This window comes from Notothenia rossii, assembly GCF_949606895.1.
Source record: "Notothenia rossii genome assembly, chromosome: 12".
NCBI classification, from domain to species: domain Eukaryota; kingdom Metazoa; phylum Chordata; class Actinopteri; order Perciformes; family Nototheniidae; genus Notothenia; species Notothenia rossii.
The window spans coordinates 16,510,498-16,654,676 of NC_136911.1; the positions used below are offsets into that span (position 1 = coordinate 16,510,498).

At 40.9% G+C, this 144,179-nt stretch overlaps 5 protein-coding genes across 5 annotated transcripts; 2 read left to right on the top strand and 3 right to left on the bottom strand.

Annotated features, from left to right (window-relative positions):
* Window positions 1-6,948: 6,948 nt before the first annotated feature.
* On the bottom strand, window positions 6,949-77,034 carry pou6f2 (POU class 6 homeobox 2). Its single transcript, XM_079662344.1, has 11 exons — window positions 76,923-77,034; window positions 74,172-74,254; window positions 71,098-71,285; window positions 57,165-57,262; window positions 52,229-52,448; window positions 37,899-38,230; window positions 24,339-24,479; window positions 19,484-19,693; window positions 17,377-17,530; window positions 14,169-14,337; window positions 6,949-10,091 (listed from the first exon to the last, which is right to left on the bottom strand). The coding sequence occupies exons 3-11, from the start codon at window positions 71,267-71,269 to the stop codon at window positions 9,584-9,586; spliced, it is 2,004 nt and encodes a 667-aa protein (XP_079518470.1). The 5' UTR covers window positions 71,270-71,285; window positions 74,172-74,254; window positions 76,923-77,034; the 3' UTR covers window positions 6,949-9,583.
* Window positions 77,035-78,108: 1,074 nt separating this feature from the next.
* On the top strand, window positions 78,109-93,639 carry vps41 (VPS41 subunit of HOPS complex). Its single transcript, XM_079661424.1, has 28 exons — window positions 78,109-78,323; window positions 78,670-78,708; window positions 82,019-82,126; window positions 83,473-83,550; window positions 84,714-84,788; window positions 85,675-85,737; window positions 85,825-85,890; window positions 87,324-87,443; window positions 87,522-87,668; window positions 87,754-87,820; window positions 88,185-88,282; window positions 88,366-88,495; window positions 88,635-88,750; window positions 88,849-88,967; window positions 90,120-90,201; window positions 90,294-90,386; window positions 90,476-90,603; window positions 90,911-91,055; window positions 91,167-91,208; window positions 91,293-91,343; window positions 91,427-91,564; window positions 91,649-91,703; window positions 91,789-91,929; window positions 92,021-92,157; window positions 92,713-92,812; window positions 92,906-92,950; window positions 93,043-93,122; window positions 93,306-93,639. The coding sequence occupies exons 1-28, from the start codon at window positions 78,306-78,308 to the stop codon at window positions 93,384-93,386; spliced, it is 2,562 nt and encodes an 853-aa protein (XP_079517550.1). The 5' UTR covers window positions 78,109-78,305; the 3' UTR covers window positions 93,387-93,639.
* A 747-nt stretch (window positions 93,640-94,386) lies between these two features.
* On the top strand, window positions 94,387-108,396 carry LOC307026327 (uncharacterized protein). The gene is made up of 10 exons (XM_079661646.1): window positions 94,387-94,497; window positions 95,102-102,365; window positions 102,458-102,542; window positions 103,046-103,124; window positions 103,205-103,313; window positions 103,458-103,589; window positions 104,959-105,048; window positions 105,229-105,372; window positions 106,747-106,931; window positions 107,019-108,396. Exons 2-10 carry the CDS (start codon window positions 95,103-95,105, stop codon window positions 107,185-107,187), a joined length of 8,256 nt encoding a protein of 2,751 aa, XP_079517772.1. The 5' UTR covers window positions 94,387-94,497; window position 95,102; the 3' UTR covers window positions 107,188-108,396.
* A 674-nt stretch (window positions 108,397-109,070) lies between these two features.
* LOC307026454 (uncharacterized protein) lies at window positions 109,071-118,468 on the bottom strand. Its single transcript, XM_079661845.1, has 3 exons — window positions 117,490-118,468; window positions 116,750-116,906; window positions 109,071-116,364 (listed from the first exon to the last, which is right to left on the bottom strand). The coding sequence occupies exons 1-3, from the start codon at window positions 118,129-118,131 to the stop codon at window positions 109,688-109,690; spliced, it is 7,476 nt and encodes a 2,491-aa protein (XP_079517971.1). The 5' UTR covers window positions 118,132-118,468; the 3' UTR covers window positions 109,071-109,687.
* Window positions 118,469-131,879: 13,411 nt separating this feature from the next.
* Window positions 131,880-133,936, bottom strand: sox17 (SRY-box transcription factor 17). The gene is made up of 2 exons (XM_079662013.1): window positions 133,446-133,936; window positions 131,880-133,098 (listed from the first exon to the last, which is right to left on the bottom strand). Exons 1-2 carry the CDS (start codon window positions 133,744-133,746, stop codon window positions 132,224-132,226), a joined length of 1,176 nt encoding a protein of 391 aa, XP_079518139.1. The 5' UTR covers window positions 133,747-133,936; the 3' UTR covers window positions 131,880-132,223.
* Between the last annotated feature and the right edge of the window lie 10,243 nt (window positions 133,937-144,179).

Here is a 144,179-nt window from a genome sequence, read left to right on the forward strand (position 1 = left end):
GGGATGTTTTTATTTCTAGATCATCTCATTTTTTCATCTCGTGTGGAAGGCATTTTGCAGCCGCCGGTCAACAAAGGCCTCGAGAATTCTCCGAGGCCACGGTGGAGCTGTTCTGGAAATGAAGGCCTCATTCTCTGCAACCACACCTTTCGCTCAAAGAGTCAAAACAACAAACCAGGGCAATCACCTGACACATTTCCATCCAATTTCCTCTGCAGAATGTGTTCATTTTCCAGCTAATGGCATGTCATTTTGCTGGAGCCTTTTGGTCAAGAATTAATCCTGGAATCAAAACAGATTTTCCGGGGAGCAATCTTCCATCAAGTATTGATTTTTTTACACTCACGGAGCCTGTACTCCCTAATTTAACCTGACAGCCAGCAGCACAATGGACTGGGAGCACCTTGGCATCTCACAGAGGGAGCCCCCCCCCCCCCTCCTCCTCCTCTCTCCTCCCTCCTCTCCATGAAGTGAAAGAGAGATCGAGAAGGAGAAAAGAAGGAGACTCCCTGATGTCTAAAACAAAGCCTATTGCTTACACAGAGATAAAGCTTCCGTCTCTCTAACTATGTTTTGCGGTTACAGTGCAACCTGGGCAGGTATCAGGCTGAGAGGGAGAGAGTGTTGTGGGGCCATCAGCTATCATTATGTGCCTGTTGACATCTCCCTGTCTTTGAGTGATTCTCATCTGTGATTTCCCCTGGCCATTTTCCACAGAGGGTTTCATCATGCCCCCCCACACACACACACACAAAAAGGGCCCAAAGTGTCCGCGCAGACCTTCACTAATAAGAAAGCAAAGATGTGTCCGACCATGTCACTCCTCTCCCATCCATATCTGCTCTCTCCGCGCCTTCAGATATGCAATCATTCTCTTTTCTCCCCCCTCTTCCTCTTCTCTCTGTAAGTATACTATAGCATACGTAAAGAGGTCAGCAGGATGAGAGGATGATGGAGGGCAGGCCTGGTTATTTTCCTCCAGCTCTTAGTGCTGCGATGACCCATGAGCAGGAGAGTTGCACTTTGCCAAAGGGTTTTCCATGCACTGCTTACAAACTACCTGACAGGAGGGGAAACAATTTCAGTTTTAACTCATTCTCATCTGTTTCAGGTGTGATGCTGCTTTTCTGTCATGTTTTAAATGAAGGAGCACACTATTATACATAACCATGGAGAGATTTCTGGAGGATGGATCCCTAAGTGTAATTTGTGGTAATTTAAAAATCTGTGCGGAAACTTGAAATACTATCAATGTTTTTGCCACAGCAGATTCACTTACACGCAAAATACTGATCCCTGACCTTTGTATTTTGGGACCCTTTACAATTAAATGTCCACCTGGCTGCTAAACAAAAGCAGAGCAACTACGAAAGTTTAGAAAAGTGAGAACAGATTTCAGGCTGGCCTTCAAACAGCATAAAAGACAGAAAGGTTTTAATGTCCTTTTCTATTCTTAAAGGCGGGGTAGGTAATTTTGGAGAAACCAGCTCGAGTGCGCTAGAATTAGAAAATACACAGCCGAAAAACATCTGCCACTTCCTTACAGAGCCCCTCCTCCAATACACCCGAACGCGCACATGACCAATGAGGACACGAGATAAGTTTGCGCACAGATGGAAGGCTGACAGGCAGGTAGGCCATCCAGTTATTTTAGCCGGGCCGGCTAAAATGATTGGTCGTGCTTTTTACAGCACTACGGCTTCCACAGAGGACATTTTTTTATGGATGTTTTGTCAAAGCACTTCAGATATTCATTGCTATCGGGATGTTAAGAGCATTCCATGGAACATAACAAAAAGTGTATCTCGAGCCGGTTTCTCAAACTTACCTACCCCACCTTTAATGTATTTTTAAGCCGATTGAAAACACACATAAGACCTAAAACATGAAGATACTGTCGTTACTGTGTTAGTTTACTTCAATTTACCATGAATCTGTTTGGGATTAAGTACTAACAACTCATAATATGAACTGAAATGAAAGGACTTTAATTTGAATTGATTAAGAGGATGCATCAAAACATATTTCTTTAGAAAAAAAATTGTCAATATTTGTCCTGGCATCCAAATTGCAATGTGGCCTCAAACAGCATGACAATGAACAGATGATAAATGATATAAATCAATGATGAAAAACACTCAAATAAAGCCCTAGATATTAAGAGATTGTATCAAACCCATTCTGGGTTGATGATAAACCATTTATTGTTATGTGTTCTGCTATTTATTTGTTCCTTAATATCCATTTACTGACCTCCTGCTCCCCTCATACTTACAATCATTTAATTTCAAAGCAAATGTGTGGTCTAAAATATGATTTAAACTCCCATCCATGTATATAGATGGCTAAGATTAAACACAAAATGAAATAATGGCAAAAAAATGGATTATGGCAGAGTGCAAGTAGATAATATATATCTTTATCTTCAAATGAACTAAAGTCATAATGTAATAAATATTATAGAACATAGAATGATCTTCTCTGTCAACAAAAAAAGGGCTATACTCTTCTTTGCAAGCACAAAGCAGAGCTATTGAAACTGCTCCGGCCTTGCGATGTTAAATACACAATGAAACCATTGACAGTATTTAAAGACAAAAATGTGATGGAGTTCAAACTGCTGCTGTGATGTCCTTGTGATTTGGACTATCACTGCATTCAAAAGAAACTCATTCAGGATGTGGACGCCTCACGTGAACTTTAGACAAAAGGAAAATCCATGGTATTAGTTTCTCTTCAACTGTATAGAAATGCAGAGTGAATAAGTATTCTTGTCAAATACCACACTGTAATAACACACTATTTCAAGTTAAAGTCCTGCATGGATAGGTTTTAAAGTTTGGGAAAAAACGTTATTCTATAACTAATGACAACATTTCTCTGTGTTGGAATTCAACAGACACTGGGATGAAATGGCTACCATACATGTACAGATTGAGATTTAAGAAACATTTGGAATGGTCTCTTGATTTTTTCCAGAGCTGTACTATACGTTTGTCTTTGCTAATGCATACGAGTGGCATTTTACTTTTGTAATTGGTTCAGTTTTTGCAATTTTTGTAACACTTTATTATACAGGTCCCATAGCGTCCTGAAGTGTCCTGACCAGGTCCTGACGTTATAAAGTCTAATTAAACCCATATCACTTAGTATGATGTTGCCCATAAAGTTGGAATACATTCTTTTTTAGCGCTTCTCATGGAATGATTTTGACAATGTGACTTATTCTTGATAGATAAAGTGTATATATTTTTAAAACTTTATTGATGAATCTCTTCCAAACATATCGTGGTGTAAATTAAACCACCGATTGAAAGAGGAATGTGTCTGAAGTCTAAATGATTCCAACAGTGTAAGTCTTAGAACATTGTCCACACTTTCCCAATTATATCACTAAAGTGCAAAACATATTGAAAATGAATTAACTAAATTAAAAAATCTGAATTGGGAGGTTTAAGAAAACTGAAGTGGAGTAGAAGTATTAATTAGTAGAACATGGAAATACTCAAATAAAAAAAAAAGTATACTTGGGTATAGGTTCTTTGATGAACGTATTCAATGTAAAGTGGAATAGGTGGAAAGCAGGTGTGCATCAACATCTGTAACGTTCTCCCTGTGTTTTCTTGAGACTTTCAGGAGAAGTTGCCCCCCAGGAACACCAAGCAGAGACCTCACAGGCATTGAGAGAGTGAGCTGCAGGAGAGTGAAACGGACAATCAGCTGGACAGGTGTCTCTGTAAAAACCGGCCTATTAACTCCTCCACCTGCAAATTCCTCAGTGTGTCATTGCTAATAATGCAGAAAAAAGAAAAACAGGAACAAGAGTGAAAGCAAAAGGGGATCATATGCATGGCTGACCCCGATTGCATGTGAGGATTGGTAATTGCCCCCCCCCAGAGGCATCAGGGTGTGCAAAGTGGGAGACGCCTGAGCGGCTCGGGTGTACCAACATCTCAACCTTGAGGCAGGAAGTGAAAACAAGAAGGAGGGTGAGGGATACTCCGACAGTTCATTTACCCAGAACATCAGCGCACGGTGTCTGGGAGATAAGGGAAGGGGATGCTTCATGCCTGATGGAAAACAAAGGCAGCAATTTAAAAGCATCTGCATCCAACACCGCGCCCCCCCTCTGCCGCCACGTCCTGACTGATATTGAAACATAATCCATTTGGAGCGCAGACATGTCATAATATTTCTACCTCCCTCTCCACAGTCAGGACAATTCCAGATTGAACAGGAATGTTTCATGGCAACAAGTCGGGCTGCAGACTTCACTTTGATTCTGTGAGGAATATATAAGAAGAGAGATGGAGGAGACCTTTGCTACTGTAAGTCCAGAAAGTAACAATAAGACTCAGAGGTCAAAACTCCTCTTTACTGGATTACTCTTTAAAACATCTCAACAAAGGCTTTGCGTGAATCCTCAAACTACTGCTCTTAGATCTCTGCAGAGCAAAAACAAAAGAAGAAGGAGCTTCTCAACTCCTCTCCGAACAAAGAGTATTCTCTGTGTTTGATTTGGCCCCTAAAGTGGAACATATTGCCTGAAATCACATTTTATGTTTTGAATAGAATACTTCATTTTCTATTAACCTTATTAGTGTTGGCTTTTTGCATATGCGTTCTTCCTGCTGAGATTTCTGCACTTTAAAGGTTTTTGTTTGGGTTTCCCTGATCCAAATCAAGAGTTCAAACATAAATAGTATTTGTTTATTTAATGTTTTATCATGAGGACACTTGAATAGTGTGGAACAGTTTGACACACAGCATTTATAGCCTGATCTAGTCAGGAAAAGTAGGTCTTTTTGATCATTTTGCTGTAGTAAATTCATCTTAAGCACAATTGAGCTAAGATCCTAACATCTTGAGGCCCTACTATTTTGTCTAGTTTAAGTTTAAATGCCTTTTTTTCACTTTATATTGCGCTAATCTACTGTATTAATTAATTCTGAAGTGAAGAATTTATGAAATGACCCTAACTTTTGCCCCCCTATCAATCTGAAGTCTGGAGCATTTGCCGCCTGCTGTGATTTTTTTCAATTTTCTACGTAAAAGTTGGAAGAGGCTTTTTAAAAGAAAAAAGCTTTTTAGGAACAGGATACTATTTTCATGTTTTATTGATGGTAGTTTTTGAATCTAGGATGCTATAAAACTTTAAAACAAGGAAGAACTTTCGGAACATCTGATCAGATTGACGTCTAACGATGACTGATGCGAAGCTCAAACTCTGACACTTCCTCCAGTAATAATCCTGTTCCTGTTCCTCTTCAATCAAACAGAAAATGCCGCAGACAGAGGACAGAAAGTAAACTTTTATCAGCGGCAGAATACAAACAGTTAAACAGATATGGGTCAGGCGCTGCATCTGCACAATTACATAGTTAATGGGAAACACAAGGAAAATGACGCGCGTGGAAAAACAAAAGAACATCAAATAAGTGAGAGGAATGTGTGCACCTCAGCCATCGCCACTCAAAAATACATCTTGAAATGAATGGGGGGGGGGGGGGGGGGGCTGAAAGGAAGACGAGAAAGCATCTTGAACATCAGTTTTCAGTCTAATGTTAATAATTTATGTTGTCTGTGCTTTTTATTATTATTATTTATTTATTTACTACTTTCTTTTTCAGCAGCCTGCCCGTTTTTCAAAGGCATCGCGGACAGGGAGGCCGTATCAAACTTTTGAGTTTAGTTTCAAAAGAGCTCTCTCCCCGTTTATTTATATATTTCTCTCCTTCTGTACACTTGTCTTGTTGTTATTTGGTGAGGCAAACACATGAAGCTTTGATGAGAAGCAAACCTGACAAGTACTATTCTTCTCTCCTGACCCAGAGGAAATCTAAATAAATAGCCAGGCTAAATATTGTATGGAGGGCTCTTTTGTAGCCCCCCTCCTCTCATTAACCACACCGGATAGTCAGCTCGTACACGGGGTGAATGTCAGAGAAACAGCGAGGTGCGTACAGGAGGATTGAAGATGACCATGACCTCTCGGAGAAAGTTTGTTTTTTATTTGACATATCTTTTATTTTTCACTGTGTTTATGTGTGGAGTTGAAAAACATGAAGATGAAAAGAAAAGTCAGTGATGTTTATGGAATATTTGTATGTTACTGAAATCTTTGAACTCTTTACAGCAAGAGGTACATGTGTTACATCTATCTATCTGATCTATAGCCTTCTATCCTTTTATCTATCTATCTATCTATCTATCTATCTATCTATCTATCTATCTATCTATCTATCGATCTATCTATCTATCAGTTTGTTCAGTGTAGATAGATAGTCAGATACACTGAAACAACTGAAAGGTTGACTTTAATTAAATGTATTATGTCAACAAATGTCCCATTACTGTATAAGGTTAGATGAAAGCAATAATATTAAGTTGAACCTAGAACTAAGTTAACCTGAACTAACTTAATACAGTTAATTGAAATCTGTTGACATAATACATTTAATTAAAGTAAGAAAAGTACAGTTCTTTTAGTGTATCTGACTATATGACACTGAAACAACTGAAGTGTTGACTTTAATTGAATGTATTATGTCAACACATTTATAACTATATTAAGTTAGTTTAAAGCAATACTATTAAATTGAACCTACTATTTTTTAGTTAAACTTGATATGTTTGCTTTCAACTAACCTAATACAGTTTAGTTATGTGAAGTCTGCTGACATAACACATTTAATTAAAGTAGAAAAAGTACAGTTTTTTCAGTGTATCTGTCAATTCTTTTTGCAATTAAGCATTACAGCAAGGAAAACAATCATCAAATAAATTGAAAAAAAACAAAAAACAAAAAAATATTATCTGTGTCTGTGACGAATGCACATATCTTTTATGGAATATTTTGCTATGGAATAATTATATTTATAATCCATTCTAACGGCATATAGGGCAGACTATCTTAAAGAATAACTCCACTGAAAACAGGACACACAATTCATGTCAAACAATTGTTTATTACTAATTATGGTACAAATCAATGTGACAGACTTGAAGCTTTTTTTCTTTTTTTGGAAATACACAAAGTGCTGCTTAAGTGACCAAACAGATATTGCTCTATAGATTAAGTACAGTTTTCAGTCTATAAAAAAAATGAAAACCGACCTCTGCGGGCTCTTCAGCTTTGGTTTCGAGTTCTTCCACTATTAACAAAACGGCAAACCACTTTGTTTGTGTTAGTAAAATGTCACAAAAGCATTTAATGGTGATTTACAAATCATCCTAATCCAGAGCAACAACACTGTAATCTTTCCTCTACGAGGGGGGCTACAGGTCTGTGGGGACTGAGAGGGGACGGCACAACAAATGAAACATAAAGCAAATAAGATAGAAAATAAATAACGGAGAGTCACGCGCGGCTCAGGAAACCACTTCACAAAAATAAAACAATCATGTGTCACATAATAATAAATAAATAAAACACGTTGGAGGGGAACATCGACACACACAGTGCAGAGTAACGTCTGTCTTTTCTGACCTGCTGATGCTTCATGGCGTTTGTATGATTCTCACAAGAACAGTACTGAGGTAAACCTTGGATGAACGTCTGTACAATTCTTTTATCTCAGTTTTTCTAAAAGATTGTCAACATCATGAATCTATTTCTCTGTACAATGTGCATAACTATAGAGCTTTGGTCCAGCATTGAGAAGTCGAGCAACTCCTCTTATGTGTCTTCTTCTCCTTTTTTTTTATTTTGGTTACAGCTTTATTGACAAGCCTCGGAAAAGATCCATATTCTACCTGCAGATAGAATGTCTCAGATTTCTTTTGAGTGGGTGGGTGCAGATGTGGAGTTTCTTGGCCAAAGAGTTGCCTGAATGGAAGATGGACGCAACGTAAAAGTGGGATCACAAATAAAAAGATGGAAATGTAGTTTAAATACTTGAGTCAATAGTTGCTTTGTATCTTTCAAAACAGGTCATGTGTTTTCTGACAGTGTGTTTGCGTGCGTGTTTTCCAGGCAGAGAAGAAGAACGCAGCACTGAAGATAACCAATGTGACATGGAGGGACAGATATCGAGCAGACACATGATTCTGAATAAATTGCATCAAATTTCGCCTCGCTTCAAATTAAGTTCACTCGTTCTGACATGTGACACTTATTCTCAACATTCACCTCTTGTTTGTTTTTTTTGGCTTTTCCTGTGAGGGGCTTTCGAGAGAGTCAAATATTTGTATGGATGGGAATATTGACATTTAAAAACATGTTAAATGAACAGTTTGGAGACACAATCGACTGGAATCAAAAACAATAAACACATCAAGGGACATTGGAGCATAATCTGTCAAAATTAAACATTTAAAAAACATTTTCCCATTAAAATAGTTGATTGTAAACCTTCACTAAGCTGACAGCAATGCAGAATACAAAGGAAACATTTTTTTTGTTGAGGTTATAAAACATTTGAACTGGAATGAGCTCAGTAGTTTGGTCAGTGGCGACAAACAGGCTTCAACCACACATGTTCATTTAGTTTAAGGGCATTATAAAGTCTTTATAATGTTAATGAAGAATGTTATTTTCAGTGAGGTAAGAAAAAAGCAGGTAATGTTAATCCTGGGTTGCCAGGTGAAACTGATCTGAGACAAATGCTACATGAAGCATGCAGACGCAGATGTGTGGATGTTTTTAAAGCTGTTTGAGATGGTAGTGTTAAAGTAGAAACTAGAAAGCCGTGTGAAACAGAAAATAAAAAGGTAAAATCTTCACCAGTCCTTGAGCTAACATGTATGTGTTCTTTGGCTATCAGGCTTTGGCAACAGAATGACACAGTAGCTCAAAAACAACAGACTTGACAGACACTGAAACCCTTCATCATCATCATCATCATCATCATCTGAAAGTCCTTATTTGACTGTCTGTCCTCTGAAACACTCTGAGATTATTAATAAATACCTGTAAAAGTTGTACAAAGTTACACCGTGACTGAAAATATTTGCAGATGAAACACAAAGGCAAACAACATCATAATGCAACTGTTCAACAGCATTTTCTTTTTGTCCAAAAAGAGAACGTTTATCAGTGTGGTTTCACTTGGATGACAGCATTTTTTTTTTTTTTCAGATATTTACATACAAACAATGAAGAAAAAAGTAAGCGAGACAAAGATAAAATGTATACTCAACCTCACACATATAGCTTAGATTTGCCAGTACAAATGTAGAAATTTAGAGCACATTTACATTACAAAATTATTCTTAGTACTCAGATGCAACAGACTTTGGTAAATAGTGTTTTGATTTGGTATGATCTCTTTACTAAATCCCTCCTGGTGGGAACCAAAATGTGGGCGATAGTCTGGTCTGTACGGCCAGAATCTAAAACTCTTTGAAACAGCACACCGTATGTTTTTACATAATTCTCAGATATTAATCTCTTTTTTCTTGTTTTTGGTTTCGCCAAGGTCATTTACATAGCTGTGGTAATCACACTGACAACACATCGTTTTTGTTTGCAAACTCATCACTGTCCGTCCAGGTGACTCTGTAACATTGTTCGGTTCAAGATGAGTCCATCCCTCTGGTTATTAATGGCTGCCTCTCTTCCCCTCCACTGTTAAGCTGTGGTTCATTTGGGCAGCTCCTCTAGACAGTCGGACAGCGGGTCCATGGCTCCGGCCGGGCCCAGCTCCGGACCTTTCAAACGCTTTACTGTGTTTTTCAAAGCTTGTCTCTTGTTACAGAACCAGACCCGCACCACCTCCCGGTCATAGTTCAGCTTCTCGGCTATTTCCGTCATTTCCTGTCCGGAGGGGTGTGTGTTCTTCTCAAAGTGGCTGTTGAGGATCTCGAGCGCCTGTGGGGTGAAAGAGGTCCTCCGCTTGCGTTTTTTGGAAGGCTCGCTGCCGATAAACTCAGTCAGGTTCTGCATGCCGGACCGGTGGCGGGCTTCAGCCTCGGCCATCCAGCGCTCCAGAACGGGCTTAATCTTCTGGGCGCTTTTAGGGGTGATGTCCAACTTCTCAAACCTGGCAGGATATAAAAGGCCAGGGTTCAGTTTGCCTGTCAGACTGCTACCTAATGTGTTCTCTTGGGCTTCCTGTGGTAGGAAAAAGTGGCTTCTCAGGATGGTGTGTCTGGGGAGAATTGAGAAAAAAGAATCTTACTTGCCAGAACAAGGGATAAGCTGCCTTCCTTTTTAGACCAAGAGACTAACATCCAGGTACACATCCGAGCCAAACCCCTGTATTCTGCCCCTGGAAACCCCTCAGCTGCAGCAGCTGCAGGTGACTGATGCCAGCAGTTTGTTAATTCTCTGGCCTGTCCAAAAAATGGAACAAAGAGATATTTCCAAATACTAAAATCAGGTCCAGTTGAACCAAAAGCATTATATTTAACTACTATGCTTCAAAATGCTGTTAAATAAACAAAAATAGGAATTACTCCCAAATATCCCATTTCTTTCCCTCAGGTGTTAAAAAAACAAAAATCCACTAATGCATGCAGTTGAATATGGCACCATGATTTATTTACAAAAAGCGTTTGAATTATTAATCAAAATGTACATTTAATACATTTTTCAAACTTTCTTTTCTCCTCAACGTCTCATTTTATATTTAATAAGAATACATTTGCACACTCTAATCCTGGAAGTTCCTGCAACTTTGCGGCCCGCGTAATTCTGACTTCACACACACTCCGCATTTTAGAGTCACTGTAAGACTGCAGAATGAGGCTTTTATAGAAACACTGCCAGCCTGTGATAGGAAAACATACTAATGGTGTTTTATTTGACAGCAAAAGGATTTTTTTCAGTTTTCTTTAAGATGGCATTATTTGTTTGTGAACCAACAGCACACTCCTTTAAATGTGGTTATTAGAGATAGGAGCGCTCTGACTTTAAATTGAACTATTGTTTTGTTGTTTTAAAGATTTTGTATTCATGGTTTTAGTTCATACATGAACACCACCCTGACAGTTATTACATGTCTGTAACGTTTGGCGGGGGTCTTTTATTATTTACAGTGTGGAGCCAACAATGCTTCCAAGTTGAAGTGATGCTGACTGATCGGACTGGAGAGGTTTCCGTTGACGTTTGTTGTTTGTTTTATGGACATTATTTCTTTTGACAAAGCAACAGGAAACGTGGGGAGTAGGATATGAAGAGGACATGCTAAAATGATCAAGTAATCATTGAATCAGTGACAGATTCAACATTTTCTTAAGAGAGATGTTTGTGTTGTGTGATCATGTATATTTGCACATTTTGAACTGTATTTGCTATCAGATAATATTAAGGAGAGAGAGGAGGGCTGACATGTACCAAAGGTCCCCAGCTGGACTGAAACCAGGGACCTTGTCAACTCGTGACATGATGCACCCTCGGGTCCTTCTTTCAAAAACCATCTATGTGAGGTTTCCAAAATAAAAAATAGAATTACATTGAAGCGAAATCTAATATAAAAGAGGATGAATTAAATTCATACGAAAGCTGCTTTTTAAACTCAGATTTCCGAGCATTTTTCAATAAATAAGCGCACATGAGTTAACTGAAAGTGTTTCTGGGACAAACACGAGTGTGACGTGTGTGAATGCTTTTAGGAAAGCAGCTTCTGGACTGACAGCAGCTCTGAGATCTGCTCTCTGAGGAACAAACAATGCACACAAGATGTTTTTAATGGGAGGTGAGCTGCTCAGACAACACCAGAGAGGCAGCGATGACCATGCGTGCATGAAGTTGCTCTGCTTCTACACCTCGCCGCTGCATTCCTCCTTGTCGACAGGCGGTATTATTTATAACCTCGTCCTAAACAGTGGAGAGAGGAGGCTGCGTACTGCGGGGAATACATTAGTAAATATGAGGAGTCACCAGAGACAGGACATTTCATGGATCAACAGGAACCGCAGAGACTAAAATGAGTTGAGAGCCGCTCGGCTGGGGTATGCACTCCCTCCTCTAGTGCATCAGCACGAGGGAGAAGTGGCCCTGAATGCACCTCCAGCCTCTCTTCTTAAAAGTACCTGCACACACATGCTGTATTTTGAGTTTCAGTCTGCCTCCGGGTTTAAAGTCGTTGAGAGGGATACGAGGTTACATGAGGGCTAAAGTCTGCAGTATATGAGGAGAATTTACCTCGACAAACAGTTACAATAAATGCTATTATCTCTTATTGTGTAATACATTGCATCACCTTTTTAGTGTCTGTTTTACTTCCCCTCCTGTCAAACCTTCAGAGAGGAAAATATATGTTTCATTCTTTCAGAGAGTATTTAACCTTTTAGCATCCCTGGTTGTTATAGACCATTGTTGGAATTATAAAAGTAATTAAAGAGCAGTGTCTGGAGTCAAACATGTGATATATTCATGATATATTGATACAAATATATAAATCTATATGTTATACAGATGTATTAGAATTGTATCCATGTCACTGAACCAAACTATTAGGAGGGTTAGCCCACTATTAGCCAATTTTATGGCTAACGTAGAGTATTCCGTTTTGGCTTCTTTTGTAATATAAACAATAAAAAGTATTTATTAAAAAAGGTTTTGCTTTTTTAGGAATTGATCATGCAATATAAAACAAAATAGAAAGAGAATCTGCCCTTATGATATAAGTAGATTTCAATATTCAAGAGATTCATATCAGTGAGCTTACTGTACCGTCTACTGTGTTTATATTTCTTGGTCGATTATTTAGTTAATATTCTGCTCATGTTTATTTAAGCTGGGACTTTTTAGTTTGGAAGATTTAATCATGAGGAAACCATCAAAGAGTTTGAAATGCTGCATTGAAGGCCCTTTTGAACATGTGTGTATCCATTGTAGCCTGAACAAAGCACATTGTAACCAGAGAAGAGCACAGTGGCTATCATTGGTTTGATGATGCCCTCTTGTAATGTCTGTGCCTGTTTAGATAAAAAATAATAAAGAGCTTGGAAACACAGTGAGCAATGAAAGGAGACAAGATGGAGGCATCTGTCAGTGTCTGTTCTCTGTCTGGTTCAAAGCCCCAGAGCTACGTCCCGCTCAAACTTCATGTCTGTGTTGATGTTAACTAAACTAAAGCATGTGAAGTTCGGCCTTTACTTAAAACATCACCATGTCATGTCCAATGTCATACAAACAAAAAAATGGTCTTAACGGCATGAATAACAGCCCACTGAGTGTTTATTTTTGAAGCTAATGGCTTTTAATGTATGTTATAAATATTTGAATTATGCCTGGCTGTAAATATTTCATGTGTGATTTCAAGACTTTAAACATTAGTCGGAGATGGCTGGGCCTCATAAGAACCCCGGCCCCTGTACAGTTTCACATTTTATCGGCTGTTTGATGTTGATGTGATGACATTTTTAAAAAGGGCATGGTAGTGCCTTGTCAGATTAACAGCACAGGTCATCAGGAAAGCACATGCACCGGGACATTCAAATGAATACAGGAATAAGACCTGAAAAACTAGTGGGAGTTCTTCAAAAAACAGATGCAAGACAGGCTACACTTGTGTTATGTTATTGTGTTTTTGGCAAAGAAAAGTTGTCATATATACATATTTATACCTCGTTTGGATCTTTGAAAAGACATTTGACTTTAATCGGTGAACTTTTTAATTAATTTGACACTTTTTCGGCATTTAAAGAGTATTATTTGAGCCTGATGAGCAAGTAAAATTATTCTGACTTGAAAGGGAAATGTGGCTCATTTGGTGTCTTCATGCTAAATGTTAGTCATGTGGAAAAACAGCAGGGATGAAACACTGATTGTCTGATAGTCTCATGAATATATAATGCTGCATTTAGGACTAAACTGTCCTGGTGGCAGCGGTAAAACATGGCAATCTTATTAACAGATCATCGCCGTCAAGCTCTCTCATGTTCAGACGAGCAGCCGGCGTCGGGCCTTAGTAATTATTAAATGCTTTAAGTGCTTCGTGTAATACTTGTGTATGTATTTTGCATAAGTAACGTGCCGCTGTCATGTCAGCGAGGGGAACGGGAAGACGGCTAAGTAACGGAATGAGAGCTTCGTTTGTCAGGGTGGTGATAGTCAATTATGTATTTTAATATCTTAGTAATGTCTCTTAAAACACGAGATGAAAAATAGATGAAAACCAGGCAGTTCACTGAGACTTTGATCTGGTTTCATTTGACAGAATTAGGACGTATTGATCAGGAATGATGAAGCGTTTATGTTCCTCCCTGGCTGCACTTACCTGCAGATAGCAGACTGGCTGTACGCCGGACCCTCGGCCGCGCTCAGCGCCTGGCCCACCTGAGTCTGAGTCAGGCCCAGGGACAGGCGGCGGATCTTGAATGCTTTGGCGAATTCACGGATCTCCTCCAGGTTGACCCCGTCCACCTCGCTGGGGGCGGTCTGCGGGTCTGCAACACAACGCACATCTCATTTGTTAGCCCTCTGTCGCTCATTCCCTCAGACTGAATGAAGCAAACATTCAGAAATATATGATCGTGAGTGTCTTTAAACCAGCTAGCTCTGGGTCAGATATTTTTATTATGGGATAAATAATGATATTATAATGTGGGATAAATAAATTCATTTATGTGTGAATGCAGGCTGTTTATAGCTTTGACTTGCAATTGTAAATCTTTATACGGACATACAAAAGCACACGGACAAATGTAATTCAATAGATCTTAAGAGGTATTTTTCTAATGTCTCTGTGTCTGTATGAATACACATCCTAAAAGGTAGCCGTCTGAAGCAAACATTCATGAGTGTATAAAGACTCTCTGACCCGGTGGGAAGTCAGTTTAGGCCGGCCAGCCTCGTGCACAAATAAAAAGAAATGCTGTTTGCGAATCTCCACATTGGAGTACATCTGAAAAGACTTCACTGGAGCATTTTGAAGAATTTCCCTGCTAATAGAAAGTGATTACATTGTACATCAATGTCAGGTACCCCGGCATCCTGCTTACTAAAGCAAAGTTTGTGCCTCTGAATTATTCATCTTGGTCATTATCAATGAATTATTAAAGGAATCCTCCAAGCGTATTTAAGCAAAAATCTATGGGGCTGCCATCTCGTTGTGCCTCATAAGTGACGTGTAGCGTATGCGGCGTGCTCCAGACGTGTGAACACTTGGAAGATGAGGGACTGGAGGCTCGCAGACGACTGGAGGGGAGGGATGAGCACTCACAGCTTCGGCTCCCATCATCTCCACATTGATGAGCGTCTCTTCATCATTCCCAGCAGAGTCTATTCACTCTGTGCTCCGGGAGACTAATGGCGCTCCAGAGCAATTGGTCTAACCTCGGGATATTCGTCTTTAGACATGAAGTCACCAACACAAACAGGATTTAAGATTTCTAATCTGTTTTGCGATAATGAATAGAGAGGTAAAGCTTTCAAACAGAGAAGCAAATCAAATGTTTGCGAGGACATATTTAAAAAAACTATTGAGACGATCAATTTCTGGGCATTTAAAAGCTGCTTTTCTTCACAGCGTTAACACACTATTAGCTTTATAAGGACAATAACAACTTAAACAATCAATTTATCTGTAAAGTAAAACACAAGTATTATGAGTAAAACTTTTAAATTGCAAGCAGGACTCATGTTATTATATGCCTTTGTCTCCGTTTGTTTTCACAAAAGGTGAAAAACTTGCATTGTATTTGTTTAAATGTTTATTGACAGCCTAAATGAGACCAAATGACGATGAAGTGTGTCGTTAAGACCCCAGAAAAAGTGAATAAAAATGCTCTCCTATTTGGCAACACATGCTTTTTTAGAGTAGGTATTTATACGTGAGTTTTGTAATCGCAACTGGTATAAATAAGCAGTTTTGATATGACATACACACTGTGATCACATCAGGTAGGAAAGGAATGGTAAATTGGTGTTGCTATAAAACAGCTTCTCTGGCTCAATATATAAAGAAAAAGTTAAAATAAAAACAATGTTAAGGCAGAAAAAAATGCTGACATTCTTCTTTCTGATTGACATTTCCCCATCTTATTATATTTAACTAACAGAAGCAGACATTCTCAGCTTTTTAATCTGTTTCTGGCACTTTGTTTGTGGCCGGCGAATGAAATGACATTTCATCTTCTCTCCTCAGAAGACGTCTCTGATTCTGTCATGGGATTTTCTTTTGTGGATGTTTGCTGTAAATGATATTGAGAGGAAGTGATATGGCTCGTACTCAGCATAAAGCATTCATTCTATTTAGGGCAGAACAGAGCCACAATGATTTTTGTTGCAGTCTCGATAATGGTTTATAAGATATATATGCTACGAGTAAACACAAACTAAAGACGGTGTCTACAACGAGTTGATCAATGGAGACTTGTTTTTTATTAAATTCAGTGGTAGTGTAGCTGCCTTTGAAATGAGTTTACATGGGGTTTAGGGGAATCGACTCTGACAAATGAAATTTATCTGAATAAAACGGAGTTTTTAAAGGCAATAGCCGCCTGCTGACAGGCTGTGGCCCAGTGATTTATAAGGCTCTGCCAAAGGCCCAAGCTAAGGCAGAGTGAAACTTATGTTCATTAAACATAACACACGTCACTTTGGATTGAATAATAAACCAAAGGATTGACAGGCAGGAAAAAATAAAACAATCGTAGAAGGCGGGGATCAGTCAAAAGCTGTCCACACAGAGCGTAATGTTCAGAGCGGCCAAAGGGACAGGGGTAAGAATACAACATTGGTAAAATAGCGTATTGAAAATGATTTCTTACCTAAAATCCATTTTAGTTAAGAATAATCCAACAATCACCAGTATCATAATGGCTTTTTATTCAGTATAAAGCATTCATTAATAAAACAATTTCATGGAGGTATGTGCGTCGCAAAACTGTCCATGTTGTCATGCCAGTTCTGTCTGTATTTGATTGTCATAGGTTTTTAAATATAACCAAATAATAATTCCCATTTTTATGAAGATTTCATTTCATTAAGTTAAGTCTTATTTCCTTTAAACAAAAATAATAAGCAGCTACGGCCGTAAGAATATTTGAACCTATTTCCAATCAAATGTTTAAAGAATATTCTGGAAATGACAGCCTCGATCGTTTTAGGCACCAACAAAAATGTAACCTGATTTGAAACGTTGTCTGATCACATTATATATATTTTCAAATTGGTGAAAAAACCCAAAACCATCAATAAATTGACCCTACAGAAGTATTGCAAATGAAGCCCAGCTGTTTTAGAACTTTTTTTTTTACTGTGTCTGCTTGGCTGAACATTTCTAGAGAGATGTGAGATAATAATATTATCTCACATCTCTCTAGAAATGAAGGAATCATATTAAGATTCCTTGTAATTTGACCCAACCCTTTAACGTGTATGCACTGTCATATAATACAACACAGGAGACAGTGAGAACCGAGAAGGGCTCTTTGCTCCATGTATTTGAAGGCATGTTGTGTTTAGCTGTGTCGGACACTTACTGCTGACCAGCTGCCCCACGCTGAGAGCCGAGGAAGAGGAGGAGGTGGAGGAGGAGGAAGAGGCCTGGTGGAGAGGACTCTGTCTGTGGGGCATGTGGAGCAGGTTGGGCTGAGACGATACAGGGCCTGTCTGACCCTGCTGAGCCTGAGGCATCTGGACGGACACACACACACACACACACACACACACACACACACACACACACACACAAACACACACACACACACACACACACACACACACACACACACACACACACACACACACACACACACACACACACACACACACACACACACACACACACACACACACACACACACACACACACACACACACACACACACACACACACACACACACACACACACACCTGATTTAATATATTGACAGCATGCATTACAGAGAATGATCCATTATCCCTTGACCCACATCATCACAATAATCATCATTTACAGTAATCATGTCATTATGGTGATTAGGATATAATACTACATCTAATCAACAGCTATTAAATTAGCCACTTAGGAGCTGACTATAATGAGATTCACCTTGTTACTGAAGATGAATTCATGTTAATTACTGCCTGCGGTATTAAAACACGGCGTCAATAGAGTGCTCAACAGACTACAGCAGTAGTTCACTATTGCAGGAGACTGTGAGTCAACTCGGGTACAAACGCTTCTCTGCAGAAATCAACTTTGTTATATAAAAAAAAGAAAACTGCTCATGACAATTAGAGTATCTCTCTCGTCATCAGACCAGCGAGGATGCTAATAATGGCAGCCTGAACGTGAAAGATAAACATGTGGACACAGCAGTTCCCATATCAAACATAATTCATGATCCACACGCTTCATGCTCAGATGGCGAGAAAACGATGTATTTTCATGTATTATGCACATTTGAATAGCTTTTACAAGATCAAGATGGTACGTCTTCACTTTTAAAGCGAAAAGCTGTCTCCGCCGTAAGCTAGGCCGGCTCCCCTTCTCCTTCTTTGCTATTAATTATTTTCTCCCTGGCATGTGTTTGTTTGGATGGTGGGGGGTGTCAACAGCGATGCACACACTGTCAGGACTGTTGACAGGCTCGGAGAATTATCTAGCTTCACTGGAAATATTCTAGACTGCCGGCTCTGACAACCGTAAATTATGCCCGAGGAACAATGTGTACATGCGGGCTTTGAAGTGGAGACAAAAGCATAAACATTATTACAAATGCAATAATTCATTCAAGAGTATGATCTGGGGTTTGGCGAGCCACAATTAGGCATCCATCTACGGAGAGTTCATCCATTCTGCATTACACGGGCATTCAATGTGAACTTTTACCCTGTAATTCTGCGCTGACATCGTCATTATCAAGTCAATAACGTTTTCATTGTCGTGTGAATGCATCTGACTCCGCAATTGAACACTGTATAGATCTTTAAGTTCTCAGAAGGAGTCGTTTCAGAGTTTCTACATTTAACAGTTTAAACTTCTACAAAAAGAAACAAAAGAAGTCTGTTTTTTTCACATCTTCCTTTAAATCAAAACAAAATACTTCTTGTTCAGGTCAGAGAGGACAAATCACAAGGTTGGAGAGTGATTGAGACGGAGAGGAGGAGGGAGAGCTGGAGAACACTAGTGTTTGAGTTTTAAGTGGGGTGCTGAAAAGTGTGTCTTTGTTTTTTTGGGCTCTACAGGGGCGCAGCAGGCTCCCTGAGACTGAGTCTGAAAGGTTGTCTGACAAGTGCTTTCCAAATGTGCACACAGACACACACATGGTACACCAAGAGCTTCAATTTTCAGAGTGGAATGATGCAAATAAGTGTTATGGGAGTTGAAGCAGTAAAGAAGCGAGGTGTTTAGCATAAAGCAGACCTGACTAGCAGTGCTGGGAAATGTACTTTGATGAATACACAGAGCTCTGGTGTGACTCCACTAGGTGTTGCTCATTCAACAGTTTTAAAGCCAGCTATTGATAAATGTTGAAACATCAGTTTAAGTGTATAATAAGCTCCTCTATCTTCCTCTGTGTGTGTGTGTGTGTGTGTGTGTGTGTGTGTGTGTGTGTGTGTGTGTGTGTGTGTGTGTGTGTGTGTGTGTGTGTGTGTGTTACCTGCTGTCCAGGCTTGATTGGTGACAGCGTGATTCCCTGGGTGTTGATGACAGGCAGGATCTGATTGCCGATCACCGTGGCGATGATCTGGCCTTGAGCGTTGGTCAGAAGCTGAGGTGTAATTGGCTGTACCTGCAGTGCTGGGTTGCCACCCCCTGATTGGCTGGAGGGCCCTGCAGAGTTGGGCATCAGTGGGATTGTTCCAATTATCTGCAAAGGGGGTAGAGAGGAGACAAAATCAGCCGGGCAGTTTTAAAAAGAAGATGGAGCAAAGAGGGTAAACGCTACTGGAGACATCAGTCTTAATGATCTCTCTCGCTGTGAGTCTTTCTGGCCTCTTTGCGAGTGATCAGAGACAAAGCATGAGACGGTCATCGCACGGTGTTATGAGGTTAATCAGAATATTCTTTTACATTTTGAGAGAGAAACATGCCCAAGTGTGTGCTGATGATCTGTCACTGAGGTGCTTCTACACCAAGTGAAGCCGGCACAGACTGCTGGGAGCGCACTGCAAAGGTCAGCGCAGAATACCTTTGTGTGTGATGGTGCACACCACTGACTGTATTATCCATCACATGGCCAAGACTGTGCGTACGTGTGACTGTGTGTGTGTCTAAGTGTGTTTTTGGTTAAGTGTCTTTGTCTGTCTCTGGTGAGAAGGAGTGAGGCTGCAGAGAGACAGAAACCACCCTCTCTCTCACACACACACAGAAGTGGGAAGAAAGAAACAATAAGAGGGAGAGAAGAGGGGCATCAGAGAGTGAGACAGGACCCTGTGTTTCTAATTCAACTCTCGGGGTCCCAGGGGCACTTCACCCCCTCCTCTCCATGCTTTCCTCTCCTCTGTGGCTGTAATCAGGAAGGGCAGATCAAAGGGGGCGGCAGAGTGTCACTGCAGCGTTTTAGCTCTCAGAGCAGCCAGAGTGTGGCCGAGAGTGGCGCTTTAGGGGGGACTTAGCGCCTCTTCACCATGATGAAGGTTAATGTCATCTGGGGACTGGTTCTGAGCAGCCGTCGCCCTGTCCCCCCCGCTGACACCGCTCCTCCACCAAGCCACATTACACCAGAGAGCAGCTCAGCGTGGATGAGACGCCCATCATTCCAAATTCTGTTATTTGGCAACTGGGCTACTTTTGCAAAAACATTGGACTGTCTTTGACTCTTGAAGTGCAAGCTACTACACCTCAGCAAAGAGCTATCTCAACAAGAAGCTTCCCTGTAGCATTAGCCGGGCCTAGTGTGGCTCCCAAGTGTCACTGATGTGTTTCAGCGCCTGGTCCTCCTCTGCCTCCACCCCCCCCTCTCCTTGACATAATAGGGAGGGATCAGTGAGGGAAAGGTGGGCCGACAATCTGTAATTCATCCTTGCCACGGCTCATTTGCTTACGTTGCTTCGCATTAAGGGAGAGATAATTTATCTCTCTCTCCGCGCCGGCTTTACAAATTCGCTGTAATGCTCTCCTATCACTTAGCATATTTTATTGCCCTGCCTGACGCTCTTGTCTCCGGAGTCCCACTGATCCCGCTTTGCATGCCACTGTGGCAGGGAACTTGTTCCGCTCAATTATTCATCGTCATTGGACTAAGTGGTTGTTCTATAAGCATAATAAAAGAGCAGGCGACTGACAGCTTAGCTCTCGTCCCTGTCCCACCATGCAATGCTTCTCCATCTGAGTATCTCAGGCAGATGTTGCATGGCAGTGCCTCACAGATAGCTCCAGCTGGAAGAGTCAAGTTCTTGAAGTAGTGCTAATTTATAGACAGACTATATACAATATAGAATACTTTATTATTTTACTTTTCTTATGGTAAGTATTACATTCAATGTTGAGGTGTACAGAGCATTTAGAAAAGTATAGTTTATAATACAAGATCATCTATGCTTGGTAAAATGGATTGGTCAGATCCTCAGGTTATTCATTCTTCAACAGAAATGTCAAAGATGTGTTTTTTACTTAAGTTTATTTTTAGACAAAGTTCATAATTTAACACTGAAGGCAGTTTGTCAACATGTTCATATTCTGCACTAAGGTATCTAAATAAGTATTGCCAAAAAATATAAAACATCACCTCACCACTATACATGTAAAGATAATGTATGCCTCTATGCTTATGTTTTGAAACCTTATGTTACACTCCTATTCTGTTTAAATCTTCATTTTAATGTTGAACATATGAGGCTATCAATTCCTCATGTTGTGCTCCTCTTAAGAAGGTTGCACAGTACTCCAAATCAACCAGCAGGTATTTCACTCTCTGTTCAAAAAGACCACATTTGATGGAGCCATACAATCATTTCCATTTCACCACTATTTCATAAATAAGCAGCTTTCAGGGCCTTCTCTCAGTCCCTGCCAGGCCTCTCTCCTCAGTTATCTTTCAGTTTGTTCTCCTTTATTTGGCTACCCCGCTCCACTTCGTATGGCTTGTGAGTATTGTGCCTCTCTCCACCCAGCAGAACTCATTAAGATTATGCTGCTCTTTGTTTCCACAGAAATGTCATCTCATCTCTCCAGCCAGGGCAATCTGTGTCTTTAGCCATGGTCGCCAGGCAATATCTCTGCCCATTTTCTCTCCTCCACTGTTCAAGCGGCGAATTGAGACCCGAGAGAGAAAATGTTTGGAAAGTTTGGACTTGTGTCAACACACATGTCCAGAAAACCAACATTCAGAGCAAATCAGAGGCTAAAAAGCAGATATATAATGGTACGCTAGACAGAAGACATTTCCTGGGAAGGGTATTTTCTCAAGGGTGTACAAGTCTGCATTTTATTTTCTCAAATACCTGACAAGATGCAGATTCAGTAGATTACTGCAGCAATGATGAATTGTTTATTCATCTGACAACAACGTCTAACAGCTTGTAGCAGCTTAAAGAAAAGAATCTGCTGCTGTTCTGTGTTTTATTTAATATTTATGTAATATATATTTGTTTTTCAGAGTTTTGTTCAAACTAAATATGCACTTTCGAACCTTTTAGAGGTCTCAATGGTTCCTAGTAATAATCAATAGTTGTAGCCTAACAATAGCAGTTTCACTTGACCTAAAGATGGGAGGCTTCCATCCATACAAAGGGCACACTAGCTTGGCAGGTTGACTGTGCATTTGTTCCTTACCTGATGTTCTCTTAGTATTAGGGGCCAAAGACCCCAAAGGCTAGGGATGCTGGGAGTTAAAGGGATGGATAGCCCAAATTCAGGAGGGAGAGGGTTTCAGTACACAGAGCTATGGAGCCAGGGTTTAGCAAACTGGGATAAGACACACACAAAACCTCTTCAGTGGTTTTTACACCTTTTTGGATTTATGCTCCGCTAAATAAAACAGCCCTTAATGTCCTCATTACCCAACAGTTTTACTGCCATTATAAGGCGGCAGGCAAAGTGAGAATTTGCACTGAATAAAAGATGTCCACACAACTGCCACAGAATCACAAAGGAGAGGAAAAAATTCAGAAATGAGTGACTTAAAAATATTGTGGCTTTTATCCACAGCCTTAATCACAGTTGCAGAGGTGGTGAGGATGAAAGAGCCTCATTGATTCTCCTCGGAGAATAAAGAGGCTCGGGCCAATATAATTAAGCTTTAAAAACATATTGAACTCCAAACGTCTATCAAACGCGGCACTTTTCAAGGTCCCTGAGCCCCCGCTTATGAAAAGGTTTTTTCTTTGACAGAATTGCAGAGGAAATTAGCAGGTCAAAGATGGTATACCGTGTTATAAATTCAAGAATGGCGAATAATGTGTAAAAGCAGTTCTCTGGTTAGTAAAAACCTCAAATGAAATAAAAGCTGCTCCACTGCCTCCGGTTTTGTAGCTTTTCTTTGCTGACATAAGTTCTCAGAGTGTGTTTGCTGGACCTCCTGGCCTGTTTGAGGTACGTATTAGCCTGTATAATCTCCTCAGTGTTTGGGGGTGGGGTGTGTGGACCTTCTGATATGGGAGTACATGTTTCAGAGCCCTCCGTCTGAATAATGCTGTGGAATAATGAGGAGGGGAGCAAAGGCTGTAGCCCACGGCTTTGACCGTCTCTGTGACCTGATTATGTCAGGGACTGTCAACCGCCTAGACACTACAAAAGCACAGAGCATCCCATCAAGTCCGTATCCACAGTGATCTGTCCCCAGTGCTCCAGGCACCTTGTGAGCCAGGGAAGTCCATACTGTCTCATTAGCGACGTTTAGCATCAAGCGCTCGCACACTGAGAACACTTAACACGGGCGGTACTGAAACCTAATACAAGAAGGCTAAGTTAAATCATTAAAAATGAACCGTTTTTTTGTACAGAAATCACGTTTGTGTTACATTTACATTCAGGACAGTGCAAGCGTTCAAACATGAAACAGGGGTTAAGGTACATAACACAAGAGTGGCATGAAAGGGCACATTGTCCATACAATTTTCCTTTAATACGTGCCGTGTGCACCTGTGATAAGATGATTCATTAGATAGGGTCCCGCAATGACAAGCATCATCGTTCAAGCCTCTGGCTACTGATGGAACAATTCTGCAGCCACCCTGTAAATATGACAAGGTCAGCGTTTTACTGCGACAGGCGCACGCGGATAACAGAAAGAAGGGCTTTGTTTATTCCCAAAAAGCTTAATATATGTTGGGCTGGCTACTAGAGTGTAGACAAACAGATTCAAGACAACACACTGGAGATCAATGTGGAAAGATCAGAAATACTATACAAATGTTTTATTTGGAGCTGCACATTCGTACATGATAGATGGTCCAGTAATATCTCTTACAGATCTGTTACTAAGTGCAAACCACAAAAACCTAGTGTCTAATAAGGTGTGTGTATACAAGTTAATTTTTTTTGCATTTTAGCATCCATTAATTAGCACTCACCTGTCCTTGTGCGTTGGTGACCAGCTGTCCGGTGGCTCCTTGCAGGTTTGACAGGGCGTTGCCGAACACTTGAGACCCGGCCATGGATCCCATGGCTGCTGCTGCCGCCGCTACCGCCACCTGGCTGGCCAATGGGTTCAGCTGGTAAAGGGCAGAGAAACCATATTTCAGAACTGCACCTGTTTATGCAACTGTCCAGATGTTAAATGCAAATTCCTAAAAAGAAAAAAAAGGTTCAGGAGGGCTCGATGTCGGGGGTCTTTATTGTTGCCATGGCCAGAATAGGCTAACTGCAGTGAGGCCTGTATAGTCCAATAGAGTGGGCTATGCAGTCCATCATACAGTTTGCAGAGGGCTGTGCTCCTGAACCCAGTGGGAGGCTTGAGGGTAGGGAGGAGCAGTGAGAACGGGAGGGTGGTTGTGAATAAGTGGCCATTTTACCACTCTAAGTGCTTCCTCTGGCCCCCGGGGCTCCCACGGGCCGAGCCGAGCCTCTCCACCCGCAGCATCGGCCCAACTGCTCCCCGCTTTCACAATAGAGCCAGGCAGTGTGGCCATGCATCACTGTATCGCCAACCCCTTCAATACGCTTCGACTAATTCCTCGTGCTTCATAATGCAATGGCACACTGTTCCTTCTGAAGGAGAGGAGGGTTAGAGAGACCGTCTTTACCCCAGATGTAATGGACTCATCTGGTCTGGCCTGCGGTTGTGAAAGGAGGCTCCCTGCATAGGGGACAGGTTGTAGAGCCAAGCCACATTGGCGAGATTACCCATATAAATCAAGCTAACCACTTATTAGGGGGCTGAAAATGCACTGCTGATTTGGTTGTAGTGCAGCAGAGCAAAGTCTTATTAGGTAGAGTAAGTAGATCAAAGACCAAGAAGAGATAGGATACCTCCCAATTACTCAACAGAATAGAGGAATAATAGAAACAGTGCTTGGAAGCAGGCTGTCTGTTCCCTGCTGCTAATACTAGTTAGAAACATATTCAAACAAAAAGGTTGAAATGAAAAGAAGAGCTTGTGTAAAGGTTTTTTTTTAAATAACAGTGCATGTGATTTATTTGTCATTACATAAAATTCTCAGAAAAAGGGATTGTTTGGATGAAAGCATCAATGTTTCCACACTGTCTGTACTCTGCAGGGAATTCAGCTTTGTTCGTCTGAAATCATTCAGTTGCCATTCATCTTTTATCTTACCCCACCACCATATATTATTACACTTTCTGAAATCAAATGATGAAAAAATGCCACGGAGCGATCAATACTTTTTCATTGACAGTAAAGGTTAAGCACATTAAGAATGACACTGCATTTGTCTTATGAAATCATATTTCATGTAGGTGGCCTCAAATTGGCCGTGATTGATATTGCCTCCCATCGTCTGAAAGTCATCCAGTTTTTCCTCGATAATCGCAAGATTGTCTTTTATGTGTCCAGCGGATGTCCTTCGAAAACCTCAAATGTTAGAGAAGCACAAAACTGATTCTGACTCTACATGCAGGAGTAAAGGATCACAGAGCAAGCTGTAACCTTTAATCGTATGCTCTCAAACATATACTGTACCTATGGGATAATATATAAGCTAATGTTGGTGCCCAAACTAAAGAAATTATATTATATATGTTTTGTGCTTGAAAGATTCCTTTTTGACATCTTCAGCGTCCCCTAGCCTTAACTGCTTACTTAAAAACTACTAGCTTATTGGTTATGAACAAGACTTCACTTTAAAATAGGGAACATGTTCTTAGATAGAAATACCTAATTTTAAGTTATTTAGACACAATTAACATTTATAGTTTCATGTCTTGTTACATACGAATAGACCATATTTGTTAACTGTTATTATGGGAGAATTACTATTCTTGTGGTAGTACCTTATTAGGCCCATATTGAGCAGAGCATGTTAAGACCAAAACTCATGTACAACAACTTCCTTACTTGCAATAAATAAGCACTAATTAGAGGGTTATTGAGGAAAAACTCTCAACTAATGGCTTATTACTTGTAGAATATGGTCATGTAGAATAAGGCATTAATAAGTATTTTATAATGACTAATAAAGAGCCAATATACTGCTAATATGCATGTTAATTAACAACTAGTTGATGGTTAATTTGTGTACCTTAATATAAAGTGTTACCAGAGACAGAAAATAAACAATCCTCTCTAAGATTTTTTGAACACAACACATTTAATTTGATACTGTTTTTTAGAGTGAGTAAAAGAGCTGCAGCCAACACAATGAAGCTGAACCATCTACATGTTAATAGCGCAAAGAAGTATTTTATTAGATGTTAAAATATGGTTTGAATGAGAAAAGTTTTGCCTTACCTAAATAGTTTTACAAGTCGATACAAGGATAGATGTGGCCAGCATGTGACTAGGCAAGTACAAATCACGATCTTCAACAAAAAGTGAAGGATGGAGGAGTTTAGCTAAACGGACACTTAGCAAACAATTTCCTCTTTACTCAACTAGGAGTAGTAGAAGTTGAAGAAAAAATCAATCCCAGACCAGCTACTCTCGGAGTTTTGTGAGTTTAAATTTTTTTCTGAAGTGTTGATAGAATGGGTCTTTAAGCCATGATGGTTAAAACAAAGAATAAGAGGGCTTGTGATAGTGATTTGTGGCACAGAGAAAAGCCAACAGGGCGGGTTAGACAGAGTTAAAAAGAGGCCACAGATCAACACAAAGATAATGCGATCTGCTCGGGCGAGCACACCCAGAGTCTCCCTGAAAAGCTGCTGTGCTTGGTGTCATTGTGTGAGTGATAGGTTGTTGGAGAAGCTTTCAGATTCATTTGAAATATTATCATTGTGTTTTCATTCGATGATAGCCCTTTCAGGTGCTATGTTATTCTGGTAAACGTAGGTGAAAGGAGAGCAGGTTTTATTGCTGCATCTGCCTGGCGCTGGGTAATATGGATAGCAGTTGAAAGGAGAGCCAGGAATAAGGAGAGGCGAGGTTGTGTTCAACACCTAAACAGGTGATTTTCCGCCACGGTGACTCCTCTCAACACCTCGGCGGGAGGCAGAAAATGACAGACCTGGCCTAGCATTTGTCCTGATTGCATGTGTTGGGGGAGATAAACAGTGATCTCCCAGTTTGCAGAGCCTGCATGTTAACCATTGTGTCTCCTTCTTTTCATTCCCCATGAATAGGAGCGTCAGCAGCTTAGACCACTGGGGTTAGTGTGGGGATAACAAAAATAAACTGAAGCCATGCATTTGTTAAGGAAATGTTAAAACTCAATGTTACAGTTTCATATTATCCACATAATAACCTGCGCTCTGCTCAAGCCTCCATTATATCATGTGACATCATCTCGTCACCTTTAAGTCACCACAACTGCCATGAATTGCTGCACCATCACAGTTTCATATAGCCAAATAGAAAAGGGTTACACAGGGATCAGCAAACACAAAACAAGTGTCTCTGAAAGGACAGAAAGAAACCCAAATTGTTAAAAAATGCATCTTTTCTCCCCAAGCGTTTTGAAGTGGAGAGAATCTAGACTCTGCCGGGCTCTCCGTCGCCTGTTTGACCATGAGGGTCACCTGGTGCAGCAACCCGTGTAATCTCAGGAATAGAAGGAAAAATAGTGTCCCCACTAACCGTGGAGAGACCCCTGGAAACCAAAATTGTCTGACACAAACTAACTGGAGTTTATTCTTGCTTGTGCTCTTTTCATGTGGCCGTTTTTAAACTTAATTGCTTTTTTTGTCTGGGCCAAGACAAAGAACAGCAAAGATAAATGGACAAAGTGGTGCGGACACCAGCAGGAAGGCAGATTTGTCTACACTAAGGCTTCAGCAGAGTTTAGAGAGTGATACTCTTCTAATGTATGATTCAACAACAAACCTTTATCTAAAACATTAGATACAACTTAGAAGGGCACAGCAATTATTTAGGAAAATTCACTTAATTAATTACCATCTCTTCTGAGGTATGTTTGGGAACATTTAAGATGGATCAAAGTCTTCATGTTTTCTTGCAACCAAAAGTGGGCCAAACAGTGCTCATTAAATTAATCAAACAGTACTATTGTCTCTGAGCAGATGCCCTGTATCTTCGGAGCAACATGGACGTTTTCCTTGTTCATCCCGGCCCCACAACTCTGTCTCCTCCCTGCTCTTTTCCCACTCCGGAGTGAATGTAATCAGCTGTGACATGAGAAAACACGTTCTCTGTCTGTCAGGGCTCTGCTAGTCTTCCGCTGACAGTCCTCTGCTGACTCTCCACCTCCTCCTATTCCCTAAAACGGCCTCTCCCCCACCTCCCTGTCTCCCCTCCCTCACATCCGCTGTGCTTATGAACATCAAAATGCCATTAGGCCCTCCAAAACACCTCTGGTCCCTCGGTTAGCGGGGCCTCGCACTGTGGCCGTGCACTCTGAGTCCTCGGAGCCCCGGTTATTGCTCACCAGTGGACCTCTGCTCCACCCCTTGTGAAAAATAAAACCCAAAAAGGGAAAAATATTTGGAAGTGAAAGACGGATAGAACAACTGGGGCAGATAACACCCGGCGAAAAACAATAACGCTGCATCCGGAGACAGTCGCACATTGTAATTGCTCAAGGCAGTGGAGGGATGGTGGTGGCAGCGGGTGTGGATGTGGAGGTGGCATGGCGGCTGCTAATGGAGTGATGTCATATGAAACGGCCGAATGTCAGCTAGTTAACTGGGAAGGTCTGGCTGATCAAATAAAATGCATTAACTCCAGGAAATGGATATCGTGAGCAGCCTCAGAAATGGCTATATCTAATGAGGCAAAATGCAAATGAAGGAGGGAAAGAGTCGTGAAAACGTTTAAACTAACTATAAAGGGATGATGGAGTGCCAGACAGTGGCCGTCAATCTCCCCACTCATTACCCTCATGTGAAATTAACAGCAGCTTTAATCATTACATAAAATCTGCTCCAGCCCATTTGTTGATAATTGTGAGGCACCGAGGTTCAGAGTGGGTTCTTTGTCATCCATCACGGCAGCGGCAGATTTCCTTTGGTTAGGGGACACAGCGAGTAAAAATATAAGTTATACCGCATTCCTCGTCCACTATTTCTCTTCCTGAGCAATGATCTATAATATTTAGCCGTTTCCAGATGTATTCAATTTGGAACTACTTGGTGATTAAGTATCTACGGGAAAGTGCTGACCATTTCAGCTCATGAAGTGACATATTTGGTGCAGTTATTTCTGTACCATGCCAGTGTTGGGTTGGAAATCACAGCGGCGTTAAACCGGTGTTGCAGTAAATCTCCTGCTGCTCTGGCTATGACTTTAAATTGGATACATGGCTATGTTTTGTTGGTTGCTGTGAGAAAATGAAAAGTATAATCAGAAGGAAAGACTATCGAGGATACTATCGACCATGATATCCTATTGCAAAGACTAGAGCACTTAGTTGGCATACAGGGAACTGCTTTAGGCTGGTTTAGGTCTTATCTATCTGAACGCTCTCAGTTTGTACGTGTCAACGATGAATCTTCCATGCAAACCAAAGTTAGCCATGGAGTGCCACAGGGCTCAGTGCTTGGACCTATTTTGTTCACCCTATATATGCTTCCATTAGGCAATATTATAAGGAATCATTCTGTAAACTTTCATTGTTATGCGGATGATACTCAACTATATTTATCAATCAAGCCTGATGAAATTAATCATCTAAATAAAATTCAAGACTGCCTCAAGGACTTAAAAACGTGGATGACCTTAAATTTTTTGATGTTAAACACGACCAAAACTGAAGTTATTGTACTTGGCCCGAAGAATCTACGAAACAAATTATCTAAAGATATATTAACTATGGATGGCATTAATTTGGCCTCCAGTGAGACTGTAAGGAATCTTGGTGTTATATTTGATCAGGATTTATCCTTTAACGCCCACATAAAATCAATTTCAAGGACCGCCTACTTCCATCTACGTAACATTGCAAAAATCAGGCATATCTTGCCTCAAAACGATGCAGAGAAACTAGTCCATGCATTTGTTACTTCAAGGCTGGATTATTGTAACTCCTTATTATCAGGGTGTACCAAGAAGTCAGTCAAGTCGCTTCAGCTGATTCAAAATGCTGCAGCTCGTGTACTAACCAGAGTTAGGAAAAGGGACCACATTACTCCTGTTCTGGCTGCCTTACACTGGCTCCCTATAGAACACAGGATAGAATTTAAAATTCTTCTTCTCGCCTACAAAGCCCTTAATGGGCAGGCGCCATCTTACCTTAAAGAACTCATTATACCCTATTGTCCTACTAGGGCATTGCGTTCCAAGAATGCAGGGTTGTTGGTTGTTCCTAGAGTCTCTAAAAGTACAATGGGAGCCAGAGCCTTTTCTTATCAAGCTCCACTTTTGTGGAATCAGCTTCCAGTTTGTGTTCGGACGGCAGACACCCTATCCGTTTTTAAGAGTGCGCTTAAGACTTTCCTTTTTGATAAAGCTTATAGTTAGGGCTGATTAGATTCAGCCCCTAGTTTTGCTGATATAGGCTTAGTTTGTCGGGGGACATCTTACTTCTTCCTTCTCTCTGTCTATACCTGTGTACTCTCATGTTCCGATTAACCCAGCTTCCCCAAATGTCTTTCTTTTTGGTGTCTATATACGCCGGGATCCGGAGTCATGGATGATCCTGCGGTCCTGTGTCATGGATTGCGAGTCCTGGATCTTGAGACGTGGCTGCGGTCCTGGATCATAAGTCCTGGATGGATATCCTCGTGGATTCATCTTCTTATTATACACACATGCATTTCAAAACATTTGGACTACCTATGTTGCAAATGTATTATCTTTTCAATTTACACACGGCATCTATTGCACGTCTGTCCGTCCTGGGAGAGGGATCCCTCCTCTGTTGCTCTCCCTGAGGTTTCTCCCATTTTTCCCTTTAAACTGTGGGGTTTTCTCTGGAAGTTTTTCCTTGTACGATGTGAGGGTCTAAGGACAGAGGGTGTCGTATTGTCATACTGATATTCTGTACAAACTGTGAAGTCCACTGAGACAAATGTAACATTTGTGATATTGGGCTATATAAATAAACATTGATTGATTGATTGAAAGACTTGAAAGAAATGATGAGCGCCCTTATTTCTTTGTATTGATGAAGAATCCCTACCTCAATTATTCAATATGTAATAAAACATATTTCTTGATTTTAGGAGTTCTATAACCATTGCGCTGACTGCAACCCATTTGTTTTCGTTTAGATGGAAATGGCTTCTCCTTTCACTCTGCTGTTGTTTGACATATAAATATAGCATTTGAATGACTTTAATATCCTTCTAATCAATGTCCAGTGATCTTTTGATGTCCTCAATTCAATATAGGAAGGGTCATCCATGCCGCAGCTTTATAAACACAATAAAGGTAAATGATTACTCTCCACCGTGGTGTCCAAAAATACGGCCAGTAATGAAGAGAAATGGAGGAGTTTGAGGGGGAGGCCTGTCATGTGTCATTGGCCAACTCTAAGCCCTAAGATTAATCACGAGAGAGGGGCTCTGTGGCTATGATGTGGTCACCCTAGATCGATAAATCTGCCTCCCTCCCCTCCCTCTGTCTCTCTGCTTCACTGTGTCTCTCTCTTTTTCTCCAAAATATACACAATGGTCGGCTCAAGCTAAATCAGCATAAGTGGAGAGATGAATTGTTGACATTTACAGGCGTATTTGTATGGATTACTCCAGTTCTGACTTCTAAAGCTCCCCTATTTAGGGTGATAACTTCAGTAAATGCACTATTCTTGCATTCTAGTTGAGTCTATTTACAAAACCATCAATTGCAGTTTCCCATAATAAAAGAAGGCTTAAAATCACCCGGCAGAATAAATAAAAAAAATGCTAAATGCACCTCAGAGTTCAAAGCTGCAGAGAACCGTTTAGAGGAATTTCAATTTACACAGTGTACATAGCAAAATAAATCTACCAAATCTAGCCTCTGCTGACCACGGCTGAAAACACAGCAGAGAAGAATTTCTGATAATATTCAGCAGGGACCATAAATGGGACTTTTGACTTGGTCTATGAGGAGGGCATAATGCAATAACATTGCATTAGAAGGGTCTTTTACAGCGTGGCAGTGGCTGCGCGGCTGTATTCCTTGTGTGAACCGGTGCTCTGTTTGCGGTCACTAATGGGCATCAGACATTACAGGCAGTGGAATCGCGGCCCGCGGGGGGACTGGCCTCCTCAGCGGAGCGGAGCACTTAGACAGTGTCTGGGAGCCTGCTGGAGGAGGAAGGGGGGAACTCAATGTCACAGACCTGCCTCATAATTAAAGAAACCCTATTCCTTATCCACTGTTAGGTGAGCCCTAGCTTGCTCCTCCGTCTGAGGGCTTCCCTGTGGGCGTCTAATGCGTGTTGCCCCCAATGTGCATGTGGGCTGATCAGGGAGCTGTGCCTTTCTGCTGGGTGTCAGAGTTGGAAGCCCTCTGACCACCACGAGAATCGCAGAGCCACGTTAAGAAGAATCGCAGACCTCAAAAAGCGAAGAAAACATCAACTGAGGTGAGGTCTCAAAACCCAACATCAAACCAGAGAAGCCAAAAAGTAAGTGCAAGGCGGCCTGTAGGCGTCATTTTAAAAGAGTGAGCGCTTTCACAGTTCTCCAAATGACCATGGTGAAATATGATAAATGTAACTTTCTCCCTATTTATAAATTCAGGGCTCATCGTTGGTCCTTAAGTCTGTAGATTTTCTCCCTGCCTAATCCCTCATTTGAAGTAAATAAAAGTAGTAGAGCTGTCATGGTCAGGTTGTTTTCCTCATCTAGCGCCCATGCTTTATAATTATTCATATGAAATGTGGTTCTGTTGATGGGCAACAGTCTTATTTTCTGCTTCAGTCAACAGTGCACATTTGTATTTCTAAATTGTGGAGCGCTTGTTATGTAAGGCAATTTTCTGCCTTCTTAAGAGCCGGATCTCCTGTGCATTAATAAGAGGCTGAGCTGCTGGAGAGCTGAGGGCCTGCTCACGCTCTGAACCACACTGCCACAACCAGCAGCAGTCTGGCAACACATGCCATTTATACTTTATTATAAAAAAATGGGACTTTTAAACAGTTGTCATAGATAATGTCCAAATGAGAGACTTCATACAGCTCAAATGTATTCAGATTTTTTGCAACTTTGCCTTAATATAAATGTTTAACGTAAGATACAACATTTGAGGAAATACTTTGATTTCTGTAGCCCAACCCCCTAAGACACTTTTGAATGACGTTTTTGAACAATTTATCTACCCACAGGATTATCTGAATGTTTTTTTTTAGACTTGGAGAAATACTTAATAAATTTAGAAGCACATGACTTGAGCACCCTCATTATCAAATACATTTGACTAAAATTAAAATAACAAATTAGCTCTCAATTATATGCAATATGTAAAACATCTGTACAATTCTATGAATAACCTCTGTGAGCTTTTTTTTTTTTCATACAACAGAAATCACAGTTGAGTCATGAGATGTTTTATAGATAATGGACTATTTTCCCAACTTAAATGTTGCCAGTTTCATCGACAAGCCTCACTGTGAGCCATTGGGTCTACATTTGAGCATGTCATTTTAATTTGGATTTAATACCCCATGAAATGATGGAAGCCTGTTTCGCTAAATTGAATAGACGTGGTGCTGATCTGGAAAATCAATTAATCGATGTGCAGGGCTCATTTAATACACATGTTAATATAATGGCTGAGACAGGCCATAAAAAAAGAGACATTTTGAGCAAATTGGACAGTGGTGATTTTAACAGCGGGTGACATAAGTAAAAGTGCACTGCAGCGGAAAACAGTGACATGAGTGTCTGAAGGGGCCTCAGCTGGAGACAAAAGCGTCAGAGATGGGCCCAGGACTCGAGTTGGATGGTGGAGTGAATGGGAAGAGGAGGAGGAGGAGGAGGAGGTGGAGAGAATGGCAAGGAGGTGAGAAGAGATGGAGAGTGCAGACAGCCCAGCCTCTGAAAGGCCACTGTGGTTGGCAGTCGCTGACCTTGGTGACGATGGGTTTTCACCAGAGGCTTCTAATGAAGGCTGATTGCCAGGGAATAGTGAGGGAGCCAAGGTGTAGAGAGGGGAGAGGAGAGAGAAAGAGAGAATAGACGGAGAGAGAGAAAAGGATAGAGGGGAGGCTCAGGTAATTGCAGCACTTGTGGGTCTGAGGCCCCGCGGTCCTGTGATGTCGGGGTGCAGTGGGGAAGGAGAGAGATGTCTGTGGACGCTTTGGTGGTAAATTGTGGAGCACGGGGATGGGAGGCAGGCCCCTAGGCTGTAATTACCCCTATGAGTGTGCGGATGGAGAGTGGACAGGCCCAGTGTGGGGCTCTGACAGCGATCAAGGAGACGACTGCGGAGAGGAGTAGAGGCAGACGCGCAGACAGACGGCAGGAGTCTGACAGAGGAGGAAAGAAGGACGCCTCCATCTCTCTGCCATGACACAACCCCCCCCTCCCCCCAACAACCAGCCAGCCAGACACTGGACCAAGGTCAGAGGCTATTAGCTAACACACAACATGCCGGTGACAGAACGGCCGTGACAAGAGCAGCAGTGTTGAAGACGTTGCTCTTCAATGAAGAAAGACATAATGTAGACGGATTTGGCTAAAAGGGAAGAAGGAGCAATTGTATCAGAGCCAGGGAGAGATGTGGGGGCTCCACTGGATGGCGCAGCAGGGTCATGTGGGTCCGGGGCACAGGAACTGGAATAAGAGAGTTGATAGGCTGGCCTAAGCTTCCCGCTGCCACGGATCAGTATGTACTACCTCTCCTCTCCCTGCCTGGGCTGATGTAACTCACTGGAGTGGCAAATTACACCAGACCTACAGCTGTAGCCCGACATTATGATTAATTTGATCAGTAATTTCTCCTGTTTTTCATTTTAATCGCCGCGACCATTCTGCTGTGGCAGGTCTTTCAGATCTAATTAAGATCAATTCCGGTGTAACAGACTTGGCGAGCGCCTTTACCCCGTCAAATCCCTGAGCTCTCCGGGCGTGGAGAAAACCCGCAGCTCTAATCAATCAACTTCCAGCGAAATCCAACGGGCTCCCGCAATCAGCCCATTAACACACTTAAGCAAATTTCATAATCTCCCCCCGTCTATTTGTCATCACTGTGGTGGCTATTCCAGGCAGCCAACGGGCCGCATCTTACTGTACTCTGCATGGGGAGCAGAGAGGGCGGGGTGCAAAGGCACATTCTTACTCTGCTTAACCAAATTAGCAGATTTAATTTGAGTTCACACCACTGACTCAAGGGGTCTGTTGGGGTGTGATTTGTATTTGTATAATCAGGATATTTATGAGCCTATTAATGAATTATGTTCCACAAATTTAAAACACTAAAAACACGAGGGATGTAATGAATGCTCAGGATTTCCTCACTTTGGCTTGACGAAGAAGATCACACCTCCCATGAGAAGATAATTACAATGAGACATTAATTGGAACATAATGAGTGTTTGTTTCTCAGCAGCTCTGTGCTGTAGGATTCTGGCTGAGTGACTCTGCACGTGTGAATAATACAAATAGGAAATATGGGTGCTATCTGTTTAATGCTGATTATATTATGGGAATCAACTCTGGGTGAAGCATGGAAACACCAGAAATGTCCTTATGTCTTCACTTATAATAAAAAAAAAGGAAGATCATGGTGACAATTCACGAGTTTGTGACAAAATCTCTTTTCAGGGAGTTTCCCAGAATTAAAAACGTAAAAAGTGAATTAACCTGTTAGTCGCTCACTGATTCTGAGTCTGAAAATCCAATCACTGTCCCAGACGGTGGAGAGGGGCGGAGCCGCTGTTTAAATCCTATTGCAGCCTTGAGTGGGTGCTGTGGCTGCGACCTGTCCTTGGGCGAGCCCCTCGCTGGGTGACACACTCTTTGAAAACACCAGCACTGACCCAGAGAAACTAAACCTTTTACGGCCATTCTTCTCCTTGCTACCCCCCCCCCTCCCACACACACACATATTCCATAATCCTATTTGATGAGCCAATATCTTAATGATACCTGATGTGGCCTCTTTGCCCCCCTCAGGGAGCTCTGTCCTCAGTCATCATAATCAGCCTCCCTGCTACGTTTAGAAGAAGACAATCTGTTTAAAGCTAAGGGTCTCAGTGTTGTTATTGCAGAGAGCTAGAGCACCCCTGCTGTCTTTGTGAGTCACAGAGACATTTTCACATATTCCAGGAAATGTAACAAAGTTAAATCAGAGATGTATTAGTAGTCTATTTGTAGTGCATCTCTCATCCAAGGTCTTTGTACATTGCCTGATGCAGGCGTGATGTGTGAATCGGTATGTTGGTCAGTATCCACAGTCAGACTGGACAGTGTGTTTGGTGCGATGTAGCGGGAGCCCATTAAATCCAGAGGCTGTTTTTCCTGCTGAGTCTCACTAGGCCGTGACAGGGCCGGAGAGGGCTGCGAGGGGGAAACAAATAGCCCAACTCATCTTGGCCATAAAGAAGGTTGCACCACAACCCAATAAGGGTCTGACGCTGATGAATGTGACCAGGGACAGAAAGGCGACCCTGGCCAGTCTCCACCAGAAATGAAACCACAGGGATATAAAATAGGTTATTATCGTCACACACTGACAGCCAGACGGACAGAGCAGCAGAGATAGATGGACGTACACGGTGACTAAAAAGGAGGTTGAGTAGGAAGAGCAGCGAAGATTAAGGGACTGATTATAGCCGGAAAGCTTAGATCACCTCAGAATTCCTCCCGAGCGAGTCGTGACTCTCGCGTGGTTGGATGTGATCAAATGCGTCAAGGCTTCAGCAACAAGATGCATAATAGCTCCACATTGACAGCCTCCATTCCAAAGCTGCCTCTTGATTAGGATCAAGTGCTGACAGAAAATCAAGTGTATAGCAAACTGCTTAAGCAGCACTTTGGTTTTTTAAGTGGAGATTTGCAGGAATTACAAATCTAGTTTACTATGAATTCATTCGCTTAGTATTCTGTATGTACTCCATTCACTTTAAATGGAAAATGACATGAATTGGGTAAATTCAACTGATCACTTCTTGGAGCCTTTAATCTGTGTAGTGTACAATAGCAAGCATTAGGGCAGTTTGGTAAACCTTAAGTGTAATGCAGCCTATAAAACTCGGAAACACTTATGCCATATGGAAGCATTTAAAAATCTAAAAAGATATGTAGTCTCGTATCACTGTATCTATAGCCCTAGCAAGTATTAAGACCATTAACTAGTGAATACGAATAAAACTAAGCCTTAACATAGTGGATCAGTATTGTTGATACCAGATAACATATTAAGTAATATAATCCGGTATATGTCAGAAGTAGCAATCTACACTTATAGTTTTTTCTTTTATGACCATCTCAAATGATAGCTTAGAGGCATTATGTATCTTTAACCTCATGTTACTTTACACAAATAAATATGATCCATCAGTTGCAGTGAGAGAAACCATTTTTTTTCACCAAAAAATATAAAAACTAATAGACCAAAACACCATGAGGCCTTTTCACAAACGTAGGTATTAGTACAGTAAGAGTTGGATTGGTGCAGGTTATGAACTCACCGACAGAGGCATGGGTGGGGTGACGGGCGAAGGAAGGCTGCGGGCCGGGGAGTGGTTGGGCCGGTGGGGTGGGGAGTGCTGCTGGTGTCCAGAGGTGGAGGAGCAGGTTGAGCCCGGAGAGGGGATGGAGGTCTGCTGCTGGCTGGGCGGGGTCATGTGATGCTGGGATTGCAGCGCATTGTGGCTGTGGGAGAGGGTCTGTTGGTGATGGTGTTGGATCTGTTGGATCTGTTGCTGCTGTTGTTGTTGTTGCTGCTGCTGCTGGTGGTGGTGCTGCTGCATCTGCTGGAGCTGCTGCAGGTGTTGGAGCTGGGAGTTCAGAGTTGAGGTAGCTGTTGATGAAAAAAACGAGAGTTATTTGGTTCATTGTTGTGCTGGCGACCTGAACTCTCGACATATACTGTAACATACGCAAATGAAAATGGGATTGACAACATTTTTTTCTGCATATAAACAGAAAGTCCTCATTATTTGAAGAATATGCTAACACCCCAGATACATATACACATGGAGGTGTGGGATGCATAGGATGCATACCGGGAGACAGATGTAAATTGCATGGAGCCACAACAAGGTCCTCCAGGGTTTTTAGCTTGCATGATAGAGTCTGTGAATTTAATTTAGCTAGTTGGAGGACAAAGCTATCAAGCCTGACTGATATAATTGCTCTCTCTGGAGCCAAAAGTCTTCATTGTCAATTGGAGAATGTCAGAATCTTTGGTTTAATGGCTTAAAATCTCATAGGAAAGAGACATCCATCTTCACTGGAAGACTTCAGAAATAAACCCATTAACTAATTGGATCCAATAATGGCTCACCATTAGAACCTAATTTCTACGTTTAAATGCTTATACATTTTTATGCTGTTTAAAAAAAACGGTTAACACTCAGGGTGAGCCGGGCCGCAGCCACACCAGCATGCAAATACTCCCATGGCCCCAGAGTGTCTACCTCAGATATAATATAGAATAGAAATATGGTGTGCAGGTGCACCTCAACTTCATGGTGGTTTTCAATGGCAGTCAGTTCACTCGATAACATCTCATTACGGAATATGGTGGATCTTCTATCAGTCCACACATACAGTGTATCCATACCAACACACAGAAAACAAATAATACTAAAAGTATCAACAGTAATACTATGCGTGGAGAATTGAGCCAGAAACAACATCTAAGCTGACCTTCACAGCAGTAAAAAGGACAAACTGAGTTTCCACACAGATATAATGGATAGAAAAGTGTTTTTATACACACATTTAGAGAGCTGCTGACAGCCTTTTCTCAGCCAAACACACTGGGAAATCCTTAAAAGGAGCTATATTCCATAAAGAAAAACTGTTCTGTATATGGTAATTCACAGATCATAGTCTTTTAGAATATATTGTTCATATAATGACTTTAGTTCAGTTATTCTGACTGTAATGTTACAGCTTTAATAAATGGATGAATAAAACAGATGACAGAATCCAAAGTGTTTTAGAAGATAATGCAGCTTGGAGGGGACATAACCTGATCTTTATCTTAATATTTAATCTTGAACTCTAAAGTATCCTATCTAGAGATTATATGGAAAAAGGATTGAAAGGAAAAAAGAAAATTATTATTATCTTTAAGTCCACTATCTTAAAAGCAACAAACTGGTAGAGAATTCAACTTTAAAATAATTGTTAAAGAACTAAAACATTGGAATTTTATTTTGATATAAAAAAGGAGAAAAAAAGCCTTTCAATTCCAAAAAAGGTACAATGTTTTTTAACTATGTTGAAAGACTCAAACCTATCTACAGCATTATGAGAAAGCACATAAACAATGCACTATACTCAAAACTTGAAACACAAAGGACTGGATAACAAAAGAGTGTTTGTGAACAGCTATTGATAATGCAGCCAAGCAAGGCGTAGACATGCTTGTATACATACAGAATCAATGCACTTAAATAATTTAAGTACGGTTGCCTCATAAAATATGGATAAAAGATCAGGGCAGACAAGTCTTTGATTAGTGTGGTCACTTGGACTGCAGGACAGGCACGTATGAACATTTGATGAACATCAGATCATCCTCCACTTCCTTCACTCTGCAGAAGTCGGCAAAAGAAAGCCAGTGTCTCTTGGCCAGTAAACACTACACTTTTACATTTCTTCTACCTCCTGACACATTGACACCTCTCTCAAACCCCCATCATGAATTATATATCACCTGAGCAAACGGCAAGAGTCCAATTCTCACTTCAAATGTTCGGGCAAGTTATCTAGTGAGCGCCGAGCCCCTGACAGGACCGGGCTCTTTTCCTATTGCAACTTCACAACGACAAAATGTTAGCCCTATTTAAAGACGGTATAAGAGGGAACAAAGACGGAGAAAAACAAAGGATTGGGGGGGGGGGGGGGGGGGGTTATAAAATGAGATTTCTGTCAAAAAATTATCGGAACCAGGCGAAGATCAAAGACGATCGGAGAATTTCCTGCAGCGCTAACCATTACGCCGAGAAACAAGAGGTACAACAAAAAAATATGAGGCAAAAGAAAACAAATACAGAGGGAATATGGAAGAAGCCCCATGTGGCCTTATTATAAGGGCTACACCGCAGGTACTATATTCTTTAACAGCAGTGCTTTATAAATTCTGTCATCTTGTTAAGACTGTCAGGGCCGCTGACCCTGCCTTCCCCTCTAACAGGGCAACTGGCATTCTGAAGCTCATTCTTTTAACCACAGCTGTCTGATTGCTTTGGTTGAGCACATAATCCAAGCGGCTTGTCTCAGCTAATTGTTTGTGCTCCTTCCTCGAGCAGACACGGGGCCGAGGAGGAGAGTGGTAGCTTCACTTATGATGGAGAGAGGGCAAAAGGCTGCCGGGGCTCCTACACTGCTCATTATATCTCCCACTGTCTCTTTGTTGTTCATATTCACTACTTCTCCGACTGTGGTGCAAGCAGCGCTCCCACTTGATCATGACGCCCGAGGGGGGTGTTAGAGCAAGGGGTCCCACGTTCACTGTTGTCACAACTCTCCTATGCTAATGTTTATAATGAGGAATGAGCCAGATCATAGAGGGAAGTCGTGAAGCTAAATGATCAGATGCACGCTGAGCTGTGGTATTTTATGCTCCATTTAACCATTTAACAAAAATCTTATGGGACTAAGAGACTCCAGCACTGAGAAGTCTCCGACCTCAGTGCTCTGAGAAAGTGTCTGCCATCTCTCTTTTCTTTTTAGTGCCACGGAAGAAATCAACTGTTATCTGTGACTGTCCCGGCCCCGGCTTCTGAAGAACTGGAGGACGAAGCGAGACTGATTGTCAGAGGTCGAAAGGCTAGGTCAAAGCCGGCTCATTCGTCAGACAAAATGCTATTTTTGTTTCCTGTGCGGTTGAGGAGTGAAGGTGGGGGGAAGCAGCCTGCTCTCTCATTACCAGCGCTATCTCAGTAGTCCCTGCCAGCCCCCCTATTACAGCACTTTTCTCTCTGGGGCTGATTCGACTCCTTGTTTTCCTCCCAACGCACAACACCTATTCCCGAACAGTAATATTATCTTTGGTTTGTGTGCAGGTAGATTCAGGGCAAACTTTTAGACAATTGATAATCAATCAACTGCCCATCATATAATGGCCCTTTTAAAAAGGCCCAGTCAAGGCCAACACAAAGAGAGGCTACACTCATACAGTAATGTGTACATAAAAGGGCTTTGACCATCTTTTATTGCATTCAATGGGTATGCTTCATACAGAATAAAGAACACATGTGATTGCCTCATGTTCTCAGGAATTCAACATAAAGGGAATCAAAAAGGAGAACATAATGTGAAAACCTTGAAGACAATGTATTGAGTAGTATGAATAGTTTTATGCAAACTCAGTAAGTGTGCAAGGCAAGGCAAGTTTATTTATAAAGCACCTTTCAACACAGGTGCTTTACACAAATGAAGCACTCACTGTATGCTTTTGTTAAGTTATTGCTTCTGATATATCCGCTCATATACTCAGCACAGATATATAATTCAATCATGACAGGAATTCATGCCTAATTGCAATACTGAACGTCTTTGGCGGAATTGAGGCGTGCTGCAATTTAAGAGCAGATCAGAAGCTGCAGTCAGGAGTTAATGAAATCCAATGTGACTTGCTCTGTATTTTTAAGGCACTGCTTGAGTCTAAACACAGCTGTCGCTCTCTAACAAGAGGGGACAAACAAGCTCCCCATTACTGCTCTGCCTCACGTTCCACTATGGGAGTCCATAAAGCACTGTCTCAATTGCCTTTTCAGAGAGTCACACTGATAATTACTCAACTGGAGGTAAGGAGATTTAGACTGCATGAGATCTGGTAATTACAAAGGTGGTCAAAGGAAGGTCATTTTTACTCTGCGGATTAGATCTGAGCACTCGCACACTGATGAAGTGGGTAGCAACATTGTTTCTGCACACAATTGTCCGGTTCACTGCTGAATTGTATTTTCACTAAGAACACTCGTCCGACGTGACAAAACATTTGCATTAGGGTCAATCTGCCAATCGTGGGTTTCTGTTGTTCTAGTGTAAACCTTTACAAATAACAGTACTGTGAAATCCATATATATTAACAATATATGAGTCCTGCATTGAAAAAGTATTCGAAAAATGTGTCTAAAATATTAAAAGTAGAAGTGCGCATAATATATTATCACTTTACGCAGCATCTTATTGGATCATCATTATTGATGCCATAATGTGTTATATTCTTCTTGTTAAGATCATGGGACAGGATTAGTTGCTAAATTGCTTGAATTGTATCTTCTAATAAAACAAGTATACCATTTTATCTTCTGACAACATGGAAAACAAATTGGTGTTTTCCTTGTAACAATGATCCATACAATTGGTAGCTTAACAAAGAAAAATGAAAACAGATCCCTGCTATAGAAAGGGCTGGAATAAACATGGAGGAAATGAAACGTTGAAGAAACAACCGGGGAACAAAAACATTACGAAGAGCCTCAGTAGGCAATACCAGTGTTTCAGTCCTGCTGCAGGGGGAACTCAGTGAATACACAAAAAAAGATATATAAAAAAAGATATATAGGCAGTTAAGATTTGAGTGGAGTCGCAGAGCCACAGGATTTTAAAGAGTAAACCACATCGCTTGTAGGGATCCAGAGATAATGCTTTCACTTTGTGATGCAAGGCAATATCAAGCTGTGTTGTAGAATTCTCACTCTGGGGGAAGCATTTCAAAGAATCAAATCCTCTCCATGGAGATGTTACACACACAAGAAAATCCCTGTGTGCTCGATAATGTTGCCCTTTCGTGTGTTGCTTACGCCATGTTATTGATTTCCAAAGTGTGGCCCAGGGACTTTTAGGGGCCCTTGACAGAGATCCAGGGGGCCCAAGCAAAGTAATGCCTGGTTTAATATCATGGTTTTCTTCCTTAGAGAGAATATACAAAGCTTATGGTAGCCAGTAATGTCCAATACAACTTCTAATGAGGATAACAGTTTGAATGTTTAATCTATTTAAAGTTAATTAAAAAAATGAATTGAACTTTCTCTGCTTGAAGATTTGTTAATCAGTGAAGTTAGTCGACTGTCTGCAATGTAGTTATTTAGTAAAAAAAACGTATTCAATGAAATATTTGCCCTTTGTTTTAGGAAATATTTATGATTAGATACCTCAACATTTATGTTATGAATCTTGATTTACAAATGTCCTGGAAGTTTCAATGGTTTCAAATTTCAAGAATTTCTCTTTACTGCTATGCAATGTGTCCGACACTTCTAAATGAAAGATAACACAAACTCTTTTGAACACATACCCCCCTTCTTTTGGTCAGAGAAGGTTCTCTCTCCTTTTAAATTCTGTCTGTAATTCTTTGGTGACCAGAGAGGGGTCCCTTGCATTTGTCCTTCAGAGTCCACAAGGTGTTGGACCCCCCCCCCCCTGCTTGTCTGCCTTGCAGGACAGACTGGGTTCTTACAGCGTGTTCATGGTCCAATCATGTGTCGTCAGACCAAAGCGGAGGCTGCGAGTTTGCCTCATGCAAAATGTATGTTCATGCGGCTGTTTCTGTGGGTGGAAAAATCAATATTGCGGGCCTGATGCACGGAGATGACTGAGTGCTCTCTGACTGACAGTAAAAGCTGAGAGAGATTGAGGGGCTACATTTACTGCTGGAGAAAATGGAGTGTAGTAGAGTTGCTTTAATAGTCTAGTTCACCTTAAATTTGAATTTCATTGTGGATTATTTTGGTAACAACTTAGACATCGAGGGCTTAAAGAAATTACACTATTACCGTAGTTTTCAAATTGTCTAAAACACATCTTGCATTGTGGTTTCTGAGCAGCTACAGTGTTGTAGATTATGGCATTAGTAAGCCTTCCCTTCCTCCCCAACTTACACAAGATATAAAATGATTGTAGAATAATCAAAAGACAATGTGGGTATGGGGAGGACATCATAGGGGTTTCGTTCTGCGCCGCTTCGCTTACATATGCTTTTGATAGCGTGCCACATACCCACAGTGCATTTGGGGAGGAATGTGAGAAGAGAGCGAAAAGAAAGTGAGAAAAAGAAATTCAGTGGGATGAAATAACCCCAAACAATGGGATTTGCTTTCCATTCTTCTGCCTCCATCTTCTGTCTTTAATTATTCCCTTTGGTTGTCTGAGGGAGCGTGTAAGCACTTTCACACAGCACAACATGCCCAGCAGCACAACACTGTCTGCCTTAGTGATGTAGAGACTTCTGAGTGACACTGAGCCTCTTGTGATTATTAATGCTGTTTAATACAACACAGGGCGGCCACTATGATTGAGGGAAAAAACAGATTTCGAAATGCATGCACTCAAAATGCAATGTGAACGGAATTATGTACAACACGAGCACTGCACTTGAGATACATTTTCCCCCCACGCTACATAAACAATGTGTACACCATGAAATGAAGGCTAATGTTTCGCAGATGCAACAGTGAAAACGTGTATTTGATAACAAGTAGCAACTGGGCTGCATTTTGTACACAGCGTTTAATGGAACCTCAGCTGATCCTGGTGGGATCCTTTGTGCCGGTTTAGTAGTTTCTTCCTGAATCGCATATGAGATATTTGAGAGCCCAGAACGATGTATGATGAATGAAGTAGCATGCTACTTATACGCTTATCGTGCTCACTGACTAGCAACAGGTTCAGCAAAGGGCAGCGGCAGTAAATGAAATTCCGCACCGGGACAATATATCATCAAAAGAAATGTATGCACCTGAAACTTACAAGCCTTCTTCAGATGCGGACACGGTGCCTTACGGGGTTGGGGGAGGGGTGAGAATAGGGTAGGGGAGACAAAAAAAGGGGGAAATGGGAGAATAGGCAGGAGGGTTTTTTTTCTGGATGGGTGAGGAGCAAGCAAGGGGGAGCAGGAGATTTTGTTGAATCAGTTCTATTTTCATACTGGCTGATCTGTGTCTTTTAACCATTTCACTGCAGCTGGAAAATGAAAGTACCAGGGCTAATTTCACAGTGAGAGCTCACTGAACAAAACCCCCCACGGCCTGTGGAAAAAGGTGCCAAGTCTACTTTGTCATTGTGAATTACGGCTGTGCAATTCAGGAAACGGGCTTGTGTGTAAAACATGAAAAACGTAGAATATACGTTCAGAGAGAAAAGGCAAGAAAAGCCTTTTTTCCTCTCACGCCTAAGTGAGGTTTACTTCTGATGTGTAGGTAACAGATATCTCTCTCCCCAAACATGCCGCCCTGTTCTGCCACAGGATCCATCTGTGATGTGTCTGCTGTTAGTCCAGAAATAGCACCCACGGGACTTTACACACTCCTCAGGCCTCCTACGGGACCTTTTAAGCTGCACTGATACTCATAAAAGCCCCCACAAATCTGGCCCCCAGATACCTCGGCCATTAATTAAGGTAATTAGGCCCTGGTCAGCAATTAGTAACCACAGATAGCTTTTAGCAGCGGCTAAGACGTCCCCGCTGGCGAGGGGTTTGGTTCCATACCATCTGCTGACAAATGTCACCGCGGACTCTTTGGTTTCACACACGGGACACTGGAGAGCTGTGTTTAAAAATGACCTCTGTGTGATCCAGACTGCTGCTGCACCACCACTTTGTTTGTTCTACTCATTTCTTTGCTTCTTTTCTCTTTCAAACATGGAGGAGCGAGCTGTATGAAAATCCATACAAGCTGTACACGGCCAGAGAGGGAATAGGAAACATTCACTGCAAAAGGTATCGATCAAAATTAGAACATCTGGGCTGAGTGTTAGTATTGATTAGTGCGTAATGCTACATTGATTCGCTTGTATTATTAAGTCCATGATAGATCCATATTGAAAATATGTTACATCAAATTATAATGTTATTTTGAAAGTGAGCACATATTAAATTGATGCTGTACATAGAGTAGTTTTAATTTAGTTTTATCGAATACATTATCATTCATATTAGGCAATTATAAAAGTAACAATTTGTGAGGAAACAGCCATTAAAATCCAATAATTTGTTATTTTTGTGATGTGGGAAAGTATTTACAAAGCAAACACCTACTGAAGGGATGGATGAAAATTCAAAAACAAATGTGGGCTTTATACTAATATGTAAGATCCAGCAGTGTGTGTATTTCATCCTGTGGCAGAGGTGTGTGATTTAAGGCACTCTGAGTAGAAAGACAGATAAAAAGAGGCTGAATACTCACATTCAACCTCAGAGAACAGATCATGCAATAACTCACATTACTGGGGAATGGGAAATAAAGGATGCAGCTGTGCTACTTTACACAATTCCACATTTGAAGCAATCGGTGATAACACCATTTTCATTCCGGTTCAGTCCCATAAAATTACCATTAACATTACAACTCATGCAGAACACAGATAAATGTAAAATGTCACCCAGTTCTGCCAGGCGGGAATTCCAGTTCCACAAGATTACCATCTCTGTCTGCTCTCTCCCACTGCACCTTGTCTAATATTTCATTTACAACATTTCATAAGTTCATTTTCCCCTCACTGACCATGTAAATCACAAATCAATTTTCATTTAAAATGCTTGACTACAGATTGTTGCTGAAAGCCTCTGAATTGCGCCTCAGCAATATGACAGACCTTTAGCAAATCTTGTGGAAACAGTGTGGTCAGAAAAGGGAGGAAAAACCTTAGATGCAATTTCTCCAAAACAACTCTGGGGCCAAAGTGGTCAAAGCATTTACTGGAAGCATTTTATACAAATATAATGAAAACAACACACTATTATGTATTCTAATCTTTATTAGATGCACCACTCGCTTATTTATTGAAACCTCAGACTTGATCGACTGGTCCACTCAACAGGAACAAAAGGCTGATTGCTATTATGATTAAAAGATGAACACTATTGATTGGGCATAATTGCTTAGGACGTCTAATCCATCCATGCAACAAACTTAAATGCTGATTATTTATTAAGGATACCAGAATAAGTAAGATTAAAAAAAGAGTTAATTTGGCTGAGGTTTGAATTATGGCACCTTCTGTGATATTTTTCAATGGCAAACTGTGAATTTGGAAGAATGGAACACACTGTTTTACAATTAAAAACATATTTACATCTTAAGAGGGTTTTCTGTTGTATCTCAAAAGCTAAGTAAAATAAAGGAAGCTTGATTAAAATTGACTGATTTGCATGTTCCTAATTATTAATGGTATTGGAAGTTGTTTGAAAATGGGTCATGTGTCAATGTGGCATCAAAACCACAAATTCAAAAAACTTAATTTCTACTACAAAATGTATTTGAATAAATGCACTACACTGTGTGCATCCACAGTGCGGACAGTGAGACACTGGCTTGTACAGTGTGTGTTTATGGCAGGAGGTTTGCAAAAAGCCTCTCTCAGTGTTTACCAGTGAGGGCAGATGTCAGGGTTTGCTGTGGAGGAGTAGACACAGCCACATCTGATTAACAATATTATTGTCCTCCTCCACACGGCCATAAAGACTTCCCCCCCGCCCCCTCCATTTATTTATTTCTATTTCAGGCTGTGGCTGTGCTGTCCTGTGGCATGGCTGAACCAGAGTGACACTGCCACCATCCACAGAAACCAAACACGAGTCAGGAGCCAGAAGGTTAAGACAAAAGAAACTACTGTGATGTCAAATATAAAATATCCAGGGATACGTACATAAAACAATATCACTCTATATTCAAATACACTGTGCGTCATTTGTTCTGTTATTTTTGTGCAATTATGAAATATCTGTAACTTGAATTCAGAACAAATCATTAGCATGTCTTCAACAAGTGAAACACCAGGGGGTAACATTTGCTCACATCTTGGCTTCAAGAGAACATCACAGTATGAATCATGAGTCTCGTGGGAGAGTGTGTGTGTGTGTGTGTGTGTGTGTGTGTGTGTGTGTGTGTGTGTGTGTGTGTGTGTGTGTGTGTGTGTGTGTGTGTGTGTGTGTGTGTTCCTATGTGCAGGTACAGTAAACCTGTGATTCAGCCCCAGTGTGAATTTGTGTGTTTGATTTGAATCTTCTCATCGCTACTCTGTACATTTTGATTGGTGATATTTTTTTTCCCGCGCCAAAGTGTCACAAAGGCAGTAACCCCACACATTTGCAAGCTGCTTATTGAAGACAAACAATAAACCAGTGGCAGATATCAATGGCAGAGATGAGAACCCGGGTGCCATATCAGCTGGGACTGCCTGGCGAAGCTGCCTCGCACTGCGCTTCATCTCCGGCAGCACCTCTCACTCTCAATTATTTGGCTGCTGTCACAACAAATCAATCAAATTATCGCTCCAGGACTGTGTGCAGCTGCTCCTATTGCACCGCTAGTTGCATTAGCTTTGAAATGTATGAGGTCTACATTTTATCACTGTTATTTATTTAATGCAGCTCTCTCCCCTGCGAGTCATCTTACAACCACGGCAAAGTTAAATCATTAAAGGACGACGCGGAATACATAGTGCTTGAGAAACACTTCAAATTAAACAGCGATAAGGGAGAAGGGATGGGTTTGGCCTCTATTGTGTTAAAATGGCAGATGTTGATGTGTGGAAATTTGGACCGCTTGCACTGGGTCCTCTTAATGCCATCTCTGAAGGCTCATTGTGCACACAAACAATGGCTTATTTATGTTCCTTATCCAAAAATGATTCAACAAATACACACATGAGGGAAAAGAAGCTCACAATGAGCAACCAGTGTGGCCATAACAAGCCTAAAAAATGATGGTTGTAACTCTCAAGCTTGGATAATGTAATGGGTAAAGGGACACAGAGGCATTCCCTCAGCAGACAGAGGTTAAGTCAGTGCCCGGCCCGGTGATCTCACCTCTTAAAGGAGCAGCAGTCAGCTGAGGCAGAAGAGATGCAGTCTGACATGTCTTACTAGTGTGGAAACATGTGGCTCTTCCCCCAGGAGCCCACCCTTTGGTGGTGTGATGAGCATAGTGATTTCCCTAATTTGTACCGTACCAACACACGCACCCCTACGAACGACACCGGCACACCGCTGAGCGTTTTCATCAAAACGACAGACATGCCTTTGATTGGCACTGACACCGGGTCTCATTACTGCAGGTGAGTGGGATGCCGACCTTTAGAAGGAAGCCTGAGTGCTGTTTTGTGTTTCCTGCGGACGAGTACAGAGGAACAATGCTCTCACCTCACCATTAGAACTCGGCTCTCTGATGTGCGGCGCTGCCTGGCTTTCAGCTGAGAGCAAATAAGATGGGATATGCTTATTAATATGAAGGAGCTCTAGTAAACTAGCTTCTTGCATTACCTTTGTGTGAGTCTTAGAGAAGAGGAGTCGACAGTTGAGACTTTGTTCTGCTTCCTCCCATTGGGCATTACATGTACAGTGCTTTGATACAAGTCGCTTACAAGTATGGTAATCATGCTTTGCTTGTTATAAAATCATGTGAAATGAAAACCTATTAAAAATGCATCAAGTTAGCATCATATCTAACATCAAAACAATCTGTAGATGTTGTGTCTGCTTCAGTAGTACATACTTACTCTATAGTTGTATAAAAATAGTGAAAATCACGTATTATTTTTTATTCACATGAGCCGTCACATTTACAGACCTCAAGCATGACCCAACCTAGTTTTTGCCTCTGTGAAGTCAGCTAGAATTGTGTGCACTCTGTCACAAAAGATAACTTTCCCCCTTGTTTAGTTTCATTGGGAATTTGTTTTTACTGCATGTTTGCAGGCATAAATCATTCTGACAAATAACCAGTTACACTGCTGCCCATGTTTACTGAGCCTGCCACAAGATGCTGCTCAGTGTTGTTTAAGCAACCACTCCAAATGTATAGCACAACCCCATTACAGTGATAGTTATTTATCACAGTCTGAGAGAGCTGCCCTCCTAAAGCTCACAGCCACTTCCTTCTATCAACATTCACTCCTGCTTTGATTAGTCTGATCAAAACGGGATCAAAGAGGCTTTTTTTATTGTTTGTTCTGATTTGATCTTTTTATTTATTTTTCCTCATTAAAACTGAATATGATCAGTTATGAAATGCAAGAACCATCTGGACAGAAAAACCCAAATGAATATATGATGTAAAATATTAAACATTGCATTGTTACAAAGAGTTTATAGCTATGCCGGCTGTAATGTAAAGAATACATTTCCTCCATTCCCCAAGATAAACAGCCTTATTAGCGGGTCATTAGCCGCCTCATTACATTTAAATAGAGCCATTGGCTGGGCTGCTTGCAGTCTCATTACTTTGCCTCACAGTTGTCTTGTGTCTGATCTGACACTAATTAGCTAGTGTGCTGTAAAACACACTTGCTCCTGAGGTCGTGAAACGAGCTGACTGCTCCCCGGCGACAGTGTGCCGCTGTATTATATGTGTGATTAATCAGGCCTGGAGCCCCAGAGGGGAGGGGGGGTGCGGGGGCAGAGGCCAGAGTTGCAGTTGTCTGACAGAGGTGCTGTGCCAGCAGGCCTCATTCAGCGGAGCTGTGATGAAGTCAGACAGCGGAGAGTGGAGGAGCGCCGCGTGGCCAGAGGGGCCCGGACACAGTCAAGACATTTAGCTTCACTCGTGACTTGTGTCACTTTCTCTCCATGGAGGTCCCTTCAATGCATCCCCTTTAGATAAGAGGACGTGCGAACAGGCAGTCTGTCATGCTTAAAAAAAGATCTGCCACAGAGGCATTTCTCCACAACTATTTTTTTCACTATCTCTCATGGATGGGGAATTTTATCAGGACATTGGATTCCAGACTGTCTGTTGGTTTGTTTGTGTACAATAAGTATGACTGAGGGCTGTTTGTTTTGCCATTCTGACACCCTGACGATGAGTTTGTCGATCAGTTCATCAGATCACTGCAGCCTTTGGGTTGTTCCTCACGCACCAGGACGAAGATCTGTTGAAGTGTGAGTCAGACAGGCCTGCTGGGCCCATTATCGTCCACTACTGATGGATACATTGAAGGGCTCGCTGGATAGATGCAGGTTTATTAAAAGCTCTGCCCACAGCGATGGTTGCTGTTATTTATGCATGTTTGTGTCCATTAGGCTTCTACTTCCACATTTCCTCACTCAGGGCATCTGTCCATCCATTTCCCCACATGAGGGAAGCGCTCCCTGCACTTTGTGCTGCACTGGCATTATTGTAATCTCCATCCTAAAAACACACTGCTTTACATGTAGCCTGGCATCTTTTTACATTAGTGCAGCTATCTCATCCAAGATTTATGACTGATGGTTTCCCCATCCATCCCTCAATCTAATGGTATAAAAGAGACAATGTTTTAAACATTAAAATGAAAACCATTTACAACTATGATCAAAAGAGAACACTTGGGCATTAAAGTTTAAAAGGCACGGATAAGAACAGCCATGTGGATGGACAGATGAGGTGGAAAAGAGATAGAAAAGTGAAGTACAGTGCACTCTTATGCACAGGAAAGAGGCACAAAGTGCTTTTGCGCTGCACTGCAAAACGCTGACCTGTAATTAATATGGCTGTTCCTCTGGGCAAGTTGAGGATAGCCGCTATTTGGGATACAAACCCCTTAAGGATTCTTACCTGACCAAGGGCTTTGTAAAGCCTTTTCATAACAGAAAAAAACAGTTCTGTGCCATACATGGACATAGAACATCTCTAGCTGGGATCAATACATGGTGTATTTATGAGTAATAGTTCCTGGTGTCTCATGTTTTATGAATCATGGTGTGTAATACAGAAACACCTTCATGAGCATCAGAGAGTGGATTTTTGAGAACATCCATCAGCTTCCTAGAGTGCCTGCATTATTTTCTCCTTTCGTGCTGGGACATCAAGTTGACCCTGTTTAGTCAGACGGATGTCTACTCTGCCCTCTTCCTTACCTTGCAGGTTCTGGAGCGGGAGCGTCATGAGCCCCCCCGCAGCAGCAGCAGCCACCAGGCTCTGGAGGTTGGCAGTGGGCAGAGAGAGGACGAGGCCCTGCTGCCCCCCCAGGTGTCCGCCTGCGTTGAAGGGGATGAGGATGGGCTGGTTCATGCCCTGCGCCGCCCCCGACATCACGCCGCCCACTGCATTGGCCAGCTGCTGGGCCACCAGGAGAGACTGCACACACAGCAACATACAGCATTGTTGGTTATATCATCACAGATGGGTGGTTCTCTGTGTGTTTCATAGGACCAAAATGATCATACATTATTGTCAAATGGAAACTTTTGACAGCTTTGTGGAATATAATGTTTCTTATAATGAAAGGTCATTGCTTTTGATGAATTCAAATGGATATAATAATATCCTACTTTCATAATGTGTTTTCTGTTATGTGGCCCTTCAATAGTGTTTTACACACTGCTGCAACAATTTTAACATTTCCCAGTTTGGGATCAATAAAGTATATCTTATCCCATCTTGTATTAAATAACTTAAAACTGAAATTAAAGTGACAAATAGAAAATAAAAGTAATATATATAATCTGTACTGTGCATGGCACTCCAATCATCTGTCCCTGGTCATGGATGTCTTCGTACATTTCAATAAATATCCATAAACATTTTTATTTTGAGGGTTTCTCATGGAAATTATTTTGTTCTCTTTCTGTAAAAGATAGAATATTTCTGATGAGTCATCCTGATCTCTGAAGCAGTTAGATACATTTTAGAAAAACATCGCACCATGAAAGCAAGACACACTCTAACATCCATTTTAATCTGTCAACTTCTAGTTTGATGTAACCCACTTATTTCTAACAACTATCTTTTTAAAATATTTACCAGCAAGAATAAAAACGATAATATCCAATATTGGGAGACTTAACTTTCGTGTGCCGCAGAATACATAATGCCGTTATACAGTACATAACAAAAATGGCATCACATTTGGTTCAAAGATATCTAAACTATTCTGGGATGCTTAATTGAGACGAGTAAAGCTGTCGCCTATGCCACCTTAGGGACTGTTTCACTAATCAATGTGTTTTGATGAATGCAGTTGTTTTGCAGATGAATTATGTGCTCTGCGGTGTCATACACTGACAGGGAAAACACTCTGCTGCTGTTACTGATAGAGATCTCATCCAATCTTTGTGGAAGCGCTGCACATTTTTCTTTCTCAGAGATGCAGAGTGATTCATGTTTTATCCCGTTGAACAAATCTCCGGTACCACAGAAATGTGCCTGAAATACACATTGCTTTTCTTTAAAAAGTAGTAGCAGTACTTTACTCCTTTGATGAGGGATATAAACCACCACTCCCAACTCTTCATGTATCCTTTCATTCACATTAGTTCAAGTGGATTCGATGCAGTCATACCCAAAGAGGGAAAGATATGTTATCAGAGGTGTCGCTCTGAGATATTTTGCACAGTACAAGATCTCTCAAATGTATTTTCCGAGGAAGTGGGTTTGGAAAACACACCAACACATTTTTCATCAAGAGCTTTGAGCCAGAAGTGGTGATGTTTGTTCCACGGTGAAAACATCTCCATGAATACACAGGGAGGACATTTGATTCTTTCTGATAAAAACCTTTTTCAAATTATGTCAGTGTTTGAGCACGTCAAACTGAATTTACACAGGAGGTATAAAATAGGAGATACTGAGGATGCTATAAAAATCAAACAGAATTACAGTTTGAATTGAATTGTTTGGAATACAATAGTAAGAGCACACTGTCGGCTTGTGTTGAGTCCACAGTAACGCAGCCTTTAGACGCTGCCAGGAAAGCATGGCTGCACGGTGTTGACTCCTGCACTCTGACTTAAGTTCACAAGCCTTTAACTCCAATTGTCAGCTATCTGCTTCCGTTCTGTGTGTGTGTGTGTGTGTGTGTGTGTGTGTGTGTGTGTGTGTGTGTGTGTGTGTGTGTGTGTGTGTGTGTGTGTGTGTGTGTGTGTGTGTGTGTGTGTGTGTGTGTGTTTGTGTGTGTGCAGCACAGGAGGCAGAGCGGGCTGCCTGGTGCGAAGACCACCGTACGCCCAGACCTGGTGCTCCTGGGTGACAGGCGTGTCACTGTGATAACCCTGCAGGGCGCAGAGTGCCTGCACCCACTCCGACACAATCCGTGATTGCAGTTTAAGAGGTACGAGGTCACATGGGTTTAAAGCCACAACGTGCACAGGGACCTCAGAGCGATTTCTGAAACAAATGAATACCTGTTTGTGCTCTTAGCTGTTAAAAGAATAAAAGAGCATTGTAAGGTGATTGTTGTTGGCAGGAGTAATCATACAGACTATATAGGATTCTTCTTTTCTCAACATTTGCTTTGATACACAACAACCGTGCATAACAAATGACAATATCTGACGCATCTGAGAGCATCCAAAATGACATTTGCCATTAACTTTCAAAATGAATTAATAATTCGAAGGCTCAAAGAATCCTCAAAGGACAATAACAAAGGCGGGACGTTTGTTAGCTGCAAGTGACATATGTTTAATCTTGCTTTTTAAACTAAATTTAATCTCGAACCGAAGCAACATATAATCAAAGACGCTCTTTGAACATTTCATCTCTGAGTCAAACAAAATGAGACTGCCTGGCTTGACAGCAAAGACAGCCTCACATAGAAGGGAATAACATTAAAAGACAATTCTGCAATTATCAGATGTAGCCCCTGATTTATTTATCATTACAGGCAGCTTTGGAGAAACAGGCAGCTGTGTTAGGAACACAGGCAGCTGCCAAGAGAAGCCTTTTTTTCTTGCAAAGAATCTTGCTCTTTAGGCTGTTTGCTGTGCCGGCTTAACACTGATTATGATCTTCATCCAACATGAGAACACTGTATAAGTAAACATCAAAATGAGATATTATAATACATTTAGCGTGAACACAATTAGCTCAGCTCTGCAGCCACAACAAACGCCTTTCCTATGAGAATCCCCAGCATCCTTCATCTAGATTTACAAGCAGCTCACTTTCTGTCATTTCGCCTGATAATCTCACTCCTCCTCTCCATAGGTGCTGTTGTACAGTGCTTGGCAGGCCTGACAGCTGAGTGTTGAGAAGTGGTCTCCTAGGGGCCCACAGACAGGGTGTGTGTTGGGCTCTGGATGGGGAAGCAGCCCCACTCAGGACAGGATGCGGTACCCAGCCTCTCTGCCCATCAGGGGAGAATAGGCCCTTCTATCTGCTTGGCAGCTTTGGCACTGAGAAATTGCCCATAATCACCCAGATAGCAGACTTTTGTCATCCTAACTGCAAGTGGGAAACAGAAGGAAGGTGGATTCATGTTGGGTAAACTACCATCGGATAATGGTTGTTCGAACAATATCCGGCTCTGGAGCGAGAATCTATCAAAACATATTGATCCTGGAACAAGAGAATTGGGTATGGCGTGCGGAGCGCCTTTGTTTCTGAAAAGTGTTAGCTTCACAGTGACTGTACTGACAGCATTAATATATTAGATGGTGACTGTTGAGGGCTCCTGCTGCGGCTCAGACTGTAACTGCCTGCTGCAGATGCTTTCCTTTAGTGTTTATTTCTTATCTATTACACAAACTGCGACTCTCACCAGCGAGGGTGTCTGTAATCAGAAAAGTGCTTTTAATTAAGCTCATTCTTCATCCCCGCTCGCAGCAGATTGACTCTTTCACTGGGGATTCCTCACCCTGTAAACCTGCCCGACGAAACTGAATGACTCTCCTCCTCCTCTCATTTTGTTTATCCCGATGAGGATTGACTGTCAGTAAGTTACACTGAGTGCAGGGAGAATGGCCTTATTAAAGACGGTGAAGGAAACCTGACGCTCTGAGTGTGTGTTGAGCGGTGACATTGAGCAACACTAATGAGATAAATGTTCATTAAACATCACAGAGCCACCAGGCCAATACATCCAATCAGATAGGACACTTTCTGATTGAGCTATTAACAGGGCTGCAGGCTCGGGCGCTTTGCTACCCTGCTTGTTATGACAAGGCCTGTATTGTCAGCTCATTAGTGCCACCACTCAATTACATCTGAAAATGACCCTCAGTCTATCAGTGTGTCTGTGAGGGTCTTTCAGAGTGATGTACTCACCAATGAAATAGGATTTCATAACTGAAACTATCAAATCACTCACATCACGGCTGCCATTAGGGATGGGACGATAGCGTTACAATGTGACCATATTTCTATGTATTCATCCTTATTTGTCCAGGGGGCCTTTATGATAACCTTATTTGGGATTGTTTAATTGTTTGTTTGGCATAAAACATGTGGTTGAAATGTTCACTGATGTCAGTATTGTACCTTCATGTTTGTTTCCCATTCCCTCTTGAGCGCTCTAGGCGAGGAGCAGGTGGTTAAACCTGATGAGGCTGGCAGCTCTCTGCTTCAGTCCGTTACATTGTTCACAGTATTTTTAGAAGGTCATCGGTCAGGTAGAATAGGATGTCATTTAAGGTATTAAAACATGTGTACTTGGGTTTGACGTACTTAAGACTTAAAGTCCAGATTCCAGGCACTTTAAACAGACATATAACAAAAGCAAATCTGTAGATAATAAAATAGGCTATTATTGCATCTGAGTAGCTTCTCCAACATGTGTTATATCTGTGATAATATGTCAGGATTTGTGTAAAAACACCTTAAACTGCTACTTGAAAATCCTGGTTTCAACAGCGCACATTTTTAAAAGTATTTTTAGATTTGTTTGTCCTACATCTTCTTATGTCAGGATTATTTGGAAAAGGAATATCTCCAGACCTCTGTAAGCTTAACAAGCAAGAGGCAAACCTTAACATTTATAGTAGAGGTGACACAACTCGTATAAACTTGAGTTATTAAGGGAGTTTTGGCTTTACTAAATGTGTGGTTCTGTGTTTGGCAGACCCCCTCACTCACCTGTTGACCCATGGAGAACGCTGGGTGGGAATGGCCCAGATGACTCTGCTCAGAAGGACTGCTGCTGGTGTCAGACTGGACCGAACCATCACAACCTCCTGGGAGAGCAACAGGCAGAGAGATCCGTGCAGAAAGAGAAACAAACAAACAAAGAATGCACCTTAGATCAACAGAGACAATATAAGTAGATAAACAAACAACACAGACCACGCTGTGATATTACAATGCGGAGGAGGGCAGTTGGGAAAGAAGGGGAATTTGTACTTAAGTGCTTTATCAATAACCGCTGCAGCGCTGAATAAATTACCAGCCAGCGGAGAGGCTCATTGATGGGGGATGATGCATACTGGCGGGTCCCCGATGGCCTAGATTACCGCTGAGAGATAGAGCTCCACCACAAACGCTGGGGCCATATTATTCAGCCATTTACATCACCGAGTATCACTCATCTAAATCCACTCCCCCCCGCCCTCCGCTGTGAGCCTGCAGCTACGAGACACAATTAGACCTGTTTGCTATGAGGGCAGGGTGGAGTGGAGCAGACAGGGACATGATAATAAGCTTGCTGATGGCTGCGGGGAAAACAAAGGACCCCGCCGATTGGATATCGTGCCGATCACCATCTCACAGACTCTCTTAGCACTGAGTGTGGATCGTAGTAAAAGTTCAGAGAGGCTCTTTGACCCTCACCCTTTGACCTCGATGATATCGAGATGGCATGATGCCTCAGTGTTGACACAAAAGCTCTCTGAGTAAATCTTGCAGAAAAAACTGTCAGAAAAATGTAAATGTCTCTCGGAATGCCTTTCACCAAACTGACTGTTCAGAAGAGAAATACCACCTGACTGAAAATTACTTAATTTAACTTTCTGGGAGTATTCATTTAAAAGGACAGAAACTAATCGCTGGAAGAATTTAATGTGATACACACTTAGATCATACTAAAGCAAGAGTGTGCCAAACGTATAATAGACATGGACATGCATCCAATCAAAATGGCAAAGGCATAGTGGATGATTTTCTGACAACTTCTTCTAATTTCAGTGTTGAAAAGATGTTGGTTCAGACGAGGAATGTCTTTTGTTATAAGATGGTGAAGGTGAAGTTGCTGAAGAAAACAAATGTGATACAACTATTTGCTATTACAAACAAGGACCCATGTTTCTTTTCTTAGAGGATGTCAATACAGTGGAATTACATCTTCAGTCCTAATTGATTTCTGAGCATGAATAGGCCGTGAAGGGCATTTCTTTGTATGATGAAAACATAGATTTTGGTTTTGAAGTGCTTTAACAACATTTAAAAAATGTATTCTTTTTTAATCAGCTCTTTACTTAAATGTATTATTTGCTTGTTTAACTGGTTTATATAAATGGAAAATAATTCTGGTGATTATTAAGAAATGAAAACATAGTTATGATTATTATATTAAATCTCAGCTTGTATCGCTCTTAATCCTACACACTGTAACTTTGAATTGATGTTCGCCTATTTAGTCGTATTTCAAGCTAGAGAGAAATAAGGAGTATTTGGAAGCTTTCAGGAGCTCTAGAAACTCAATTATTTCATTAATATTTAAAAAAAGGACTTTAGCTAAATAGACAGGAAGTGTTAAACAAGTGTAGGGACATAAAGCTTTTATAATTCATTCTTGAAAATAAAAATAAATGTCTCCTTTTCATCATAGATAAGAACAAAACAATGGCTTTATTAACTACAGATACATGTCTTAAACCCCTACTGGTAAAACATGAACAGGGGCATAATACAATTGGCTTATTTTATTATTAAACACTAATATGATCATTTCTCAAAAAGGTTATTCACAAATAATGATCTTTTAAAATATATGACACAAAACCCCTCACAAGTCAATAATACATATTTTAAATTTTCTTTCATGCAACAGCTCTACAATAAAGTTGATTTTGTAAATGAAGTCCTGCTATCTATGTGGAAATGTGTTTGAAGGCCACAAAACCTCATTGATTCACACAATTTTGGTAACGAATAAAAAACATGTAATCACATTTCCATTGATCTCCATCGATTTCCCAAATGGAATATTTCCTGCTTTTCAAAAAAGAAAGCAGTGAAAAGTTGTGTCTTCTAATTCATGAAGAGAATGAAACGTTGTTCTCTTGTTAAACGTTGCATGCAGTGGTTTCCTAGTCCTTTTCGAAAAGCTTCATGCAAAGCGGGCTATAGAAAAGCCTTGCCAGAAAGATCTCATTGCCTGTCAAGTATATTCAAGCATTACATTTTAACCTCCCGTCCGCCAACTTAAATCATTTCATCTTTACATAAAATTCAAATAATTGGTGAGTGGCAGAACCTAACAAACCTCCAGCATTTGATGGCTGATGTGAGAGCCCAGGGGGGAGCCTGCTTTTCGAGCTGGTTTCTACCTCTGGCTGCTGGCCCTGCTTCACGATGAAGGTCCACATCCTCTCGCTTATCAACCTCGCAACGCGGGGATATTTTTGACAAGCCAGTCTCTTTTAACCAATTATTTCACCCATTATGGATCCCGTTGTGCGCTAGCCCCACCCTGGCATTAAGATCAATCTGAACATACAGCAAAGACTTTATGGCTGGATTAGAGTTGATATAAAGTGACAGATAAAGAACAATTTCATCTTAATCTGCTGTATAAATTCACATTTCTTTTTAGAGGGTAAATATTGGAAGGCAATATTTGTTTTTTCACGGATTTTATCAGGTAAAGTCTGAGCAGTTAGTTCTCACCGTGGATGTGATCACACTTAAGTTATGCCTTTCAGTCTTTCTATGTCGGTTAACAGCCACTTTTAAACCACCTCCAAGGATATTTTCCACACTTTGATAACATGAAATAAATGCAGCAGTGCTACAGGAAAACTTTTGCGCCAGTAAATTACCTATTTATCATCACAGCAAAGCTAATTAACTAAATGAAGATATCCAGCTATAATGAAGGGATGAGACTTTATAACATTACCAATGACTCTAAACTGTATTGCTCATGACTGTAGTTAAGAGATTTGTTGTGAATAATGTATTCTATTGGATAGAAAGTGTGGGAGACTTACTCAATAACGATTCCTTGATGCCTTCATTTCACAATAACTTAGAAAGCTTCATCCCCTTGCAAATATCTGTAACGTTAACACGTTTATCGCGGGCGAAACGATCGATAAAAATAACTACACATGCACATCGTCCCCCAAAGGATTTGTGTAATTTCTTTAACTAAATTAAATAGCTGACAGGAGAAAAGCCCAGGGAGTCAGTCTTCAATTCTTTTTTATTACTTGAATTGTGTACATGTTTTGCTTTTCTTTTCTTAAAGAAATGTACTTATGCAATGTAAATGATCATTGCATGGATTTCCAGATGGAGATTAATATAATATACAGGGAGAAATGTCTTGATCAAACTTTGACTAAACAGAAAGTCCTTTGATGCTGCGATTATACAGAGGTTATACAATGAGTAAAATGGAATGAATAAATGCGTTGATGTGAGGAGAGATGAAAGAAGAGGCCAATTGGATTAAGGAACAGGCGATGCACATTCAACACAGCTTTACATTCATCTGGGACATTCAGGCTTCATCTTTCTTAGCAGTTTAAATGGCGTTGTAACAGTTTAAATGTATATACGCATGTTTTTTCAAGGCCTATACTGAAAATGAGAAGATGACTTGAATCAGGTCTTATCAATTCAAAAAGCATACTGATGTATTAATATTCAATGAAAATAACTTTTTACGCAAGTGAAACTATTATATTTAATACAGAACACAGAGTGCCATTTGATGTGCCTTATGTCATGGGAATATTGCCAATATCCGCCACCACTATATAAATTCTCTTTCATTGATCACTAAAGTGGCCACTGGAGAGCGACTTTCAATGCCACACAAGGCTGAAGGTCTCTCTGTGCGGTGTGTGTGTGTGTGTGTGTGTGTGTGTGTGTGTGTGTGTGTGCGGGGGGGGGGGGGGGGGGCAAAGAGCCATATTTATTTGACTTGGTTCAGCCGGTCTTAATGCAGGGTGCCCCAAGGACTACACCACAAAACAATTAGCCTGGATTTCATAAAGCAATCAGCATGCCACCTTGTCTAATGCAATCGCTTCATACATTGACAGTCTGAAAAAATGGGTGTTATTGAAAGCTTTGTGTTCATGTTAGCTTTTGCCTCAAAGCATTCATGAATCAATTTTTGCCCATAAAAGAAGCTTTAACACTTAAGCTATTTTAGTGGAAATGCATTATGTAAGTTGTCAAATGTACGAGAGAGGCCTGGTAACGATTCAGGCTATTCAGAATGAACAGCCAACCCCCATTTTTATAATGGTCCTTTTGAAAATGTCTGGCTGAGTGCATGTGTTTGCTATTAAGATGGTGTCAATCATTTTCAACTGAAATCTAATCCACGGAAAACAATTTCACATGTGAACACATTTAAAAAGAGCGAAGATTATAAGATGATCTTAATTATTATAATAGATTGAACTATTGAAGTAGAGAATTATAGCACAAAAACAGCAGTATCATTTTTTATCATCAAATGTGTGTCGCCGCTCTGTTGATTCAGAGCGTTAGTGGGACAGCGATCTGTGAGCTAATCAAGCGTAAAGAATGGGCCCAGATACAAAGAAAAAAAATGCATCATACATAAGCTTTAATTCCATCAATACACAACCAATTGTCCCAGATTGTTTGACCATTGATTTTGTTAATACCACTTTGAAAGTTGATGTTGCATTGCAGAGAGAGCTGAGATAGAAAGAAATGTAGAGCGACAGCTCATTACACTTCTCTATCTAAAGCCCAAAGAAATGTTACAAACAACCAATGGCGCTGCAAAGAAGACTATCAAATAAAATGTTTGCTTTATAGTGATTTACTTAACTCCTTGTAGAATATAAGAGAGCCAAACTCACCAGTGATTTAGCTCAGTGTTTCATTACTCCCACCAAAGCCCTCAACAATAACACAGGACATAATCTGCTGCCAATAACTCCAGGTGCTCTTAGTCAGATGGCTCCCTCTGGACCAGCAGGGTAGTAATACTCTGTTTAGAGGCCGGGGTGGAGATGCTGCTATAGGTCAATAGTGTTTCTGGGGATAGAAAATCACCAGAGACGGACTTTTGAGTGGCTGCCTGTAACACTATTAGCTACATTATGGCTACTGCTGCTATGAGAGCTGTCATTTCCTTAATTAAGAGCCAGCTCAGAGCGAGAGGGAGAAGAGGCCACGGCACTCTCTGCAGGCCCCTAACATTAAAGCCTGATCCTTCATCCCGCGAGAAGGGAGACCTTACAGGGGAGGGGAAAAAATCTATCTCATTCATTATTCTGGCACGAAGTGGAATAATGGAGTTAAGGAATTACATAGGAGGTGGTGCCGTGGAGTGTGCCGAACAGAAAGGATTTTACACCTCAGCGGTTCTAGGGCTATTTCTTAGGTGATTGTTAAGCGACAAGCAGTGGAGGGAACACTCAGAGGTCAGAAGAAGAAGGACAGTCAGAGAGGACGCGATGGTTTTATAGATGTCTCACAAACAAAGCAAAAATAGTGCACTTCAGTTTGTGAAAGTAAGCGGCCACTTTCTGATGAATGGATGAAGGATCTGCATGCGGAGGATGCTTAAAGCAGTAAGGACCCTCTGCTCCAACACTTATGCTCTCTTTGGGGGCCACAGGTCTTCACCAAAAGTCTCTTTGACGTGAGAGTGCTCCAGCTCTTACCTGCCTCTCCCCTGATGCTGGAGTGGAGATGGAAACAGCACAAGCATGAGAGGGACCAGAGGGAGGTAAATTGGTGAGAAGAGGCAATGCCCATTTCAAAGGTCAAGAAGGAGAGATGGTGTGATGGAGAGAGGAGGACGGAGAAGGGAAGGGGAAAGAGGAGGGGGGGGGCTTTGTGTTGCATCTTCACGGGGGGACTTGGGACACTTTGCACATGAGCACATCTGTTATAGAGCGTCCTCCTCATTCCCAAAGCAATGTCAACCTGATTAGCTCCGGGTTGAAAGAGGCAAATAACAATCCAAATTATTTCTCATCCTTTTACAGGCGTCAGTGAAGGCGGGACGCTGAGAGGAAGACTAGCTTTAGAGAGCTGTAAGCCTTTTAGGAGAAGCCTGCTTCACTGGTGCTCCTCCTTCTAAATTACTTCAATCATATTTGCTGTAAATAGGATCCTGCTGCCGGCAGCCAGCAACCCTGTGCTGAATAAAGGCTCTCCTCTCTCCCGTGTCTCATATTTGATCTGTGGAGAAAGCCAAGGCTTTTATGCCTGGAGTCAAAATTATTCTCAATTAGTTAGTTGATTAAAAAAATGAAATAATCAGAACCTATTAAGTTTATTTCCAAGCAAAAAACCCGAATCCATAACAAATAGTCATTATTTTCTCTTTTGGTTCTATTTAAGGTTGGCCAGGGAAACAATCGGCATCTTTAACTATAATTAAATCGATTATATATATATTATATATTCATTTCTAACAATAATTCCCAAAACATCATTATTTGAGGTTATTTATTAAGACAAAAAGTCTAACAATCACTTTTTCAAGCTTCATTGAGGATATGTAGGTTTTCTTCTGGCATTGTTGTAAATCAAAAATATATTTGTTTTCCCGTTTATTGAGAATTGTGAAAATAGTTGAGATGCAGGTATTTTGAATATTTTCAAAGCAAAATAATTGTTTAATAGTAAACAGAATTGAATAGTAATCAATAGTCGCAGCTGAAGTACAACACAGTATTTTAAAGTGTAATCACTTTAAACAGCATCTTTTTGGCTTTGTGTCCATCCTGCGTCTGGTCAGCTGCCGGACATTTAAAAGTAGCCAGTGGGGTGTGAGGATGGTCCACTGCGGTGTGTGTGTTTGTGTGTGTGCGTTGGGGGCTAGACACCCACATGTCATGCCTGACACATCAGCCTGGGCCCCCCAGGCTATCCGGCACTAATGCTGCCTATGTCCCACTTTCTACCCCTTGCCCCTCAAAGCCTCCACCTCTCCCCCCTCCTCACCCGGTCCTTCTGTCATAGAGGTATAATAACAATGGATCACAGCCGCGCTGCAGCACAGGCTCGGTCACTAAAGGAAGCCATCAGGTGATACACAACTATATCTTACTTTCACTGCAAGCTAATCAGAGTTGATGTAGAAATGAGTTTATCTGGAAAAGCTCCTGCATTAGTTGTTACTGTATTCCCCTGTTGCAGGGATATTTACAGAGATCAGTGGGTAAAGGTGGAAACAAGCAAATAATCATGTAGCTAAAAGACACCCAGCCCACCCCATCACACACAACCCCTCCCAACACATCATTCTGGTGGAGCAGACAAATAGTAGAAGGAGGGACGTCTGGAAATAGTATTGCTTTGAAGCCCATAACTCTATTCTGGAGGAAAGAATCATCACAGTGTTATTCCACATCCTCAGATATAAAAGAGAAAAAAACATAATAACTTCTCGATAGCCTGGATTTCCACTGCCCTATACTAGCAACCCCCACCTCCTCTCCTCTACCCACCCACACCCATGCCTCATCCACCATACACCCACTTCTCCTGCCTCAATCTTTGGTTTCAAAGGAAGCGAATCAGCCAGAAGGACAGAAGGTTATGCATTAGTACTGGTCATTGCTCAAAGAGCGAGTGTTATAAATAATAAAGGCTTGTGAAGGACACAAGGGCTGTGGGATGCATCTCTGGTTCACGCCACACAAGTCAAAGACAAGATTGTAATTTCTATTCCGAAAATGTGACCCTTGTAGCTTCAATTACATCTCAACAACACCAACCGTGTCCGTGCCAGGGGAGATGTGACGCCTCTTTGTTAGCTCTACATGAAAGGCTTATTGATATTGGTTATGGAGCGCATGCTGAACAAAAAAAACGTGTTTTTATCTGAAAATGAATTCCTAACTTAAAGACGGTGTATAGCTAAGATAAATGCATATTGAAATTCAATTTATTTTCGCCACAGCTATGTAGGGCCTACCTACAGAACTTGTGATGTGCTTTTGTTTGGAATACTTTCTAGTCAAGGCAACAATAATCTTCTTAACTTTAAATACACCAACCACGGGGAGAATTATATTGGCAGTTATATGGAAGTTCTTTGTTTTGCTCAAAGTCATTTCTGCCTAAGCAAGCATCCGTGAAACCTGATGACCTTTACTGCTGTTCACATTGAAAACAAGAAGTGTGCCTTGTGCTCATCCTTGCTGTCCTCCGTGCCACGCAGCGATTGTGTTGCTGTAGCGATGGGCACTGCGGGCACATTAGCAGAAGTATTACACCTACTTTACAGACATGCATTAAGCTTGATTTCATAATGAGATCCACATCCTGGGGAGAGACGTGTTCCTCCTCGGTCTCCTTTATCCTCTCTTATTTACTCTGCGCGGCCCATTCAGCGCTGGGTTTGCGCCACTTTATTACTTAACCTCACCACGCAACATTACGAGGCTCTTTGCATCAGCAAGCAGCCTATCCCACCATGCATCCTGCCCACTAAGCTGATTACACAAAAATAATAAGAAAGTGTGCCTCCAGCAATGTGTGTGTGTGTGTGTGTGTGTGTGTGTGTGTGTGTGTGTGTGTGTGTGTGTGTGTGTGTGTGTGTGTGTGTGTGTGTGTGTGTGTGTGTGTGTGTGTGTGTGTGTGTGTGTGTGTGTGTGTGTGTCTCTTGGTGTGTGAGAATTTGCACGTAACACATTAGTTTTATCCCATATCTACACTAATAATAATAATAATAATAATAATAATAATAATACAAAGAAGTATGCATTTATTATTTAAATATGGAAAATGAATATACGGTACACAAGTAGTGTATTTTACAGTTTTGTAGAAGGAATTATGCAAGATGGTGTCAAATCTAATCAAAGTCATATTGTGACTTTTGAAGTCAAGTTCCCATTTGGAAGCAAAGAAAGAAAAATTATGAAACTTAAATTATGTATTTTCTATATGCTTGAAGCTGACTAACCACTGTCGCCTTTTTCTTTTCTTTTTTTCATCTACATGTTTTATCTCCAAGACAAAGTCCAAAAAGAAAACAGTTTTATTGCAAAAAACAGACCTCTTGTAAACTGTAAACTGAATTTGGTTTCTTTCAAGCCAAATACAATATCAGAAAGGTGCAAATTGGAGCAGAACTATGCAAAAAAATAAAAAATCTTTTAAAATGTGTTTAACGCACTTTTAAATGGAAAGGAAGAAGGTCTGCAACTGTTCTAATCATGCGTCTCTAAGAACTCTCCATAAAAAGTCCTGTGTGGGTGATCAGTCAATGAACGGTTCAGATAAAAATGAATATCACTTTATTGTAAGTGAAGCCTACAGTAATAGACCTGGAAATACATAAAAGCTAAGAGCAGCATTTCAGAAGCTGTGGCATTTGGTTTGGACTTTTTGTTCTGAATGACCTCCAATAGCAGGAATCAATGAAAGATTCATTTTTGCTCTTTTGGGGAGGGGGATCTCTAGGTGACCTTTGTGAAAATGTTCCACCATTTTGGCAGAATCCGAATAAGTGCAGACCATTTCATGTAGACAGTAAGTGTATGAAATGAGTGCTCCTGTCGTTCCAGCCTGGCTCCCTTTGACAGCATGATGATAGAAGCGTCACATCCTTGGGAGAGTAAATGCAAACTGACAAGAGATGAGCCTTTGGTTGCTGAATATAATACGGAATTGTGCTCTGAGTGTCTTATTATCTTGTCTGTTGATGTCTGAAAGGGGGAGATTTGCTTGAGAAGAGAAGACAGAAACTGTACGCATCCAACACCATCCCGTCCTTTGAAAAAAAATGGCTTGCCCTACTAACCACAGCTTTCCCACCTAATGTCCACTTCTACTTGGAATAAATACATGGCGGCAGGATGTTTGTGGTGCCTCGTAGCCCCTGTTATCTGAAGTGGAAGACTATTTGCACAGGCAAGCTTTTAGGAGAACGACCCTTTCACCACTGCAGTAAGCATGTGGTGGGTGTAGAAGGTGGACAATTTACTGTAGACAAACATGACCGCTACTGTCATTGTCTCTGACTGCCTCCTCCTTCTCAGCTCTTATACATAGTATTAGGGGACGAAAACTAAAGTCGTACATCAACGCTGCAGGGAGGAAAAGTTGTGATGGGCGCTCTAGGTAGCAAAACAAATACCATATATAGCATGGCACATGTTATTGCAGCACAAAGTACACATGCAGCGATATCAGAGTTCAAAGCTGATTAAACATGTTCAATTGTTCACGACGGTGGCAGGAAAAGTTACTCTGGAGCCTTCTAAATCAGAATGTAATTTGGAAATGAAATGCAAAAATGGGTTTTGGTTTTGCCAGATAATATTTTATACAACTTAAGAATAGCTGTTATTAGTTGTACTATTTTCTCTTTTGTGCTTATTACTTGTTCAAATGATCGATAGAACACTTGATCCCTATGAACACATTACTAATAGATAGCTGCAGCCCTAGTGAGTACATTAAGGTACAACTTGCATTTTTTAATTACACTTTTTGTAACAAAAAACCCAGCGACAAAAGTGTTTGCATATTTATTTAGGGAGTATAAAACCAATTAGCAGTATCAGCAGGAGACTAACAGGCTAAACATACAACTATGTGAATCATACACTTTGTATTAATGTGTGTGTGCATGTTATTAAACTATAGTAAAGCAAGTAAAGATGGGTTCAGTTTTACTGCATTCAAAATCATCGTTGTTATGTCTTCATTGTTTGATACAGTAATACTTGAATACTAGAGGAGCAAATTCGGCCTCATTTGCATTTCCTTGAAAACATGACTTGTTTCATTGAAACTGTTAAGTGTGTGTGCTGTTACTATGTGCCTGGGGTGAGAGTATGTCTTTGTGAAAATGTCTGTCATTAAATTGGAGCACTGTATGAGAGAGGTTACGCTAAATAAAAGGAGTAAAGACGAACAAAGTTTTTTGGATATATGTACAATATTCTTGCAAGTATAGGGGAAAGAAACGTAATATGGTGGCTTCGTCGCCGTTTTGAACCACATAAAGAAAACCAGTGAATAATGAAAGGCCTAAAGGCTCAGGTCATGGTTGTTTTTTTATATATGTGGCATTCATGTTGCAAAATTGAAAACTTATAATATATATATAATCTCCTAATGACCATGAGAGTTAACTGCTTGTGTTTACGTGAACATCTTCAAAATGTCAATAATCAGGATACTTTGACCTTTATGGCCACATGTTACACTTTATTGGTTTTAGAGAGGTTTTACAGACTTCAATCAGTAGGTAATATAATTCAGTTAAAGTTTCCAAAAGGTTCACACAAACTTCAAATAAATATTAAAAAAGATTACTAACCCTAATCAAAATGAGTAAAACATACATGTGTGACTAATCTATATCAGCAAACGCTTCCCTTCTGTCTGATAGCATTTAAGGGAAATGTATTGAAAACTGCTGAGTCTCTTTCCTCCCACCCCCACCCTCTCTCATTCTTCCCTCCTATATCCCCCAGCAAAAGACACGACTGTGCTCCGTCTCCACATCCGCCCGGCCTTTCTCACTGTCTGACAGGTCATGTGGGCAACGCTTCCCAAATCAAACCTGCCGATGGCACCGCCCGGGGCTCAGCCACCGGCCAGAGAGAAACCATCTCCCCCGAAAAACTCTTACAGGAGAGGATGCAACCAGCCATTACACAGGCCACCACAGGAGCACAAAATAAGGACAACATCCTATTATAGATCAAATGTAATACCCACTGTTTCCCTAAATTACTTCTTATTGACAAAGGTGGATTTAATAAAACCGAAAAAGCTGCACATTTAAATTAATATTAAAGCATTTGACAACGTTTAAGTGTGTGTGCATTTGGAAAAGAGAAGCAGAAAGTAACAAGAGAGCAGCAGGAGAGGACTCGGATAGAGACTGATCAGAAATGAAGAAAGAAGGAGAGAGAGACTTGATGCTTATTAAAGCAAATTGCAAGACTTCTGAGACAAATCCTGCAGTACATTGCCCTTGTTTAGAAGACTCTCGCCTCGGGTTATTCTTGAAGAAAGGATTTAAAAGACAGCTGAACTCTCGCTGATTTGCTATATTTTGCTTTCCCTTGCCTAAATCCTTATTTTATTGCGATCACCAAAGTTCAGCAAAGCTATAGGAACTATACTCTGCCACTTACACACACACACACACACACACACACACACACACACACACACACACACACACACACACACACACACACACACACACACACACACACACACACACACACACACACACACACACACACACACACACACACACACACACACACACACACACACACACACACACACACACACACACACACACACACACACACACACACACACACACACACACACACACACACACACACATTCTATTAACAACTCCAATTCAAATGGAGAACAACTGAAAGTATGCACTGTTTGCTGCAGTATAAATTAATAAAAACAATAACACAAGTATATGCCAGAGTTGGACACTCTTACACACTAAGACATGCACATACACAAATAAACACACAGTTAAACGTTCAGAAAATGAAAAACAGACAAGCTGAAGTGACAAGATAGTTTGTATAAATGTACAAAAGAAAAACTAGCATCTAAAGCAATGAGAGAGGGATTTGTGTCACCATGCATCCTAATGAAAAACAAATAATTAAAAATATTTACATTTAATTTGCAAAACAGTAGAATGGTCTCCTCAAATCCCCTTACTGTGTTCAAGAAATTAAAAAAGAAAGTTTTGGAATTAATTTGTTAAGTGGAGATACAATTGTAAAATGTATCCATCAGGGACACATTGTTTTAATCTGCTGTTACTGCACTGCAATTTATTCCTATTACTTTTCAGTTTTAAATGATTTCTTATTATTTATATTGGTAATGATTATTATTATTATCTCTCTGACTTTACATAGAGTTACATTATCATATATTTACAAATGTTAGCAAACGTATAAATTAAAATAATTTATACATTTAGTAAAATGGTAATTTATACAATTATGCTTTTTGCTAAATAATCAGGTTCAGGGATTTCATTTGTCCAGACCACGTGATAATGAATTTAAACAAAACCAAAAAAAAAGTGTCATCTTAATGAGCTAAATACAAAAATAATGAGCATTGATGTTTTTTTTTTAATTTGGCTAATTTTGAAGATCATTTGAAACTGAACATTTAAAAAGACCAACAATGAGATAATAAACTGAAAAGTCCTTGCAATTTAAAAAAGTATAAAAATATAATACATCTGATGATAGAAACATAAATTATAGGTTTTAATTTCCCTCAGCAGCACTAAGTTATTCTGTATCAGCATAAGTTGTTATTAATTCAAACATTACAACAAACATAATATTTTCTCCATTTGAATTAACAAAAAAGGAAACGATATTACCGCAGGGGGGGGGGGGGGAACACACATTTTCCTGATAGGTCTAATCTGACTTTTAATTGTCAATTTGAACTTTTAAATACTTTTAATATAAAGAAGGGCCATGCAGAGATCCTGCCACAAAATATGCAACAGTAATAAAGCATGCAGTGTATCCTATATTAAAGACAGGGAGTGCAATACAAATGTACTGCACCTTCCGCATTACTGTCACTACACTTTTAACTGTCCCCTACAAGAAGGAAGTGCCCTATCGGAGAATCTGAAGACTGAAAGCACATGAAACATCTTAATACACAAAATACAATTTCCCAAAACAGATATCCAATCTTTGAGGGAGCCGAACATCGACTTGGTCCTTGCACTGAAAGTTAGTTTGCTGCCTGACACTGCTGACACCTGTCCCAGCACTGGAAGCTCTCTGCTCTCAGCACCAGACCTCAGACAGACACTTTATGAGATAGAGGAAACAGACGTGAGCCGACTTACCGTACAGCTTGTTTGGAGTGCCCTCTCTGTCCGTGGCCTCGGAGGGCAGGAGCAGGGGCTCGTCGTTCAGATCGCTGTCTGGGGTGGCCGCTTTGTCGTCCGCCCGGAGTTCTGCTGCGCTCATGTCGCTGCGCAGGGAGAGCAGCGGCTTGCTCAGCTGCCCTGTAATCATCGGGTCCTGGAGGGAGCTGGGAGCCCAGGTGGGAAACAGGGAGGAGAAAAAAAAAGAGAAAACACCCCTGGTTAGATTTGCTTTGGCGTCTCACCCTCACCGGCTCCTTCTCTATGTCTCACTCTCTCTCTACCCAGCTTCTCCTTTCTATCGCTCACTCATCACTCTTCCTCTCTCTCTCTCTCTTGCTCCCTCCCTCTCCAGCTCTCTCTTTTATCTGAGGCTGGTGCTACCCCGCTGATACTGCCGGCTGCTGCCTGGTGAAGAACGGTTACGGATCGCGTGGCGTTACCATTATACCCTGCAGTCCTAAAACTGTCCTACATCCATCTCCAAGGGCTCATTACTACCTGACATGTGCCTCATCTTCAGCAAACACTAAGCTGACAGCAGTCTGCAAAGAGGTCCACAGGCTGTGCGCTGAGAAACACATGAAATAAATAGAATTCTACATATAAAAAGAAAACATGAGTGGAAATACACACCAGTGATTACATCAATTTGCCTACATTTGGGGACACACAATGAGATCAAAGGTGACATGTTGCAGCAGAGTGTGAGGCAACATGAACTTAAGGCCTGATTTTAACAAGAGATGATATTCTCAAAAATGTCCTCCCAATTATTTTCATTCTTTTGTCAGCACTTAGAAACTAACATGGAGACGGTCTCAATGTCATGATAAGAGCATAATCTGAATGAACATGTTGGAATAGAATAAACTCAGCAAAGAGAACAAATTAGGAACTTTTGAAATAAAAATAAAAAAAACCTGTGAGAAGAGCATTTTAAGAATGCCATTAAAAGGTTTGAATGCTTTCATCCGGACATTTTACCAAGGAATCTTTTATGATTTCTGAAAATATCCAAAGTTGCTTAAAAGCTGTTGCTCTTACCTAAACAAAGCTCCAGACAAAAAGAGTAAAAAAAAGAGTTTCAGAAAGTCCAAATGTTGACGTCAGGGGACCAGCAGCTAAAACATGCCTCCACAGCGCAGAGAGCAGTACATGTTTCTACTGAACCAGGATCAGCCTCCAACCTGCATGTATCTAAAGAGCCACCACAGGTTCAAGCCTGAGGTTCTTCCAAAGACAGGCACTGGAAATGTCACCTCCTCCCTCCCTCTCTCTCTCCCTCCCTCCCTCTCTCTCTCCCTCCCTCTCTCTCTCCCTCTCTCTCCCCCTCTCTCTCTTTCTCTCCCTCCCTCACACACACAAACACACCCCCCCTGTCTCTTCCCCCTTGTGTCCTGAGACTGGAGAGCTCCCTAGACAGTGTTCACCCCACCTCAGGCTCTGAGAGGGACACAAAACAGCAGGACTACGGCCCCTTCCTTATTTCTGAATAAAGTCCAACCTAAATATATTTGAGCATGAGACCAGCACATACAGGCACAGTAAGAAAAATGGAGGTCTAATATTGCCCCTGCACTCCCAACACCCCCACCTCCCACTTCTATCAGGGTGGTCGATGAGTCCCTGCCCAGAGGGGATTTTTTAATGTGCTCATCACGGGAATCAGCCCTCCTTGATATGACACATGATAATCTATGAAAATGTTAATCAATAGAAATAGTTTAAGCTGTCGTTAAAAACGTGAGGCGGCTGGTCAATACTCATATCCCTGGTAACAATGTCACTAGTCATCAGCGCTTCATTTGTGGAGCACTTAAATGTGGGACACTGCGCATCAATGCACCTCTCCGCCCGCCGAGGTAAACACATTTTCTCCTCTGTCTGAGCCTGGCCACTCTGCATGCATTTCGACCCCCCCCCTCCACCTCCTTCCTCCTCTCCTTTGAGTTGCTTGATAGGTCCACTGGAGGGCAAAATTAATACCTAATTGAATCTTGCAGTCATCAAAATAATCAATAGTTTTTTATTATTTATTCTTCACAGTCTGTTGACTGTTTGAAAGCTCAGAGGGACAGGGGAGAGCACAGGCAGCTCTGAAATTCCTACCGTTTCACAATGTAATTTTCACTGGGGCATGAGAGTTTGCAAGAGCGATACAAAATGAGAGCATTGGTTTTTGTTAGGGAGGTGAGGGGGAAAAAAATAAAGGAAAAATGGGAAGCTTTGCCCCAGCAGCTACGATGAAATATAGAATAAACAAGCTACTGACACTTCAGAGCAGGGCAGGGTCCTTTCTGTCCATCCCTCCATCTTTTTCCCTTTCCCCTTTTCTCCTTATTTCATCATATCAGGAGTGTGGCGGTACCTCTCTAATGCTGGCATTTCTCTTCCTGACAGACTCCAAACAAGTGCTGGGAATGAGATCAGAGCTCTAATCTTCCCCTGGCCTCTGAGGCTCGAGGATAAGGGGGCAACACATCTCTCAGCATCGTACGCAGCTGTTAATTACCTCATTTCAAAACAGTTTGCTTTGCCTATTTGCAATCATGCCTCTGGAATGGGTTTGTTTCTCTATTCAAGCGCAGGTAGTAATGTAATTACGCGTAATGGGATAACTGTAATCTTATTGTAAAAATCCGTAATAAAAAGGGATATTTAGAAATTACCATAAGAAATTGCATTACTGATTCTAAGCAGTGGATGTGGAACGGATTAGCTTCATTTTTTAAAGTAACCCTCAGACCTCTGATTAAAGCAATAATGTGAGTTTTTTCCAGTGTGTGTGTGTGTGTGTGTGTGTGTGTGTGTGTGTGTGTGTGTGTGTGTGTGTGTGTGTGTGTGTTTTGGAGTTGGCGGGAGCAGACATAAGGGAGGTTTGTCTCATTTCTTCTCTGTTCACTCAGTCTGGCCACAGCTCAGGAACAGGTTGCAGGAACACGAAAAAGCACTCGATCCCCCCTCTGCTTCCCGCAGCAGCCGAATAATCGGTGGCTAGCAGAGAGTCCCGAGCGTCATCAGATACCCATGCTAATAGCTAGTGGTCTTACCAGTGATGTCCCAGTGTGAGGGACACTGTGTGAGGGGTATCAGCCGGAGACCATCACACTCCACTCCAACACTCCAGGCTCCTCTGGTTATTCAAGACAAAGAAAAAAAAAAACTCAGCTTAATATCGTTTTATCTCTCGTACTGTTACATAACAGTGTTCAGCATGCCCAAACAGATATTTTAAGCTGTTAATACATACTAAGTTAGCAGTGACAAAACATTTATATATTTCTCTGTTTTGTACTAAAAGAAAATGTTGCAGTACACTGACTGAAGCACATCATTTACACTGTTGAAGAATTGAACTAAAGCTTCATATTAAATGGACAAATAGAAGTCTGCCGATGTTCTAGTAATAGGTTGGAGATAACAGCAAGGCCACAGAAGTAGCTGAGGACAGTACGGGTGCATACAAGTAAAGCTTTATCATTCATCTTCCAGAAAATGTCTTTTAAAGCTTTTAAAAATGGTATTATCCGATTCTTTACTTTCTCATACAAAACCCAAAGATATTCAATTAACTGATGAGCAATAAAATCAGCAATACATCATCTTGTGCTGTTGAATGAGGTCATTTTTCACTATTTTCTGACAAAATGATTAATCGATTCATTGAAAAAGTAATTGGCAGTTTAATGAGGATGAAAATGATTGCTAGTTGCAGCACTTTAAACCAGAACTCTCTCACAACAATGTTTTTTGTTTGCCAATATCCTCATGTCAACCAGTCTAATTAGTGTACTATTTTTGCAGCTCCAGTATGCTTAGATAGTGGACATTAATTTGTATACTTCATTTTCTTTTATTTCCAGTGACACACTACATATTCTATCCTGCTCAGAATTAGTAGGAAGTTATGAGTTTTCTACTCCTTAATGCCCTGTTGACCCGTCCATTTTCCTGCATAGGCCTAGAGCATGCTGGGAAAGTGCTCAACACATCTGTGACTTGATAAAGCATTTAGATTTTTAAAGTGAGGCATCAAACTAACCCAAATGTCACCCCATGATGTAAGAGTCTTCCCTTTCAGACATCACATGTTCTAATTAACATCCATGTTTTCACATCACGTGTTTCTCTTGATTGTCATGTTTACTAAGCACCACACAAATCGTGTATTGGCTGCAATCCATCTATTCCAGCTTTATTTTAAACTCATTATCAAAGCTCTAAGTGTCAAAATTGGCTAAAAAACAAATAAATGTCATTAGCTGATTAGTTTTGAGCTGGAAGCTTGTAATGCAATTATTATGACCCGAGTAGTGAAAGGACGCGAATACTGCCAAAATTATTGTCCGAATCATTACTGCATTAAAATAAGTGAAAGTGGCATATTTTCAGTCGCGCTGTTATTGTTGATCCAGGAATACATTTGAAATGAAAAAAATGATGGCTTAATGATCTTTGATAATGTATTTCAAACAGTTTTGCACAAAATATGATTTTATTAGACCATCATGTTGGATTAAAGATGACAAACATGTTGGGGTTTTAAAAATAATTCTACTCAAGTCATAGTAATAAAAAATGTTGTTAAAGAACTTAACACCGAACATTTCATTGTTTGTATTATCATAATAGCCAAATGTCAAATATATTCCTGATTCACCCATTTTGAATAACTGTGCAGCTCTGCTGTGTTAGGCAAATATCCAAACACTGAAATGTCTAATGTGGTGTGTTAGACGATGATTTGTCTCCCCCTTAGGGTTATTAACCAAACTGTTCCCCTCCATTATGTTAAGTGAGTCTTTACGGAGTTTCCCTGAAGCCCCTAATGCATGTAAATATATATTAATGATGTGTATAATTTCTGTGAGTTAATCATGAAAAATACAGCAGGTTTACATTATTTTACCTGAACTAATATACTATCTATGAATACACTTTTTGGACTAGCACGCCAGGAGTTTAGGTAGATTTGAGGTGATTTTTTCACACCCATTAATATGATGAGCAGTTATTCCTCTCTACTCCACTAAAGCTAAAATGCTCCCCAGTGGATGGTGGGTCAGTGAAGGCCGAGGGCTATCAAAGCAGTGTATTAAAAGGAGCTCTTTGAAGCTTGTAAACCACGGTGCCCAGCAGGGCCACAACAGATAGACGGCTCTGATTGGTCAGGTGTGTGTGTGTGTGTTTTGCTAAATCGATCCACGGCGCTGACATTCTGGAGCATCAAAGCTTTCAGCACACTAATCCAACTCCTCCTATGAGGGCAAGGGTTGTTTAAAAAAAATAAAAAAATCTATGAAATGCTTAAACATCAAGGGATTTCACCTGCATGCTTATAATACGAGAGTGGGCGAATAATGTTTATAAAGGTTTGAAAGGGAATAAAATCATATTGAAATCAAGCTTGGACAGTGTATTTATCAGCGGATAAATAATGCAGCACTATAGAGAGCAGCAGAGAATCATAGGGCCATTCATGGGGCATGGCAGTGGCGGCAGAGGAGTGACACCGCAGAGATTCACACACCGCTGCTTCTCAATGTCAGTTTCCCCTCACACTGTCTCTGGAGACCTGCGCCACATACACACTCATGAAAGGTGTGAAAATCTGATTTCCCAAAAAGGATCGGTAATTCTCTGCGAGGGTGGAAGCCGCAATCAATAAATCATTGCTAAGTAGATTGTAAAGAAAAAAAAAATTATTCCCCCTTGGTATCAGTGCATTAGGATTCTCCTGAGGATGGATGAGGCGAGATGGGGGTGTGAGACAATCTCAATAAAGAAGAGGCAAATCATACCTTTGGCATTCATCTGGACTCTGACAAGCAGCTGTCAGCAGGCTGAAGAAGGACCAGGGGAGGCGACTCATATCTGAGGGGCTCATTTGGCCATCAAGTCCAGGAATGTCTGGAAAATATACAAAACTAATAAGCTAATTGACTGTCTTTGGAACATGCATGATCACAGCCTTCTACATCTATAATATTACAAATATTAGAATGCAGAGTTTATTCCCTCGATAACAGCGACATATACAGTAAGGAAAATCTGCAGTCCCATTCCAGTGTACCTAGGCATATTCAAGTGCTTTACTGTATAATGTGATGTATAAGTTGCATTTTATACAACTTCATTCATCTACTTGTACTCATACCAAAACACATAATCAGTTGTTACATTAAAAAACATGATGCATGTTTCTATACAACAAACACATATATAATAACAATACCATCTGTGAGTTATACAACAATTTAAAGTTATTTTTTGGAATATGTGTCAGTAGATGTACTCATTCCTCACATTTTACAGCAATACATGTATACTATGCAATACACTGTGTCCAAATACTCCATTACAAATGTAAGTCCTGAATTTAAACTCCTCTGAGAAACCATTAACAGTGCAATTAAACATACTTGATATGCATAAGAATTACCCATGACGTTGTTGAATGTGGAAATAGTGTTTTAATGAGATATTTGCAAAAGAAAAAGTAGTACCATAATGAAAAAACTTAATGAAACTAACTTTACTACAAAAATAGCTACTTCGAAATGTTGTATCCTCGTTGGAAAAGTTTGGAGAGCGTAGCTAGCAGTCATTTATTGAATTTGGCACAATAAAATAGTTGAAATAGCTGTAATAAAACCTCTATAATAAGATGTGTGGTTAATAACCTCCCAGTTGCAGGCGCAGTTTAATACTTTGAAAGTTTAAGACCTTAAACTTATCCCACAGACAATATAAGCCAACAGACACGTTTCCAGAATTGTGCTAGCTTAGTTAACTGCTCAACCAAAAATAAAAATGATTTAAAAAAGGCAATAACTTTGTTAAAAAGGAAGGAATGCTTATGGAAAATACATATACCACGTTAAAAACACATTAAAACACACACCCGTCGTTAATTAGTGTCACTCACCTCCTCTGCTATCGACGATTGACGTCTAACAGAACAACTTCAATACCCATAATGCTTCACGGCTTTGTGTCTGTCATGTGATTTTCCTTATGACAGAGGGAGCAGGCTTCCACAACAAACATCACTTTGTTGTAGGCTATAGTGGATATGTTTGACATTAAGCTAGCCTAATTGAGGTTTTGTGGACTTAACATGTATTCTCTGACAACGTATTGAGACTTTATTAATATTCTGTTTGGATATATAGCTCATAACGATGGCGGAAGTGGAGCAGGTAAGCACATCATGCTAACGCTAGCTTGCTAATATTGATGTTTTATACGTGTATGCATGAAAATAAATAGGAATTGTGATCGGAGACAAATGTCAGCTACACTTTGCTTTTATTTAGCTCGTTTTCTGGCTGTTTCTATGTTGTAAAAAGGGTACATTTTGTCGTTTGATAGCGTTATATTGATTTGATATGTTGCCTTTTTCTAATTAATATATGGCTGTAATGCGCTGCTTAATTTCGTTTTGAGTTCAGTTGTATTCTAATGTACTCTCAAATCAAATTGGACTTTTACTGTATGATTTGCTGCTTTAATATAATAACACAATCCTAATGTTTCTTCATCCAGGGCAGGAAACCAAGTGAGGAATTCACAGATGAGTCTGAGGTAAGAAACGTCACTTTCAACCATTTCCTTTCCTTACAAAAAAAAAAGAAAAACAGTGAGAGGGGTTCAATATAATATTAGTGGTAAGAGGGCAAAAAAAAAGCAACCCTAAAAATGTCATGCAGTTGCACCAGTATGTCAATGTAGAAATGCATCAAGAGCAGCATATCGTCAATGACAGGGGTGTGCATAGTTCTGTCAAGCATGGGTGATTTTTGAACTTAACTAAAGCTTGCTGCCTGCTGAAAGGACTGCAATACATAGCCAGCCTTTATCAACCCAGCTTGATCCCGTACGGATCATTGTCAGGTTTTGAGAGGTGTCAAACACTCATGAATTACATATAGCCCTCCAGATCCATCAATATTATGACTGAGCTTTGGCATGTTACAGTACACTTGTGCTTCTGAAAATCACAAGTAGGCTAAATAAAATATAGCTTTATACATCAGCCTAGCAGGAAGGGGGGTGTCTTTATGGGAAGCAGAGAATTGAATGAAATATCAAGCAAGGGCTTGCAGAAGACAACAGTTAGGAGAGAGTAAAAGGAAATGGAAAGAGCATCTGAGTTTAGTGCTGTAGAACTAAGTATTAAGGACTGTGGGGTTCTGGCTCTCCTCCAAGTAGCGGCACACAGCTGATTGCTTACTAAATACTTCAAAAATAATGAAGCTTGCTGCTGTACTTGGATTCAAAGCAGGGCTTGTATGCTCAATATAATGCTAATTACAGAGCAAAATTAGCAAGATAACAATTTGTTCTTAAAAGGAAATTACAACTCCTGACCACCTTTTGCAATTGAGCCAGAATTGTCTGAATTTTTTTAACATGCACACCAATCAGCCTGGTTGGTGTTACTCTTGTTTTGATGCCTCACATTGTCAAGGTAATAGCATTCATTGTCTCTTTGAACGGAGTACAGTGGATCAAACCCTTAGCAGCAGATAACACATACAAATACTACAGTGACTTATTGCTCATTTTGTCCCTAACTTAAGCAGTGAAACAAACATAATCAGGTTTACTTTGCAAATGTATACTGGAGAGTTTGGAGAATCAGGAAGAATGTACCTAATCAGAGTTTTATTATGGGTTTTAGATTTTCTAAAATGTTTAAGATTTTTTTAGTTCATTTAATGTGTTTTTAATGTGTTATCTGTTTTATAAAACACAATGTGTAACTTTGCTATGAAAGGTGTGTAGTATTCTTTTATTTTCAATTTTTTTGAAACCTATATATTGTAAGTGTACCAGTCATGCTGGGTTGGAAGTTGTGGATTTCTTTCTTTCCTAATATTTAGGAAGGTATGTCCTCCTGGTCTGCCTTAATGTACATCTTGTTTAGTCCTTGTGTATTTTTAAAATGTTTATATGGACCCAATGATGGTACAGCTTGTTCTATCTCAACTTCCAAAAGGCAAAACATATGGCTGAAATGGTTGGTAGTTGACTGAAAAAATTTCTATATGTTCCTAAAATGAACAAAATGTGGTAGGCAAATGTTTTTGTCTTAGGTAGATTTTAAGACGACAAAAGCCTCCAGAACAGCACTATCAAATATGTTTCCCTAAATCCATGTTTGAGATAATATCAGGTCACTTTTAAGGGCATAGCGTAAGATTCCCATTATTTTACCTGCATTTTTCAAGTGTCTTTACTCATTTATTTAGATTTTGCCTAATACTCAGACAGAAAAACATGGGGAGCTGATACTATTTTAAAGATTGTTTCTTTTCTCATGCTGAAGGTATATGACTTATGTAGTCTTCATTGTGTATTTGAAAGCAGTATCGTATCCTTATTGTAGAAAGACATTTTGGTTCAGCCTATGTAATCTGAACTTTCAACCGGCATGTAATATGGCAAAAATGGTTCCAACCCATTGCCAGTTGACGAAACAAAAGGCAACTTACAGGAGATGGTAGAAGTTTGAAGATTTGTAGGTTTTTTTTCTCTGAGGAAGAAGTTTGCCTTTGTTGTTTGATACACCTTTGAAAGCCGTGACAAATGCCTCCGCATCAGAAATCTCACAACCAGAATACACAGGAAATAGCCTGGATATGGCGTTGTTGAGTGGGAAAGGATTGTTTTTGAAAATAACATTTTTTTCACGCTCTCGGCCCCCACCTCCAACCCAGTAGCACATAATGGCAGACAATGTTCTGAGTTGATGCACCCTGTGGGCAGCCACACACTGTGCAGCATTGGTTATAAACTGAATTATGGGTAATATTAAGGCTGTGACTGGCCGCAAAGGCTGGCTCCGGCTGGAAAGTGTAACACAGTAGAATACCTTAATGTTTGCTTTATGAAATGACTAAATTCATGTATGCCACTAGGGATGAATGGTCTCATGAAAAACGGGGTTATCCTGCATTTCACGCAAGGCCCGGTAATGCAAGTGTGTCTTTGTGCATATATCTCCTGAAACACAAGACCTATGAACTTCAAAAAGGCCAGAATCCATGTAGGTATTGCTTACTATATAAGAATGTAGAGCAGGTTTATTATTTCAGTCATTTTAAAATGCATGTTCCATGGTTCAAATTCTCAAATGTGAGGATTTGATGAGCAACTATAAGCACAGTAGCATTATTATTTCCTGATATTTTATGCACGAAGCGTTTGATCAAGAACAACATTAAAAGATTAATAAACAAGTTTAGTTTCAGCCCTAAATGGAGGGGATGGTTTTTCTTGTTCAAGTTTAATAAAGACAAATGCAGTCTACATTTTATCATTTTTCTGAGTGTTTACAAAAACTGGCTAATTTCAAGCCAATATAATCAGCAAAACGATATCATTATGTAGGAATGAGTGATGATGTGTTTGACGAGGCTATTTCTTTATTGCACTGTGATTAGTTGGAAGTGTACCGGTATGAATTATATTGCCTAATGTATACTTCTAGGCAAAATGTAAAAACAAACAATATTTCAAGTCATGTCAATTGTTTTTGTGGCCGATTTATCATAAATCACAAATGTACCTTAGGTGCTTTGAATAGTTACGTTTTTTGGTTTTATACTTTGTCTGATGGACACAAATAATTAATTTGAAGATGAAGGCTTGTGGTGAAAGTGCATTACATAAAGACCTGTTTCCACCCCTTTGTTGAACTTATTCTCACTTGTTTCAGAACAGTTTAGATTTGAACACAGAATTGTTATGACTTGTGGCGGACAATTTGTTATATTTTAGTTTCTAGGTTTTTTGTCAATGGCTTTTGTCAAAGAACATTGTCAACTACAGTGTTTGTTGGAGGACACTGTGCTGTTTTACCCAGAGCTTATCTTACTTTCCCCACCAGGAGGAGGACAGCGAGGAGGAGCCCAAGCTGAAGTACGAGAGGCTCTCCAATGGGGTGACAGAAATCCTGCAGAAGGACGCAGCCAGCTGTATGACCGTCCATGACAAGGTAGAGGTTCTAATCCACCGGCCACAAGGGCATTTACCTCTCAAGTCCAGATTTCACATTGTTTATGTACACAGCACAGCCCATTCTCTTCTCACCTTCCCCCTGCTTTTCCTCTCAAGTCGCCATTGTTATTCCCACTCTTACATATTTTTCGCTCCTCTCCTCTGTTGGTCTGACGTAGATATTTTTAAGAGTGCCACTCTTCGCAGGATGCTTAATCGTTGTGGCACCGGCAGCACACACGCACGCACGCCACAGCAGAGCAAAAAGTCATACCCAGTTATGTCTCCTCACCTGATGTTTTATTAACCGCTATTGATTTTCATTGATTTTTCACTTTGAGGATTTGGTCCCTGTTTTTTTATTTAAACCTCAAAATAGCAACCGTGCCACAGTGAGAGACATTGCTCTGCTTAAAATTCTAGATTTGATTTGTCTTTTTCCCTGGGATTTCTTTTCTTTCTACCATCCAGCTACCTGTTTGGGTCACACCTGATACCCCCCCCCTCCCCCCCCCCCTTGCCCTCGTAACTCCCACAACCTTAAAGCCACCGACGACGGCACATATTGCCTTATGTTGCCTCATATTTTAAGTGTCTGAATCGGAATTTCATTTGAACAATTCCATTCCGATAAATCCCTTTTTAAAAGTCGCTCCGCCTCACAACGTTGAACTCTTTATTTATTTATTTTTGGTTATTTTATTTGGGGAGATTGCAGGGGCTCTGTCTGACATGCTCAGCTGTGCCTGTAAATATAAGCATTTCATTATAGACTGCACTGAAGCATGGTGGGCTCGCCGCACATCCACATGCTCCTCTGGAAGGGAGGGGGATTAGGAGGAGGGCACGGAGCAGGGGCTGGGGTGGAAGAACACACACTTAATCTAATGCCAAAAGCCCCCAGTTTCTATAATTTTTTTTGTCCCAGTGGACTCATGTACACACACATACACACTGAAGCACAAAGCAAAGAAACCAGTTGCTGCGCGGCAGAAATAATAGCTTCTTACTGGACAGGGAGGGGATTGGGTTGCATGGGGAGCATGGGAAGAAGTCAGATGTACACTGCATTTATTATGCTTAAGCATTTTAATTTGAGGGGAAAAAATGCCATTTCACACTGTATGCTTTATTAAATAGGGCTTTGCCAACCCCTGCAATTTCACAGTTTTGCCTCCAAGCCCACCCAATCCCCACTCTGCTTATGTCGCTCCAGCTCCAGGAGTTTTTTTCTATTTTATTTTTTTATCCCTTTCCACAGCCTTCATCATTACAGTATTTTTTCCAAAGTATTGAATTTGTTCCATGTGTCTTCTGGTTTAATTTACATGTATCTTTTGTCAGTTTCTTGCCCTAGGTACCCATTTTGGAAAGGTCTTCCTGCTGGACATTCAGGGAAATGTGACACAGAAATTTGAAATTGTGAGTATGGTCAAATCTTTTTAGCTCAACTGGCAAACATGATTAACTTTTCAGCAATGCAGAAACAATTGTGCTTAAATTAGTTATTATATGATATATTATTAATAGTTTTAACACTAAATAATGCACACGGCTTGTGATATTCTGACTTTTTCTCTAGTGCTACTGTTAAGCTAAGCTAACAAACTGCTGGCTGTAGCCTAATATTTATCAGACTGATGTGAGAGTTGTATCTATCTAATGTGAAACCAATGTAGCATATTTCCTAAATTGCGGAAAAATTATTCAAACTGTTTCTCTAAAGCACAGCAGAAGCACATTTCATTTTACTTTCATATTAGATCCCTAATTTATGACAGACATTTTGATGTGCTGGATTTATAACCAGCAATAATCTTGAGTATCTGATTCAGCCCCAATTTCTGACTCTCTCCATACATTTCTCCTCACTTCTGGAGGGAATAACTTCTGACCTACAATTTCATTTGCCAACAAAAAAAAGACAATTCGTAATCAAGGCTGATTTGGTCTGCACAAAGGGGCCATTTTACGTTAATGTAACAGCACTTGTGCTTCTAACTGCAGTTACCCTGCTGAGCACATTGATTCGAGTGCTACTCACCTGAGGAACTTACTGCCAGTTATCAGTTATTGCCTGGGAAAAAAAACAAGGAAGCTATTTCACTGAACAGAAGAGACACAGCTGGGTTCTGTGTGATGGATTTGTCACGGCCAAAATTCTGTGAAAAGGATTTAACATGCGTACCAAATACCCAGATGATCCTAGAGCGCTGGAGAAATGGTCAAATATACGATAAGAAAAACTTTTCCTCCTTTTATCAACAGAGATGCACATTTAACCCTTTAGTGGTGGGTTTCAAGTAGCATTTGCTATAATGTATGCCATGTGGTTGATCCTTTTATCTAAAGAGTCATGAATGTGTAAACTTTAAAAACATCAGCAGTGAATTGGGACCCTCTAACCTTGCAGTGTTAATGCCACGCTCTTTGCATTGACACATACAGGACCGTGCATCCATTATACACTCAAACTCTTTTTGCTTTTTCTGGCATTTCACTTAATGGAGTAAAATGTCAGCCAGCAACATTCGACCAGCCTCAAAGATATTCACCCAAGATGCCATGATATTGTGTCTCCGCAGAGTTCAGTGAAGATCAACCAGATCAGTCTGGATGAAAGTGGAGAGCATGTGGGCATCTGCTCCGAGGATGGAAAGGTGAGATCTCTCCGCTCATCACCGCTGGTTACTGATCCTTGGGCCTGAATTGAAAAAAGATCTCTTATCTTTCATAATTCATCCTCAGATTCTTCTAAAACTCACCCTATCAGTGTTCAACTTTATGCTAATGATGTGGAACTTGTGATTTTTTTCAGAAAGGCAGGAGCAGTAACCTGAAGTTTTATCTCCTCCATATCTACACACATTTTTCCTCACGATGCGTGAATTTATAAAAACTCATTTATTTTGAATAGCTAAGGGTAACGCTTGTATCCGTCGAGCTGTCAGTCAGCAGTCAATGGATACCCGCTCCATGTTCTCCACCTTGCTGTTATCTTGTCTCTTCTCATCATTACCACCATCCTTCATAGATTCCACAGTCAAGATATGCTCTCTGATATCACCCTCCCCCTTACTCCAAGCACCCTGGTGGCAAAAACAAGATCTTGTTGCACGAAAAAAGTAGAGCTGACAATTAAAATCTACAGCAATTGTTTGCCCTCCACCAATTCAGCTGGATGTTAATCCTTGGAAAATCTAACTTAATCCTTAATCGCTGGTGCGCCTCGGAAAAGGAGATTGCATCAGAGTTTTTTATTATTCCTCTACCTTTTCTACTTTTTTGGGGCCCTCGGATGAAGAGAAACTGGGTGTCATGTACTTTAAAGGTACATTAGGGTTTGTTGTGGAGGCTGTGGTTGAGTTTCTAAACCCTGCGGGGTCCGAAGAGTCAACTTGTCCACTAATTGGTGACCCAGCGGAGAAGAAGGGAGCCAATCAAGGCCTTTTTTCTGACGACAATTCCCGCCGCTGGCCTCTGATAGTGTCAGAGGCAGCAATTAAAGCTGAAATGTTGAGTTATTCACCTTTTTGCCTGTTTCAGGTTCAGGTGTTTGGTCTCTATACAAGAGAGGGCTTCCATGAGAACTTTGACTGTCCCATCAAAGTAAGTTGATATCAAAACTTTGATGCATTTGTTCCATGTAAAAAACACATTCGTTGACACATATGTGACTCGCGTACTGTTTTTCAGGTAGTGGCATTACACCCTCAGTTCACCAGGTCAAACTACAAACAGTTTGTCACCGGGGGAAACAAGGTAGGTTTGAGTAGTGCTTTTTCACTCGTGCTGCCATTATGTTCAGTTTTGGCCCATTTCCTGCCGCAATAATTCTTCCTGATTGTGTCCGGGGTCCGCAAACCTTCTCACTTTGGCGCGGCTCACGGCGATGCACAGGTCTTTGTCTGGTGTGAAAGGCTCTTAGTTTTTCTGTCTCTTCGCTGGAGTGCTCTCCGGAGAGCTGCCCATTTTCACAAAGTGCTGTTCGCTCAACAGTGTTTGAAAGGCAATGCTTCACAAGCACGGCAAGTAGATGTCATTATCCAGAGGGTACATAGTCTTAGACTTCCGGGCACATGCAGTGATCTCTTTCCTTAAAGCCTTCTGGAAGATGGTGAAAACTATCTTACACATTAGATTAGTAGTTAAATTTTTGAAGTAACACCACCAAGTATTACATGTATACACAACTACCGTGTAGTAGTAGCGTCATCGCAAAAAACATCCATAAATATAGTATACTGACATTTATAGAACAGGGGTGAGAGAAAACAACTTTCTTTTTTCTTTTTAAACCCCATTGTTAGTGTTACTTTGCCATTTTCTTTCAATTGCCGCTGATTCCTCTCAGTTCTAAGTTGCGAAGGCCTCCACAATGTGCCTGTGATGAAAATCAATAAGCCTCAACGGGAGCCACATCCTGTCAAAGGAAATTCAATTTTGTCTCCACAGTTCTTTTGTCATATCATCTCTTTGTAGAGCAAACTGTTTATTAACATCGCCCAACCGCTGAATTAAAGAGGCCTACACAACCTTCTCCCTGCATCCTTGGTAATATTATGCACATGTTTTTATGAGTTTATAGTAAGGACGGTAACAATGCAGGGAATGTGAATGACAGGCTTCGTTCAATAGCAGGCCCACATTTTAAACTGCAATTGAGGAAATTGATAACACATTGCATTGTGGTTAAAAACAACACTCCACATTACAGTTGTTTCTATACTTACCACATCACACCGCAACACATTAAAGAAGCTGTTACGAGGAGAGGAATAAGGATGGATGAAATCATGATTGTTAATGCATCAAGTTTTCCTTTATAGCTTTCATGTTCTACTTGCATATAACCGTATTAGACTGTAAAATGACTTCTTCCACCACTGAATGTGAAGCTAATGTACTTATAGTAAGTCAAAGGAGCAATTGTTCTTCATTGTCCCTGTGCCTAAATGCTCTGAAGTGGAATTAAGATCTTCATATAAAGACCAAAATCTGGTTTATCTGGTTTATGATTGGCTGTGTGAAAAAGAAAGTTGCCTACAGTTTACGTTACATCTATGAAGCTGTTTAACTCTCTTCTTAGACACATATGTTGGCTGTTCATCTACTGCCCTCTGTAGGCCAGGCTGCACAACTGCACAGTTAATACTTGGACACGATTGAATGTTTTCCTGTTTTCTCTCTGGAAGCTGCTTCTGTATGAAAGGAACTGGTTGAATCGCTGGAAGATGTCCGTTCTGCATGAGGGCGAGGGCTCAATCACCAACATCCAGTGGAAAGCTAACCTCATTGCCTGGGCCAACAATGTGGTGAGTGATCAGTCCCATGCCTCCAATATAAGTGCAATATTTCATGTGTATAATGTTACATTTTCTTATTTCTTTTAGGGAGTGAAAATCTATGATATTGGAACCAAACAGCGGATCACTAACGTGCTGCGGGATAATGTCAGCCTGAGGCCCGACATGTACCCCTGCAGCCTGTGCTGGAAGAACAACAGCACTCTTATTGTTGGCTGGGGTACTTCCATTAAGGTTTGGGACTTTGCCATTTGATTCAAGAAAGTCACTAGATATGTCACTGTTTAAAACGTTCTGTAATTCTCTCTTTTCTCCTCAGATTTGTGTTGTAAAAGAGCGGAATGCTACGGAAATGAGAGATCTGCCTAGCCGCTATGTGGAAATAGGTAAAACAATATACTGTAACATTATAATAACTTTATTTATAGAACAATTATCGTCAATACAGGCAACTACAGTATTAAAAACAAATTCCTGACACTTCGTCTGCCTGTCATAAGGGATACAAAGGACATTTTAATAAAAATATCATACAGAAGTGAATATAAAGAAACACTAGACATTCCAATTTTGTGTTAATGTCTAAATGGTCGCAAACTTTAGCGGTGTAGGAAAAAAAAAAAGGCTTATTTTTTGCAAAAAAAGCTGGGATTTGCTTGTACACGGCGATAAATATAGATAGCTTTAATGCACTATTCACTATCATATACCATAGTGTCTTTGACCCTCTTTTGTTTGGTTTTCAAACAGTGTCTGCGTTTGAGACGGAGTTCTTCATCAGTGGCCTGGCCCCGCTGGCGGATCAGCTGGTCACCCTGTACTTTGTGAAGGAGAACTCTGATCAAATGGTAAATATCCCTCTCTTACATATACAGTATATATTTATAAGGGTCAAATAAGGTATAAAAGTGTTTACCCATTCTTTGTGCAGGATGAGGAGTTCCGTGCGCGCCCTCGTCTCGACATCATCCAGCCCCTCCCTGAGACCTGCGAGGAGATCTCTTCAGACGCGCTGACCGTGCGCAACTTCCAAGAGAACGAGTGCAGAGACTACCGCCTCGGTGAGACCATAAAAACAGCCCTCAGAGAAATGTCACGCGACCTTTTCCTGCGCTGTGATTTCATTAAGCATCCGCCATCAAATGTCAGCCATAATGCCCCAATACTCAGAGGCATAAACGTATTTCTTTATATTAACAGAGCATTCCGAGGGAGAGTCGCTCTTCTACATCATCAGTCCCAAAGACATCGTCGTGGCCAAGGAGCGGGACCAGGATGACCATATCGATTGGCTGCTTGAAAAGAAGAAATATGAGGCTTGTGTTGATGAATTTTATGAATGTTGCCCAAAGGTTACTGTCTGCAATTATGGAGTTTAACTGTGAGTCCTGCTGCTGTGGTTTCACTGTGACAGGAGGCACTGATGGCTGCAGAGATCAGCTTCAAAAACATCAAGAGGCACGACGTTCAGAAGATCGGGATGGCCTACATCAATCACCTGGTGGAGAAAGGAGACTATGACAGCGCTGCGAGGTACGTTTAACCTCTGCACAGGGAGTTTATCCAGCGACAAGCAGTACTGTGAGTGAATGTGTGTGTGTGGGATATATTTGAAAACAATAAAGTGTGTGTCTTTTTTTACATCTCTTGGGTCTTCATATATATATACACTGAACAAAAATATAAACGCAACCCTTTTGTTTTTGCTCCCATTTTTCATGAGATGAACTCAAAGATCTAAAAATGTTTCTATATACACAAAATAACCATTTCTCTCAAAATAACACATCTCCTTCGCATAGAGTTGATCAGGTTGTTGATTGTGGCCGGTGGAATGTCGGTCCACTCCTCTTCAATGGCTGTGCCAAGTTGCTGGATATTGGCAGGAACTGGAACACGCTGTCGTATACGCCGATCCAGAGCATCCCAAACATGCTCGATGGGTGACATGTCAGGGTTAGGGTTAGGGTTTAACCCTAGGGTTTTCGGACCCCCCCAATAAAGCAAAAATGCACGTTTCAGAGTGACCTTTTATTGTGGCCAGCCCAAGGCACACCTGTGCAATAATCATGCTGTCTAATCAGCATCTTGATATGCCACACCTGTGAGGTGGGATGGATGATCTCGGCAAAGGAGAAGTGCTCACTATCACAGATCTTTTCAGATTTGTGAACAACATTTGAGAGAAATGATTATTTTGTGTATGTAGAAAATGTTTTAGATCTTTGAGTTCATCTCATGAAAAATGGGAGCAAAAACAAAAGTGTTGCGTTTATATTTTTGTTCAGTGTATCTGTATATTACAGAAACGTTCTATTGTAAGGGTTCAACAAAAGATATCACTTGTGCAGTTACCTTATATTAGAGTAGGAAACCATGCAACCTTAACATAATCCGGATGTCTTTTCACCTCGGTTACTGAATAGAAAATATGTCTTTTTTATTTGTAATTACTGTAATACATGTGCAACACAAATTCAACAAAAACAGATTGAGAAAATAATCCTAACTCAAGGCTCATTTAGTCAGAAGTTGAACCACTAAATTGATCAATTATTTATTTATTTTTTAAAATTTTGACCGCAAAGACGATATAGTATTGTTGTGTGATGTACAACATTCCTTATTCATCTATGTATAGTCGTCTAGTTAGATCTGAATGATTAATGTTTTTCTTCTATTCAGGAAGTGTCAGAAGGTTCTTGGAAAAAACATGGACTTATGGGAAAATGAAGTATACAGGTTCAAGACCATCGGGCAGTTGAAGGTAGGAATTTCCATAAATTGTGATGCAACCTCTATAAATTGCAACGTTCTAATAGTATCAATCTCATATCAATCACTTCCCTCCGACTTCAGGCCATCAGCCAGTATTTACCCCGAGGGGACCTGCGTCTCAGACCAGCCATCTATGAAATGATCCTGCATGAATTTCTCAAAACGGACTACGAGGTACTTTGTCCCACAATGCTATTGCTATGCTGTTACGCATTCAGTGTTAATCCACCTGTTAATCGTCACTTCCTGTGCTATCCAAAAAGGGGTTTGCCACCCTGATCCGGGAGTGGCCTGGAGAGCTTTATAACAACATGGCCATCGTTCAGACGGTCTCCGATCACTTGAAGAGAGACCCCACCAACAGTACCCTTCTCACCACGCTGGCTGAACTGTGAGCCATCTTACCACATGAATAACTCAACCAACTGAATCATTATGGAAGTACACATTCAAACAAAAGTTGTCAGTTTCAAAGGTTGATATTGGGTGCATCTTTTCATACACATGTATAAGGAAATTAGTGTCAATCATCTGTTTTTTTCCTAAAACTGTAAGATCTAGTCTGGGTTTTTAAATCAATGTTTGTGTATTTAAAGGCTGTGTTGCACAATATGTGTCTATATTCATCTGTTTGATTCACAGAGTAATGCTTAAATTAATTTGATTAAGAATTGTGTTGTTCTTTCATGCTTTTGCAGGTACACGTACGACCAGCGGTACGACAGAGCCTTAGAAATCTACCTGAGGCTGAGGCACAAAGACGTTTACCAGCTGATCCACAAACACAACCTGTTCTCCTCCATCGAGGACAAGATCGTGCTCCTCATGGACTTTGACAAAGAGGTACAGCCTGAGAACACGTACATTTTGCCATTTTATTGCCATTGTTTACCTTTTTGTTAAATCATAAATTCGATGTTTGAGTGATACATTCTCTATAAATTGTATTTCCAGAAAGCAGTTGACATGCTTCTCGACAATGAAGACAAGTTATCGGTAAGTGTACATGTCTCTGTCTTTTCTTACTCGTGATGAAAATGTGCGACACACTGATCCTGTTTCTCTTCTCCCTGCTTCTAGACAGACAGGGTGGTGGAAGAACTGGCAGACAGGCCAGAGCTTCTGCATGTGGTGAGTGGAGAACTCTTTAAATATAATCCTATTAACTCTCACAATGTAATTCAGAAGTGATTTGACTCTTCTTTTCCCCTCAGTACCTCCATAAACTGTTCAAGCGGGACCACCACAAAGGCCAAAAATACCACGAGAGACAGATCGGCCTGTACGCTGAATATGACCGACCTAATCTTTTACCATTCCTGAGAGATAGCACGCACTGTCCTCTTGAAAAGGTGCGAGTCGTACATGTCGTCCATATGCTCAATTCAAGTTTCCAAAAGCTACAAGACATGAATATTTGCTGTCTTTTTTGTCAGGCTCTCGAGATTTGCCAGCAGAGGAACTTTGTAGAGGAGACTGTCTTCCTGCTCAGTAAGTCTTAGTTAAAGTCTGTTTTCTCACTTTAAGTGTCTTTGAAATGATGAAAAGGAAGCTAACCTAGCATGTTGGCTCGCAGGCAGGATGGGGAACTGCCGACGGGCTCTGCAGATGATCATGGAGGAGCTGGAGGATGTGGATAAAGCCATAGAGTTTGCCAAGGAGCAGGACGACGCTGAGCTCTGGGAGGATCTCATCTCTTACTCTATAGACAAACCACGTACGATGCAGTCTCGTCCCCACCGAACATGTGTTTTCATTCCGTAATTCTTTGTCATTTTCACTCTTTCATGTCTTCTGTCTCTCCCCAGCGTTCATCACTGGCCTCCTTAACAACATTGGTACTCATGTGGATCCCATCCTGCTCATCCATCGCATAAAGGAGGGCATGGAGATCCCAAACCTCAGGGATTCACTCGTAAAAATCCTCCACGACTACAATCTACAGGTTAGACTTGTTTCTGTTACATCATATTCTTTTTTCCCCCCTTGAGATTAAATTAGTAATACAGCCATTAACACTGGTCATACTTCTAGTTGCTTTTATCCAGTTGAAATAATACATTAAAAAGGATGAATAGACAGATTTCAAAGACACATTATTTAATGCACATGTAGTGGTCAAATGAATGAATTAAAACTCAATAATTGCTTAAATGTGACATAACAGGCATCAATATAGTCAGTTTACGGTCACATTAATACTTAACAGACTTTTAAGATTGCTTATATGCCACCCTGGAGGATCAATCGAAGTGAAGACATTTTAGTACACAGAATATTGTTTTTACTACATGTATACACTTATAAGGGATTAAATAAGCATGACGCTATGTTGAGGGATATTGTAATGGAACTAACTTCAGTAGCTCCAGTTAGAAATAATGTATCCCTCTAGCAATAAGGGTGATTTCAACAGAAAGACATTTTGAGAACTGATTTATACTAAGTGTTAATTAGTGCGGTTTTCTTCCTAACCAGCGTTTGTTTTCCCATTTCTAAGATTCTTCTGAGGGAAGGATGTAAGAAGATCCTGGTGGCCGACTCCCTCTCTCTGCTCCAGAAGATGCACCGAACACAGATGAGAGGAGTCCGGGCCGATGGTGGGTGGCGTTTTTCTCTGTGTTTATGCAGAAACAGCAGAGGTGATGTCCTTTTTAAACTGTACTCATATTAGTTTTGCTTTTCCTTTTCAGAGGAGAACATTTGTGAATCCTGCCATGCTGCAATACTACCATCAGGTGGGTTTACCATCGAGTTGTCCAAGTATTTCATTGGATTGTATTTGTATTGCATTTGAAAGATATTCATGCTAGTTACATCTTTGTTTCAGACATGGCCAAGCCCTTCAGTGTGGTGGTGTTTCACTGCAGACACATGTTTCACAAGGAATGTTTGCCATCCTCAGGATCAGTGAGTAACTTCACTTCAATCTGTGTCTCTCTTTACACAACACTTCATATTCCTTTTTCTTTAGGTGTTAACTTTTACATCATTATCTTTTACCCTGGTATTATTTGATCTAATCTGAGAATCTCACGTATGACTTTGCTGTGATATATTGAGACTTCTTAACTTCCCTCTTTCCCTTTTTAGATTCCTGGGGTGCAGTTTTGTAACATCTGCAGTGCGAAGAAGCGCAGGCCAGGACATGGAATCCTGGAGATTAAACAGTAAACAGGGAATTTGCACTCCCTCATGTTGTTATTATTATTATTGATGCTTTTACCCTCCGCCTGTTGCTTTACCTCTACTGTTGGTGCATGAATTAATGACATGCCCTCCCTCACTATACTGTATACTTGCAAACATGCAAAACATGTATATTGGATTGTGTCTGTATATTTGCATCTAACAACTTTAAAGTGTTTTCATTATTCTGCTTACCACTAATGTGATTTGCTCTGAAAAATAAAATCACATAAAAACACTGTTTTATCTTTATTTTATTGATTTCATGGAAATTAGAAGAGGAATTATTATGAAATAACACTCACCTCTCTGCTAACCCTACAGAACCAACTGAGTTGAAAACAATCATAAGAAAGTTATTTTCAGCGTCCCCTTCCAAATCTGATTTTACTGCTTCCATTCAGATTTGACAGCTTAAAAAGATGTACACATACAAACCTGTTGTGAGGCAGCGAGATAACAAAATGTGTTGGTATTCTGTTCAGCTTGTAAAATATACAGATGCACTATTAGTTCTTAACATATATGTGATATATAACATATGATATATATATTACATATATTGGTTTGGATTATTTCATGTTAATAGACGCTACTACAAATACATGTAGTGGAGTCAATGGTATGATAGGTTTCTGAACTGTAGGCCTAGTGGAGTCAAAGTATAAAAGTTATATTAAAACCACTGCTGACATATAATTATGTATCTAGAAGTTGAACAATATGGTTGTAGGTGTCTATAAAAGCTGTTGTATATATGTTGGCATGTGATATTCCTTTTCCTTGTAATTATTGTGCAATTATACTGCACGTTATTAACATTTAACACTGTGTTAAAATACGTTATATTAGCATGACACCAATGTTCATTAATGTGCAATTTCTATCTTTCATAAATAAATAAATCAAAGCCCAAATTTACAAAACTTCACTCTCAATCTTGAGCTTTCCTACGTCACTTCCGCTGTTCCTCTCCGGAAGTACAGTTAATTTTTATTCACAGAAAAAAAAAAACAGCTGTTGTTGAAAAAGAAAACAGCGAAGAGAGTTTCATTGACGGATGTCTTGGCTTTATCTTTTCGCACACATAAGTAAAGTAAGATATACTCTCTCTATTATCTCCTCTGTGTGTCCGCCTGCTGTTTTTACTGACTTAGTAACCGAGTCTCGTATCGTTCATTTGTTGCGAGTTGCTAGCATTAGCTTCCATCACTTCCAGCTAGCACACTTACTAGCAATAGCTAACTGTGCATTTCAGACTGTTAGCACAACTTTTGGGGACACCATTCTCTGTCAGGCTATCGGTAAGATTATATGCAGATGGCAACCAAGTTAGTAATTGTAAATCGTACATTGGGTGACTCACTAACCACCTAGTTTAACTGCGATGTATCACTGTTTATTTCCCGTTAGCCTTTTTTATGATCATAAATACCAGGTAACAGTTAATGCATTTAAAACATGAATATAGTTCCTGTTTATGTTATAGTTATTTCTGTTAAATTTACTTTACACAGATCACTGTTTTGAAAGCATATAATCAATTAACTTCATCAGATGTCTAGCTAAAAATTAAAAGAGGGTGCCTGAAAGTGTTACTTATAGCTTATTTAATACAATTCTAATTAAAGAGTTTGTTCAATTTGTGCTGTTTTCCTGCCTTTTTGTAATACCTATATTTTTGTCACGTATTTTGACAGAATGCATGCCCCAAAGAGAGGGTCATCTCCTGATGATTCTCAGTGCAAGATAAGGAAGTTGGATCAGGATGAGGATGACATGCAATCCACAACTGCACCAGCTATAAATAATACAGCAGCAGACTCACGGAATATACCAGCCAAGTCATCAATACAGAGTTCCCCTCCAAAGGATTCCAGCAAAACCATTTCTGAACCCCCTCTCAAAGAATCCAAGCTCCTAAATGCCACAAGTGCCTCCTGCGGAGAAGCTCCCTCACAGAAAGCTAACTCCAATGCTTCCCTGAAGCGAACAGCCTCCACTGAGTCTGAGGATGAATTAAGTAGTGATAGTAGTAAGACTGACCCTTTCAGAGAGAGGCATGATGGCGACAAGGCACGCTGCATCCGAAAATATTCTAATCGAGTCAAAGCGAAGCGCAAAGCTGAAGAGCCAACGTCTGACCCACAGGAGACAGGCCAAGGGTCACCGTCTGCACCTGAAGGCCCCGTTCAGATGGACCACAATTATGGTAGATTTTCAGATTCAAGTATGGGAGAGCTTGATATGGATCAGAAAAAAGAATCCGCACACTCTGTCACTGAACTACAGGTACAAGTAATGTCAGTTAATGCAACACAAGCAGAGTCAAAATACACTTTAGTCGCTGCAAGCAGAAGTGCAAAGGCTAGCATTGAATTTGAGTGCCCAGACGATCAAATCAAACATGAGGAATTGAAAAATGTAGAAGGCCAAATGCTCAATGATAATAAAACCCCAACATCATGTATAGAGAGCTTAGACCCTGTCACTGCAACATCTAAAGGGTCGCCTTGCATCACATCTGAGGCAGAAGGGATTGAAAAGAAAGACATCAATAACCAAAAGTGTGTAGACAATGAAACTGTTGCACCTGCAGTGGAAACATTGTATAGTACTGGAGAGGCAAATCCATGCTGTGAAGTGGAAATACAGTTAGAGGAGAGCATGAACTCATTTCCTAAAAGTCCTACAGTTAACATCAGTGAAACTGAAACTGAGGACACCACAGAGTCTGTTTCTAAGGAGACATTGGATGTAAAATGTAAAAGTGAGGATGAAGGACAGGAAGCCAATGTCTCCGCAGACCATATTGATGTCGTAGATAAAGCGTTATCAAATGAAACAAACATGGAAGGAGGTGTTAATCCTGAGAGTCAGACTAATAAGAAATTAACACTGCCCACTGGCAATCCAGACACTCAAACAGACCTCAGTGTCAAAATTCAAGTTACTTTCAAAGAGGAATCTAACATCATTCATCACGTGAGCCATGAAGTGCCAGGTGCAATTACCAACTCGTGTGAGGATGTGGAAAAACTAGTACGAAAGTCAGAGGAAAAACGTAAGGAAAGTGATAGGAAAGGAGTCGAGTTCCTGTCGACTCAGACTGTTGCTGTTTCTGCGTCCTTTGCTGAAGTACAAGTGATGGAAAAGACGACTGACAGCTGTACAGAAATTCTGACATCAAATTGTGAGGCTGTTCCTGAGCAAAATCAAAACAAGGTGCTCTCTGAGTGTGTCACAGACTTGAAGGGGCATATTGACACGGACCTGGAGACCAAAATGACAGAGGACAGGAATAAATCAGCACCTAAGGAGGATACACTAAACGGGGGGAACCACATAGGTAATGGCAATACTACGCAAATACCAGCTGTAGTCAAAGAAGTTGTAGAGACAAGGATAGAAAAAGAGAACGACTTTGAGGACATTTCCAATGAAGCCGCCACAATGGAAATACAAATCCAGAAGAGGCAGGAAGTAAGTGAACACACTGCAGACATATCTACAGAATTTAATAAGGATTGTGTTTCAAATTCTAAAATAATGGAACATCACGGCAACCAGGACTTTGAATGCACTAGTGGACGTGAGAGACAGACTACAACGGCATCACAGATGCTTAATCCTGCATCTTCTGTGGAAGTACAAATCCAGGAGAGGCCAAGAGACGACGAACCTATCGCAGAAATGTCTGATAAAACACAGAAACATCCAGTTGCAATTTGCCAGAAAGCTGAAGGCAGGGTTGATGCTGAAGCTCTAGCTGCTGCTGAGAATCTGAATAGAGTAGAGGTGGATATTCAGACGACAACAACAGCGTCAGAAGAGACGTCTGACATTGCACCTACAGTGGATATGCAGACAACAACAGCATCAGAAGAGATGTCTAACATTGCACCTACAGTGGATATGCAGACAACAACCGCATCAGAAGAGACGTCTAACATTGCACCTACAGTGGATATGCAGACAACAACAGCATCAGAAGAGACGTCTAACATCGCACTTACAGTGGATATGCAGACAACAACCGCATCAGAAGAGACGTTTAACATTGCACCTACTCCTACAGTGGATATGCAGGCGACAGTATCAGAAGAGACGTTTAACATTGCACCTACTCCTACAGTGGATATGCAGACAACAGTATCAGAAGAGACGTCTAACATTGCACCTACTCCTACAGTGGATATGCAGGCGACAGTATCAGAGGAGACGTCTAACATTGCACCTACTCCTACAGTGGATGTGCAGACAACAACAGCATCAGAAGAGACGTCTAACATTGCACCTACTCTTACAGTGGATATGCAGACGACAGTATCAGAAGAGAGGTCTAACATTGCACCTACTCCTACAGTGGATATGCAGGCGACAGTATCAGAAGAGACGTCTAACATTGCACCTACTCCTACAGTGGATGTGCAGACAACAACAGCATCAGAAGAGACATCTAACATTGCACCTACAGTGGATATGCAGGCGACAGTATCAGAAGAGACGTCTAACATTGCACCTACTCCTACAGTGGATATGCAGACGACAGTATCAGAAGAGAGGTCTAACATTGCACCTACAGTGGATATGCAGACGACCACAGTATCAGAAGAGAGGTCTAACATTGCACCTACTCCTACAGTGGATCTGCAGACAACAACAGCATCACAAGAGACGTCTAACATTGCACCTACAGTGGATATGCAGGCGACAGTATCAGAAGAGACGTCTAACATTGCACCTAGTCCTACAGTGGATATGCAGACAACAGTATCAGAAGAGACGTCTAACATTGCACCTACTCCTACAGTGGATATGCAGACAACAACAGCATCAGAAGAGACGTCTAACATTGCACCTAGTCCTACAGTGGATCTGCAGACAACAACAGCATCAGAAGAGACGTCTAACATTGCACCTACTCCTACAGTGGATATGCAGACGACAGTAACAGAAGAGAGGTCTAACATTGCACCTACTCCTACAGTGGATCTGCAGACAACAACAGCATCAGAAGAGACGTCTAACATTGCACCTACAGTGGATATGCAAAACCAGGAAGTCATTGAACCCACCACAGACATGTCTGCTGAACTGCATGAGGATCAAAAGGCTGAACATATGGAAAATCCAGCTCCTGTAGTTGAAAGCATAATAGAAGTGGACATGCAGACCACATCATCTGAGGAGATAATTGACAAAGCACATGCACTGGAAATACAAAGTCAAAATGAAGTAAATATCAAGACTGCAGCAACATCAATGGAGATTTCTAACATAGCAGAAACACAAGCCCAGGTGTGCCAAGCAGTCTTTGAACCTGAAACAGACAGCTCTCAAAAAGGTCTTCAGATTCAGACTGCTGAGAGGAATGGAAATGAAAACAAGGTTACCACAGTGTGTGTCAGTGCAACAGAGAATCAAAGAGAAATTGATTTGCAGAGCACAACAACACGAGAGGAGACTTCTGATCCCACAACTAAAGCAGAAACACAGAATCAGAGAAGTCATAAGGTCGAAGAACTCACAACACAGGTCAGCGATCCTAAAGATTTGATTGTGGCAAACACAAGAAGTGAAGAAAACAAGCACACAGTTATCACAGTATGTGTGGATGCATCTGATAATCATATAGAAATGGAGGGGCGACCGACAGCAGCGCCAGAAATTTCTAATCAACCCCTTACAGACGAAATGCAAATCAAGGGGAGCCCAGAACTCCACGCCGAAGCTCAAAATGATCTCGTGACTGCAAGTTGTGAGAGTAAGGAAAAGGAAAATGAGGTTAATGCTGAATGTGTGGATGTTACAGACGTTCAAATAAATATGGAAACTACTAAAACACCGGAGGATATTTTTGATGCAGCACCGACCATGGAGGAGCAAAACCAGAGGACGGGAGGAGTCGATGAACCCACTATAGCCTTATCGAGTGAAACTAACCAACCTCCTCCTTGGCCTGAAAGTGAGGATAATGCCAACATGCAGATACAGCCGAGTGAGAATATCCAAGGGAATATGGATGTTGTAGGTTTATCAACAGAAAGGGTCAGCGATATTGAAGGAGAAGGAACTGGAAGCAATGAAGTAATAGTGTTTGTTTGTGGGCAACCGGATGACGCTGATATTGTAATTCCAGCATCAGGCGAGCCAATTAATACGGTTAATCAGGCAGATGTTGAGATTCATGAAAACCAGATGGTGTATGAGCCCATTAGTAGTCCAGAGAGTAATGATGACAGGGAGATTTCCACAGCATCAGAGAACCACGACGGTGCGTCTTTACTGGACATTCAGAACACTCGGGAGATTGAAGGAGATGTATCAACTAGTAGAGACAACAGTTGTAGCCAGCAACTGGGAAAAGAGGAAGACCTCCAGGAACAAATGTGTGTCCCAGACAGCCAAGATGTTGAAGTGGAGGCACAAACCGTCAGAGTGCCAGAGAGTTGTGTTCCTGCACATTTGGAGGAGAGTAACATGAATGTGAAACAAGTCGCAGTGATCAGCTCCAGCGATGACATCAGCATGCCAGATGGCCAGTCGGAAGATGCTACACTACAAAGAGAAAGGAATGGGTATGCAGATTGTGCCAGTGCCACAGAGGTTTCTGAACAGGTGCAGGAGGTGGCAGACGTCACAGTGACGACAACTACAGCCACCACTAAAGTGGAAATACCAGATAGTACATCTGAGGAGTTTTTTATCTTAGAACCAATGCAAGCGGGTGCATTTCACTACGACATTGTCACTCAAGCAGCGGCTGAATCGGGTTTGTCGGACTCTCTTTCAGAGCAGGTGAATGCAGACGGTCCTTTGGAAGGCGATGTGGAGAATGAAAGGATTTTAAATGGTTCCCAAAGAGCCGACTTCCTGCAGGCAGAAGTGCACCAATGTCACCCAGCTGATGAGATCAAAGTGACCAATTCAAGTGAGGTTGTAGATCAGGAGATGACAGACCAAAGTGTTGAAGTTCTTAAAAATTCCAACCACAGCAGTCACCCGACCTCTGACTTGATGGATGTTAATACCTCAGAGATTGATATGGCAAACTGCCATGCTCAAGTCACGAATGAAGACTGCAATGCACTGATAATAACAAACGCCGATGCTGATTTGGATTTACAAGAAGTGCAGATTCTACAGGAAATAGAGATCGGACGTGAGATTGTAGTCGCAGAGGAAGGGAGTGATGAAGATAGTGACATCATAATAATAAAAAAACTCCAGAAAACACCTGAGGCAGACCCTCCTAAAAAGTCTGAGGAAAAAGCTAAAGACGATACATGTGGGACCAGCTTGAAGCTAAATGAAAAGACTAAAGATGATCAAAAGGGACAGGGGGCAGAAAAACCCAAGAAACAAGAAATGAACACACAGGCCAGAACCAAAGCCCGCCTGGCAGCTCTGGCTGAGCAAAAGGCTGCGGCCTCGAAGAGAACTGCAAACAGACAGCAGCTGAACCTCTTAGCTTTGTGTCACGAAATTGCAGAGGACATTGCTACGGACAGCATGCTGTTAAAGAGGATAGAAGACGAAAAGCTAGCAGCAGCATCAGAAGCCGCATCCAAGAGTGAAACGAGCAAGAAAGAAAGTCCACCTGTTAACAAGCAAGAGGCAGACACTGCTGTTGTTGCAACTCCTGCGGGACCAGAGGAGGGCTCTGCTTCAGTGGCCCCTGCTGAGGAGGCCCCTAAAGCCCGGCCCCCAACTGAGGTAAAGCCCGCTGCAGAGCCCGCCGCAAAGCCCACTCCAGAAACTCCAAAGAGGCGTTTCTTTGTCACGCAGATTTCAGTGCCACTGAAAGCCCATGAGAAGAAGAAGCTAACTAGATATCAGAGGCTAAGACAGGTTGAACTGCAGAGAGAGAAAATGTCTTGGGCACGTGTGAAGAAGCTTAAGTCGGACCAAGCAAATCAGATGTTTTCAGACATGGATTGGCAATCACCGATGTCTGCATCCTTTCCTTTCTCAGTTCCTCCTGTGGCCACAGCTCCTCCTCCACCTGCAGCCGCTCCATCCGTATCACCTCTCCCAAGCCCCGCCTCCAACAGCAAGCCTGCAACACCCAAGGTAGAAGTCCCTAAAGCTGACCCTCCCAAAGCTGAACCCAGTAAGATTGAACCCACTAAAATAGAAACACCCAAAACTGAACCCCCTGAACCTGAAGCTGAAGCCTCCAAAACGGCGACTCCTAACGCTGGAATTCGTAAATCTACAAGGCAAACTAAGGCTCTGACTCCTAAAGAAACCCCTTCTCCGGGGCCCACCCCTAAAGTGACCCGATCAGCAGCAAAGAGGACCCTCCCGGCAGTACCCCCACCCATGCCTAATGGAGTTAAAGCTCAAAAACAGAAGCCCGTTGAGTACAAGCCATACAGGCCTAGGCCAAAGTATTCCTTTGATGATTTTGAACTAGATGACGACCCATTACCAACAAAAAAGCCCGGTCTTCAGCCAAGGCCGACACGACCGGGTGTCCAGTCCAACCCTGCAGCGCAATCTAGACCCACTCTTCAGTCGTTACATCTTGCAAACCAGGCAAGACTCAGAGCTGGACTGATCCCAGGTCAGTTGAGGCCAGCCGGTTCCACAAATCCACCGCTAAAGCCTGCAGTTGCAACGACACCCCAGTTAAAGACCTCAGCTACTGCCACAGCTACTGTCACAGCTACTGTCACAGCTTCTTTAAAACATCCTTTAGTTAAAGCTCAGTTAAAGCCTCCTCTCATGACGTCACCCGAGTCAAAGGCTGTTTCAGCTCCAGGTCAGTCCAGGCCCGCTGCCTCGCCTCAGTTGAAGCCTGCTGGTAGTGAGGGTGCAGCTCAGCTCAGGCAGACAGCATCTCAGTCTGCAGGTTCAACAACATCTGAGACAAAGCCAGCTGTTCCTAAGACCCACGTTGATTCAACATCCCAGAAAACCACACAGAAGCCGTCAGCAGAAGATGGCAAATGCAAGGTAACTCAAAAATGAATTATGCCATAATGCGTGTCACAAAGAGCATTTTTGAAAAACTATGATACTCATCCCTTTCTCTTTTTGTTATTTAGGGTACAGCTAATCCCACCTCTTCCATTCCCGCTAAAGATGGCTCTAAAGTGTCTGACACACTGAAGTGTGAAGAAAAGCCTAAAGGTATGTATTTATTTGCAGCTAGTATTTCTTCTAAACATCTGTCACAGGGTCCCAGAGAATACATAAACAATGCATCAAATGTTTTAATAAAAAAAATAAGGCTTTAAATGGCAAAATGTTTTTCGTTATTGTTTTTTTTAAATCTAATAATAATTGGTCAAATCAGTTCTGTTTAATTGGTCTTAAATGTCATTGTAAGTGCCAGTTAGGAATATTAATTCGAACTTTTTCCTACCAATTCTAACCTTTAGGAACTTTTACATTTCAGACCGTGCCCACAGGATATCTTCCAGTAAACAATGACTTTTATTTGTTCTCTTAAGTATTTCATTTAATTTCACGAAATCTTTGTGAAAATGTATTATGATGTGAATTATCAAGAAGACTTCACATTGTTGTCACAGTTGTTACTCATCGCATGGCAACATAAATCTAAAATAATAGATTTTATTTTCTTGATATACAAAATCACACCGCTGAAATAATCGTACCTTTTCTGACAGTGACTGGTGTGGATCCATCTCCTGAGAACAAGGCACAAACAGTCAAGACAGAAGAGAAGGCATCGGGAAAACCTCAAGAGTAAGAAGATCCTCTCGAGTAAATTGACATGTTTTCTCTCGTAGCAACAGAAATGTGAAATAATGTGTGTTTGTGAACAGACGAGCAGCGGAGACGAGGGATGGCAGGACTCCTCTCTCTGACGCCTGCCTGCAAAAAGAAGTCAAGAAGCTCAAGGAGGCTGACAAAGACAGCACCCAGACCATCATTGTGAGCATATGTCTGTTATTATTGTTCAAGACAACTTTAAAGGATATCAGAAATTGAAGGTTGAGGCCTTCCGGGCTTATTCAAGGGAATATTTTGAGGATGTATTTACACGAGTAGTGATGTGTTGTTTTCCGTGTCTCGCAGGATGCAGGACAGAAGCATTTTGGAGCGGTGGCCTGCAGCGTGTGTGGGATGCTCTACTCTGCTGCCAACCCTGAAGATGAATCTCAGCATCTACTCTTCCACAACCAGTTCATCAGCGCTGTTAAATATGTGGTGAGAGGAGGATTCTTTAAATGAAATGGCTTTATTATTTGTCTTGCCTACTCTCTCACAGTATTGACATAAGTGCATTACACCAAGTATGTGTAGAGTCGTTTACTTGCCAAATAAATAACCAACAGTTAGAGGGTAATCTTATGTGATCGCACGCTAAGTGAATACAACTTTACTTCACTTTTGGGATTCAAACAGATGCCACCAAGTATAGCTAATATTCCTAATGTTCAATACACTTTAAGATTTTAGATTACTTTAAATTGTACAGTGTCCTAACGGCAGCATGCAATAGTGTGTAGCTATGAAATGATGGAGCAAATAAGTAAGGGGTAATGTGCAGCGAGGCGGTCATTATGGGGAAAAGACCACCCGACAGGCTCATCAGGGTGTTCTGTTTGCTTATTACACGGTCATATACTAAACAAACTAACGACTCGACTCCCAATATTAATTGAAATAATTTTATTGACTTAAAAATGATCGTATTTCTTCCGCTAAAAAAAAAAAAAAACTGTTCCACGGCGCACCAACGGCTGGAACTGCAACAACAACAACTTTACGGCGGCACTGTCCAACTCCGTTCACGGCTTCTGATCCACTAACAAGTCCTTAAACACTGCAGAGCCCATACCGTGTTCCTGTTAGTGTTTACTTCCTCTCTGCCTTCTTCTGATGATTTATGTGACGTCCAGCGCTCCGTCTTTTACCCTCTTTCTCTTTCTTGATCCTCCTCAGCAACGGCAGGAACTGCTTCGATAGCGTTTCTGACGAGCTTTTTGATTACAGATTTGAAAACATCGTTGCTTGCTTTAAAAGTAGCACAATTCATTATGTCAAACCTTGGAAAGTATCTAGATATCCCTTCCCTAATGCCAAAGTAACTGAATATGTTTTGCCGTGTGATGTCTATGGCTGGCCCGTTGCGTAAAAAGGAGGCTTTCTGCGCTGTTGTCTTGCATGCAGTTTGCTTTTCGGCCAAACTGTATACAGTTCAATCAAACGGACTTTGTGCAGATGTGAGCGTCCTTAACAACGGTCAATAAGTCCTAGACAGTGGTCTGTACTACTGGATTAACAATGTGTCACGTGTTCTGAATTGACCAATCAGAATCGAGTATTCAACTAAGCCATGTAATAAAACATAATAATAACCTGTAAGGGAAATAATAAAACAATAGTCAAATAATCTGAAGTAAATTTGAAGAAAGAACAGCTACATTACTAACATTAATAGGCAAGCATATTTGCATTATTTGTGCCACATAGGTAGTTACTGTATTTAGTAAATGAAGTAGAAAGCCTCATGTAACATTATGCTTAAGAGTTTATCTTGTAAATTGATCAATTTTTCCCTTCTCTTTTTCAGGGATGGAAGAAAGAGAGGATCCTGGCAGAGTATCCTGATGGCAAGATCATTCTGGTCCTGCCTGATGATCCCAAATATGCTCTGAAGAAGGTACAGTGTGTGAATGGGGATTAACCTTTGCCATCATAGAATTCTTTAACAATGATGGGCATTACTGACGCAATTACAATCTATGAAATCACACATATGATGTTATTCAAATGGAAACTTTCAGAAAAATACCACACCATCATTTGTTATCTTCATTTCCACTAACTTGGTTTTTCTCAGGTGGAGGAGATCAGGGAGATGGTGGACAATGACCTGGGCTTCCAGCAGGTGGAGACCAAGTGTCCCTCTGTGACCAAGACCTTCCTATTCATCTCCCATGATAGGAAAGTGTGTGGATGCCTTATAGCGGAGCACATACAAGAGGTAAGAGACTGCAATCTTTGACACTCGTTTATTACAAAAACATGTTAAGGATGAACGGACTGCATGAGTTTGAACTATACTGAGCCTTTATTTGATTTATTTTAGAACCTGACAGTACAAAATATCACATTTTCAGTTGTAATAATACAGTACAAAATATCTTTCAGTCACATTCACATTTTCAGTACTGCTCCAGGGCAAAATAAAATAAAAAATGTAATAAAGATGACCTACCTTAGAAAAATAAATAAGAAATAATAGTAAATAAACAAAAAGAATAATGATGGAGAGAGAATACAAGTGACATACAAGTGGTGATCTCTCTCTTGCGTCCGGTTATACTTCACTCGCGTTTATGTCCACATCCATCAGAAAACCAAGTTATGTTTTGAGCATGAAAGCTCTACCAGGGGTGTCAAACTCAAATACACAGTGGGGCAACATTTAAAAATCGGTACTAGTCGAGGGCCGGACTCCATGTTCAATTTTTATTGCAAAACTTATTGAAATGAACTTATTGCACATATTAAACCTAGAATTAATAAAAGCTTAAATTATTGCCTATAAAAACAACATGAAACATTAAATAATCAGTTGCATTCGTTTCTTATGGCTCTATCTGCAGAGTAATTTCCTAAGATTACATTTTTCCACAGGCCAACAACAGCTTCAAAAAAACTATTTCCCTCAAAGAAAAAACCAAACATGCCCTGTTTTTTGTGCAGAAGGAAACATCCATTAAACTCAGTGTGCTGCTCTGTGATGCTAGTTCAGATACTTGGCATCTCATCTTGGGTGAAAGGTCATCAATGTTTGGGTCAGGCTCTGAGCTGAGGAGACCCTCAGGATTGAGAGAAGGTGTGCGTGCAATATAGCGGCGGGCCAGATCTAATAGTAATTAGAAATGATCCTGCGGGCCGAAATTAAATCCACCAAGGGCCTGATTTGGCCCCCGGGCCTCGAGTTTGACACATGTGCTCTAGGTCTATAGCTGTCAACTGTTCAAACTGTGATCCCCAGTTCAATACATTTGACAAATTCGACTTGGTTTCCATACTTATTTGATTATGCATTTATTTATTTTTCAAAATTAATTTATTTTTTTATTTTTTTCTAAAATCTTTTCCCACATTTTTATTTTTTTTTGATAGGATATGTATATTTCGGTTAATCGGTTAACCATTTTTTTGGGGGTCGAATATTCGAATGTACTTTTGCTTTCAAATTCCCATCCCTAGGTGGGTGGTTCTGGTTTTAACCATTTCATGGTGATGCACTTCAGGAATGCTGTCAATACAATTCTTAATAGATATGCCTTAGACCTCTCTTCTAGACCCTCAGGTAAAACTGTACTGAGCCTTTATATGATCGCAGGGATACAGGGTGATCGAGGAGCATGGACCGGAGGGCACAGAGGGAGAAAAGGTGATGTTTGAGCGCCAGAGAGCGTGGTGCTGCTCCACGACACCGGAGCCAGCAATCTGTGGTATCAGCCGCATCTGGGTGGTGAACATGATGAGACGCAAGGGCATCGCCTCCCGCATGCTGGAGTGCCTCAGGTCAGAACATCTTCAAAACCACCTGTAGTTGATTTGATAAAGGCTCAAAATAACCGACATAATGACATTTTGTTCTTCCCTCCACAGGAACAACTTTGATTACGGTTCGTACCTGAGCAAAGACGAGATCGCTTTCTCCGACCCCACACCCGACGGGAAGCTCTTCGCCACACATTATTTTTCCACTTCTCAGTTTTTGGTTTATAACTTTGTGAGTGGAACGCGCTCATCCCAGCCAAAAACTGACGCAGTATGACAGTCTCCAGGAAAAGGTGACAATGGATCGAACCGGGACGCATCATCGCTAAACAGCGTCTGATCCAGATTTGCAAAATGTAAAAAACAAACTGTAAATAACTCCGTGAAGAGGACACACATTGGTTTAAATCTCAGGATGAAAACAACAAGGTGTTGTTAATCATTTTTATTAACTCGCCCTTTAATCCCTCCCCGAATGGTATTTTGAAAAATTAGAGTATTTTCTTCATACACTTTTAAGTAAACAATTGGTTTTATTAGAAGGATAGAGTTTACATGCATGACCTGACAGCAATAGAAAACAAAGAGCCTTTCGTTTATGTTTTCCTTTGAACTCCTGCGAGGTCAAACAGGTGCATTTTAAATGTTATTTTAGAGTTTTGTCCATATTAAGTTGAAATGATTTTTAATTGCATAATGTAGTGTACTTCAACGGATTATCATATCCATCTCTTCACAGCTCAAAGTGAAGCTGCCGTCGTCTCAGATTGGGTTTTAAGCAGCAGCGATCATGTTACTGGCGGATTAAATATGTATTTTTTCCACACAAGTCCCACTGACTTCACTGTCATGTTTTTATTATAACATTTCAAACTGATCATCCTAAAGAGATGTGGGTTGAAGCTGTAGCCAGGGCATTAATTGTGTTCTCTAATTTCCTTAGATCACCTTGCCCGTTTAGTTTTCCGAGCTGAGCCATATACTGTACACCGTTTTTAGCAGGGCATTGGAGCCTAAAACTGTATGAGTGATGTCCTTTTAATTTCACCGAAGCTGTCTATTGCTTTCTTTGTGCCTGAATGAATAATGTGTCACTTACATTTTTGTTTTTTTCCTAGCCATACGTTATGGCTTTTTATTGCGTTAATGTAGAGTATCATTCTCCTTTTACCTAAGTAAAATGGAATGAAATGTATATCAAATGATCATGTAGAGTTATTCATACTATAACAACATTAATAATGGATGTGTTAAGGTTCAGCCTTTATGATTACCAACAGGAACATTTGCTCGGTGATCAACATGAGGGGTTGTATCTCTTCCTCTCTACACAGATTTACAGTATCATTGTACTCCATCCCTTCTTTTCTTTTCCCTACTTGTTAAAGCAATTGCTTTTAGAAAAATGTGTCGTGGAGAAAAAGATATTTGATTTATACGAAGCTGTATGTAAATATTTATTTAAATAATAAACGATTTAAAACAATTTCTCTTACTCAGTTCTCTTTTTTTGTGCTCTTGCATTTCCACTAGCAAGCTTCTGACCCTCTTCAGTCTACATTGTAGTATTAGTCACTAATGCCATCTAGTGGACATTGTTGTTGTATGTTAAAAGATGTAACACTGGATTATTTTTGATTTAAAATGATCATCTTTCGAATGTGAAACGTATTTATGGATCACACCTATAAATGGCCTTAATTTGTATTAATGTTTGACAGGTGTCAATTGTGGGAATTGTCTTGCTGTCATGTATTCTCTTTGTAGTTGCAGATGTAAACACTCCCCTCTTAGTGCATTCCTCGACACTCCTGTCACAACACGGATCAGCTCGATGGCAACTTCTGAGAAACAAAACAACCTTAGAACAACACGGATACTTCCTCAGCCGCAGAGTGAGAAAACAGCTCCTCCACGGAGATCGGATGCTGATCAGCAGGAGAAAAACAACCAAGCTGAGCTTCCTAAGGTATCTCAAACACAGTGGTCACCTTGGCCTGTTGACTTTCACTGACACTAGGACCACCTCGGGACGAAATTCACATTATCTTAGTCTGGGAAAATGTTATCTCACAGTAAAAAAGAATACCCAACATTTGTAAATACACACTTTTATTCTCACACGTCAATTTAAGAGACAAAATTGTCACAGCTGCCAAATTGAAAAAAAAACATGTATTCTAATTATAAATGTTTGGTAAATAAGTATTATGCTATGAAAATCAATGTCTTATTTACACTTTAGACAGCCAATATACAAAAAAACATTCATCAGGATATTAAATGACCATTTCTACAGCTTGCACACAACATGTGTATATATATATATACAGTTACAAAATGTTGACCTGAACTTCATCCCATACCTGAGCTGCAACAACAAAGTGACGTGTTGACTCAGGATGACATCTGCAGGGACTTGATCTGCTTTAAGAGTTTTAAAACAAGATTACACTAATGCTCTCAGGACTTGATTTGTTGACATGCAACCTATAATAAGAAAAGAGCTGCTCCAGAGTGTGGCAAATACACAATCACCATGTAACCAAAAAACTATTTTGACATAATAATGAGCACAAACTCTTAGCTGAGATGGTAAATAAAGGGTTAATACATTGGCTGGTAACACATTCAGCATTTGGCTCAAATGAGTTGACATGATAGTGTATTTTGCCAAGGCTATGGCATCATCAAAATGTAGGCACCAAAGACAATATGTCCTGCTGTAGCTCAACAACTTATTTTTGAACCACTTTTGTTAAAAATGTAAGACGTCCTTACAAGAAAGGACAATTCTGACCACAAAAAGTGTAAAGTACGTCCAACATATCAGGATCCTCGACCCTTCTGCTCCTGACTCCCTGTCCTTTCCCAGGCTGCAACACAACTACCTCAGCATCAGGTGAAGGCTCTACCAGTGGATGCACTTTGTTATCCTTCTTCTTAAAGTCAGTAACGCCAACACCGGGCAGCGTGCCGTTCCTCTCCGCCCACATCTTGGTGTCTTCCAAACTGTCCCTTGTCTCTATGATACCGTCAACCTGAGCGCTGTTCTTGCTAACTATGCTCAGGTCTTCTTGACATGGTTCTGAGTCACTAGCATGGAGAGAAAAGTAGGTGCACTTTCTTGTAAATGTCAACTTTTTGTCCTCCACTTCAATGTTGATACGGGACTGTGAGGTGTTCTCCTCTGTATCCTCACACATTCCTTGGCCTTGAAGAGACTTTGTAGAGTTTTTCTTTATTCCAACCGGGTCTGAAATCGACTTTCTCATCAGCGTGTTTTCTTTAAACAGCCATTGTTCAGGATCAATAGCGTCTTCTGGCCTGACCTGTGCATGAAAAGTAATGCAACGTGCTGCTTCACTCAAGGTGTCCACAGCAGAAGATGAATTGAAATAAGACAACTCAGACATGGCTTTGGCTATGTGGAAAGGCGAGAAAATGCTCGGATGTTCTTTCGTTTTCTCTTTTGTAGCAGATGGGGGCCTTTCGATCACCTCCTCATCTGGTCTCGCTTCTTTTTTGCCATAAAGCCTTTCGATAGTTCTTCTCACAAAGCCTTTAGTGATGGATTTTCGTGCTGAATCATCGTCGCCGCTGGACAGGTCACTTGAAGTCAGAGACTGGTACCCGGCACTAGCTGAGGTCTCCGCTCTTATGTCGGACAGATCTGATGTCTTCAGGCTTGGGAAACGTCCGTGCTGGACATCTGTGGCATTTTTTGCCAGGAACATTTCCCTTATTAATCGTACCTTGTTGCTTTCAGCCTCTGATGTTATAACGCCACTGGAATCGTAGCTGAACGATAACGACGACTGCGGAGGTGATCGGTTGATGGGAGCTGTTTGAGATGTAGGCGATTCAGAGGGGGAGTTCTCCATATCTGACTCGAGATGTCTTTGTGAGGAGCGTTTGATGGCAGAACTCTCGGTTGTCTTCTGTTCATCAGCAACTTTCTTTTCCAAAAGAATGATTCTCTCTGTGACCGATTGGGATATGAATTCTTCAAATTGATGCTTGAGTTTGTCCACGGCCTTTTCATTTGTTGTTACTTTACACTTTGTTGTCAATTCAGGAGCTTCCTTATATCTGTCCATATTGGCCTCTTTTTCTTCTCTTACATCGAAGCTTAATAATGATTTATTCAAGCAGTCGATCTGTCCATCATCGACCTTTGGTTGATCTACTTCTATATGTTCTTCACAGCTGCTGTGGTCATTCCCACTATCTTCACCCGCATTGAATCCATAACTCTTTGTTAAATTGTGAGAATTAATCAAACTGCTATTGGCATATGAATCCTGATTTTCTATCAAGTTTCTTAGACTAATCTCATCACATATTTGTGTTTCGTGTCGGTCCTCATCGTCTGAGCTGACCTCGTTCTCCTCTGTCTCTGCAATCAAATCCTTTAACTCCCTCTGAACTGGAAGATCATCAAGGTATTCTTCCTCCTCAGCCTCGTTGCCAGACACATTTTCCTCAATGATAACCTGTAGTTTCGTACATTCAACCTCTTGCTCCTCTTCCTCTGAACACGGATCATCAACATCTGAGTTGAATGTGCTTTCATCAAAACTGACATTCGGTCCTGTAGAGCCTGCTTGACATCCGATCTCCGATTCCTCTTCCTCTGATATGGACTTGTGTTGGCTATCTGGACTGGAAATAATTTCTTCCCCTCTTACTTCAACATCGTAATCCGGGCTTGGTTGCTTCACCACCTCCTCCTCCTCCTCCTCCTCCTCCTCAGAATGGTTCAAGTTCTCATTTAGTATCCCCTCACATTCAACTTCTTGTTCCTCTTCTGAACTATGTTGCTCAGCTGACTCTGAGCTCGATGCACTCTGCTCACAGCTCACAGTCGCCTCTAAATCTTTAATGGCACTTGACATGCTCTGCCCTTCTTCATCTGAACCTGACTCGTCATAATGGCTAAGCTCGTTCTCAGGGAAACTCTCTTCACTGTACATCCTCATCTGATTAACCTTGTCTTGCTCCTCCAGCTCGAATGTACAACTATCTTCTTCAAAACTCTGCTTGTGGCTGACTACTTCATGAGTTTGATCCCTTTCTTGGTTTGATTTGTCTTCCTTGTGGCCTTGCTCCCAGTTATCTTTAACAAGCACTGATGGCTGCCTTTCATTTGGTATCTCTTTATCATTGGGTTCAGTTGGTGGACATGGAGCCGCACCATCCTGCCCATATTGGCTAGCATTGTCTTTGGTTTCTTTAGTGATCCTGACTGTGTTGGACTGTTTTGGCTGGGCAATGTCTGTGAATGTTCTAATAATGGAGCCCACATCAACCTTAACTTTCTCATCTTGAGCAACAGTCCTTACACCAACACCATCGCCTGTGGAGAATTGGGATATCTTGGCCTTAATGTTGTCTTTTGGTTCCACTTCTATCTCTTCTTCATTGTCCCTTTTGACAATTATTGAAAGAGAGTCCAATTCCTCCTTGAGTTGATCAGGTATGCCAAGAGTATCCACAATCTCATCAATTACATTTTCATCAATGCCACAGTCTTTTTCTGGACCAGCCTGGGTGGCATGTCCGTCTTCTGAATAAATCGGTGTTTCGCTGTGGCTCTTGCATTTGAGTTCCTGAAAGCCCTGCCAACTTTGAAGTAGCTGCTTCGAGGCAGACTGCTGTAAATTGGACAAACTAACTTGTAACTCATTGGAGTCCTCAATGCTGGCAATTTCTCTGAGAGAATCAATCATTTTTAAAGCTTCTGCACAGCTTACGCTGTTTGCATTCAGCTCGACCATATCAAGGTTAGCCATGCCTTCCTTTAGGGTCATGACGGACAAGAAAGCAAGGAGAGCTTTAGTGGATGAGCCAAATGTTGAGGCTACATGAGAAGAGAAGTCAGGCAGGCTGTTGGACTTTTCCAGACATGATCGACGGTTGTTCTGTGTAATCTGTCTAATGGACTTTATTGAGTAGCAAATCTTTTCAAGCACAGGTTTCATGTTTGGCTGATTTGCCATGTGTAATGGCGGGGACATTATTTGTGTTATGGATTTCTCTTCATCTGATGTTGTAATGTCATTTGTCCCCTTATTGTCATCCGTCTGATCAGCTTCCAAAGGCTTACGTTTGTCACAAGTTAGTGTTTTGTCCATTTCAGAGGTTGATTTTACTGTTGAGAGATGCTTTCTGTGGTGTGTTGTTTGCTTTAGTGTATTATCTTTTGGCTCTGATGCACTGTCTGAGGAGAGATTTCTTGAAAGCACGTTCTCACTTGACTTGTGTCTGACAGATGGTGACGCAACGTCCAAAGACTGAGAATATGGAGACATTCTCTTTTGTGATCTAGGTGTATAAAGCTTTCTGATAGTGGAGGGGCTAGCTTTTGGCGATCCATGTCTTTGCATTCCAATATTTGGAGACATTGTTTTATCTGGAATATGGCGTTGCAATGATGTCAATTTTGGAGACTTCTTGTTTTGGCAGTTTCTCTCTAGAGATGGACTGCTTGCTGGAGATGGAATTGTCACATGTTTTTTCACCAAGGTGCTTGGTGATGATGCCTCTTTTTTGGTAAAAAAATTGTTTTTCTCCCTTATTGTCTCTTCCAATGGAAAATCACTTGGTGTTGGGGTGTCACATGATGAAATACTGGCTGATGACATCCTTTCTTCAGATTTTGAACTAGTAGGCGTTATAGTAGTATACCATGACTGACTACTTTCACAATGTAAGATGCTGTTTGAACTGTGTGTCTCTTCTAATGGTGATTCCTTTGTTTGTGGTGTCCCTGTTAAAAGGATACCATTTGGCAGTACATCATTGCACACTGTGTGGACAGGAGAAGATGGTGTGTTTGTTTCTGAAGTGGCATTACTGCATAAAGTATATTTATCTAGACCAGCCTTTCTGATAGACATTTTTCTGTCAAGAGATACATTACTGACCAAAGGGGCCCTTTTAATGGATGGAGCTCTTGTTAATGGTGCATTCCTCTCCGTTGAAGGAATGTCAGTCTGAATTGATGTTGTCATTTCCATGATGTGGTTGGTTGGTGATATGGTCTTGTCAGATGTAGGACTGGTGGATAATGTTAGATTATCTGACATTTGACTGCTCTCTGATGAGAGCCTGTCTAATGGGCTGCTGGGCAATGAGGATGCATCCATCCCACAATATTCAGTGTTTGATAGCTCTGTATCTTCAGCTGGTGGTGGTGGGGGTGGTAGCTCCATTGAAAGACTATTGTAAGATGATTCTTTTATAGGTGGGATTTGGATTGGACTTGATTTATTTTCCAGTTTGCTCACTGATGGCATTTCCCTGGATGTTTCATTAGTTGGTGGATTTTTTTCAGAACAGATATGATTCCAACGCGGAATTGTTGGTTCTGTATTAACCTCAGCTAAACTGTTGCAGTTGTCTGTGTTTGTGGTGGTATGACTACGGACATTTTGCGCATTTTGTGTGGATTTCTCCATTGATGGGCTCGATGCTTTAATTTCAAAAGACTGGATCCTTTGTTTGACAGAACCTCTTAACCCATTCACAGGCAGTTTGTCATTTTTGACTGTTGGACATGATTGTATTTTTTCTTCCAAACACTTAACCTCCTCCGCCACAATCGTCAAGCCATTCCCATTCTCAAACTCCTCATCCCTGCTGTTTTGTGTTTGTATAGGGGTTACTGCTTCTATGCTTTTACTGTCCTCTTCTGGATAGTCCGTGGGGTTAAGATGGGCTTTCTCCAGCCAGTTTTCCACATATTCATTAGTAATAGAACTGGATGAGTTAAAAGCAGGCAAAGATGTGTGTTTGCTGACATCATATGACTCGTTTTTGTTCTTTTTCCCTTGATGCATTGATGTCTGTCGTGTCAGTATTCCCCTAGTTTGGCTGGCTTCATTTGTAGAAACAGTCATGTGGCTTTTTTCTAAATCAGCTGTCTCCAAAGAAGTATCTTTCAATGAAGATGGTATGTTTTGGTCTTCTCGAATACATTTCATTGTGTTCTCCGATTGTTGTGAGCTATTTCTTGCACAACCCCCTTCTCCATCTTGTTTTGGTACCTTTTTGAGCTTTATCATGCTTTTAGGTGTTTTTGATCTTTTCCCATATATTCTCTTAAGGAGTCCAGCACTAGAAAATGTTTTAGCTTTATTACTTTTATCAGTTGCTCCTGTAGAATTATTTTGTTGTCTTTTCCCTGGTGACATAAGCCTAAAAACACGTTTCTTCATGACTTTTGGTTTTGTGGATACCCTCTTATCTTTATTGGCCTCTCGTTGTTGGGGCTTCTTGCTTTTCGTGGGCTTTTTGAAACGTTGTTGAGCATTTCTTTTCTGAATTGCACCAGTCTTGAGTGAAGGCGAAGTTAAATCAGAATTGACGGACTGACTCTCATTTCTCAACATGCTTATTGACTCAGAAGCTGATAATGTCCCCCAGAGCTGGAGTTCACACTCATTATTGGAAGAGAGCTGTCCAGTGTCTGAAGTAGCTAGCCTGCAAAGAGGAACCCCAGAAGCAGTTCCTTGTGAACTATGGTTTGCAAATAAACTTTCCTGGTAGGTCTGCTGTTCATATACATGTAGGACGGTTTCCTGGACCTCCTCTTCGTTGGATTCAATCTGCAGGATTTCAGACATCAGACCTGTTGATTTGAAGGTGGACACATTTCTGCTGTTGCCATCGAAAGAGCTAATTATTCTAGGTTTGGGCACTGGTCTACTGCTACTCTGTTTGACCATGCAGTACTGCTCTGTCATGGCCCCATTTTCCATCTGCTCTCTGAAGGAGTAGGAACCGACCATATCTTCCCGAATCCCCTCTGCCGTCAATAATTGTATACTCTCCAGAGATGTTTGCTTTTTTCTCATTTGCTTCCGCTCTGGTGTAGAAGTACTCCTAGGGGACACCACCTCCCTGTGTACTTTGGTATCGTCCTCTTCTCTGCCACTCTCACTGAAAGCTCCATTGCACAGTGATGGAGGATTATCGTCATTGTTATCATGAGGTCTGTCCTTGTTGATGGTATCGGTGGAGGCAGCAGTGCTTTGTAATTCCTGTGAGTTTGGTTTTGCTGAGCTGATCTCCCGCTCTGCATCAAGCTCGGGCAAACAGGTCTCATTAAGCTGATTGGCTACAGCTGAGCGTGACAGAGTGGTCGTCCAATGGATGGTTTCCTCTTCCTTGATTGTCAGGCGCACTTTCATCTCCACTGTCATGCTACCATCTTGGTTCACACGAAAGGACTTTTCAATGTCGTCCTCCGAGGGCAGGACGCTTTCATGCCCTTCAGGTGTTTCTGGTACTGATTCCAGCATACGACTTGACTCCAACTCCAATGAGTGACTAGCTAGGTCGTATGAACTTCCTGCAATGGAGTTATGAATCCGATTCACGATGTACTTCTCGGATGAGGAGGAGAAAGTTCTTGATTTTGAAGTGCATGATAGGGACTTCTTTTTACCTTTTGATTCAAATAAATGATATGTGTACAAAAAAGGTTCATGTTGTGAAATATCCAAAGATTTAGGGCAATGATTGAAGAGGATTGGTAGGCAGTTGGAGAGGAAGCCAAGAAGCATGAAGGAGAAGAAAGAGAAGGGAAAAAAAGAAACATTTAAAAGTGAGTACAACATTTCACAGCTGATGAAGAGCAATAGCCGAGTTGACAGTGTATGTAAGTAATCCACAGTGCTACACATAATGTCATGGCCTCAGCACTTTCAGGCTTCATCCAATGAGAGCAAGTAGATTACTGCAGACACACTGTATGTTTGCATCAATGGAATAAATATTCTTAAAACCTAAGTAAAATAATTGCTTAGAAAATAAAACAATTCTAAACTTACGTTTTAAAGCCCTTAGTCTTCTTGAACCCACTCTTTTGGCAGGCAGCATTGTTGAACCTGGTGATTTCTGTTCATTGTAGTTTGCATGCCTGAATGGCTCCCTGCCTACAGCCACTACAGTCCCAGAGCACAATATCAAGCCTGGAAGATCATCCACCTGCAGAAAGAACACTTTTTTAGCACTAGAATGAAAAACTTGAATGTACATCTGATAAGGAGTGACTTAATTGCTAATTGCATGCAGTGTATGTGTGACAAATCTTAATTAAATGTAGTGCTTGTTCAAATGGCACCTTGCAATACCACCCTGCTCTGAATTGACATGACATCCATGACCTTAAGCCTTACAGTGCAGTATCCCAGAATGCTTCAGTACGTATTAGGGTGAGTTGCTAAAGAAGATTAACACTTTCTCTCCTTGTGACAGTTATAACTGGTTCAACAGGTTCAAGCCAGTTCTCTATGGAACAGCAATGAACTCACCGGAACATAAAACGTATATATTAGCATCGTAATGTCTCAAGTTAAATGCTACAAAGATATCTGCTTACATATCCGTTTTCAAAAAAACAGTTATGTAATAATATGGTTGTGGTTCCTCAAGAGGAGGGTATACTGTTCCTGTTTTAAAAGGGAAATGAAATATGTTATGTGTATTATTTATATGTACTTCTAGTAAGTTGTCATAGTGCTATTTTCTCCTTAGAAATGAATTGTATGGACATATAGGAGTCACTCACTCGTCTTCCATCAGCTGTGTGCAATTTTGCCACTTGGTACTGTACCAGCTCTGAAATATAATCCAGGATGGACTCAAAGGATGGTGTAGTCCTCTTGTGAAGCACCACTGTGTGTTTAACAGTGGGGTCCCCATTGCAAAAAACCAGTAGCTTCTTTGGGGTGCGCATAAACACTTGCTCATGCTTCTGGAGGTTCTTCCCGGGGAAAGACCTGGCCTGCTGGACGGTCCGGCGGCGGGAACTAACAGGCCTTGCGTTGTACCATGGCAGCGGCTTCTTCCTGGCCAATGCCAGGTTGAACGGTTTGACCTTACGGTTATCGGAGCAGATGTAGGATTTTCCATCCTCCAGTTCATCCAAAGTATGGACTGCATGAACCCCCCGAGGAGTGGTGATGTTCCTCACCCCAAACGGCAGGGGAACCTTTTTAGAGAGACTGTCCAGAAGAGCGTCAAATGTTTTAAAGGTGCGGTTGTTGATGACCATGCGCAGGCCATTGAACTGAGGGTCTCCACTTTTGTAAAAGCAGACCCTCTTTGATAGGATGGGGTCAATGACTCTCGCATGGCGTGGGGTGCCAAAGGAGTGCCCACTCCCCGATGACTGTTCAGGGGGGACCCTCGGAAACCCCATCTCGCTCATAATGGCCGATCAGCTGGAAGGGGAGCGAAATAGAGGTAAGGAATCTGTTTCTTTCACTTCCCATTGTAGGAAATGATTTGATTTTATAGAAAAGCTTTTTGCCAATAATCTATAGTTAAGTACTGCAAAAGGTTTATCAAGTTGCTCTAGCACGTTAAGTAATGTGGTAAAGAGTAAACAAATATCTTTATATCTATTTTTGTTCAGTTTCCAGTGATGCACAACAAATCATCACAACATTCAATAACAGAAGACTTCAGGAAATCTATGAAAAAAATGATTGTCTCTCGGTCAGACACACACATAACATAACACCACAACTTTAATGATGTGCGTAAACAAGTGAAACTTCCGGCTAGCATATGTTGTTTACTTCACAGTGGCCATTAGGTAAATCACCCTAATTCTGGGAATCATGCCACGTGAACGCCATCTTTAATTATTTGATTACCCGGGTTGTAGCACTATAACACGCGATACACGTTAGACTAATTATTGTACTAGCTTCTTTTTTTCCCTCTTATGCTAAGAGAAATATGCTAAACCACATGTTAGTGTTTTACTTTTAATATATAAAGTGCATATATACAAATATCAATTCAAACTGTAACCCTATGTTGTATAACATCTCTGATGCACTTCAAATTAATCCATCACAACTTTTTGAATATTGAATTGCTATATAGTGTACAGCTCATGTGAAAAAAGTGCATCAGTGCTAAATTGCAAACCATTTTTATTTTATTTTATTTAAATTGCTAATCGGTCATTGTAATAGTCACTTAAAAAGTTAGTAAAATGTATTAAAATGTATTATTTAGTATTTGTAGTTTGAGCAGTACAAGTTATGCTGTATTTTCTGTTAATAAAAATGTATAATATTCTTTTTTATAAGTAGGAAGGACAATATTGCAATATTGGAAAAATTGTTGGAGACAAAATCAATTGGAAACATTATTTTGTTGCGATCTACGCTCATGAGATGACCGCTGCAAGGGTTACACATAATACAGATTATAACTGGAGGCAGTAAACAAGCAAATAAATACCACAAAAAATCATAGATTCAAACGTACACTCACCTACTCCGGCATTGTAAAATTCCCAACCGTTTTGAAAGAATCCATGAAAAGCTTTTCCGTGTTCTACATGGTGACTGCTGTTAAGATAACTGCACAGCAACAGTTTATTTCTGGAGACACCATCCTGGGTAATTTGCTTAATCTTTGTGCAAAGTTAATCCCCCCTGCAAGTGCATTGCTTGTAAATCCTCTTCAGAAAGGTGTGTGACACAGGTGCATGTAGAGCTGTCATAGCAGGACATACAGTAGAGGTGGTGTCAGGACCTGAGAAGTATGCATTCTATGTTTCATATGTTAAACAGACCTGAAACACAACTTTATAAAGGCTCTCCCCTGGGAATATATTGTCAATTTTGCTCAAACAAAACAATAAGAAAACAAAAATATCGTAATGTTCCTTTTATAATTAGATCAAATAAATTCAAGTGAAACTAAATGAAGTTATATCAGTTATACAGTATAACAAATCCGATTGTAGTGTTTTTGTACTTGTAGAACAGGGTTTTCTCCACCAGTGGCAGCAGATGGTAAAATGGTGTCCAGTTGTAATATTCGTGCAGGGTAGTAATTCCATTGACGGCTTCTTTAGATAATAAGGATTAAAGAGCTCTCCATTCGCAGGACCATAAAGGGAAGAGCATTTGTTTCCAATAAAAGGGGTAAACATGCATCTTGTTACCTCTTAACACAGAGTATCAATCATGAAGATATATCATGGAATTGTTTTGTCTTTGACCCTGTGTGATCTGTACAAGGCGTGTTAGTTTGAAATAACACATTTAAAAATACATTCCCTTATTAGCAAACACATGTGGCATCCTTTATAGTCCATACAGAAATACACATGTAAAAAAATAGTTCTAAAAATACAATTAGGTTAAGCAGCGTAGTGGGGTCCAGTAGATTAGGTTGAAGCGTATTACTGAGGGCATTAGCCGCTCATGTATATGCTTAACCATGAACTATTAGGAGTTGCATAACAGACACCAAAACTGGACTGAACTGAATCTATTTCTGTAGGGAAAGGGATTAGCTGACAAGGGATGAATTCATTCCAAAGTAAACCTGGGGCTGAAGTGAAGGAATCAAAGGAATATATAAAAGTGATCGTGTTTCAGCGCAGTATAAAAGGACAAAGTGATGACACTTTAGTTAACAGTTGTAAAAATACCCCAGGTGTGTATGAAAGAGACAATATGTGCTGTAGGAAAGAATTCCTGCTGAGCCCGACCAGACAGGGATTCTGGAATGCCACAGGAGGTTCCTATGTGCCTAGACCATGACCTGTTCCCAAAACAACAACGAGCACAAAAATGTGAAAAATCCGTCAAAGGAAGCTGGGTGGGGGGGGGACAATGGAGGAAGCCCTCAGAGTAAACAGGTAGGCCTGAAGCCTGCATGCCCCTCATTCCAGCCCTCAGAGATAAGAGACAAGCAAATGTTGAAACCAAGCGGGTGAAAAAGTCTGGTCGCACTGATACAGCGGCACAGATCCTGCCAAACATACTCGAATCAGTCCGAAAATAGTTTGAGCTGAAGCCTGGCTCTCAAAGCAGCACGACAGGTAATAGCAACACATGTCTGAAGCTCCATTTGTCACATAACCTTTCACGTCACAGTGTTATAACGAACCAGCTGGTGATATGAATACTGTTATTTTTCCTTCACATGATTACACGTGAAATCACACGCCACCATGACAGAGATATCTGTCTCTGCGTTCCGGCTGCATTGCCACCCCTGCCACACACTCTATTTTTAAGTCCATGCGCCTATACTGCAACTAATTGGCGCCAAGTTAGATTGAAACCTATGCTGTTAATGGGAAAAAATGTGTGATATGTTTTGGCCCTTGTCCCCTTTCTATATTTGGCCTAGCGTCCTCTATGCAGCTGCTACTCCAGATCTGTCTGTGTGTGTTCCCATCAAACACCTCTCTACATATATTGCTTCAATTCGAGAGGCAAAGAGTGCTTCTGTTACGAGCAGAAATATGGGTGGGATAAAGAAAATACAGCAGTTTGCTTTGATGATGATGCTACGTTTAGCCTCTTGTCTGAAATGAAAGGTTGAGCTAGTTTTTGAAGCCATTGAACTGCTTAAGATTCCAAGCATTTCAGCTGTCAGGAATTCAATTATAAGTGATACAGCTGCACTCCGAACAACAGCAATTTTAAACATTCACTTTAATTAAAAGCCAGGCAGCTGATCCTGCAAATATTATCTCTTTTACAGGCATCAAATTTCCTATTCTGTCTGAATTTTTAAACACACACAATAAGTTTGATAGATTCCATTTCCCCTTTGAGGGCAGTCTAATAAAAAGTTGGCAGACGTGGAGGGAAAGGTATGCTTACTATTCAAATTTCCATTCATGTGACATTAACTTCCACTGGAATTCCCAGATTTTGAATGAATCCTTGCCAAACAGGACTCAAACTGTAAGGTCACACCACCGCCTGTCCCCTCCCCTCCAAAACCCCTTCACACAGCAGTCAGGAGGTCCCCACCCCATCCATTTTGAGCGCTCCGTATCAGCTGTGCCAAGCTTTTAATCTGCCTGGTGACATCCCAGTGTTTCCTGCATGGGACAGAGGGAGAGATAAGCACGCTCCTCTGTGCAGTAAATCACTCCGCACTCCCACTCATTCACTGATATGACAATTATTTCATTAGGCTGTGCTCAAACTTGCCATAATTCTTAACAATTACAATCAGAGGCTTGGTGATTGTTTTCATATCATTTTTTCTTCTCTTATCAGTATCAGCTTTAATTGTTCAATTGCAAACATGAAAAAATATGTTGCAGACAGCGGTGGAATACATTTTGTAGTGCCTTTTGCGGGTACTTCATACTTTTTTAAAACATAGAATCCCTTGGCAATCTTGGAAAGATAAACACAGATAGATTGATACAATAAACACAGAGCTACATTTATTGAACTTTTTTAATTCTGATTTTGTATGCCTTTTTTATAAACAACAAGGCTGTAAGGTTGTATGTTTTTTAAGATGTATTAGCCCTTATTTTAATTAAATAAGTTAATTCAATTATTCGACTGTTATAGAACATTATTTTCTAAGCAATTAGACAGTTCGCTCTTAACTGTTATTACCATTTAAATTAGTAAATGAGGCCAACATTTTCATAATTCCTAATTTTACTTTTCAATACTTTGAATATATTTTACATAAGTACTTTAAGTGAATTTCACACATGCTTTATGTGAAGCTTAAATGAGGGTTTTTAGATTTTGCTATTGCAACTTTAAGTTACTAACATGTAAGTTAATTGCTTTTTTCGTTTTTCTTTGTGTTTTTAACCCTTATTCAACCAGAGTAGTGTCTGTGTACCTCCTTTTTATCTTGGCATTTTTGGTTACATAGTTTAAAGAAAAAGAAACTCCCACAAAACACAGAACATTCTCAACACCAGAGAAGCAACATGAGCAATACACTGTGTACAGAAAGAAACCGACATAAAGGAAAGAAAGAAGAAACACATTGGCAGATTAGAAAAGTATATGCCTACACAGCAAAGCTTCTCAGCAGCAATATAAGTACTGATATGCACAGAATGTGGCCTATTATTCTCCAGAGGGCCGTGGCAGGCAGGGTCCTCATCCTCACCAAAGGGCTCCATACCGCATGGCTGTTAGCTTTGGAGGGCCCCGGGCGGAGGGCCAGTCCGCTGACGGGACAACCTGGCTACGCGCGTCCCAGATAGCAGCCCAGGGTGAGGAGTGATTTATCCGTCTCTGCTCCCATCAGACAACCTTCCTCTGATTAAGGGTCAGTCATGAGTGCAGTGCAGTGGAGAGGGCGAGACAGACGGCCTCCCTGTGTGAGACACTGGCATCCTGACCAGAACACAAATGGACTTTCCAGACGCTGCACACATGCCTACAATGAACATTTATATACACACATTTAACCGTGGGCATTTATACAAGGAATGTGCACGTAGTCCTTTTTCCCCTCTGTCTTCTTCTTCATACACTGGCTGCGTTACACAGAGCCAAGATAAAGAGATATTGAGCTGGCCTTGACTCCTGCTCAAACCGACAACCAGAGGATGTAGTGAATGTGAGTTTGACTTGTCTCTGTGGGCTGTTAAAGACCAGGGTTCACTCAAAGGTTAGAGCCTTCATCAATTTTAATGGAGATGCAGTCTATTGTATGGATATAATGGAAGGGAATTCGGCAGGGGTGGAAGTACCCGTCATAGTTGTTTTAAGGAAATTCTCTGTTTATACTTTCCCTAAAAAAGAAAGTAACACTGATTGATCTACAGTTACGGCCAAATCAGATATCATGCACAAGAATAGCTTGAAGCTTCTTTCAATGTCTGAGAGAAATGGGCATTACATTGAGGAAGAACTGGATGCTTTCATTCCATTAAAATATGAATGTCTTTAGGTCTCAAATTGTTTCCTGTTTCCATGCAAGAGCTGTATTTATACTTGCATTTCTGATATTGGTGCATTAGGATGTATCTGCCCATTCTTACTCCTACATCATGTGAGGTACTTTAATCTTCTTTAGTTTCCTTGGTTGTAGTTATTTTGTCTGTCTTCCCATGAGCACAGCATTTCTACTATAAACAATAAAATAATGTATTTATGAACTTGTCAGCCATAACCTCCCCCTCATTTTTACAACATTTAGTATCGCTAAAGTATGTCAAATAACAACATTGTAAGAGGACTTGGGTCTACAATTCCATCAACTAGCCCCTTTGTAAGACTAAAGAAAGAAGAGTTGTATAAAACCCAATCAATACAGACTTCAAACAGTTAGAAATATTGCCTACCGTCCTCACCGCAGATCAAGCAGTAATTGTCATCAGATAATCATTTATAAGCAGCCCGAGTACACATGCCCCCCTGATACTGAACACACACATACTCACACCCCTCTGAATATAATATGAATAAAGTAGTAACTCTGGAGAGGATCTCTGCAGGAAAAATAAGAAATCACTATGTAATAGGAAAATAAATCATTTTTACTGCACAGTAATTTAATCAGTAATGGGTTCAACGTCCCAGTTTATAAAGCAAAAGACAGAAAAAATGGTCCCTTATTATGAAGTAAGCCTGGCTATTTTGTTAGGCTGTTTTAAAAAGGTCTTATCCATCTGAAGCGTTAGAAATATTATTATTATTCTTGTAATTGTTTTCTAAAGAATTATTGATATTTAAATTAGAATTATGTTTTGTGCTGAAACATTGCTTATTTGATGACTTGATTACATTATTTCCAGTTATGACATTTTATTATGAGATATTATGACCCATTATGTAATTATGATAGTTGTCACATGGTTGAGAGGACTTACAGCGGACCATAACAAAACGTTTTCATGACATGTCTTGAAATACCCAACTGTGCCTGACCACAGCAGGAGTTCCGTTTGGGATTACTGAGCCAAATCACCTCACCTGGATCCATACTGCCTCACAGCAGGATCACATGGCCTCACACTGAAGCAGCACGTACTGTAGCTACCCAAATGAAGGTTAACCAAAAGTAATCAGGGCCTTTACTGTGAAAGGGTTGCCATGTGAGATTCCCAGAGTTCAATAATCCATTCCAGAAAAGAACCATCGTTTTACATGAGGAGAGGTTATGTAATAATGCAAGAAAGAAAGTTACTCAAATTTGGTAGTTGATTAATCAGAGTTATTATAAATGTGACAGATTATAATCCTATATTTAATTAATAAATTAACATTTAAGAAATCATGAATGACCTTGCTATTACACACTAATAATTCAATACTTAATTAAATAATTAAAACTTAATTAAATAATTAAAACTGCTAAATGTTTTGCACCTGCCAAACAAAAACAAAATGTAATGGTTTCATTGATTGTGTAAAGAGATACAAATACTTTTCATATCAATTTAAACAGATAAATAATGTTATTGTATTTCTTAAAGTTACCACATAATCCATAACTTTTTCAAATATGACTTTTTTTACAGAACCAAAGATTGAACTTCACAGTAAGCTTCCTGTAGTCCTGTGCACAGCTGACCCCTGGTGGTAACAACTGACATCACAACCAATGGTTTGTATCTGGGAAACACAACCATTCCAGCAACTTTGAAATTAAGGACATTAAGTTAGAATTTCATTTTTTGGAAATTAAAATGTTTTGTGAGTGTTACAGGTTGTACAGACCTGATGGGACAAACTGGTCTTCAGAGAGGCGACAGGAGCTGCAGTGGGAGGAACACCGTCAGCTTTTGGGGAACTGGAAGTGGACTGTTTGCTATTTCAGTGGTAACCTGTTTGATATTTGTTTGAAGCTCATAATCCAACAACATGAGCACAAATACACTTCCTGTGTAAGAGACAGCTTTCAGACTGATTGTATTATTGAAAAAGAAAAATATCAAACATTGTCTAGACATTTGTCCCGGCTTCAAACAGAGGGTGTTAAAACATATTTTGAGTCCGAAACACATAAATAATCATAAAACTGTCAGGTAAATCAGGTTCATTTAAAATGGTATGCTTTTTTTGTTTTTTGTTTTAATTAAGAAGGTGCCATATAATACAAAAGTGTGTCAAAAATACAGTACATTAAATAAATATCTACAAATAAGTCTTGGAAATCTTCCATGATCCAGTATCAAACATGGTATCTTGAACAAAAGGTGGAAAGAAAATTTGAACAACAAAATATAAAAAAAACCATTCAATTTAAATTCAAATAATAGCAAACAATTCAAACAAATATGGTGAATAGGTCAACTTCATTAACTAGTTTGAAAAACAGCAAATATAGTTGTCAAGTTCATTTAATGAGGAAAACAATGTATCAGCTGCTCACACACGAAACTCACGCTCCCTCACACACACACACACACACACACACACACACACACACACACACACACACACACACACACACACACACACACAGAGAACACACACACAGAGAACACACACACACACACACACACACACACACACACACACACACACACACACACACACACACACACACACACACAGAGAACACAGAACACACACACACACACACACACACACACACACACACACACACACACACACACACACACACACACACACACACACACACACACAGAGAGAACACAGAACACACACACACACACACACACACCCACACACACACACACACACACACACACACAGAGAACACAGAACACACACACAGAACACACACAAAGAGACAACAAAGGGTAGTTGACCTGGGTCATGACACTTTGCCCTCTCCTCCCTTAATTTAGACCATATTTTTATGTATTTTTATTTTTTAGGAAGTCCAACCGGTGATTCCCAAAATGGTGTGAATTTCACAGAGCATGGTTTCCTCTCGGACAGAGGATGTTCCCAGACAATCTTTCATGGATGGAGCAAACAGAAGTCATCGGAACGAGGAAGTGAAAACAGGTGCACTGTGGATTCAAAGATCCACAAAAATAAAAAAGACATAAAGAGACAATGGTCCATATTTATCTTGTGAACTGCACATCAGCTGAGCTTCAAATTAAATGTCATTCATTTAATTATTTTTGTCACCTAGGGCCTAACCTTTAATCAAATAAATAACTTGTTTGCAAATGTTGTTGTCTAACATGCTGTGAATTATTCACACCAACATAGTTGAACCATTTATCTATTTATTTTTAGCTAACTATACATTTAAACTGTTTAGTCATTATTTTAGCCAGTAGGCCTACATATAATTATTTATTTGTTCAACCACTTAGCCTATCTGTTAGGCTTCTTTAGCTGAGTAGCTCATTCAAGTATAGGCTACCCATTAGCCTACATTTTGTTTTTTGCTGGCTTTGTCACCTTAATCAAAGTCTTCAATCATTGAATTTTAGCTAATATCCATTAGCTAATAATTCCATGTGTTTTCATTACTTTAGCTAACTAATTCATCTGTTTTATACTTAAGTTTAGGCGAACTATTTCAACTTTGTATCTGTTTTTAAACTAGCCTGCTTCATCATGTATTATAATCTAGTTTTAAAAAGTTTTTAGCTCAACCTATTCAAAAAGTTTATCTATTTCATCTGTTTCATCTTTATGCTACTTTTAGTTATTTCACCAGTTTCCCTCATGCTACTTGAGCTAGCTATTTCAGTTTTGCATGTCTTTTATGCCAAACATTTTCCCTCTGCTCCTAGCTTAGCAAAGTATTCCAACTTTTCTTCTTAACTACTTTTCAGACGGTCTCAGTGGTGTTCATGCTTTAGAGATGGTTTAAATATATTTTTGTATTTTGTTATTTTATGTTAAAGTCAAAACGATCTTTACACTCAAAGTTTTTGCTTCCCCCCCCCCCCCAATTTATAAAACTGCTGTGACAAACTTAAGTTAGTAATTTAGGATGTCTAGTTAGTCAGAGTAGGCTACACAGTGTTCTTTGGTGCTAAAAAACATTGCTCACTTTCCTTTGACTACACGTCGTTTACTCAGAAGGGAAGGACCAAAGCCAACAGGGAATCCTGTACAAAGAGGACACAAGACTTAGTGAGCAAAGTGGGGCTGCTTTCTGCCAACACCTTTCAGCCTCCCAAAGAAAAACACAGTGGAGAGGAAACTGACTGCTGATGTAGTCATCTTATACTCACTACTCGCCTTGACACGAGCTAAAAATGGTCCTGAATGCCACAAGGGGATTCAAACAAAAGAACGGAGAGCTCTGAGCTGATCAGGAGAGGCCTGGAGTCGATTCAGCTCGCTGAGTCAATTCCTGACTGAACAAATGTGTCTGCCAGCTTGAAAAATGTACTGGCACCAGGAAACCCTTTTATAATCTCTTTGTTTTTATACTACTCATTTGTGACCTTTTTATCATCGGCATCTACTTTTACACTTTTCTACAGTTTTATTAAATGGGGGTTCAATGATTTCCTTTCACCTATTTCTTTTGCTTCCTTTAGCAACTTCAAAGTTAAGTTAAATATATGATGCAATAGTAATTAATAAACAACTTTTTTTTCCAATTTAAAATGCAAATGTTGCACCTCAGGTAACCGAGCCAAGCAGTCATGCCTTCAAAAATAAAACCATTTGTGAATAATCCCTGTCAATTTAACACATCAGCTGGGACTTGCCATAAAAAGTGGTGGTACCTGTTGAATATATCAACCCCCGACACAACTATTTATAACCTAATGTGTGACAGAAGCAGGGCTGGAATCACAAGAAAAATAAACTATTGAGTCACGGACAGTGCGCAGTTGAGATTGACTGGATCCACTATATATAGTGGGAACACAACTGGACCATGGTGTGACTGGCAGAGACCATAAAAGCCATCAGGCCAGAGCGGGACAGCATATGCCTGGGATTATGAGCAACCAGCCCTGCTTTAGAGAAGAGACACACCCTCTCCTGCAGCTGTCTCACATGCTGTATTTGCAATCTACTATCAATGACTTAATCAGTTTGTGCCCTCGCAGCCCGTGTCTTTCTGACACTGGACAAAGGAATCTTCACCTCGATTAGTTTGCACAGAGCAATTTTTATTTGGGCGTTACTGGGTGACATTTATGATGAAACCAAACACGCTCCAAACACAGACACAGATTTTGTGGTTTTATTATGAGCATTGTTGTAATAGAAACTTGAGTCAAGCTTTGTTGACCTTTCAGCATAGAATGAATGAATTATCAGACTTGTTCTATTGACTTATTTGCTAAGATGCCTGTTTTTCCCAGTTGACATTAACGAACCACTATATTCACTAATGATTAACTTTTTTCCAAAGTTCAATCATTAATATTGTCTATAAAATATTATAAAATATAGTTAAAAATAAACCGTTCAGATTCCCAAAGCCCGATGAGATGACTTTAAATTCCTTTTTGATTTTACATTCGCAATCATAAAAAGAAAAAGTAGAAAAAAAAGATTTGGCATTCCTAAGAGAATACGGCACCACTTTCTTTTAAGGATTTTTACATTTTAACGAGTGGCCTTATTAATAATAAATAATGAATTTACCTATCCTTAGATAAGTTACTATCCATTAATGGGAGGATTGTAGAATACATACAGCTATACATGCTAGTCAGCCATCAATACATGCTTTAGAAGATGTTAAGTAATTAATTTTATTAATGAGTTCTGGAGAACATTTTTTATTTGATTAATGTTTCCTGCACTTTTGTTGTTATTGCCTAAGTCAACACAACCCTTTTCTCAACTGCATCCAAATTAAAAATCATTCTTTTGAAATGGCTTAATATTTGGAGACACAGAAACCAATTAGTGATAATTGTTTGCACCTGGGTCCAGTTAATAAAGAAGTTAATAAAGAGGATGTACAATCAGTGTTTATTTAGGATAAACAGCACATAAACCACAGCTAGCATGACTGTATACATACTTATAAGCCCTCTGAGGGAACTGTGCTTGCCTCTAAATTGGTCAAATACAGCTGATATTGGTTGTGTGTGTGTGTGTGTGTGTGTGTGTGTGTGTGTGTGTGTGTGTGTGTGTGTGTGTGTGTGTGTGTGTGTGTGTGTGTGTGTGTGTGTGTGTGTGTGTGTGTGTGTGTGTGTGTGTGTGTGTGTGTGTGTGTGTGTGTGTGTGTGTGTGTGTGTGTGTGTGTGTGTGTGTGTGTGTGTGTGTGTAGCTACCTGAGATGAGATTAGGGCAGTGCCTTGATTAAGTGCTGCAGTGTTAATGTAGCCGGCCGTCCTGCTGTAATCTCTGGGTGGCTCTCTGCAGACTGCTGGCAGCCAGGCCCCGGGACACACACACACAATACGGCAGCAATAGGAACACCATGGGAGGCCAAATTTCATGAGTATTACACTGTTGTCTCTAGTCTGACTGAACTCTTTGCTTTTACTTGAAAACATACCAGTGCTACAGCTTAAATAATGCAAATGTAAATACTACAAATACCGCAGTCACATTTGAATTGTTATTTTCCTCATCCGTGTGGAAATAACTTAAAAAACGTATGTGTTGATACGATGTTTGTGTGTTTTATAAATTGTGATTTTAATTTATTTTAGTATTTATTTTGAGCATGTGGTGCTTGCATAATTTGAAAGTTAAACTTGCATTTAACCTTACCTAGTACCTTCATATTTCCTTCTTGTCTTAAGAGTAACCATACTGCATTTAATTTAACATATTTTTTGTTTTTATGACAAATTAAACCTTAAGCACCTTAAGAGAGAAACAAAATGTACTTTTGATAATTTTCCTCCCACAGCAGTAAACTTCTCATGTTAAAATTCCCAACATACTTAATACAACACCTTCCTGTTTCTTAAACAGTGAGCTCTTCCTCGTCAATTAGCCCTGATCAGTTAGCGTGGGGAGATAATATCATGGCTGACATGGAGGGTCTGCCTCTCCCTAAGTATGCACAGGTGACCCCCACCCACTCTGCTGATGCCTCAGGGATCGTGGCCTGAGCCTGTTGTTATGCACCCATTAGCCGTAACAACAGGGAGGATAAACCTGCCACTCAGCTGCAGACAGTTTTTAAACACATTCACATCAATTACAGCGGATTGCTCAGCACGGCCTGAAGGTATATTAGTTTGTGTGCGAGGGAAGTAAATACGTAACAACAGCTCACTCGTGTTAAGGGTGAACACACTCAGAAAGGTATGTGGAAGTCAGAAAACGCTAGCTGTTTGGACATACATATGTATTTATTTAGATTCAACAAGAAGAGCCAGAGATATTTACCTCGAGGTGGAACCACTTCTTCGCCTACATAAACGAATATTTCAAACATCAGCACGAACAAAGCGCGTGAATATATACACCTCTGGAACACGTTTCCTCTGTAGTGCTAAAAATGGATCGAGAGGTCAGGGTGAATGACCCCTGAGAGAAGAACCTCTTCCTTTTAGAATAGGGAAAGACTATTTATAAAACGGGACTCTTCTTCAGCTATAAATACCATGAATTATCGTCAAGGTTTGATCTGATCTCTTAAAGATTTGTACTTGATACATTTGATGTATGACAAAGAAAAAGACTGTAGTTAGTGGATGTTTGTATTATTTAGTATACGCACTGAAATAACAACCTGATGTCATTGCTATGCCATAGCTCGATTTAATTATGTGTCATGTTGCTGTGAAAATACACCACATGAAGTGTCACCATTGTTAAAAGAGGTGTAGTACAACACAGTGAATTTTAATGACCGCTTCCATTAATCAGAAGAGACTAAATATTTTTCAGACAGGATGTCCGGAGCATAAACTGCTCTCCCATGCTGCGAAAACAAGGCGCCATGTGTAACACGGACCCTGAGATTACCTCCACTCTGACTGGGCCAGGAAACCGGGTCGCGGCCCTCCGATGCCCCGCTTCCAGGTGAGCAACTGGTGCTGCCGGGAGCCAATGTATGCTCCATGTGGAAGTGGGAAAAACCAACAGAGGTAACACTGAATGAACGGCAACGCTGTGGTGAGTGAAAACACGTCTGAAAAATGTATTTGTTCTTTAATTTCAATATAAAATCCAATCGTTTCCTTTGAGCTGATTTTGATTTAGAAAGTAAACTACATGAAATAAACAAAATTAATTATGAAAACATATGAAAGTAAGTGTCATTGAATGTTTTCCAAAATGTAGAAACAATTCAAATAATAAATACAAGAGAGGATGATTCTATTTGCGAAATTTATTTGTCAAAAGTGCAAAAAAAAGTATAAAAAACACCTTCAGTATATACATAAACTTTAGAATATTGACTGTACAATACTTATTATCACAAAATTAATTAATATCCCTGCAAAAGGACGAAAAAAAGTTCAGTGTTTGAAATGGTCTATGGCTTATTCTTACACAGATACAGTACAACAGCTTTCTCCAAAGTGGCATTTAAAAAAAAATCATCAGTCAGGGGGCCTAGAAGGACAGGCTAGTAGTGACAAGTAGAATAAAAAACATATTTGTTCAAATTTAGCTACAGAGATTTGAGGTCAGGTCGAGTGTCCTTGCAGCAGGAGGTTAAGAGTTGTTGTAGCTACAGTAATACACAGCTGTGCTGGCGTCTGACAGCACCGATGATATGAGGCTTTCAGGTCCCTGCATGCCGGCCTCGTGTGTCCCGTACGGCAAGCCTGGCATGTCCCCGCGTGCCGAAGAGGAGCTCAAATACTGCTCGAACTCGCTGCGGTCCACCTCGGCCAGCAGCTCAGAGTGCTGCATCTGCTCCACGCTGTCTGCTGAGTGAGGGTGGGAGTCAGGAGGGGGGGAGAGCTGCCCTGCCCCACCAGGGTGCCGCTTGGCCTGGCTGGGACTGCAGTGCTGGGTGTAGTACATGGCCAGAGGGTTAGGGCATCCCATGTAGGAAGGGGGCTGCTCTGGAGCTGAGGAGGGGTGTCTGGGGTTGCCATGGTGGTTAGAGTGAGGGTCCTGGGACTGGTACTCTGCCGCCTGGGAATGGTAAGCATACGCAGGCATCATGTGGCAGTCCTCTTGTGAATGTGAAGGGAAGAACATGAGGTCTGACTCCACAGCGTCCAGAGGAGAGGTGTCAGGCGTAGGGAGGCTGTAGCTCTCATAAGAGGGGCCCCCAAGACCCTGAGCATCTCGGTAGTGGCTGAGCTGCTGCGGGGGAAGCTGGAAGCCGTGCTCGTGGTAGCCCAGGCCCAGACTCTCCACGCACAGCCTGCCGTCCCCTGACATGGACGGGCCCTGATGATCGGACACACCGTGGACAAGAAAGCCAGAGTCCAGCCTCTTAATCCTCTTCACCTGCTTCCGCCGCCGGGGCCGGTACTTGTAGTTGGGGTGGTCCTGCATGTGCTGGACCCTCAGCCGCTCGGCCTCCTCCACAAAGGGCTGCTTCTCCGTCACAGGAAGGGCTTTCCATGATTTCCCTGCAGGTCAAGAGGAGAGTGCACATCAATGATATGTCAGCAGATACTGTACAGTCTGGCCATGCACACTAAAATAGCTTGTTGCCATTTCAGGGGGCAGGGATAGGTTTTTGAGGTTAAATGTGGAGCTTAACTCAGTCCCTTTTAATAACATGGGGACATCACCTGCTGCCATAACAACCACTGCACTCATTGAGAAATAATTGTTGTTTGAGTGGAATATCCATAAAAGTTGACATAAAACTCAAATAACGTATCCTAAATTACAAAAGCCAATAAGAATAATAACACTGAACTTGAAGATATCTGGCACATATCACGAGATTGATGGAATAAAAGTGACTTACCCAGCATTTTGCTCAGCTCCGCGTTGTGCAGGTCCGGGTTTTGCTGCGCCAGTCTCTTGCGCTCATCCTTCGCCCACACCATAAACGCGTTCATGGGCCGTCGGATCCGCGGTTCAGTCTTGCCGCCGCGGTTCTGGCTCCCGGAGCTGGATGCGCACGGCTCACTTTTAACTTTGGTGTCCCCGAGAGGACTGTGGGGGTCGGCCCACTGGCAGTGTCCCATTCCAGGCATCATGACTGACATCGTACACCTTGCCTGGGTCTGATCGTCGCTGGCGTAACCCGCATCGGGACTACTCATCTCTGTCCAGATGGGAGGATTTGGAGAGCCACCGGGCAGCAACACACTACAACTGAAAACCACCTACAGAAAAACTATACAAGGGTTTTTGTTTTGCGTTTGAGTTGGAAAGTAATTAGTCCCATCCATCAAGCACTTCCAGGAGTCGCATGGACTGAACTGTACCGAGTTCTCTGCGCTGGATGTGAAGGCTGCTGCGCTATAAACTCACAGGCAGCCAATCACCATGGGGTGGGAGTGCCCACAACAAAGGTGTAAAAAAGTTGGAGTAGCCCGCCTTCGACCCTTGTCTGAGGCGCAGAGACCCTTTAAGGAGAGACGCAGTGAGATTTCAAACAAATGCAAAACCCGAAAAACAAGTAATTAGATTAATATGATTTTGATAGCAAGAAACTATATATTACTATGCTTTAGTGCATAGTTAAAAAAAAAAAAAGTGCATGATTTTACTCCATGATCGAAAACAGGTGTGACTGATAAAACCCACAATAACGTTTTATTTGGTCCATTTTCAATTCTCCCCCGTGTATTAGACTGACACTAATATTCAGACAACAACCCACTTGGTCGTCAGTATGTGTATTGTGGGGTGACTGTGTTAAAATCTTGCATATCTTGTTTACGCGTGGACATAATGGCCCCCTCATTCGCAACTTTTACGCACTGATCGTCTCGATGGAGACGTTCTTTGATTTCAGTCTAATGAGAGGCGCAGATAAAAGACGGCAATAGAGGATTAAGACAACCTAAGAGTCAAATCAATAAGAGGAGAGCAAGCTTAAATAAACACCCATTACATAGTTAAGTGATGAGGCCTACGTTCAAATGTCAGTTTGGATACACGGTATTTCCCCGACTAGACGTCAGTCTGGGATGCTAATGAACAAAACAAACAGCTGACTGATTAAGTTGACTGATTTAAATTACCTTTCAGTATCAAATGTATGAAGAAAACAGACAGTCTGGAACAAAATGCCCACATATCTTTCTCTTTAGGAATATGAGAATACAGGGACATGGTTGGAATAGTGCCATGTGATGATTAAACATTTAAAACAATCATAAATTCGTTTTATGTGGTCAGCTATTATGCAGCTCACATAAATCGTTGAGGTGCATTTTACCTAAAATATCTAAACTAGTAGGCTATGTCTCAATACAATTATTTTACTTACTTAACTTTATTGTATAGGCTACTTTATTAACTTTTTTCTGAGTTAAAAAGTTTAAAATAAGGATATTTAACTTTACAAAAATGCATTTGGTCTCAACAAATATGTTTTACTGAGCCTACATAAGGTGACATTTAAATTTGAGTTTAGGGTGAACCTTTTGGACTTTTCATATTTCATGCAATATTTGTGGGTAAAATCCGCCATTAGTTAGAATATAAACTTGGTTATCTCTATGAAAGACATGATCAAGCAACAGAAAGGTGTTAGAATGTGTTTTCTTGGTTTTGCATGGTGACATGAGAGGGAAAGGTTAAAGCAACCTGTTGCAACTCAAATAGACGTGTATGTTTATGTGGCAGAGAATGAAGCCCTGTTTGTGGCCAGAAACCCAAACATCACCCACAGTCTGATGCAGGTTCTTATCAGAGCCAGCAGACCTCAACCTGCCATCTTTCCTCGGCGCGTTCCCATCTCGTTGTGGGTAACGGTCCCTGTGACACCTCTAAAGGGGTTGACAGAAATATGAGAGATGCTTATGCAACCTTTTTGTGGCCCCGTGCAGACACCAGCGGGGACTCCAGAGCACGCTGGGTGACCCTCTGGGGGTTGGTGGGAGGGTGTTTTGGATGGAGGTCCAGGATCTGGACTATAATACTGTCATCGTCTATTTTACCGCTGATGACCTGATAAGGTTTTTCCCCCTCCGATCCTCAGAGAGTGGAGAAAGAGAGACTGTGTGTTTGCATGTGTGTGTGTTGACATGGGCGTTGGTATGAGTGTGCCCGGGCCACCTCTCTCTCCCTCTCGCTGTGTGGGAGGGAGAAATCCTGGCTTTTGATGGAAGAAGTCATAAAGTCTGGAGTCGTAGCCACATTTCCTCTACAAGGTGAGGTTCAGAGTCAACCCAGAGGAGTGGAGGGGAGAGGGGACACGCCTCAGCCCCCCCTCATCCTCTCTCCATTCCTCCCCCTGTCCCTTCACTGAGTCCCCCACCCCGTGCCTGGGGAGTCTGGGGATGGGTGGGGGCCAGGGCTCCCGACGCCAGCCTCTGGACTCTCCGCTCAGGGAGAGGTCACTTGGCTTGCTTACACAATGGCATTATCTCAGTTCCAGCCTCGGCTACTGCAGCGGTGAGCACTTCCTGTCCCTCTGCAAGCACTTCCTGTCCTTGGCGTAGCAGCACAAACTGTCCGCCTTCCAAGTGAGTTCTGAAACGCAGTTAAGCTGCTGGTCGCCAGTCTCGCTGTATTAATGTCTGTGGGTGGCTTTCTTGGGAATTGCACAATGTGTTTGCTGGCTCCTTTGTGCCGAGCAGCGAGGCAGCGGTGTTAGTTTAAATCACAGGGACGGAAGGTATATATATGTTAGCACTCTGCACTGATCCCCTGAGCCGCTGGAGCTGCAGAGGCCTGAGCTGGACAAAGCCACATATGGGCAAAGTGTTCTGAGTTTAAACAATACTAATTAGCAGCAAATGGATGGGTTTATCACCGGGTTCTTCAATCTTACACTTATGTAAGCAAGTACATTTTTAAAGTAGTCAATTAAGAGATACTGTATAATTCATTTGAGCTGTTTATCATTGAAAAAGACCAAACATTTACACATGTCACTTGAGTACTGACATTTACTTACTCATTTCTATTTACTCTTATTATCTTATTATGGTGCTATTGATTATATTTCAGCAACTTATTACCACCAGGCAGCAACATCCGGTACTGAAAAATAAATTCAACATGGAAGTGCCAAAAAATTGGTTCCTCAAAAGACAATTTTAGGCTGGCTCCAAAAGTGTGGCCATCTGCATTGACCCCCCATGGTAAAATGCAGAAGAAGTGAACGCTTTTTCAGCATGGTAAACAAGTTTTCAGTCTTTGGCTAAGTTCCCTGTTCAAAACGGCTGTTATTTCCAACGACGATAAGAGCAGTGAACCAAAACTAAAATGTTGTGTGCCTGAAAACCAAAACAATGTGGTATAAAATGCTAAGAAAATAAACCAAAATGTGGTTCTCTATAGTCAATAAAAAAGGGTTAAAGGACAAACTTGTCCTATGTTTTTTGAAATCATGGTTAGTTGCCTCCTTACAAACCCTAGTCACATGTATCGAAAAGAAATTAGAAGCCATCCACTCAGTGTGTAGACATTTGTGATTATCTAGGGTGAGATAGCGATTGTTTAGATTACCTGATTAGACTCTGACTTCCTCCAACACCTGCTCTAGAGAGCGGGAGGTGTTTCAGGATGGGGGGAAGGGTCTTCGACAGTACGAGAGAATGAGCAGAGGAGGGGAGCACATAACAGGTGTGCAGGAGAGAAAGGAGGAGAGAAACATCTTTTGTATTGATTCTGTAAATAGAAATAACACATTTTCCTGAAGACAGAATACTTTTGACACTAATATGCTCACTCGGGTATTCAAAACGAATTTGAATTCTGGTGTCAGCTGTCAGTCAAACTCTTAAGAACAGTACTGGGGAGGAACCATTTAATGTCTGACTGTAAAGATGGCTTTTTTGATATCATGGAGTGATTCTGAGTGACATGAAATCACGTTGTGATAGAGATATGAGAGATCATCTACAGGTAGTGGTGGTTAAATGATGCTCGCAAGCAGGATGTGAGAGTCTGTTTAGTCATGTTTGTTTCCCGGGGTCTCTCTTTGGTCACTGAAATTGGGGACTTGAAAAAAAACAAGACAGAAACTGAGTGCGTCATTCCCTGTAACTGACATTTACACATAGATGTATTAATGTGTTATTAGTGGTACAGTTTTCGGGAATACTTGTGTTTATAGTGTCGGTTCACTCCACTTTGACCAAAGAGGACATTTTGATATCTTCACCCTGTACCCCAGCACAGCATACCATCCGGCCCCCGCCTCATGAAGATGCTCTGATGATAAAACTATTTATTGTTTGTCTCTGCGGCTCAGTTTGGAGATGAGCGCATCCGCCTTATCTTCTCGTCTCGCCCCTCATTCTCTGTCTAAACCAAAGCGCCCCGGTCTGAGAGAAATCTTAAATATGCCTTTAGCCATGCTAACATGAGGATGTTTGGAAACTTTTCACGACAAGTTGTGGTGACCCCTGGGTTCTCTCGCTGCCAGGGGTCAGCCAACAATAAAACGGAAGCAACAAGTAAAATAATCAAAGTCTCTTTCCTGAGAACATCCAAGTGCTGTGCTTTCAGTCAGGCGACTTGAAGGATACGGTTGTACAAAATAATAATGTCAAGGATTGTGTGTTAGGCCTTGAATCAGTGGCATGAGACGAGTGAAGAGGCCTTTGCATGTACAATAGCCAAAAGCTAATACAAACCTTTTTTAAGTTCATACAAAAGAAAATCAGTATTTCAGCTGGACTGCTCCTAAATAATGAAACAATAAGGAACTTACCACTCTTGATGTTAAGCTAAGCTACATTGTTAAAGGGGGCCGCCTCACATTTAGCTTACAGACAGAAAAGTGGTATATAATAGTAAAGAGTCTTTCTTTTCACGAGTATAGTAAGTCAATGGCAAGCAGGAGGTCATTCTGTAAACTCTGATGGATCTTTGCAATAGTAAATAGTGTGTTTTCCTTATAAATTAGATTAAAGGGGACCTATCATGCAAAATGCACTTTGTGATGTCTTTTATACATAAATATGTGTCCCCGGTGCGTCGGGGAACTCACGCAGCATCAGAAAATAAAACCATCTCTCTTTTCCTCCGTACCCAAATCTTTTTAAAAACAGGTGTACAACGAGCGGATACAGATTTTCTGCCGATCTGACGTCAAATCGGCAGCGGACCCACAGAAAGTTGCTATCAGAAACAATGCCTGACGTGTTTTGGAAGTAATCTCGTCTAATCTCATTAGCAAGCCTCGCTAACACTCAGAGCTAACCTGTACTGAAGAGCACATGTGTTTAAAAAGCAGGAAATTAAAAAAAGGAACTCACCTTGTGATAAACCTGCAAGAGAAAAAGCATTTGAGCTCCATACTGTTTCAGAAATAATCCTTGATAATTGTGATTCTATTAGCTCCGCCTCCGTTTCAAGCTAAGGACCCAAAATCCGCGTTTCTCTAACAGAAACAGCAAAAGAGGGGTATGAGCAGTTTGAGGCATGGCTACAATGGGTGAACTGTTTGGTATTTTAAGCAAAAAACTTCACAGACATGTTTTGTATAGGTATGGCCCTACAATATATTTTTCCAATATAGCATAATAGGTCCACTTTAAGTTAACCTGGGGGTTTATATAATACCTATAAAATGTTTAATAAGGAACCCATCATTATATTTTCAGCCATTACTCTGGTGTGTATATATATATATATATATATATATATATATATATATATGTTTTTATAGCTTTGTTTTAATAACCACACTTTTCCTTCAACTCCAGTGTTTACACTCTTTTGTAACTGAGCTCCGATTTTTTTTTATTCCAACTCCACAGGGAGAAAAATATCTAATAATAGAACGTCTTGATTGACTAATGAATCGCCATTAGTAAGCGGGGAAAGGGAAAACCCAGGTTTCCTCTGTGAAATGAGCGGGGAGGTCAGCCACACGGGGGGGCAGACTCTTTCATCTCTTCACTCTTACTGACCCGACCCGAATCCTCCCCGCCGCTGACCAGCACATTGTCCTGGCCCAGGCTAATCCAGACTCGTGTTTATCATTTTTATGACTTTATCCATCAAGACAGAGGTACGGTGGGCTTCCTGTTCTCCAGGTTCCTTGACAGGACCAGTCGCATTATTAGGGTCAACCTCAGCTCCCATCTCCCAACGCCATTGTTCCTACTGGTGCTAGGAATATTCCCAAACTGATAAGACTCTATTTTGGGCCTTTCTTTTCTTTTTGTCCTTGACACATGTGTATGAGCCTGAAATAACTTTTTGGGTTCTTTTGGGAAAGAAAAAAACACATGATCAAATATAAAAAAATATCAGAACTGCAGCCGAATTATACAACTTTTGTAACATCAGAGGGTTGGCTTACCCCGAAAACAATTACTTCAGTGCCAAGTATACTTCAGTCCAGCCAACAGATAAACACCAAAGTCTTATTCAGCTGTCAAACCATTTTTGCAATTGCTTTTCCAGGCAAAATAATAAAGAACTTCATTCGTATTAGTGAGAAAACAAATGATAGATTATGTCAAGCGCCATTATTGTTGGCCACCATCCACAGTTGCCACAAATACTACTGCAACTTGAACTGCCTTTGACACCTCCGCCCTAAGAAGTCCCTCAATTCATCTATTCTGTTTTGCTGCAACCTGATGTTGCAGGTTAAAGAGAATACTTCAATTTTGAGGAAACCAAAGCAATATCTAGATTGGAGAATCTGTGTTTGATTCCTTTGTGATGAAAGTAGTTAGTTACTGATCAAACTCTCCAGACCGTTTTTTTGGGAAACGATGAGACAGTGAAGCCTTTGTATATGACAATCAGGGTGTGAATTGATCCCTCAGTCGCTCAAACATTCTGAATCCTTTCATGTGTGGCCTTTGCCTTTTTTGAGGCGCTAAAGCGTAGAACAAAACGCAGACACCCCCGATGGTGCTAACAGGACGCCATGTAGGCCCTGGGTGACCAATGTCGATCAATAACAGCGTGTGTGATCAGTGGCATCGCACCTAGCAAGAATCTGGATCAATATGGGTAAGCAAGGGAGCTGCAAAGACATAAGATAAGAGTTCAAACTCATCCTTAGCTGTTGTGGAAATAAAACCATAAGACTTAACATGTGACTTTTTCTTTCACAGTGAAATGCTGCGTTGTCATATCTGGAGATTACAGAACAAATACTCCAAAACTCATTACTGGAACTTCCTCATAGATGTGTCAACTTCTCCTTTAATGCTCTGCGGTTAATAGCTCCTTCAAAAATGTTTTCACCACATCATCTCTGATTTTTACACTACCTTTTTATGACAAAACACTTGAGTATAATCGCGCAGTCAATGCAAAGTCATTTGGACACCTTTTAGGAGCACTGTAATTCCAGTGAGTTAGAAACAACAGTGCTCTGCAGACCCTGTTGTTCTGTATTGTGCTAAAGTGAGAGAAATGGCTGAGGAATGTGTTGTTTTCACACAGCTGTGGTTTTATGGAGGAAATGCACTGTGTGTGTGAGGGCTTCCTCCCTACGTTGTTCCCTTTACACTAATGCTGTATAGAAACAAGCAGCATTAATAGGAAGAACAACCTTTAATCAGATTCACACATTTTTTCTGTAAAAAAGTTTCTTTGTCGCTCAAGGCTCCTGTCAAACTAATGTCCCATCAAATTAATTAAACACGAGGCTGCTGAATTGGTGTCAAGTTAATGACACTGGAATAAAAAATCAACCCAAGGTGTGAACATTATACTTTCACCTTTTTCTTTTATTCCCCTTATAGAGCAAAGTGAGGGCTGATATCATCATGTTCTAAGACGAATCATTAGGACAAAACACGACTTTTTTAACTACAATGTACGCCGTGAGAGCGTTTTATCAATACATTATCTCACATGTTTTGACTATCTTACACTTCAAGGAGTTCCTTTGTTTGACTAAACCTCACAGTGTCTGAGTTCACCTGATGGAGATTACCTCCTCAGTTCATTTACACACAATGGTCGGGAGCATCAATATATACTCACTCCCTACCTCAGGTTGTGCTGCACCAAATCCTCCCCTGCAGCCTCATATAAGCAAGGAATGCATTTAAGGTGATTTGCAACGGTTCACTTTCTTAGTTTAATTATAAGTTTAATAACACTGAATCTACAGCTAGCTAAGCTTAGCATAAAGCACATCTAAAGCTCACTCATTTACATGTTACATATACATATTTATACGTGAGATAAGTTGTTGTCTTACAGTGGGATATACTGGACCACAAACCATTGAGCTAAAAACTTGATGTAATAGGTGAACCCAAACATGACCCAACATTTATGCTAATATGGCTTAATTATTTTGCCATAGGAATTTCCAGCAGTTTTTCTTCTACATAAATTCAGGTTTAAAGAAAGATTTAACAATTGTTTTCTCTCTATCACCATCACAATCAATCCTGATTATCCCTTTATGATGACATGGGAACAGCTCATATCAGGAAGCTCAGGGGAAAGTCCCCCCTGATGTCATTTCATGCTGCATCGGGACAAAAGCTTGCCCATTACATGCTGTAGAGTGTAAAACAATGGAGACCCCAGAGGACGCAACCCGCAGCTTATATATGGCATCCAGATATTCTGATCAATGCTCAGGGTGCGCACTTTGAACTTTGCAGTAATTGTTGCGTTCTGTGCAGTGACAGGTTCGGCGTTTTTTGGCTCGAAACCATCCAAAACATGTGTTATCGCTGCAGGCTGTGGAGCATGGGGCCTTATCAGATGGCCTTGTGGCCTCACAATAACAAAGGCTCTATCATGCCTGAGCAGACCCGTATCTGCCGGCAATGTCATAGAACAACAATAAACACAACATGCAAGTGATGCAAATAATGTTACTCAAGATGCTCCAATAACCAGTTATTAAATCTTAAGTGTCATCTTGAGAAAATATGCCAAAATGACGCTGATTTTAGTAGTAGGAGTAGTGTGATTTAGAATATGCACATTTTCTAAGAATAAATCTAAAGGATGTCAGTTTAAGCATGATTCTGCACCTTTAAACCACAAACTAATTTAAAGCTTTGGCCTCATTCGATCTTATAATCATCTCACCTTGCTTTATTCTAAGGCCCAGATTTACAGAGTAAATCAAAGCAGACAATTTCCTCAGCTCAGAGGAAAACCCCTCAGAGGAGAATGAGTTGATAAAGTCCCAATGTGCCCACGGCTTCCTCTCAGATAAATAAATGCATAAATAAAAACACGCCTGGCCACTTCAGATGTATTGTTCCTCCCTAGGCTGTGAAGTAGAGGATATTGTTTATAATAAATAAGTCCATTAACAGATTTGGCCCAGGTGGGTGACATGGACTCTGTGACATCCCATCACCCCCTGCAGGGACCTTAGACCCCAAAGGGGCCACGATACTTCCATTTAAGGCAGTGATGGCCAAGGAAAAAGGGACTACAGAGGTTAGTGTTGGTTTGACTGGTCTGAGACTGTCTCATGTTTTCTGGAGTGATAAGAGCTGGAGCAGGAAGCTGTGAGAGGGCAGGAAGGAAGAGAGCTTAGGTCTGGAAGGAGAGGGGAGATGAGGCTAAAAGAGAGTTGAGCAGCATAAATAAAATGTAAATAGGTATGCAACAAATGTTTAACACAGCAGCTGCATGTGGTGTTCGATGGTTTCATGTATGCATGCACACATGCTTGCGGGAGGGAGGAGGGCCGAGCTCTGCTGGGAAATGCAGAGGGAACCTGGGGTCTAGGGGGAAGTGAGTGGATGACAACAGGGTTTCTACACGGACCACTATTGCGGTAAGCATGTTGTAACTTCCGGTTGTTGTTGTCATCTCCGGGTATCCCGTGTGCCTGTTCTGTTGCTGATAGCTTGTTATCTTAACTTAATCGATCGTTTTAAAACTCTTGATCACGGCAACTGCCTGACGTTGTAATCACACGTTACTACAGCTTAAGCACTCACAAACTCTCCTTCTCTTAGCGACTGTAACTCCACAGTTGCCTACACTCTTTTCGGGTTTGCTAACGGTAGCTACTTTAGCTTGATAGCTAGCCATGGCTCTTTCCCCACCCTCGGGTGCTATTTCCTGCTCTAACTGTCTCATGTTTGGTTACTCCCCTACCTCCTTTACTGGTACCGATACATGTGTTAAATGTAGTATAGTTGTTAGGTTGGAGGCGGGAATCATAGCCATAGAAGCCCGGCTCCGCATCTTAGAAAATAACTCAGCTACAGTAAAGCCCATGTTAGCCGGTGCGGACCGGCAAAAGGTAGCTCCTCTTAGCCGTCCCCCGGCAACTCCCGAGCAGCAGGGAGAATGGGTGACTGTTCAGAAGGGGCATAACGCGAAACCCGCAGGTCCCCACCAACCCGTTCACGTATCTAACAGATATTCCCCACTCAGCGAGACACCCGCTGAGAAGCCAACTCTGGTTATTGGTAGCTCTATTATGAGACACGTGAATTTAGAGACCGATGCCTCCACAGTCACATGCATTCCGGGGGCCAGAGCGGGCGACGTTGAGGCGCATCTTAAACTGCTGGCTAAAAATAAACGTAAATACAGTAGGATTGTTATTCACGTCGGTGGTAATGATGTTCGTTTACGCCAATCAGAATGCACCAAACTTAAT

What these genes read in the sequence shown, in the direction of transcription:
- sox17 (XM_079662013.1), bottom strand. Translation starts at nt 133,746, where the DNA reads ATGAGTAGTCCCGATGCGGGTTACGCCAGCGACGATCAGACCCAGGCA. An exon ending in GGAGCTGAGCAAAATGCTGG is followed by an intron (nt 133,099 to 133,445) that starts GTAAGTCACTTT and finishes CTTGACCTGCAG; the next exon opens with GGAAATCATGGAAAGCCCTT.
- pou6f2 (XM_079662344.1), bottom strand. Translation starts at nt 71,269, where the DNA reads ATGATTACAGGGCAGCTGAGCAAGCCGCTGCTCTCCCTGCGCAGCGAC. An exon ending in CCCGCTCCAGAACCTGCAAG is followed by an intron (nt 38,231 to 52,228) that starts GTAAGGAAGAGG and finishes TTTCATCAACAG; the next exon opens with CTACCTCAACTCTGAACTCC. An exon ending in CCCCACCCATGCCTCTGTCG is followed by an intron (nt 24,480 to 37,898) that starts GTGAGTTCATAA and finishes GCCCTTTACCAG; the next exon opens with CTGAACCCATTGGCCAGCCA.
- LOC307026454 (XM_079661845.1), bottom strand. Translation starts at nt 118,131, where the DNA reads ATGAGCGAGATGGGGTTTCCGAGGGTCCCCCCTGAACAGTCATCGGGG. An exon ending in ACACAGCTGATGGAAGACGA is followed by an intron (nt 116,907 to 117,489) that starts GTGAGTGACTCC and finishes TTCTTTCTGCAG; the next exon opens with GTGGATGATCTTCCAGGCTT. An exon ending in AAGACTAAGGGCTTTAAAAC is followed by an intron (nt 116,365 to 116,749) that starts GTAAGTTTAGAA and finishes TTGAATCAAAAG; the next exon opens with GTAAAAAGAAGTCCCTATCA.
- vps41 (XM_079661424.1), top strand. An exon ending in TGACACAGAAATTTGAAATT is followed by an intron (nt 83,551 to 84,713) that starts GTGAGTATGGTC and finishes GTGTCTCCGCAG; the next exon opens with AGTTCAGTGAAGATCAACCA. An exon ending in GACTATGACAGCGCTGCGAG is followed by an intron (nt 88,968 to 90,119) that starts GTACGTTTAACC and finishes TCTTCTATTCAG; the next exon opens with GAAGTGTCAGAAGGTTCTTG.
- LOC307026327 (XM_079661646.1), top strand. Translation starts at nt 95,103, where the DNA reads ATGCATGCCCCAAAGAGAGGGTCATCTCCTGATGATTCTCAGTGCAAG. An exon ending in CAGAAGATGGCAAATGCAAG is followed by an intron (nt 102,366 to 102,457) that starts GTAACTCAAAAA and finishes TTTGTTATTTAG; the next exon opens with GGTACAGCTAATCCCACCTC. An exon ending in GCATCGGGAAAACCTCAAGA is followed by an intron (nt 103,125 to 103,204) that starts GTAAGAAGATCC and finishes GTTTGTGAACAG; the next exon opens with ACGAGCAGCGGAGACGAGGG.